General features: G+C 38.2%; 4 protein-coding genes across 8 annotated transcripts; 1 reads left to right on the top strand and 3 right to left on the bottom strand.

Annotated features, from left to right (window-relative positions):
• Positions 1–8,296: 8,296 nt before the first annotated feature.
• Positions 8,297–9,870, bottom strand: LOC131363451 (neuropeptide B-like). The gene is made up of 2 exons (XM_058405984.1): positions 9,459–9,870; positions 8,297–8,721 (listed from the first exon to the last, which is right to left on the bottom strand). Exons 1-2 carry the CDS (start codon positions 9,687–9,689, stop codon positions 8,575–8,577), a joined length of 378 nt encoding a protein of 125 aa, XP_058261967.1. The 5' UTR covers positions 9,690–9,870; the 3' UTR covers positions 8,297–8,574.
• A 154-nt stretch (positions 9,871–10,024) lies between these two features.
• stk31 (serine/threonine kinase 31) lies at positions 10,025–25,683 on the bottom strand. Of its 4 annotated transcripts, none has more exons than XM_058405954.1 (25): positions 25,428–25,683; positions 25,297–25,342; positions 25,121–25,173; positions 24,880–24,978; positions 22,977–23,048; positions 22,679–22,837; positions 21,934–22,244; positions 21,656–21,815; positions 20,986–21,111; positions 20,711–20,826; positions 19,597–19,750; positions 17,722–17,847; positions 17,410–17,589; positions 17,128–17,244; positions 16,862–16,981; positions 16,600–16,731; positions 16,261–16,362; positions 16,093–16,173; positions 15,650–15,775; positions 14,334–14,453; positions 13,900–13,986; positions 13,121–13,270; positions 11,931–12,056; positions 11,736–11,807; positions 10,025–11,653 (listed from the first exon to the last, which is right to left on the bottom strand). In XM_058405954.1, the coding sequence occupies exons 1-25, from the start codon at positions 25,476–25,478 to the stop codon at positions 11,549–11,551; spliced, it is 2,991 nt and encodes a 996-aa protein (XP_058261937.1). In that variant the 5' UTR covers positions 25,479–25,683; the 3' UTR covers positions 10,025–11,548. The 4 variants fall into 4 exon arrangements, with proteins under 4 accessions (XP_058261937.1, XP_058261928.1, XP_058261957.1 ...); XM_058405945.1 differs by having other exon boundaries at positions 25,121–25,203; XM_058405974.1 differs by having other exon boundaries at positions 25,519–25,681.
• A 1,129-nt stretch (positions 25,684–26,812) lies between these two features.
• On the bottom strand, positions 26,813–35,051 carry LOC131344150 (E3 ubiquitin-protein ligase TRIM21-like). 2 transcript variants are annotated; one of them, XM_058376186.1, is made up of 7 exons: positions 34,912–35,051; positions 32,775–33,362; positions 32,151–32,246; positions 30,337–30,570; positions 30,100–30,262; positions 28,628–28,693; positions 26,813–28,419 (listed from the first exon to the last, which is right to left on the bottom strand). In XM_058376186.1, exons 2-7 carry the CDS (start codon positions 32,790–32,792, stop codon positions 27,554–27,556), a joined length of 1,443 nt encoding a protein of 480 aa, XP_058232169.1. In that variant the 5' UTR covers positions 32,793–33,362; positions 34,912–35,051; the 3' UTR covers positions 26,813–27,553. The 2 variants fall into 2 exon arrangements, with proteins under 2 accessions (XP_058232169.1, XP_058232179.1); XM_058376196.1 differs by lacking the exon at positions 34,912–35,051 and adding an exon at positions 34,433–34,706.
• A 5-nt stretch (positions 35,052–35,056) lies between these two features.
• On the top strand, positions 35,057–75,939 carry rnf213a (ring finger protein 213a). Its single transcript, XM_058376172.1, has 67 exons — positions 35,057–35,195; positions 38,241–38,344; positions 38,488–38,654; positions 38,808–40,007; positions 40,114–40,280; positions 40,389–40,559; positions 40,647–40,849; positions 41,151–41,440; positions 41,536–41,795; positions 42,500–42,712; positions 43,396–43,588; positions 43,759–43,814; positions 44,010–44,181; positions 47,253–47,420; positions 47,513–47,611; positions 47,689–47,811; positions 49,307–49,490; positions 49,580–49,753; positions 49,997–50,149; positions 50,250–50,863; positions 50,986–51,139; positions 51,693–51,910; positions 51,999–52,136; positions 53,233–53,397; positions 54,163–55,444; positions 55,545–55,723; positions 55,800–55,955; positions 56,045–59,653; positions 61,245–61,369; positions 61,465–61,560; positions 61,672–61,793; positions 62,415–62,537; positions 62,632–62,702; positions 62,797–62,950; positions 63,226–63,361; positions 63,609–63,800; positions 63,891–64,021; positions 64,694–64,851; positions 64,949–65,158; positions 65,281–65,468; positions 65,561–65,681; positions 65,765–65,865; positions 65,993–66,175; positions 66,268–66,434; positions 66,550–66,655; positions 66,750–66,864; positions 66,985–67,192; positions 67,472–67,668; positions 67,751–67,873; positions 68,007–68,117; positions 68,715–68,936; positions 69,035–69,110; positions 69,294–69,328; positions 69,436–69,536; positions 70,262–70,418; positions 70,652–70,826; positions 70,919–71,013; positions 71,295–71,546; positions 71,696–71,828; positions 71,942–72,025; positions 72,115–72,295; positions 73,595–73,796; positions 73,894–73,971; positions 74,355–74,552; positions 74,734–74,823; positions 74,967–75,145; positions 75,232–75,939. The coding sequence occupies exons 2-67, from the start codon at positions 38,242–38,244 to the stop codon at positions 75,383–75,385; spliced, it is 16,161 nt and encodes a 5,386-aa protein (XP_058232155.1). The 5' UTR covers positions 35,057–35,195; position 38,241; the 3' UTR covers positions 75,386–75,939.
• The last annotated feature ends 68,240 nt before the right edge of the window (positions 75,940–144,179 follow it).

Raw genomic sequence — 144,179 nt, forward strand, 5'->3', positions numbered from 1 at the left:
AAGTTTTTAATTGAAGTTGAATTTCTCTTTATTAATGACATGCAATTTTATTTTATTTACTTATTTATTTTTTAAATATTACAATTTTCTTTCTCCCACACTACTCAACTACATGAGCTACACGAAACTTAAAAAAGGTTTGGGCTGCATCTATATTTTTATAACAGTATTATTTGTTTTTATTCATGCTGATCTATTCCCTTCATTTCATTCCTTGAACCCATTCACAGGCGCACTGATGCATTCAATATATCAATATACATACAAAATACATTCTATTTTGTTTCATTTTAAATAGAACTTTTAATAATGAACATTGTCATAAAGCAGCTTTACAAATATCTAGATATAGATATACAGCAGATTTAGATTTAGCAACAACAAGCCAGGAACAGGAAATAGTAACAAGAAAACTCCCTGAGATGACATGAGAATGAAACCTTAAGAGGAATCAGAATTAAAAAAGTTAAACCTCCTCTTTCTGATGACTCTGGATAGTGAGAATATAAATATTGCTCTTTTACAATTGTGTACTCTAGTGTCAAGCAGCTGAAAGTATGGTCATTGTTGATTTCAGGAGAGTTTTATTTTTAAGTCTATAATATCCAGGTTAAATTCTCCACTGTAAAATGAATGAAATTTGAGCATATAGCAGTTTTATGGCATTTTTTCTGCAGGATTTTGTAAAGAAGTGGTTTGTACGTTTGAAAAGCTTTGCTGTTGATCATTCTGGGGTCATGGGCTGGTCAAATTGTGATGGCTAAGCACAGCTGGAGGAGGCCTCATACTGTGCTGTGATTCAGACCCATGAAATATTGATTGGTTCACTTTCTTTGATCCTACACACACTCAGATTTCTTCTCTTCATGTGTGGCTCTTAAAAACTAGAAGTGTACACTACCAAATCTGTCTCTGCTGGAAAATTCATTCATTCATCTTTGGTAAGTGCTTTATCCTGGTCAGGGTTTGGGCTTATTAGGAAATACGTAGCAAAAAATACATGTGAGGATGACATGCTGGTGTTCAGAATGCGAAAGAGAGAATAACAGTCGTCACTAATGAGGCATATTGTGAAATGTCTCATTTGCTTCCTGATGGGAACTTTACTGTTTACTGGGATGAATTGCCAGGTAGCCTTTTTCCTGCAATTATGGATATGTCATAAAGACCTACGGCAGAAGTGTTTCCAAATGTGTTTGATAATGACAAGGCATGCTGTGAGTGACTTGAATGTGTTTGTACGCTTAGCTACAGAATTACTGGCACATTTGGTGAGGACTGAAAAGGCTAAAAAAAAAAAATGTTTGTTTGTTTGTTTTTTGTCGTTAATTAGCTTAAATTCATATTGGAAATATTCAAGATTCAAGATTCAAGATTCAAAGAACTTTATTAATCCCAGGGGAAAATTCCTTTGCCATGTTACAGTTGCTCTAATGAAAATAAAATATGTGAAAGAGAGCTAACATTGAATGTAGGTAAATGTATTCAAAGAAAAAAAACCCACTCTACTCTGCTCTACAGACAGGACAATATGATTAAAGAGCTGCTTTGCAGAAGTGTATTTACTCAAAGCAACTGCTCTAATTGTAAATTTACTCCAAATTACTCTAATGTACTCTAATACAACCACTGAAATCATAAGCGCTAAAGCAGGGGTCACATTCTCACTCATTTTTTTTCTGCAAAATGCTCATGTGGCTCCAGGCTTTTATTCCAGCCACATAGGAGGCACATTTAATAGTTAACTGGAGGTAAAGATGAATTGATTAAACAATCGATTTCAATAAGCAGCTTCTGACTTCTTCATTATTCATGATGAAAATAACATTATTGACATTTCAGTTTACATCGATGGCCTTTGGCAGATGCCCTTATCTATAGAGACTTACATTTATCTCATTTATACAAATGAGCAGCTGAGGGTTAAAAGGTCTTACACAAGGGCCAGCAGAGCTGCTTGATGGTGCTAGGATTCAAACACACAACCTTAATAAGAAAGAACTCATCTACACCTTCTGCACTTCTATGAGATTGCTCCACAAATGATGCCATCACTACAACCCTCCATCTGGCCCTCACACACCTGGACTGCAAGGACTCATACGTACAAATGTAGTTCATAGATTTCAGTTCAGCATTCAACACAATCATCCCTCAGATCGGTAACAGCTTCTCCAGCACCACCACATTGAGCACTGGAGCTCCTCAGGTGCAACAGCTAACAGCCTGGTGTAAAGCCAACAACCTGTCCCTGAACGTCGACAACACTAAAGGGATGGTTGTTGACTTCAGGATAGCACAGAGTGACCATTCTCTGCTGTTCATCGACAGATCCTCTGTGGAGATCATCAAGAGCACCAAAGTTCTTGGTGTTTATCTGGCAGAGAACTTCACCTGGTTACACAACACCAGCTCCATCACCAAGAAAGCTCAGCAGTGCCTCTACTTCCTGAGGAGGCTGAGGAAAGCCCATCTCCCTCCCCCATCCTGACTGTGTTCTACAGAGGGACCATCAAGAGCATCCTGAGCAGCTGCATCACTGCCTGGTTTGGGAACTGCACCGTCTCGGATCACAAGACCCTTCAGCGGATAGTGAGGACAGCTGAAAGGATCATCGGAGTCTCTCTCCCCTCTATGACGGACATTTACACTACACGCTGCATCTGCAAAGCAAACAGCATTGTGGATGATCCCACACACCCCTCACACAAATTCATCACCCTCCTTCCATCTGGAAAGAGGTACCGAAGCATTTGGGCCCTCACAACCAAACAGTTTCTTCCCTCAAGCCATCAGGCTTCTCAACACCCAGGACTGAACTGTACAAAACTCTCTCTCTCTCTCTCTCTCTCTCTCTCTCTCGTGTTGTCAGGCTGCTATATATACAGTATATGTTATAATCATATATGTTATTAGTTACCTGTTCAAATGTTGTACATTATTTCATTTCATTTTACATTTAATAGTACATGTTTTCTTTTGTGTCCTGTTTTTTGTGTTGTCTTTTGGTACTTATAGTTTTTGCACTGTCCTGTCTTTGCTCTGTTTGCACCTAGTTGCACACTTTGCACTTTATGTGTCTTGGACAAACTTCTGTCCTGGCTGTGTGTTATTGTTTTTTTTGTGTTCAAAATATGTTGTATGTTTCTGTAGCACCAGGTCCTGGAGAAACGTTGTTTCATTTCACTATGTACTGCGTCAGCTATATGTGGTTGAAATGACAATAAAAGCTTCTTGAATAATTGAATGAATGAATGAATGAATGAATGAATGAAGTGTTTTGAAAACAATTTATCATCCATTATCAACTATTGCTTTCACCTCCTGAAGAAAGACTTGTCACCAGTGTAGCCTCAGCAAACTGATATGGTTTTCTTCTGTTGTAGCCACTCTGCCTCAAGGATCGGTGTGTTGTGAGTTCTGAGCTGCGATCGAAGAATATTTTTAATATATTCATTTCAAAAACTCTTAATCAGTATCTGCATTTATACCTTGTGATGGCTGGCTGATTTCTTAATTGCATAAATGAGCAGGAGTTTGTTCATAAACTTTTATTTACTTTACAAAGGAGCTCACTTTTAGTGTTTCTAGCTGCAAAGTACAAGCATGTGGCAGTAGACTGCTATATACTACCATCATGCCAAGGACACACAGAATGGGGGTATTTTAGAAATCATTGTTAAGCTATACATTTATTTGATTTCGACTATATTAAGGGTCATAGTGCATGTGTATGCTAGGCTGCATGTGAATTACTTATAAAAGAAAATGTCAAATAAATAGATGGTTTCACAGAAACCAATATTTTATTTCTCCTGTATATTGCTACAAGGCACAATGAAATTAATGGAAGGTACGGGCAAAATGATTTAAATTACTTTTTAAATGATTTATGGTTACAAACATTAAGGATTGAAGGACTGTTGTTATTGAAATGTTATTTCAAGTCACGACTTGACTGTTGTAGGAGAAAGGTGTACATTTCCACATTGAATTGTTGGATAATTCTCATCATCTTTCATTTCCTTTTTCTTTACAATCGATCAAAGCTACTTTACAAGGACGGTCAGACTCACTGGAAGTATTTTGAAATTTGACACTGCTCTCTTGGGAGTGCGAATGACTGAAGCATTACTGTGTCCATGTGCTTGAGAAACCCAGAGAATATAACTAGTATAACAACAGCTGTAAGTGGAAAGAAAAGATACTTTATAATGGATATTGGACACTCAGTCAGACATGGAGACTCATTATATGAAGCAAACTAAACAAGCATACTATTATTCTTTTGATGGATGTTTTGATTGACTGTACTCTGATTTATTTTACACTAAATTTACTTGTGTCCAAACTCTTCATAGACATAACACTTAAACATTATATTTGCACTATTCTAGAAGACAATAATACACATACACTATATTGCCAAAAGTATTCGCTCACCTGCCTTGACTCACATATGAACTTAAGTGACATCCCATTCCTAATCCATAGGGTTCAATATGACGTTGGTCCACCCTTTGCAGCTATAACAGCTTCAACTCTTCTGGGAAGGCTGTCCACAAGGTTTAGGAGTGTGTTTATGGGAATTTTTGACCATTCTTCCAGAAGCGCATTTGTGAGGTCACACACTGATGTTGGACGAGAAGGCCTGGCTCTCAGTCTCCGCTCTAATTCATCCCAAAGGTGTTCTATCGGGTTGAGGTCAGGACTCTGTGCAGGCCAGTCAAGTTCATCCACACCAGACTCTGTCATCCATGTCTTTATGGACCTTGCTTTGTGCACTGGTGCACAGTCATGTTGGAAGAGGAAGGGGCCAGCTCCAAACTGTTCCCACAAAGTTGGGAGCATGGAATTGTCCAAAATGTCTTGGTATGCTGAAGCATTCAGAGTTCCTTTCACTGGAACTAAGGGGCCAAGCCCAGCTCCTGAAAAACAACCCCACACCATAATCCCCCCTCCACCAAACTTTACACTTGACACAATGCAGTCAGACAAGTACCGTTCTCCTGGCGACCGCCAAACCCAGACTCGTCCATCAGATTGCCAGATGGAGAAGCGCGATTCGTCACTCCAGAGAACGCGTCTCCACTGCTCTAGAGTCCAGTGGCGGCGTGCTTTACACCACTGCATCCGACGCTTTGCATTGCACTTGGTGATGTATGGCTTGGATGCAGCTGCTCGGCCATGGAAACCCATTCCATGAAGCTCTCTGCGCACTGTTCTTGAGCTAATCTGAAGGCCACATGAAGTTTGGAGGTCTGTAGCGATTGACTCTGCAGAAAGTTGGCGACCTCTTCGCACTATGCGCCTCAGCATCCGCTGACCCCGCTCCGTCAGTTTACGTGGCCTTCCACTTCGTGGCTGAGTTGCTGTCGTTCCCAAACACTTCCACGTTCTTATAATACAGCTGACAGTTATCTGTGGAATATTTAGGAGCGAGGAAATTTCACGACTGGATTTGTTGCACAGGTGGCATCCTATCACTGTTCCACGCTGGAATTCACTGAGCTCCTGAGAGCGACCCATTCTTTCACAAATGTTTGTAAAAACAGTCTGCATGCCTAGGTGCTTGATTTTATACACCTGTGGCCATGGAAGTGATTGGAACACCTGATTCTGATTATTTGGATGGGTGAGCGAATACTTTTGGCAATATAGTGTATATTATGTACCTATATGTATGTATGTTTATATAAAATAAGTCATATATTTATTTATAAATAGGGGTGTTACTGCTAGTATTTCATCTATAATTTATTTAAATGTGTATTACATAAGCAAGAGGTGATTAAACTATTTCAGATGTTCCGGCTGTGCTATTTGTAGTGGCTCTCAGTGGGTATGATTTCACTCTTCCTGACCACCTTTTTGTGTTGAGTAACATACTTGATCAAGCTTGAAACCACAATCATCAAAACAATATTACTGGCCTCATTTTATTACTAGCAGTGAAATTCAGCTCTTTACTGCACTTAGGATTTCTCTGTTTGTTTCTCTGGGGAAACCTTTAAACGTTCTGTCTAAGACCCTACAACAGAATCAAAATGCAATGAACCAGTAATTATCAAATGAATGCTTTAAACACGGAGTACTCACACAGATCCTTCTTTTTTATCCTTTTTACAGGCTATGAACAAGACTATGGCAAACACAGCAACAAACTACACACATCAACAAAAGCTTGCCTGTGAAACACAGGAACTTATATAAGAGTGCTCATCATCAGGGTAAAACTGGACACATGTGATAAGCTGGACCTGATGGGAATTGTAGTTATTCACTCATTCATGTACTAAACGGAGACATTTCTTTAATTTAATTCACCTACATCCTATATTCATAACAATTGTCTACAATGTCCTTGCATGCTGTAACATTAGAATTTCCCTTCACTGGAACTAAAGGGGCCCGAACATTCTCCAGCATGACCCTGCACCTGTCCAAAAAGTGAGATCCATAAAGAAAACCCCATCAACCTCACTGATCATCTTTGGGATGAATTGAAATGCTGACTGCTCCCCAAGCCTTTTCACCCTACATCAGTGAAACCATGATGTAGGGTGAAGGCTGTAGACCTCACTAATTAGAATCATGTAGATGATGGACCTTACTAATGCTCTTGTTGCTGAATGGGCAAATCTCTATAGGCATTTTCCAAAATCTAGTGGAAAGCCTTCCTAGAAGATTGAAGGTTATACACAGCAAAAGAGGTGATTAAGTCACCTCTGATTAATATTATGTTCAGCAAGCATATATTGGGTGTGATGGTCAGGTGTGATGGTCCACAAACTGTCAGCCATGCAGTGTATAAGAAACACCTGTGAGTGATCTGTGGCTAAATCATGTTCAATAGATTTTCTTTTGTAGTATTTGTTCCTTCCATCCCTTAAGCTTAAGCAGGAAATGAACTAATATTTAGAGCACAAAATAAAAACACTTTCAATTATGGGACACCTAGGCCACTATAAATTAGAAGATAATGAACTGCTTTATTTTTAATACATGATTATTCACTGTGAACTCTAACATTAGTTGCCATTAAAGACATCAAAGACTCTAGACATGGCTCAAGCAACCAAGCCTTAATTGCTACTGAGGTCTATAAAAAACATCAACATCCATTGGCTGTCATTTAAGGAGTGTTCAGTGCCATTCGTCATGGTTATACAGTATCACAGTTACACTCAAAGCTTTCTACAATCTATTCAACTTTAAAATCCTTTTTAAACATCAGATTGAACTGATTAGATAATAATAATTACTATTATAACAATTACCTATAATAAGTGCAAAAGTTCTGGAAATTCTCTGAAATTAAAACAACTTGAAATTAAAGTTCTTGAAATTAAAAACAACAGGTGATCTGTTTATTAATTTTATATAGAAATAGGTGACAAAACCACTCCAAAAACCCCAACATACTGTGGGATAGGGTTAGGAATAGTTAAATTGCAATAAGTTAAATTTTAATGGTGACTATGAAGGTCATAACATATAATGTATATTATTTTCATGGTCATCAAACCATTCACTGAGCCCTTATGCCATTTTCATCTCATCAGGATCGAAATGTCAGCCATTTGTCATCTTAGGATAAAGGTGATCAATCAGAAGAGCTTTGTATTGTATCTATTGAAATCTCTGGAATGTCATCAAGAGGAAGATGGATGGTCACAAACCATCAAGCAAAGCTGAGCTGTTTGCTTTTTTGTAAAAAGAGTGGTATAAAGTTCCCCAACAGCAATGTGAAAAACTGGTGGAGAGCATGGAGCCAGAACGCATGCAAATCAGGGTTATTCCACCAAATACTGATTTCTTAATGTTATTTAGCCAAAGCATTAACACAATTTGTTTACAAATTATTAATATTTTCTTTTATTTGAGTTGTTAAAGCTCTGCAAATACTGCATGATCTTGGGTTATTTTGATGTGTTGTCATTTCCTTTAAATATACACTCGAATTAACAATAGTTATATTTTGAATTTAGGAGAAATATTGTCAGCAGTTCACAAAAAATGAAACAAAACTGTTCATCTCACCAATACATGAACCTGTAAGAAAAAAATCATAAGAAACTTATTTTTCTCAGTGGTCTCTTATTTTTTTCCAGAGCTGTATGTCTCAAGTTTTAGGTTTTGAGCAGTGCATTACTTTCCTGTTTATGGCACAACTTTTAAGCTTAGTATTAGAATCTTAGTAATAACCAAACATAATTTATTTCTTTGAGGAGTGCTATGTCTATTTCCATGTCAGTCATGTGTACAATAAATGCCCGTAATCCATAATGATGTTTGCAGTGTTTTTTTTTTATTTATTTCATACACAATTGACATAGTCCTGCATTAATAGCCGAATGTACACACATCAACCCACACACACCCACACACATACACACACTGGAACAATGGGGGAAAGTGCTGTTCTTAGATATGCTCTAGGCTTCATATTGTTTTCATTTTCCTGTGTGATCTCCTAGACTAATACAGTAAGGCACCCCAGGATCATATTGCACTCACAAACTGTATAGTCTACTGACTGGACACACTATTAAATGCCCACATGTAATTTGTTCAGTCTGGAAACAGAGGTGATCCTCGTGTGTTCACACAGTCACTGGAGTCGAGGGTGATAATGACGGTCGCCTCGCACCGGAACGTGGAGCCACGCATCAGCTCACAGCTCTGCAGCTCCGGCAAAACATCCTTCACACAACCAGGCTACAAGGAAATAAAAAAAAGAAAAGAAATTAATGTAACTGTAACATGGCACTGTGTTTGCAAATAAATTCCCCCGAGCCAGTTCGCACATAATATTCTATTGTTCATATTATTTAATTTAGTTTATTTATATGCACAGTCTAAGAGGGAATAGGTCGGGTTTTCATTTAATTGCAAGTTGTATATTATATATGTTTACTTGACAAATAAAGCGTAATCTATTGCGCATGCGCAATTTGTTCTCTGTTCAGTGCTGAAAGAACAGCTCCCAACTTTCTACAAGATCGTACAGAAACAATGCATAATATTTTTGTTATACCATGGATTACTGGTAATATTTACATACCCTAATAAAATAAGAGAAATTAGTTTAGTAAATTTGCACTTATAAGATTAAGGTAGCACTTTTAAGGCAAAGCAAAGTACGAGAAGTGGCATTTTCTCAGCATCATGCTGTTTATGATTAGACTAGTGATACTGCGCGCCTTATATTGTGATGGAGTATTTTTCGTTTATTTGGCACGTGCAATAGATATTTGACTACTGGTTGCATAAAACTTCACGATCCACTGTTATATCTAAAGCATTTATTCCACACCTCAATTGATTGTGTCTGTTTCAGTTCTTCCTACAAGTGTAGAAAGGATTTGTTTCTGGTCATTTAATAGACACAAATGGATGTTTTCCATTCGAATCTTTTCAACTAATAAACGCAGTTGTGTAGTAGAATAACTTACCATATTTTTCAGAGGGATTGCGTTATTTTCGGTGAATCCTCCTCTGTCCCGAGTTTCCGCTTCATCTCTTCTGATGGCTGATCTCCGGATTCCTGACAGCAGACCCGATGCTCTACCGACTGAATAATAACTGGGTCCGGCTGCTTGTTTGTACCAGGCTTCAGCTGGTGTGTGAACAATAAACACGCAAATGGCAAGAATGAGCAAAGCACGCTCGTCACACTTCCCCATGTTTAAAGACCTGAGGAACAAATACTCTTCACCACGTTTCCGATAAACTCTAAACTGTTTCTTTGCCTCGTAATTCCGGCTTTATATAGCTGCCCCCGTGGTCGTTGTACACATTTCGTCAACTTCACTTCAACGATGATTCATTTCCGTTAAGATCAATAGCGCCAAGTCCCGTGGTACTGAACACTGTGAGAGTAAAAGAAGGCTGAAGTGTAAGCATTGCTTGTGGCTTGGTTAAGACCCTCAACAATACACCATCTCCATCTCCTTTACAAAGGCGCACAAAGTTGACCTGTAAAGCTTAACCTTAAAAGGTAATTATGGGCCAAATATGGATATTTCATTTATTGAAATTTTTTTTTTTAATTTTATTTATTGAAAGGCACATCATAGCCACGTTTCAAGGTACAAACAACCACTGCAGCCACAGTCATTTTTATTACCTTTTCCCCCCTAAGTGATGATAGAGATGTGATTATTTGGACAGAATTATACATATGAAGAATTTCAGTTTAGTGAGACGTTAAAACAGAAGGTTTGAATCAAGCTCATTTTCCTTTTGTTTAATGTCAAAGCTCACAGCCAAACCAAGCTTGTGTAGTGTCCTTTTTTATTCACCTTAAAATATGATCTAATAAATCCTAATGTCAGGCATGCCTTGTGCACACACTGCAGTAGGACTGTATAATGTTTTAAAGAGCTCTTGTCCTTTGAGACATTACAGCTTTACATCTGTATCACGAAACGGCATTCAATCTGCATTGTAATAAAGTGTTTATTGCGTATGTGCTCAGTCATGCTTCTGAATTACCAGGCACCGTCTAGAGTTTAGTAGAAGCGAGGGATGGTTGCAACATAATCATAACTATTATATACACCAATGAGCCAGAACATTAACACAGTGTGCCTCCAAAACAGCTCTGATCCTTCAAGGCATGGACTCCACGAAACAGCAAGAAGGTGTGCTGTGGTATCTGGCACCAAGACGATAGCAGCAGATCCAAGGTGTACCTAGTCTGCAACAACAGTTAGGCAGGTGGTACATGTCAAAGTAACATCCGGCTGAATGCCAGGACCCAAGGTTTTCAGGCAGAGCAGTGCCGCAAGCATAACTCTTTCCCACAGTGCATCCAGCTGCCATCTATTCCCCAGAAAAGCGTCACACACGCACACGGTCCTCATGATGTAAAAGAAAATGTGATTCATCAGATCAGGCCAGCTTCTTCCTCCTTTGTAGGTGTTTTTACCATGGATAGGGGTCAACTATGCAGCCCTTCAGAGATGCACAATCATTGTGCAACACCTTTCTATCATAGGCAGCAATAATCTTTTAGTGGTTTGTGCTACTTCTGGGGAATCGGACCGGCCGGTAACCTTTGACACACAGCAATGAGCCTTGGGCACTGATGACCCTGTAGGATTCCATATTAGACCATTATGCAAAAAAACCTACCAATTTCAATTCGATTTTGGCTAGAGCAGTGAGGTTCAAGCCACCTTTGACAAATTCAATTTTTTAAAAAGTCTTTTCCCAAGCAAAAAGTGATACACTGCTAAAAAATTTTATTTAACTTCAAGGTCAAAACGTTGTAACTGTCAATGAGGTAGAAGAACAGTGTGTAACAATAGTGAAAAAAACATCTTCAGCATATTTCCCCAATGTGATAAATATGACTTAATTTTTACTTTAACTTTCTTTAATTTGATGTAATATCTAACTTTTTCTAGTAAAACACTCAACATTCTTAGGTATATTTTATTTGTTTAAACAAAACTGCAAAAGAAAAAGCATCTTTCTTGTTTTTTTTCTCAAACAAGAAATTCAACAAAAATGAACAGCATTTTATATACTTTTTTTTTTAGTTTTCATGTGAGAGAAAGTAATCGTCACACAGTGCTTCAACTGCAGACAGTCTTCCAGAACAGACCAGTAGCTTTGAGAGAAGAGTCTGGACTTTGAAATCCTGTCAGAGGCACAATTCCAGAATTATATACACATATAAAAGCTCACTATGAAAATACTTTCCAAGAAATATTTTCACGTACCAGATGTAATCCAGACAATCTTGGGCCATGTTGCTCATTGTCCACATCTCCAGTGTAGTCAGGAGCATGAAGCTATTTTTTAAATTAAAACATTTAATTTAATTTATTCATGTTAAACACCATTTGCCAAACAAAGTATTGTCCCAGGGAAAATGAGAACCGGTGTATGTGCAGTTTAGCACTCAAGCATCCTACCCAGAGCATGAGGCCTCCAACAGCGTACATGTCAGTGGCTGGAGAGGGTGGCTCACTCTGTCTCAGCTCTGGAGCCAATAGACTGATAGAACCAGCTACCATGCCACAGTCAACAGCTCGCTGCTCCTGAGAAAAAACAAACAAACACACAATTAGATAAAGGATTTAACATATCTTCATACAATTGCCTGGTTTTCCTTTGTAGGTTACGAACTCATTTTTATATTGAGAAAACTAAAAGCATAGTTTTGTTGGGAAAAAAGCTAATATGGTTCACTTGCCTGTTCAAATACAGGTATGTCACCGAGTTAGGTACGATGGCATTTTATGTGCTGCAGTGTAACATTTAAATAGTCCGGAATTTGTACCTTAATGTGCGATTTTAATTATAAACAGACAAATAAATAAATTTACTTTCTAGTTACACCAGAGCTTATAGGAAGAAGCAAGGTAACTTTTATCAGATCACACTAGTTTATGAGAATATTTTACTATTTAAAGCCTGCACCTTCTAAAATGTGCTATGTGCAGACAGTTAGACAGCATTAAAGTTAGTGGGCTATCCGTTACTAAAAATCTAGCTTGTTTTGCTTTTAAATGTGCAGCCAACAAAGTAAACTTATATGACATAATATCTTACAGTTTTCTTGGATGGAGGAAAAAATAATGGAGCACAAAAACAGAAAGATTCTTTTCTGCAACATATTGAAAATTATAAGCCCTTTTCTATTATTTGTATCAAGGCTTTCCTTACTCATCTCTATCCCTAATGTGTCTCCACCCACTGCCCTGTTACACCCTTATTTCTCTCACTCCCCCTTGGCACATTCTTTAGGTGCCACTGTAAAGTCAGAACAAATCTGAACAATTTTTTAATATCTGTTAATAATTCTTAATAAACTATTAAAACATAATATGTTATAAACAGCAGTTTAAATTGGACCATTCATGTCCCCTTGCTTTATGGGATGGATTTCTACAGCTGGCCAATACAAGAAATCTGGTATTTAGAAGAAACACTCATACCTAAAATATAAGCTTGTACAAAAAACCCAGGATATTTTCCAAATATGTGATATGATAATACCGATTACTTACCCAATGCTAATCAGCATGACCATAGTTGGTGAACCCATCCAAATGATTACTTTGCACTAATACAATTCATTTAGACTGATACAGATACTCACTGGTGTCTTTGTGAAATCAAAATCCCCAACGATGCCTTGCTTTCGGTTGAGAACAAACACGTTGTTGGGGTTCAGAGAAGCATGTATAATGCAGGATTCATGCAGACTTTGAAGCCCAAGAAGCAATCCTCTCATCACCCTTCCAATCTCCTAAAATCCAAATCAGAATGAATCAATGAGCAAAGAATGACAGTTTATAAAACAGTGCATATGCTACTACTTACAATTTAGCCATAACCTAAGAACTTTGTAATCTTCTTTGTAATGAATTAAGTTTAAATTGTAAAAATGCTTTCAGAACAGTTATCTTTCATAATTTGCTGTTTTAAGAATATACAACACATGGCCAAATATTTTTGTACACCCATATGTGAACCTTCCTTATACTGTTCTCATAAAGTTGGAAACACACAACTGTCTAGGGATGTCTCTGTGCTATAGCTTTAAGCTTGAAGCTTCCCTTCACTAGAAGAGGTCCAAACCTGTTTCAATATGACAATGCCCCTATGCACTAAGGTTAGATCCATGATGACATGGTTTGACATGGCTGGAATCAGAGAAATTGTGTGTCCTGCACAAAGTCCTGACCTCATCCCTACTGAACACCTTGGGATGAACTGAAATGCTGACTGCATGCCAGACCTCCTCATCCAACATCAGTGTCTGACTTCACTAATACTCTTGTAGGTGAATGGGCAAATCCCCACTGCTTCAAAATCTAGTGTAAAGCCTTAAAACAAGAGTGAAGGTTATTATAACAGCAAAAAGGGAGCACTTACACAGGGTGTCAGTGGGCTGAGTTTCTGCAAAGCCTTAAGACTTCCATTTGAGTAGTAAGGCACTATGATGTAGGCCAGAGGATCCGACTGAAACACACATTCAGCACAATTAGGCATTTTTTTTAAATCTACATGAAACATTATAGTTACTACACTTACTTATAGCAGACTTCTAACTTGACTCATTTCACAGTGACGTATATAGAATTGATCTATTGAAGGTTAAGGGACTTATGCAGCTTGAAACAGGCAGTAACAACCTCCTGATCATTAGCTGCTGTGTCACTACTACAAACTGCCCGGCACACAGCCAGTTCAGATCGGACATTAAAACCTCTGGTTCTTAAGATGTCTTTTTTGTCACTCAGCAGCATCAAGGGAGTTACAGCATGGAACACAAAACAAAATAAAAACTAGCTATAAGAAGAGAGCACCTTGCCGAAGAACAGGCCCAGAAGAGGTATGGCAGACGAGGGACACTGATTTTGAGCTCTGTGATATTGTGCAGCCTGCTTAATCATCCTCACTTCTGACTCTTCGTCCACAGAGTAGCCCTGGCGCCCCAAAAAAGAGAATATAATCAGGTGAGATTCTCAATTCCGATCCTTAAGTGCTACGAATAAGATAATTAGCTGATAAGTACTCTAAGAAACCTGTGCTCTAAGAAACAGACAGTTCTACAATTCCATCAGAGTTGTTATGTCCAAAACTGGACTAGTAAGAGCTAAACAGGGTACAAAACAATGATTTCAAAAAGATCAGCTCCACAAATAGTGATACCTTGTGTGGAAAAAAATAACAGCTTCTTACTGTAAAGTCTGTCAAGCACTGGTCCATCCTACATGCAGAGTATTTAAATATTTTGTTCAGCATATATTACGGTGGAGTAACAAGTCATTTCCTTGTATGCAGTAGCCTGTTTCAGCCCACCATGCCATTAACATGTGCTGCCAATAAGTTTGACTTTGCTCACAGCTGACCACAACACAGAAATACTGCCTGTAGCTCCAATAACACCTGCAGAAAAGTCAGGTCTTTCATGTCATTTTACGTTGGCTGATTAATTTGGAATATTTTTAGACTAATATTAGCATTGTTTTGATCAATTTAGTGAGTAGGTATATGCTTATTACTGTATTTCAGATTGGGAAAGGGATTGGGGTGTTCTGTATTTTTGTATAGTTACTGGTTTTCTAAGCAACTATAATGGGATGATTATAAAAGGCAGAGTAGAGTAAGCTGCTGTATAACAAATTAAACTGTGTTTCCCTATCAGAGTGCTCCAATGAAAACAGATGAGGGAAAATGTGTAAATGTAAAAGATAATACATAAACTTTGTATTTTCCTGATGTAAGCTTGAAGCACACTTACATAAGCATGGGCTAGATATCTTGTAAGAGAGCAGTATCCCAGGCTTGCGATTAAGTACGATTAATACATTGCTTGAGAAATTCTTAATCCTTCCAAGTGAATTAATTTGTTGTTTAAATCAATTTCCACAGCAAGAGTGTACCAATAATCTACCATCCTTAATTTAAAAGGGGGGTTTTGCTGCAATGACTTTTGTTACAGGAAAGGCAAATAGTTTCTCCAGTTGTTGAAAGGTAAATTTTAGTCACTGTGTGCGTCAGCGTTCATATTTTGAGAAGACGACGACTCTGGAGCTGACTAGAAGATCAGGATAACTGGTCCCAATTTCATTCAATGACTAAAACAATTAACCTTAAAGAGCATCCATGACTCAGTTACCTTGAGCACCACCTTTTGGCACTGGAACTCGGTACAAACTAATGGCCTGCGCCCACTCAGCTCTCTCATCGGCTCAGCATCAAATATGTCTCGATCTAAACTCTTCATTAAGAGCCCCTCAGAGATCTGGCAAAATGCAAACACAGAACTTAATAACCAGCAATTAACAACTTAAAAACAAAACAACAAACAAACAAGAAATAATTGTTAAAAAACAGAAATTCCTTTTTTCAGTGATCACAGAAAACTAATCTTTCAGACTAGAAGAGTGATTATTTGAGACTGAGTGCGAAAACTATATTTAAATACTCGTATGTAATTGCAATTATGCAAGGACTAGGATAAAACTTTAAACAACAAATGCACAGTGATAAATGGTCTAATTTTAGCTGAACTGTTCAGTATAATTTTGCTATTAGTTCATTTATGTTTTGAAAAATCACCAGGTAACTGCTGATGTCTGCCTCAGGATACAGCTGCAGAAGCTCAGGAAAATTTCCTTTTACCAGCTCACACAATTTTATCTACATAATGACACAAGAAATTCTTGTTAACCAAAAGCAGATTATCTGGTTATGAAGGGGGTGGAGGGGAAACCAAGCTGAACTTACATATTGCTCTTTCTCGTGCCCAATTTCCTGAAAGAGAGCATTCCTCGTCTCAGCAATCTCTTCCTTTTTCCGTAGGATCTCGGGCAGATCCAGGTCATCAGCCTGTCAATTACATTATAAGTAAGTGCTACTAATCAAGTCAAGTTATTATTGGTATATCCTTATTTCTCACTTGGGTCAATACTGCTGCAATAAAGTGCCACTCTTTTTGTAATCTTAAATTGAAAAAAATATATACAGTGACAAATAAATATGACAAAGAAGCAACACAATTTAATATAGAATATGTGGCTATAAAAGGCCTAAAACCACACTTAAACAAGTGAATAAAGAATATACCTCTTCCAGGCAGCCCACCTCTACCAGTTTCCATCGCAGCTGTGAACGCAGGCTCTTAACGGATTTCTTTATGTGCAAAAGCTCATCTGCTTTAGGGGACTTGTTTTGCCATTGCACCATGTCCTCCTTAAACTTGTATAAACATTAAAAAAAGTGTAAGCTACACGTCTCTTGACTATTAAAAGGAAGCAGCACATTAACGATCATACGCAATAAATTAACAGCCATACAGATTTCATAAAATTTTTTGCTCTCTTCTTACCTTTTTATTATCTTCATACATCTTCCTGAGGCCACAAAGCAGATGCTGCTCTTTTTGGATATGCTGCATCACTATACGGCATGCAGAGGCCATTATTTTCATGTCCTCAAGATTTTGCTCCTAAGAAATGCAATGAACAATTCATGTTCAGCAGACTGGAAGGAGATTACCAATGCCTCACTCATAGGAGCACTGAACATCTAAATGCTTACATATAACGAAACAGACTTTCAAAGGAGGTACATGTGAGGATGTTTCACACTCACAAATAATTTAACAGTCAGCTCCTCACACATATCAGACTCAGCCTGCTTCAGAAGCTCATCCACTCCTGCACCAACATCCTCCGGGCTCACAGCAGTCTTCTCTGTCAAGCAGAAAAACTAAATACAAACGATTAGAGTGATCACTTGAAAGTTACATGGATGCCTTTATACTTTATTGTTTTTTTAATCATCACTTACACACCACTACTATTTGTATTACCTTATACATAACACATTCGCTTAGAGTAACAGAGTTACGTAGGTTTTAATTTTGCGATGTACCTTGCTGCTGTTGGCTGCCCAGTCACTGAGAGCACTGAGGGAATTATCTGTCACCTGGCACACATTTCTGAACTTACGATTCTTTTCAGTTTTCCACTCACAAAATTGCTCTAAAGACTGATCCTGAACATTATCTGTTGGGATCGAACCAAATACAGCCATCAGTGATGAGCTGATATCCTGGTAAACAGATGGGACACAAGTCACACACACACATTATTACACTGTTGAAATCTATTTAACTTCAGTCAATTAAATTAGTTTTAGAAAACGGTTAGGCCTAATTATAAAATTATTTCCACACACACAAACCTGTATGGTGTTCAAGCGATCACTAATTGGCAGACTCCCCACCTCCAGAAGGAAGTCATCTATGGCAGTTTGTAGAACACTGCAAGCCTGATTCCTGCTGTTTACCAGGTCCTGTAACTCCCCCTTCTGACAGAACATGCAACATAATCATGGTAACATAAATGAACAGTGCCCTCTGTTGATGCACTTATAAATTCAGCTGAAAAAAATGTATGGAATGTCAGAGGCTTCATGCACTCAACAGTTGCAGCTTTGCTTACATAGAGGGAAAAAGGGGTGGGGCGACCGAGTACTGACGGTGGATAAGAAAACAAATTTTAAGATGACCAATGACACTCCGGTGGACATTTTATCTTATGAATGTCTTTTAAATTAGCCCACATTTATTTTTCAACATTTGAAAAATTCACTATATTCTGGATAGAAGTATAGAAGACAGCCCTAGTTCTAATGATGCTTGCTGTAATTGAAATTTAATGAGATTATTTCTTGAACCACGTCCAAACAGCTTGCTGTTGTGAAAGTGGTGTTTAACAGCTGATTTTAAGTCAGCGAAAACATGCAATTCTACAACTGAGATCTTTGGGCTCTTTTCCATCATGTGCATTCCTCCTCACTGTGTGGAGATGCTCACAGGCTCGATTCCTGGCAAGTGTCCAGTTCACTCACATGTGAAGCACACTAATGGTTCTTAACTGCATTTTAACTGCTTATGTATGTTTTATATCCATTTACTGATTTGTACATGTCAACAACCTTCTGTCTCTTGTTTTCAGAGTGCCCCCCCACCAAGGCAATGACTGAAAAAGGGATTTCACATGTAAGCAACATAATTTATACCCCAAGGAAACACAACCTGGTAAAAGACAATAAGAGTTCCTGTACACTGTTAGCAAATGAAATATAAGAATGTCAAATTCTGTTAATTATTCTATCAAATACTATTATTTAAAAATGTAGTTTTAGCTTGTAAGAAGTTTTCTTGAAACAACAATAATTCCTATTCTGTGAGGGGAATTTAGAATTATTCTGAATAATTTTCTACAATAATTTGTATGACAGTAAATACCAAATATAACACTCCCATTTTCTGTAAAGAAAATAAAAGACCAGAAAAATGTGCAAAATTAAAGGTCTCTTTAAAAAAAAAATTAATAAATGAATATAAAATTATGTAACCTTTGCAACAAAAGCCTACTGACCTTTTCCAAGTATTCATTCATGCATTTCATTAATTTAAAAAAAAAAAAAAAGAGGCATACACCAATCAGGCAAAACATTATGACCACTGAAAGGTGCCCTGAATAACACTGATTATCTCCTAATCATGGCACCTGTTAGCGGGTGGGATATATTAGACAGCAAGTGAATAATTTCTCCTCAACGATGATGTGTTAGAAGCAGGAAAAATGGGCAAGTGTAAGGATTTGATCGAGTTTGACAAGGGTCTGGGACAAGACGACTGGATCAGAGCATCTCCAAAACTGCAGCTCTTGTGGGGTGTTTCCGGTTTGCAGTGGTCAGTATCTATCAAAAGTATCATTTAAGTCCTGTAAGTGTGGAGGCCCCACCTCACAACTGACAGGACTGAAAGGATCTGCTGCTAACATCTGCACACCTTGAGGGATCTAGTGGAGTCCATGCCTTGATGGATTAGGGCTGTTTTGGCAGCAAACCAACACAATATTAGGCAGGTGGTCGTAATGTTATGGCTGATTGGTGTATTTTATAGTAAGCTCAGTTGAATGACTCCATGCTGTTTGCATGAAAATCCAGATTTCTTATGCAACACATTTTTTTATGTTGAATAAGATAAAGATTAAATAAAGAGTACTAGTATACAGTCATATTATATTATATGATGAAAATACTTACATTTTGACACTCTTTAAGCTGCTTTAAGGCTTGTCTGTAATCTTCCCATGCCATCTCAAGTGTTTCTGATGCAAGAGGCATAACAATTTTGTTATTGACCACCACTGGTATGGATTCAGAAAGAGTTTCCACTGCAGTGCACTTATTCCTTTCCCTGAAAAAGAGAAAGGGGATTTAAACACATGAACAAAGTATACGAAAGTAAAGGCTGATTTATACTTCTGCAAGTGTGTATCTGTGAGCATGTCAGGGCGACATAGTGATGCGTTCATACGCTACAGGTGAGTACATCCACTAGGGGGCAGTGTCACTTGAACCACGAACAAATATCCAGCAAAAGAGACAAAAGCTGTGTCAGTACAGTGTATCTATACCTACAACTATACAGCAGACAAAAGGCAGTATGCCAGAGGAATAGTCAGGCTGAATTCTCAGTATTCAAAAAACAGCAGGTGAGGAATTTCAGTCTCACCTGCTGCTTCTGCCATGATCATGCATTAAGGAAACAATGGACACTGCACTATCCCAATAAGCAAAAGGACTGGCATAGAAGAGCTGAGTGTGCTATAGGTATTACACATTGTTCCTTGTGGTTAACAACACAAACTCTTTGAAGGTTTAGATATGAACAAAAAAAATATGGTTTTGCACTTCATAGGTCAAATAAAAATGGCAACATGTCTAGATTATTCATAATACAAGCATATACTGATTAGTACATACATATCAGCAGTCACGAAGCAGGCCCTGAAAGTACGTGATTGACACATGCAAGGTCTCAGAAGCCACCTCCTTGTTTAAATTCTGTAATGTTTACACTTCTATTGGAATAATACTCCTCTGAAAATCTTAATAAAACCCTCCTACCAAGCAATAAGTATTGGCCTGATGGGACACCATAGATCCACATGATGCACAGTTGGATTGTGTAGCTAGCTTGCATAAGAACATAAAAAGCATCCCTGTTTGCAGCTCTTAGCCATAAACTCCCTCCCTGCATGACGACGCAGAATTGTTTTAATGATTTGAATGTGAACTAAATATGTTAAAACAAACCTTTAATTTCACACATCCCATTGTTTTATACATTTAGCAAAGGTAAGGAAATGTTTACCTGTTTCTTCTCACAGCTTCCACTTTCTCAGCTAGTTGAGTGAACCTCTCACATACTGTTGATTCCATGCTGACTTCCACACTCTCATCTTTTCTTGGACACACCTCCCTCGCTTTCTGTCAAAGAAACAAAAAAGTTAGCACAGCATGAATAGAAAACCTAAATCAGAGAATTTTAAACTGATTACTTACTAATTCATCAATTAATTAATCATTATGATGCCAAAGGCCTGGGGTTTAAAAAATATTTTCATATAGCAGTGACTTCTCTCTAACCTCCAGCTCCAATCTGGTTTCCTTTAGCTGCTGTTGTAGATGATCTGCAAGATCCTGGAGGTCACTCTTATCCTTCTCGAGTTTCTTTATCTCTTTTATTTTCTCTTGTACCTCTTCTCTTGCTCTCTACAAAACAAAAATAGTGCAGCAGAAGTATAGGGCATATCAAAAAGACGAGCAGTGATGGCAAAAATGCTGACAATCATTATAACGTCTGTGCATGAACTGTGCAAGGTTGCAGGATGTGCGTGCAAAAGGATGTGCAGACTTTGTTTTAGTGAGTGATGATTAATGATGAGGGTTGAGACACTTTCTTCATGATTTTGAAATGAACATTTAATCAAGGAAACTCCATGATATTCGGAGGAGCTTCCAATTTTTCAAAACTGGCGCAGAATTTTCAGCAGATTTGGGCCAAACCGCATCATTTGACATCATTCAGCCAAAGCCCTTGTAGATTCTTGTGGGCTGTATATGTATCTTCACTGGTAGTAGTCAAAGAGGAATCCGATGCTTACGATTTCACAAATTCAAGAAGTTTTTCACAAATAAAATCCCTACTGCAAAAAATTTAGAAAAAAAAGAATTTTTGGCTACAACAACCACCAAAATCCTGGAGAGACTGATGAGGGAAAACTCCAGGAAAGGCAGAATGAGAATGAGTAAGCACCTGCAGATCTGACTCGGTTTCATTCTGCATTTGCTTAGTGACTGGACTACACAGCTGCTGGATGACCATCTCTGCATTAGACTGCTGGATCTCCTTTACTAGCTCCCTCTCTGCTTCTGGCACAGTGACAGCTATTTCAGTGTTCCCAGGGCTTTCCTCCCTGAAGCCGTAGAGAAAAAGCACAAAACAGATCAACTTTAGTGTTTAGCCATGATGGTGCAGCCCTACAGATTTCCATCAAGAATGTCTAATTATGAACGAAACATGTGATATCTTACATTAAGACTTGAGGCTTTTGGTTGGAGACGCCAGGACGTAACTTAGGAATATATCCTAAAGAGCCCGTGCCATCAGAGTCTCTCTGAGGTTTCCTAGAGGACCACAATCCAGTCTGAGGAGCCTTAGTGGGAGATGGATTCTCTCTGTTGCCTGGTAGATTGACTGTGGCAAATTTGAACTTTAACACCTCTTCACCAATGTCCAGATTGCCCTGAAACGCCTGAACCAGGATCGTACCATCAAAGCACTCTAACTTCATAATAATGCGCAACTTCTTTCCGTATATCAGATTCTGAAGAAAGGACTTCCCCTGCAATATAAAGTTACAGCACTGTAGTATAGAAACATTAACATTTGTGGGAATTTGTTATTTTTGGCTCTTTAATGCAGCATGCTGCATTTACAATAAACCAGTGCCCGAGAGTATTAAGGTGCCAATGGAACGATATCTAAGGGTAAAATATAAGGGTGAAAAAAATCAATAAAAACAGAGGCATAGGGAAAATAATTAGGAATAAAAAAAACAATGTAAAAATTTAAATGTTTGCAATTTCTAGCATAATTTATTTAAAAAATCACATTATTAAAGTTGACCTAACCAGAACAGAACCAAAATAATATAAAAGTGCGTCCATTACCACATACTTTTCGGCTCCAAAAACAAGAACATCATTCTTGAATCTAACAAAATGGCATTCACTTATTGCAGCTTAACAGATACTACAATGTTTCCAGCAGAGTTACCTGAGAGCACTGTGGTGAATCCTGTTCATTTGCCAAGTGATAGCCCCAGAACTTGTATCTTTTGGCAAGCGCTTGTGACTGCAAGTCCTCTGGGAGTTCGACTAGATCAGACCTCCTTACCACCTCCTCATTCCCATAATCAATGTACACTACATGAAACTAAACATGATGAGGAAAACACGTCATTAAGACATGGGTCACACCAAAATGCTATCATTTCAACGATCAATGTAAGCAATCCAAAAAGGACTCTCAGACATGGAATTTGATTTAGATTATTATTTGAGATTGTGCTTACTGTGTCATCCATCTGCTTCTGCACTTTGCACCTGTACCAGCACCTGTCTCCTGAGTAGCAGGCACCATAAACCTGCAACAGGTTTGACATGAAGGGCAAAAAGAATAAAAGAGTGCTGTGGATGTTTCTCTTGTATTAACTCAGTTACTCCTGCTTTAACTTGGAACCTTTTGCAGAAATTTCAAAGGATCAAAATAGACCCATAGGCTTATAGACTGTGTTATAGGCTTGTTCAGTATAGATTTTTCCCCTGCTAATGATTTTCCATTGCAAAACAAAAAACAAACAAACATGACTAACAATTTAATCGCCTACAAATCATTTCCACCATTTCTGTTGATAGTACAGGAGAGTGTATTAACAGATCATTTTACAGTAATAAACAGTACGCAATCAACCAATAAAAAACACCCACACAAAATAAATAAAAATACCCACAATACATTTTCTTTACATTCCATTCACAAATCTGTTGTCTAATATCAACATGGCTGACAGTTTTCTGTTCTCCTGCTCCTCAATGCATTTTGAGTGATAACTCATTCTTTAGCGTAATATCATGTAGAGAAAGTAATTTTCATTTGCCCAAGCCTACTGTATGATGACGTGTTCTCCATATCAGATTCTGCAATAAAGATGCTCCAACAGTATGATTAAAGAAAAGAAACTTCTGCATGTCAAAGTGAGCTTGAGTTAAAAAGTTATGGTCACAGCCATATTTATAGCAATGCTGTGAGGTTTGAGAGAACTGGCCATCTTTAGCAGCTACATTCACACATACATTGACTTCCAGCCAACGGAGACTTTTCATTAACAAAATGAGAGCTGGCAACTTCCAGCAACAGTGACTGTTAGGGACTAGAACATTTTACATTATGGAAATGTTGAGTGACTTATTTAAGCAATTTCCAATGGGAGTGAAAACAGTAGTATGCATGTGATCTAAGGAAAAGAGCACACACTGCTTCTCCTTCAGAAGTGTTTGTGTATACACCGATCAGCTATTACATTATTACCACCTGCCTAATATTGTGTTGGTCTGCCTTTTTCTGCCAAAACAGCCCTGACCGCTCGAGATATGGACTCCACTAGAAACATGGGCAAGTGTAAGGATTTGAGCGAGTTTGACAAGGGCCAAATTGTGATGGCTAGATGACTGGATCAGAGCATCTCCAAAACTGCAGCTATTGTGGGGTGTTCCCGGTCTGCAGTGGTCAGTATCTATCAAAAGTATCCTTTAGGTCCTGTAAGCCCATGGAGATCCCACTTCTCAGCCTACAGGACTTGAAGGATCTGCTGCTAACATCTTGGTGCCAGATACCACAGCACACCTTGAGGGATCTAGTGGAGTCCATGCCTCGATAGGTCAGGCAGCAAAATGGGGGCCAACACAATATTAGACAGGTGGTCATAATACTGATCGGTGTATGGTTGAAACGACAAAAAACGTTTCTTGACTTGACTTCATTTTACATGACATGATGCTGAATTTCATATAAAAGCACACTCTAGACCGTTTCATTTAAGTGGGAAGAAAACTAATTTGCAGTGCTACTGCTACCCACTGATGAAGATTGTTACTATGGCAACTACTGGGAAATTACAGCGTCAAAGCAATGCAATTGCTATATATATATATATATATATATATATATATATATATATATATATATATATATATATATGTGTGTGTGTGTGTGTGTGTACATGGCATAAGACCATCAGTTGAAACTCTTGACCACAGAAGAGTTTTTTTTTAAGCTTCATAGTGTCTTTATACCCTGACCATATATATATTTATGTCGTTGTGGATGAAGAATGTTGTAAATGTAATGTAAAAAGAAAATCATTGAAAATAACCACAGCAACATATAACACAATGTGAAGCTCTGCTTTAGCTCACCTTGTGGGGACTTGGCTTTCCCTTCACTCTCTGTCCACCTGGGCATTTTTCTGACAGGACTATGTTCATCTTCTCACAGGCCTCATCCTCAGTCACATTCTTAATGAAAGTATGAATTCAGGATTGTGAAAATGTATAAGATGTACATCACATACCCGCAGAACACAGGGCTTACAAATACAAACCTACAGAAGAGCTTACTAACGTTGCTAGAGCTAATCAAGAGGACCGCTTTGATTACCTGAGCCCAAAACGTGATGGCATCCACGACATGAGTGACCAGGACGAGCTCCACTAAATCATCACAACGAGAAAAAAGCTGTGCTGTAGATAAAAGCATTTATAAACACTTGCTATAACGCCTTGTAGAGTCAATGTGCGACTGGTGACCGCTAGCTAACCGTTTAAACCACTTACTTTTCTCCAAGTCAGCCTCTCTGGATTGTTCCATAAGATCTCTCGTCTGAAACCAAGATCACGGATAGATATAACTATCGGAGACATAACTATATGCACAACCAACACTTATAAACTTTATAAAATTTTACCTCGTCGGGGGAAGCTAACATGCGATTTAGTAATAAAGTGCTGGAAGACATCGTGACGTCTCCTATTTGTTCAATGGTTTAACCCAGTTACCTTTATCCAGCTGGAGAGAGGATTTCAAGGGAGATATTTTCTTAGCAAGTAAATTTCTGAGCCGTATAAACTTCCTTAAACGGTTTAATTTGAAAAGTTTATCATATGTATGTTGAAGGTTGTTATCCTTTGCACTTTGCCAGTGTGTGAGGCTATTTGCAGTAATTAGACACGCCTTCAGAAATCCAACCAGTGAACTGCGGCCAATGAAGGGCACTTCGAAAGGACACTCCACACAGGGACTATCTGTAGTGTACTGACTGTGACTACTGAAGGGAACAAGTCAAATCAACAGATAGGGATTTGGAAATTTTGCATGACTACTTGTTTTTCTTTCTTTTTTTGTTTGTTTGTTTGTTTATTTTGCCCAAATGCTTGGTTAAGCCTTCAGAGTGATTTGTTTGGTTCATTTTTGTTGTTCCTGTTTGGACAGTACACAACATCTGGGTGCGCAGTGAGCCAGCTGTTGGATTATTATTGTTGTTGATTTCATTACTCCATTTAATTGCTGGAAATGGAGCACAGAAATGTAAATTTAGTCAGACTCAAAGAGGACCAAAAGGGCGAGCTGGAAAATGTGGAAATATGATAGAAAAATAAACTGTTAAAGTCAGTGCTTCATTATCCTCATGCTCTACGCTACCTTGACCGTGGAGGTTAATTAACACCCAGAACTGATCCTTATTTGGGAATTGACATTTGTGGTCACCGCTAATACACGATTATGTCAGGTACACTATATTGCCACAAGTTTTGGGACACCCTTTCAAATAATTGAATTCAGGTGTTGTTTTTCAGGGGTTGGGTTTGGCCCCTTAGTTCCAGTGAAAGAAGCTTTTAATGCTTCATCATATCAAGACATTTTGGACAATTTCATGTGCACAAAGCAAAGTCCATAAAGGCATGGATGAGTGAGTTTGGTGTGGAGGAACTTCTCTTGCCTGACCTCAACCCGATAGAACACCTTTGGGATGAATAAGAGCGGAGACCCTGAACCATTCCAAAACTGGGACGTCTACCTTTACTTGAACATGAATGTAATATAGAGTTGGCCCACCCTTTGCATCTATATCAGCTTCAACTTACCTGGGAAGTCTTTTCACAAGGTTTAGAAGTGTGTTTTTGGGAATTTTTGACCATTCCTCTAGAAGCACATTTGTGAGGATGTTGGACAAGAAGGCCTGGCTCACAGTCTCCGCTCTAATTCATCCCAATAATGTTCTATCGGGTTGAGGTCAGGACTCTGTGCACAAATCTATCACACTATTCCAAAAGACATAAAATGATGCTGATGTTAAATAATTCTAATTTTAATAAGGATGCAAAGGAAAGCAAACAGAACATAAAGCTGCATCTTTCCATCTCATACATCTCTTACATGTTACCACTGGTGGCGAAAATGCCTTGAGCAAAGGACATCATTTAGATGATAATGTAGAGTGAGAACTATAACTTTCAGTGTTTCAGTAAATTGTACATTTTAGCAGTGTACAAAGTCATTCCATGTCTGATTCATATGGAAAAAAAAACCCACCCACCATTTACTTCTTTTACTTATTGATTCACATTTATGTACTTCACTTGATCATTCAATCATTACTTACATGAAACATAACTTAAAACTTAATTTACCATCATATACATACAATGTCTGTAGGTTGAGCAGATTGCTGCTTTGCTTTGTCCAAGGGGGAAGCTGGTCAGTATGCGGTATGTGGTTGTGATGAGTACTCAGTTACATCATAAACAGTACTTATTCAGGTGTAAGTAAGTAACACATATAAGTAGGCTCCCTCAGTTCTTTTATGATTACAACAATCATGCAGTTTGTCAACAAGTGCAAAAGCGTCTGTCTTTACTGTGTCAAAAAGCTTTGTCTTTGAATAACATCTCCACATCTCAGACAAACTTAATTCTATTAACGATTTTTTCCTTCACATTTATTGTTGGAAAGCATCAATCATAAAAGAAAATGTGTAAGTAGTTACTATAAAAATAACGATGCATTAGAAATATATTTTCCTTGCAGCTGCCACTACTGCAGTGTTGTTTTGAGTCCTTTGATTATAGTCATTGTGCTATCTGGATCTCTTAGCCATACGGCAGGACAGACAGGATCAGAAAACAGGGCCTGAAATCTGCAGCAGAGCTGGACCTTAAAGTCAGACACCAAGAAAAATGACAGCCACCCTCGGTCACAGTCCAACAACACTCCAATCTTCCCAGGAGGCTTCTCAGAAATCAGGTTTATCTCCTGGTTATGGGAGGCAAAAAATCCAGTGCTGGAATGTTTGGGGATTTTTTTGTCCTCATGCACAGTTGTTAAAGTACATTTGTTCTCTGTCAGCTCTAACACTTTCTCCTCCTCTTCTACATCTTCCACCACAGCTTGAGTTTCTCCTGTGTTGTCCTGTGGAAGACCTTCCTGGCTCTTATCTTTTTTAAGGTATGCCTTGAGTTTGCTTTTCTTTGATTCCAGATTGGGCACCTTGTGCTTTACAGCACTTTCCTTAGCCAGTGACTTTGGTAACATTACTTCCCCATCTTTTCCTTCAGTATTGTTAGCCATCTTGTCAGTATCCTTGTTGTCCCCGTTGTTCTGCCACCTGACACACCACGATCTGCTGTCTTGGCCCAAGATCTGGTACCGGTCCTGACTGTTTTTGTAAGTCACACCCACGGCCCAGCTGCTAGCTTCATCCCCTGGTGGCTGAACCTCCCAGTAATGCTGCCCACTGCTGAATTCTTGAGAGCTCAGCACCCTGAAGCCTATCTCTTTGTTGACCTGGTAGTCTTTCCAGGTAAGGAGCCCACTGTGCTCCACTGTGACAGTCAGGCCATCCTCGGCGAGAAGCACTGAAGCACTAGCCGTGACTGGATCAAAGGTCACTCCACTGGAATCTGTATAGAAAAGAGAGAATAACACAATCATTTATATACTACGAAAGACTAATAGTAATGTAGTATCAATAGTAATCCTCAGAATGCACTTGTCAGCAATCAATCTGGTACATTTGAGGTTTACACTTTTCAGTGTATAAATAGAACTTTTCAGTCGCTAAAAATCAAATACAATCACAGCTATTGGATCACCATATTAAAAACCTACATTTCAAAAGGTTGCCACGTCGTTTGCTGTGGCCGCTGACAGCTCTGAAGTCATCTGATTTCAAATCTGTAATTAAAAAACAATCCGTGATTCCACTCACAGCAATGTAAATAGTGCAGCATGACTGGGGTGTCAAACTCGTTATAGGAAATAGGTTTATTTACACTCAAACACTTTATTAGGAAAAGCTACACATTCATGCCATTATGAAATCTATGAAATCAGCCAATGATGAAGCAGCAATGCAATGTGTAAAATAATGCAGATATGGTTTTGGTTAATGTTCACATCAAGCATCAGAATAGGGGAAAAATGTGTGCTCAGTAATTCTAACCATGTTATGATTGTCGCACGATGGGCTGGTTGATGTATTTCTATAACTGCTGATCTCCTCACACACAACATTCTCGGGTTTACACAGCTCAGCAGACTGAAACACTATGTTAATAAGAGCAATCAACACAGAGTAGACTGGTTTAAGCTGACAGAAAGGCTACAGTAACTCAGATAACCACTCATTTTTGATGAACAGAAATGCATCTGAGATGCAGATGAGCTACAACAGCAGAAGACCTTGGTGGGTTCCACTTCTGTCAACCAAGAACATAAAGCTGAGGCTGCAGTGGACACACACTCACCAAAACTGGAAAAATATAGCTTGATCTGATCAATCTCAATTACTGCTGAGATACGCAGATGGATCAGAATTTGGCACCAACATCATGAATCCATAGACCCAACCATCTTGTGTTAACAATCCAGTCTGATGGAGGTGGTGTAACTGTGTGGGGAATGTTTTCTTGCCTCACTTTAGACCTGTTACTACCAATCAATCAATCAATCAATCAATCAATCAATCATTTGAATGCCACACACTATTTGAGTATTGTTGCTGACTATGTGCATCCCTTCATGGCCACAATTTCCAGTATGATAATGCACTGTGTCACAATGCAAAAGGTTTCATAAACTTAACAATGAGTTCAGTGTTCTTCAGTGGCCTTCCCTGTCATGGATCTGAATCCAGTAGAAATCTTTAGGATGTGGCGCACCAGGAGATTTGCAGCATGAAAGTGCACCTGACAAATCTAAATATATAAACTCTCAAAAAGCATTTTATTAGGAACACTATACTAATATCGAGTAGGGCCTCCCTTTGTTCTCAATTCATGAATTCTATGTTAAAATGATTGCATTACATGCACACACTCCACTCGCTGCAAATCTCTCTTGCTCATGTCATAGTATTATAATCTGGAGCTGAAATGGACTCTTTGGCAGCAAACCAACATTGCTGTGAATCCACCAAATTAGTTGTTTTGGTAACAGCATAAAATCAATATTTTTGCTAATGAAGAATTACATATCTTTAGCATATTTTGACAGTATCACAGTTTATGTCCCTTATTTTATGGGCCTATTTTGCCCCCTAGTGGACTAACAGAGACAAGCTTAGAATTGTGACACCTTGCCTTTGTCTCGTGTTTCCTCTCTTCTCTGCATCATGTCGTTGAGCTCAGATTCCAGGCTACTGTTAAGTTTCTGAAGATCCAAGATCATCATCATCTCCACAGCCTTGCCATCTAGTTGAACATCTTGCAGCTGACCAGGCTCTGGAGGCAGTACTGGTAGAGGCTATACAAAGGGCAGCACATAGTAAATGCTTATTTGGAGCTTGTTCTCAACAAAAAATACAGTCACATACTAACCAGAAGAAAGTTGATGTAGGAGTGATCACATCTGTACTCATTAAGCTTATCCATGATCTGTGATATGGAAAGCATATGATCATCCAGCTGTTTCTTCTGTTGTTCTATTTTTTGCAGAGCTCCCTTCTTCTCGTCTTCTATAAAGGATATGGCTCTGTTCTGGGCAAGTTTAGTGGTGTTCAGCAGCTCTTCAAAGCAGGCCTGAACATCTTCAGTCATCTTTTCTGCAGCATCCTGTGGATAAGAAACAAACTGTAGTGATGATACATAAATGAAATCATTCAAATAAGAGCTAGTTTTAGGTCAAGCTGCACAGTTAGTAGGAAAGATTAGGAACAAAACCCACACCTACACTTTTTAGATACAGATGCAGTGCCTCACATATGTATTCTCCTTGACCTTTTCCACATTATAGCCTGGATTTGAAAATGTACATTTGATTTAAACAGTATGTCTAACATTAAAGGTGTAAAATACTTTATTTAATTGAAATCCAAATGTCTGTAAAAAATATTGAAAAATTCAAGAGGGTGAACAATGTAAATAAAATAACCAGTCTCTTAATGTTGAGTAAAGCTGTTTATCTCAAGCAGACATGCTTTTCTGACACGGTATCTTGCAGAATATCATTGCCATTAATACATTATTAGATTATATACTAAAGCTTTAATCCTAATTAGTATGTGTTGATAAAATGTTGACTATGAGGTGCTAGTGTTGAACCCTGGTGAACTCTAAACATCACTTAAATATGGCCTTTTCCAGCTTTTTCTGCTATGCCACAATAAAAAGAAATTCTGAAAGTGATCTAAAAGAAAGTTATTGAAATTCATTAGGCTTTAAACAGTGAACCACAGTGAAAGCCATCTAACAATAGGGAAAACTGAAAACTGTGGTAAATTTTCCCCGAAGCGACCAGCTTATCAAAATTCCTCCAAATATGCATCAACTACTCATTCAGGAAGTCTCAAGAACCCAGAAGGACATCTAAGAGAACTGCAGGTCTTGCTTGCCTCAGATAAGGACAGCATTCCTGATCCCACCATTAGAAAGAGACCGGGCAAATATGGTATCCACAATAAAGCTGCAGTGCAAAAATCCCTGCTGACCAAATGGAACATAAAGGCTTGATTAGGCTGAGATTGATTAGGCCGAGCTGTTGCTTCGATCAAAAGTGACACTACTAGTTAGGTTTACCGGGCAATGGGGATAGCTGTTTGCCTGCTATAAAAGAAATGATCATTTAAATCTGTGAGCTGTGTTTTTTCATGTTTTAATTCTTATATTACATTTTAGATTTGGATCTGAAAGCACTTAGTGAGATGAATATTCAAAAATACAGGCAATCTTAGTGAGATGAATATTCAAAAATACAGGCAATCCAGAGGGGAAAAAGAATTTTTCATGGTTTCAAAGCAGTTCTATCGATTCTATCCCCATGACTTTTGAATGTCTGTTTAAGATACTAGCTGTGCTCAGACTACACTAAATAGAAAATATGAGAACAACATCAGCTTCGGTAAAGTGGACTTGTCTGTATGAAATTTTGCCAGTGTTTTCCTTTCCACCACTTTTGGATTACTTTTTAAAAGTAGTGTCAGCCCTTAACACATACCTTTAACAGCAGATTATTATGGCCTTCCTTGGCTGAATTTTGGTATAGTAAAAGAATAAAAAATATAGAAAGCTGTGTAGAATTGTGGTTCTGGGTTTTAGAGTCCTATAGTGACTGGAAGACCTCAAAAATAAACTCCGCTTAGTCTCTTAAATGTTACAACTGTCTGAAAAAGGGTCTGTATACCCAGTGATCTTACCGTTACACCCTCTGACATTATATCCAAAGCTTCCAAGAGTTCACTGGTGGCATCCTCTCTGTCCTGAGCTTCTGTTTTAACCGGCTGGATTGCAGCCTGAATGAATGAGTTATAATAGCAAGTATGTTATAATGAACAAATCAGCCATAGACTTAAATACAGATGATTAGGTTTCAAACCAGCTATTCTAAGTGAGAAGTGCTGCATACAAAGCAAAAGAATTCAGAAGTACAGTTTGCAAATAATACAAATTCAATCAATATTAAGAAAATATGGGGTATGCTGTTTAATCAGAATTCCTTATCATTTCACCTCAAGATAATCTGGCTTCAATGCAAGTTTCTCCCATAGTTATTTTTGTTTGTATTTTTATGAGATATCTTCTAACAATGCAGTAGCCTAAATTAAACCACTCTGATCCTGACAGGCAGTCACTAAGGATTTTGTAAATGCACTGCAAACACACATGTTCATGTTGAATGCTGACCGCTCTTGCAATGCTCATTTTGTCTTAATCTCTCACCTAGAGAGCCATGCTCTCAACCATGCTCCAAGAAAACTAGTAATTAAGCCAAGTTCTAAGCAGATTTGCTTAGCAACTATGCTCCTATTATTTCAGCTCACCTTCCAGTCTGTCCTCATTACCTCCACTGAGCGTGTTACACTTGCGATGCTTTGCTGTACACTGCCAACAGATGGCAGCCCCGTGGTTCAAGCAGTAAACCTCAAGCAATTTGTTGTGCTTCGTACACAGCAGATCTGTGATGTCTGAAACTGGTGAGCACAGGCAGTGTTTGGCTAGAACTTGGCTATTCATATGGGGTGTTGCGTGCACATTGCAAAAGCTTGCCAGGCATGTCACACAGGTCTTGACTGCAGAAAGCTTCCTTCCCTCCTCACAGATGTCACAGCTGACCATTTTTTCTCTTGGAACTGAGACATCCGCAGACTCTGGCCACACCTTCTGAACATGCTCCATTATAGCAGAGAGGATGGTGTTGGTCTTTAGGTTTGGCTTTGAGGGGAATTTGGTGCGGCAGTGGGGGCAGGAAACAGACAAGGAATATCTCCAGTGTTTGATAATGCAGGAATTACAAAAGTTGTGCCCACATGGTGTAGTCACAGGATTACTGAGGAGCGTCTGGCAGATGGCGCACAGTAGCTCATCTTCTGGAAGAAGCAGCGGGATAATAGGCGACTTGGTGGCCATCTCTGTTTGAGATAAAAAAAAAATAAAGAACAAAGCTTGTAGGTCATCAGGTCAATTCAAATCTATATTTTGTAGAAAGCTGTGGTGACAAAAGTTAAGATATAATTGCAAAACATTTTCCAACAGTAGAACTGATAAAGTCCCTTTATAGTGCCAATGCTTTTAAATGATAAGACAACTCCTTTCACTTTGACTTCTAACTAGGCACAGCTCGCTGATGAATAGAAATGTATATAAAAGCCTGTTGTGGTTTTATGGAAGCTAGTAATGAAACATAGAAGGAATAATCTGCTGTTCCGTTTCAGTGAACTAGGATCTCATTTAAGGTGTGTTTCTGTTTCACATGCTACAAATCCACAGCAAGGGGTTCTGCCTGGTAATTTATCACGGTCTTTACTTCTCCTCATCTTAAACAGTCCTCTGCATAGCCTAGTACAAACTACATTTATTACACAGATTTAATGGAGTCTGCCTGGGAAATAAAATGTGATTGTTTCTCTGTTCTTGACAGTGATGTGCACACTCTGTCCCAAGTCCTAGGAATCAAGGCTATTTGATAACAACTGTTTTTCTTAAGTTAGCCAAGACGGAAGCAGAGAACTAGTTTAATCCAGTGGAATTTCACAGACTGAATGAATTTCATTACATGGAAGATGGCAAATAATACTCATTATTCTATCCCATACCCAATAAAGCCACATTCTCCTTTTCCCCCAGACCCAGTTAGATATTACTTAAGAAAAAAAATCTTACAACATGGTTTGTCCTCATGAGTGAATCTGCAAGGTACTAACTAATCTAAAAAAATGACCAAATTTTGTTTTTTCCATGTTTTAATTCTTATATAACATTTTATACTTATACGCACTTAGTGAGATGAATATGCAAAAATACAGTAAGTCCAGATGGGGGAAAAATTATTTTTCATGGTTTCAAAGCAGTTCTATCGATTCTATCCCCGTGACTTTTGCATGTCGATTTAATGATACTAGCTGTGCTCAGACTACACTAAATAGAAAAATGAGAATAACATCATGAGTCACTGTGTTAGCTCCTGTGAAATATCGCATACCTTCATTTTAAAGTGGACTCAACCGTATGAAATTTTGCCAATGTTTTCCTTTCCGCCACTTTTAGATTACTTTTTTATATAGTGGGTTCACCATCTTATTATGGCCTTCATGGGCTGAATTTTGTTATAATAAAAGAAAAACAAAACAGGAAGCTGTGTAGGATTGTGTTTCTTAGTTTGAGAGTCCTCATTTAGTGACTGGAAGACCTCAAAAATAAACTCTGCCTAGTGTCTTAAATGTTGCCCCTGTCTGAAAAAGGGTCTGCCAATGGTCTGCTGAAACTTTTTTGTCAGTGTCCACCCTTGTGGATCCATTAAAAAAGACAGGAAGCTAGGAAAGGAGAGAACAAAGGGTTTCGGTTGTTGATCAACAATAATGATGAATATTATAAAGACAAATTCCAAAGCAGATTCACAGCACTGCACATGCAAAAAAGAAAGCCAGAGTTTATCGTGATAAGATTTATCACTCTTCCTACCTTGTTTAACTTAGATATCTCCCCTGTGCTTCAGACACTGCTCGGTGCGCTGGAGTCAGAAGTGGTTATGGAGAGGTGGCTCACGTCCTGAGCTCGTGACATCACGCCCACTTCCCCTGAAACGAAACTTCAGCAGTGCTGTAATATCATTTGCTCTAAATCGAAAGCTCTTTTTCTTTGCGGGGTGAATCAGCAAATAATGCCACAGACGCCTTCAGTGAACCGAATCAGCGTGACACTCTTTAACCTGACTAATATTAAAAGACAGCGATACACCTGTAAAGGTAAGGGAACTGTTCTGTCTGAACATCTTGCTGCGTGCGCGTGTTTATATTTTTACCGGAAGTAGTTAGCGAAACGATAGCTAACATAAACATAAACGACGTTACTTTTTTTTTTTTTGGTGTGGCGTTGTTTTTGTTTTCATTTTGTCGTTTTTATCGTGCACACTTGTAACGTAACGTTAGCTAGCAAGCAAGCAAGCTGTACCTTCATGCTAGATAGCTGATAAGAGAAGTGCTAGCTAGCTTGCTGGCTGTCGTGACATGTTTCCCGGTGCGCGTGCCTTCAACTACTGCTGTAGGTTACTCTAAATTAGTTGGTTAACTAGCTCTTTCGCTAGCTTAGCTTAACTAACTACATCTTTTATACCAGTTAGTGAGAGTGGACAGGCTACTTTGCTTTAAACCTGCTCACTATTCATTTATATGTTAACAGGTAAATACATTATACGTGTGTTTTAACAGTGTCTTTGACTACTGTTAGAGAAATGTCTTAAGGTCATTGAGGTAAACAAATTGCTAGTAGATATCAGGGAAAGGCAGGGAAATAAATGGCCAGTGAGTGAAGGCATGACTGGTGTAGCTATAACTAAAATGGCCACTCGAGTATTTGCTTATTAGCACCATTTGTTAGTTTAAAGCTCTTGTGAAGACCTAGAAGTAAAACAAAGACCTCATACAGAACAAACAAAGAATACAGTAAACATGATTACAAAGGGTTATTGAGGTTTGGAGCAACACAGAGAGAGAGAGAGTCAATAAAATGTGCATACAATGGCACTTGGGTTGTAAATAAAACTTAGTAAGGATATTAACCCAGAGATTATGTTGAAATAATTTCTGCTTATCTTAAAACGAGTTTGATAACTATGAGGACATTATATTATTATTATTATACTATTATATAATACAATTTCAGCTTAGATGTACACTATATTGCCAGAAGTTTTGGGACAACCCAAACCCCAATAGTGATTTGTTTGGTTCATTTTAGTTGTTCCTGTTTGGACAGTACACAACATCTGGGTGCGCAGTGAGCCAGCTGTTGGATTATTATTGTTATTGATTTCATTACTCCATTTAATTGCTGGAAATGGAGCACAGGAATGTAAATTTAGTCAGACTCAAAGAGGACCAAAAGGGCGAGCTGGAAAGTGTCCTCATCCTTATCCTCATGCTTTAAACTACCTTGACCGTGTAGGTTAATTAACACCGGGAACTGATCCTTATTTGGGAATTGACATTTGTGGTCACAGCTAATACGATTATTCTGTACGATTATGTCAGGTATATTGCCAAACGTTTTGGGACAACCCTCCAACTCATTGAATTCAGCTGTTGTTTTTCAGGGGTTGGACTTGGCCCCTTTGTTCCAGTGAAAGAAGCTTTTAATGCTTCAGCATACCAAGATGTTTTGGACAATTTCATGCTCCCAACTTTGTGGGAACAGTTTGGGGATGGCCCATTCCTGTTCCAACATGACTGCACACCAGTGCACAAAGCAAAGTCCATAAAGACATGGATGAGCGAGTTTAGTGTGGAGTAACTTGACTGGCCTCTACAGAGTCCTGACCTCAACCCGATAGAACACCTTTGGGATGAATTAGAGCAGAGACTCTAAGCCAGGTCTTCTCATCTAACATCAGTGCCTGACCTCACAAATGTGCTTCTAGAGAAATGGCCAAAAAATTTCCATAAACACACTCCTAAACCTTTCCAAAAGAGTTTAAACTGTTATAGCTTTTGAAGGGTGGGCCAACTCCATATTACATTCATGTGCATGTAAAGGCAGACATCCCAAAACGTTTGGCAATATAGTGTATTTTACACATTATAGGTTAGATATACAACTGATCGCTTTAATAGGAACCTGTACACCTGCTCATTTAGGCATTTATTCAGCAGAACAGTGCCTAAAATCATGCAGATACAGGTTTTCATGCAGATACAGTGTTTTGTTATAACCCTAATTGTGCTTAATAGTGTTTTAATGGCTTATGTAGTTTTATATACATAACTATCTGTCACTGTTGTGTTCACATCTTCATATTTGTACCTTAGTTTATAGTTTAAGCCAACAACAAAGACCCTGAAAACTATTTATTATTATTATTATTATTATTATTATTATTATTATTATTAATAATAATAACAATAACAATAATAATAATAATAACAACACCAACAACAGTATTTTGTTATTATTATTATCATTATTATTATTATTACATGTAATAAAATATTTATTATATTTAAATATTTTTTGGCATGTTAATTTTTGCGTTAATATTTTAAGAGAACATGCTATATATAAGAATTCTAATGAGTGATTTATTTTGGTAATTTTATTGGAAAGTTCCAATACTTCTGGAAGGCATTATTAATGTTTTTACACTTTTACTGCTGTGATCTTGGATAGAGTGTGCCTTGTAAAGTGTGATGGCCTGAAAATGCTGTTAAAAAGACTTCATAATCTGTGGAATGTCTTTGTAAAACAATGCTGAAACCAATTCTGTGATTAACAGTATTGTGCAGTATGATGCAACCTCCACCTTTGACACACAGAAGTAAAAAAAAAAAAAAGTCAGTAAGTCTGTTATGCTATAGGAGTCATTTTGCTTGCATGGTTTCTTCTAAATCGAAGCCTTTAAGCAGGTCTAAAAAATGTCTATATAAGGTTCTAGAGACTTGTAGAATTGATACCAATCTGAATTAAAGTTGTTCTAGTGTAATGTGGTGGTACTAAGCCTCTTGTTTTTAACCACAATTTGTAGCTTGTGTGTTTGTGAGATATTATCTAAATGTTATTAATTCTGTCAATAGACAACAAATGTTATATGCTGCTAAGCTGTTACATAGATAGTAGCATCAGTTATAATGTACTTAGAGTTATAGTTTTATATATATAATATATATATATATTTCTAATAATAAGGTCTCATACAAATCAAAGCAAAAGGAAAATTACATGTTAATATATGTACACTTGTCACAAGAAAGTGAAAGAAATAACCTTGATTTTACATTTGAGACATTTTTGTTTTTCAGGATGAAGTGTCCAAACTGTGATCATGTTGCTGTGGAGGAGAAAGCAAAGTTCTGCAGTCAGTGTGGGACTCTACTTACAGCAAAACCTCCTGAGAAAACCCAAAGTAGGTTCTCTTTTAACAAATAGTTTCTATAACATTGTGTGTCTCTTGCAAAGGAATTAACAAAACTGTGATAGAACTGTTGCAGTTAAATCTGGTCAGTTGCTTTATAAGTTTTTATTTTTCTCTCCTCATTTTATCTAAAGAAACACCACATGAGTCTACACAGTCTGAAAACATTCCACAGGCAACGGAACCAGAATTGACAACAGAAACAAAATCAGACTCCTCAGTCTTGCCTCAGTCTCCGTCTCCTCTATCATCCGTGTCTCCTAAAAGGCCAAATGACAACAGCCCAAACATCAAAAAAAAGGTACTTTGGGTGGAAGGCATGGGGTGTGCTTGCATTTATTTTTCCCAACCTCATGGTCTTATGTATTTGATATTAGACTGGATATATTCAGAGCAATCAGCTGTATGTCAAAATATTCTCATAAAATGCAATCTTATCATATTTTATTTACAGAAAAAAAAGAAGAAGAAGAAAAAGAAAGCTTCGGAGAAAGACGGGGGGGCTTTATCTTTGACCTCTGATCTCTCTGACATCTCCCTGACTGATAAAGACACCGGAAAGACACAGGAGGAAGCCCTGTCTTCTGACAGCGAGGAATCAGTGTGTCCTATGGATGAGACTCCTGACTTGGCTGAAAGTCATTCCATCATGTCTCCTGGATCATCTCTCATCAACCCATCAGAAGAAAAAACTGGTGATCTCATGATACCTGAGGGACCTGAAAGACCTTTTCCTGAGGTAGATACTAATAAGAACATGGCTTCAGGAGAACAAAGCGAGAAAGGTTGTCCTGAACCTGGAGAAATGCAAGACCAAAAATCACGGTGTGATGAAGAGCCCACTCATCAGGACAGTGATAGATCACTTCCAACAGCTACAGAAACACTGAAACAAGAACAGGCAGGTGACCAAAAGAAACCCAAGCATGAGGTTCAGAAAGATGTATTTAAGACACAAAATCAAAAAGATGACAGCATGCCAAGCAAGAGAGACGAATCTCCAAAATCACAAAGCCAGAAAGATGAATCTAAGAAATCACAAAGCCAGAAAGATGAATCTAAGAAATCACAAAGCCAGAAAGATGAATCTAAGAAATCACAAAGCCAGAAAGATGAATCTAAGAAATCACAAAGCCAGAAAGATGAATCTAAGAAATCACAAAGCCAGAAAGATGAATCTAAGAAATCACAAAGCCAGAAAGATGAATCTAAGAAATCACAAAGCCAGAAAGATGAATCTAAGAAATCACAAAGCCAGAAAGATGAATCTAAGAAATCACAAAGCCAGAAAGATGAATCTAAGAAATCACAAAGCCAGAAAGATGAATCTAAGAAATCACAAAGCCAGAAGGACACTTTGAGCAACAAGACACAAAGCCAGAAAGACTCATCTAATAAGATGCAAAACCAGAAAGATGCCTTGAATAAGACACAAAACCAGAAAGATTCATCTAACAAGACACAAAGCCAGAAAGATGCTTCTAATAAGACACAAAGCCAGAAAGATGCTTCTAGCAAGACACAACCCGTTCTGGATCAGAACGCCAATGTTGATCAATCTGCAAATGCTAATGCTGGGCCAGGCACACAGAAAACAAAGAGCCAGGAAGAAAAGAAATCTGAAATGGTGTTTGGACCACAGAGCAAACCCGAGGTAAAACACTGAAACACCTTAGAATATGCTAGTAGATTTAATGTAATGTATGGTTTAAAATTCACAAGTGATAAATCACATGGAAACTGATTCTTTTCATGCTCAGGTGAAGAGTCTAAGCTCCAGTGTTGATCCACAGCCAAAGGAAGATCTTCAGCCCCTGCAGTCTGCTCATGGGAAAGGAGATACTTTGAGTGGCCGGAAAAGCCCAGAGTCTAAGAAGCAAAACAGAAGAGAAGAGACAGATACAAGGAAAGATTGTCCTCCAGAGAGGTATTTAAAATCTGGCTTATGGAAGGATTATTATTTTCATCTAGACATAGTAGATTGTTATCTGTGTTCTTTTTGCTAGTAATAATTCTTTCTTTTGATAAATTTCAGAGTTCCCACTTCAACTCAGCAGCTTTCCTCAAAGGAGAGACTCACCATTTACTTTCACGCTGTCTTGTCAAAGGATTTTAAGTTTGACCCCAATGAAGATCGCATATTTATAAGGGCTGGCCCTCAGATTAGCAATTGGGATACCAACCTAGTGGAGCTGACTGTAACACGGTAAGACTGATCCCTTTTCCTAATGTCTAGTTTTTGTTTTCACAACTTCCCTAATTTATTTCTATGGAAACTCATGTATGGTTTCAGGGATCTCAGAGAACATGGATTTCTTGTAGAAGGGAGTCTGGTGTCTACAAAGGAAAAAGCAGAAGCTGTGTCAATACCTTACAAATATGTGGTATATAAGACAAAAAAGGAGAAATATGAGTACGAGTATATCTACAAATTGGATTCGAGTGAAACCACGAACAGATGTCTTTTTGTTAAAAGAAAACTACTAAATACAGAGGGTGAGTAAAATATTTCATAAGCCAGTGTTGAAACATGGCTACATTGCCTTTTCTAGTTCATGTGCATTTTGCTAATATGACAGTGATATCATGATTTTTTAAAGAAATTTTTGAAGTTGAGTATTTTATATAAACTAACTAAAATTTGAGTAAGCATTTCTCTAATGCACAGTACCAGTAAAATCAAAATTAGGTTCTTAATAGTCCTTCTCTGGCATCGATTCTTTGGCACTGACGTCAGCTGCATTATAATCAGATTAAAAGGTTTGTGGACATGGTCTGATCTGTTTGTGTGTTACAGGAGAATGGCATCAATATGATGACATCATCTGCACAGAACCATCAAAGAATATGTTTAAACGATTAAAGGACAACATTTGGCCTGAACAGAGGAAAAGTGTGATCGAAGGACGAGAGATTGCAGGGCAAATTATGCTTCAGACCATCTTTGATTTTCTCACGAGCTGGACTGACATCAATCTCAGAAACTTCATCACACAGCTCAAGCAGTTTCATCAGATCTACGGAAACCCCTTTGTGTTTGAAGAGAAGGAGAAAAAGTGGTTAGCCTTGAATTATAATGAGAAAGATGTGAGTGTTACTGATATAATTTGCATGTCACATCTTCCATGCTTGAATACTGAGAATGCATACAATTGTTCTGCTTTTTTTTTTATTTATGTTAGGTTAGTAAACTCCTGAAGAACTTTATGATTGAACACGTCACTCCAGAACTGCAGAAAGATGCCTCAAAAAAAAGTGAATACATTAAGGAACCTCTGAAGGCTGCTATCATTATGCTGTACTTGTGGAAGCAGTATGAACTTCAGCTAGATTGGGGGGAACTTAATCGTCTTTGCTCTGCCCTCTGCCTGCCAAATCTGCCTAAAGATGAATTTTTACCTTTTTGGACCAACATCCAGGAGTCATTCTCATGCTTGAAAGAGTGGGTGCACTTTTATTCATTACAGATTTAATGTAATGTCCCTCAGATTTCCAGACACATTTGAAATTCTAAATGCATACCTAAAAATATCTATTAGTCTACACTTTCTTATATGAATCAGTCCCTACAGGATTTGACATTTTTGTGGTTGTAGAAATCTCAGAAACTCTGCGAAACACCTCATGGGACAACCAAAGCCCTTTTCAATTCATGTGCATCGTACAGGTGTACAGCTACCATAGAAAGTGCTTAAATATGCATCTTCACTAATAGTAGCTTGAAAGAAAAATCCTGTGCTATTTCGCCAATTCAGTTATTTTTTGCAAAAAGTCACCAGTTTTGAAAATGATTTGCAGCAAAATCAAGCATTTTTGGCTGCAATAATCATTATTAATTCCCATTTCTGAAGAAATTTTCGTTACGGGTAAAATCTAGTCCAGAAAGTCATTTAGTTATGGAAATAACTATTTTAAGTTCATTACCCCAGAATTTTTTTTTAGGCCACGGATTGTCAACTAATTATCTGTGGTCTGGATTCGGACCAAGGAAAGTATTTCAGGAGAAACTAATAATTAATAATCTAATCATAAACTGTTGTCACTGTTCAGTATTTTATGTAGGATCTTTACAAATAAACAAATTCTAGACCAGAATAAAATACGTTTTCAAAGAAATGTATGTATTAATTCCTTTTAACTTTCTAGTTTGCCTGACACATTGATGGATCTGCTTAACAAGGTGAGGGGGGAAGGGTCACCACGATGGATTGTAGCGATTCCACTTTTGCATCTGCTCAAGGGAACTTCAAAACCATTTGAACCTGTTTCACTCACTGTGAGCACAAAAATTGAACAAACATGGGCTGGATTACAAGGACTGAAATCTTCTACAAAGACATTAACTTCACAAGACCGAAGGTACTTTTTCTATGATTTGTTTTATACGTTTTTGTGACATACTATTTAGTCACCACTCATTCACTGAATGCTTTATATATATAACCGTAACCATATACCATAACCTGGCAGAACAGCAGCAGACGCACAGTGAGTTCTGCTGAGGCACACAGATTGTAGGGTCAGAATTTGGCACGAATAGCATGGCTCCATACCTAACTGTCTTGCGTCAGCAGTCCAGCCTGGTGGAGGTGCTGTAATGATGTAGGGAATAATTTCTTGACTCACTTTGGGCCTGTTACTACCAAGTAATCATTGATTGAACAGCACAGCTTATTTGTCTATTGTTGCTGTCTATGTGCATCCCTTCATGTCCACAGTTTACCATCTTCTAATGGCTACTGCCAGCATGATAATGCACCATATCACAAAGCAAAAAATTGCTTTTATAAACATTACAATGAGCTCATTATTTTTCTCAGCTACTGGATCTGAATTCAGTAGAACTCCTTTTGGATATGATAGAACAGGAGATTCACCAAAAAATGCTGCAGTTATGCCAACATGTTTTCAGTGTTTTGTGGAATTCATGGCATGAAGAATTGAGGCTGATTTGAAAGCAAAGGGAGGCCCTAGCCAATATTACTATTCTGTCCCTAATAAATCTGTTTGGTTGACATGCTACACCTGGTATATCTTTTCAGATTCATGCTGAATCAAATGAAAGCAAATCGTCATCTTGTGGAAGTGGACACACTGCTGGCTCGATCATGGATGTTCCTGTTGTCTGTCGATGAGTTGGCGGAATGCAGCACTCACATCCAAGTGGAGCTTTTTGACATGTTGCAGCTTTTCGTTTTCAAAGCCCCAGCTGAACTTTCCTACAGCAGTTCCTCAGTTAGTTTCAAAATTTAATTGAATTATTATTATGTAAGGAATGAAGTGACGATATTTTCCATTAACTTTGCACAAGTGCTCCTATTGGCATAGTTCTTGCTGACAAGATTAATTTTGTTTATTATGTCTGAATTGTTTTTCTGATAATAGAATTGTATGTTCCTCCACAGACTGTGACCGATACACTGACATTCATTCAAAGCCAACTTCTTGAACAAAAATACAGGTAAGTCAATCTCAGATTATTAACTAAATAGAATAACATTACTTAAATAGCCTTAATGAGACAGTTTGGAATGAGTACTAGTACTGATAAGGTCTCTCATTAAAATACTAGGTACTGGCACATTGAAACTCATTTTTCATAAGACAACTGGAATAAATTTATATGAGCTATGGTTTTGTTGGTCATCTTTTATAGATGCTTCTCTGATGATTATGGGAGGAACTGCTTAGGTGCAGCTGTGAAGCTTCTGGAGAAGATATGCAAAGGAGCGAAGTATTCCTACATGCATAGTTATGCAGACATTCCAGTTGCTTGCTTGAACCTTGTGGTTTCAGTTTCAGACCTTGCCCAATCTTGCTCCAAACAGGTATGTCAAAGTGAACCAAATGGCAATGTAGTGAGCTAAATTACATTTAAAATTTTGCTTGGAAATTTGGTAAAAATGTCATGTTGTTTCTATATAAGGGATTTTCACATATAAAATAGTTAATCCTGGGTTATTATAAACCTCAGCTAAACAGAACTCTGGGTTATCTTGTTTCACATTTCACACTGCTCATACTTTACCCTGGGTTAACAGTTAATCCTGTGTATTAATAATCTGATGTTCCACACTGTACATTCCTAAACGCTGGGTTAACCTTAATTGCATATTTGCGGTGTCAGCAATAGGGGTGCTCCGATCAGGATTTTCTAGAATACAGTAGAAACTGTATCGTCCGATACCGATTACGGGGTCTATTTGAAGCCTTATCACGCATTATTTATTAAACTATATTTAGCAACAATGTAAATTAAGTATTCAAATTACGAGAAGAAGAATATCATGAATTGACAACTGTATTTATTGGCAAGCAACATGTCAACTTAAAACATAGCAGCCTGTGCTTGGTCAGTAATTGGGAACAGCTTAGAGCTGGACAAATACAACTTTCCTGTAAATTATATAAAAATAAATAAAATAACAGACAGAACAAACAGAGTCTAACTAGAAACTAACTGATGTTCTGTTGTCCTTCATAAGGCTGTCGACATGTGTAAACACTGTTTGGTATAACTGCGGCAGGCAGACATCCGTGAAATATTATCGGCTTTTCTAGATCGGCCATTATAGAGACCGCCAATCAAACTTCCCAAAGTAATTATCGGCCGATTATGATCGCCAACCGATCAATCGGAGCAGCCTAGTCAGCAACCCTGATTTCATAAATACACAGCACAGGTCTCCTGCAGCTTTTTGTAGTTGACTAGTATTGTTCATTGATTTCTGGCTGTGCTATCCAGTTTGTCCTGAACAGATTCTTCTGATCATAACTGTATACTGTATAATAAAACTGTTTCCTTTTTACTTTGATTGACGTTTCCCTGTAAACAGAAAACCAGGCTTTAAAAAAATGAATTGACCAAAATCATCTTCTCTTTACATAATCATTGTAGGAAAAGTTATATTGAGCCTATTTTCTTGCTTAAGTCATTGTGCCCCCTCTTCAGTAGGTGTAAAAATCGCCTATGTTTACTTTGGTAATATTAGTGCCTTTATTTTGTCTTCAAATGATGGAAACAGGCTTCCGCAAATGCTGATATCATTTCTTAATTACGTGATCTTTGGTCACAAAGTGAGTTTCAGGATTGGTAAATCACACTCTTGGTCTGAATTGTATGTATTTGCATGGGTGCTGCCCGGTATTTTACATTTTTAGGTGGAAATGTCCTGATTTGCATAGTGATGGAAGAGAGTTGTTTTGCTTATTTGTAGACTCTGTGTAGTCCCTTCAGGATTTTGTAGAGTTTTGTTGTGATTGTTGCAGACAACTTTTTTTGCAGTTATTTCTTTTCTTTGCTAATAGAAGAACTACTTAAATTGTGAAATTGAAAGCACAGGATTCTTTTATTAAACTACTATCACTGAAGACATACATTATATTGCCAAAAGTATTCGCTCACCTGCCTTGACTCGCATATGAACTTAAGTGACATCCCATTCCTAATCCATAGGGTTCAATATGACGTCGGTCCACCCTTTGCAGCTTCAACTCTTCTGGGAAGGCTGTCCACAAGGTTTAGGAGTGTGTTTATGGGAATTTTTGACCATTCTTCCAGAAGGTCACACACTGATGCTGGACGAGAAGGCCTGGCTCTCAGTCTCCGCTCTAATTCATCCCAAAGGTGTTCTATCGGGTTGAGGTCAGGACTCTGTGCAGGCCAATCAAGTTCCTCCACACCAGACTCTGTCATCCAAGTCTTTATGGACCTTGCTTTGTGCACTGGTGCATAGTCATGTTGGAAGAGGAAGGGGCCAGCTCCAAACTGTTCCCACAAAGTTGGGAGCATGGAATTGTCCAAAATGTCTTGGTATGCTGAAGCATTCAGAGTTCCTTTCACTGGAACTAAGGGGCCAAGCCCAGCTCCTGAAAAACAACCCCACACCATAATCCCCCCTCCACCAAACTTTACACTTGGCACAATGCAGTCAGACAAGTACCGTTCTCCTGGCAACCGCCAAACCCAGACTCGTCCATCAGATTGCCAGATGGAGAAGCGTGATTCGTCACTCCAGAGAACGCGTCTCCACTGCTCTAGAGTCCAGTGGCGGCGTGCTTTACACCACTGCATCCGACGCTTTGCATTGCACTTGGTGATGTATGGCTTGGGTGCAGCTGCTCGGCCATGGAAACCCATTCCATGAAGCTCTCTGCGCACTGTTCTTGAGCTAATCTGAAGGCCACATGAAGTTTGGAGGTCTGTAGCGATCGACTCTGCAGAAAGTTGGCGACCTCTTCGCACTATGCGCCTCAGCATCCGCTGACCCTGCTCCGTCAGTTTACGTGGCCTACCACTTCGTGGCTGAGTTGTTGTCGTTCCCAAACACTTCCACGTTCTTATAATACAGCTGACAGTTGACTGTGGAATATTTAGGAGCGAGGAAATTTCACGACTGGATTTGTTGCACAGGTGGCATCCTATCACAGTTCCACACTGGAATTCACTGAGCTCCTGAGAGCGACCCATTCTTTCACAAATGTTTGTATAAACAGTCTGCATGCCTAGGTGCTTGATTTTATACACCTGTGGCCATGGAAGTGATTGGAACACCTGATTCTGATTATTTGGATGGGTGAGCAAATGCTTTTGGCAATATAGTGTGTATATATAATTCCTTTCTATGATGGCTGTACTCATGTGCAACACACATGCATTTAGAGGGCTTTGGCCAAAGGTGGTTGTGATGATGTCTCTTGAAGAGTCCTGGCTTGTGGAAAATCTGTGGTAATTTAGAAAAGTTGCAAGCTCCACCGAATATTGCAGAGTTTGCTTGATTTCTGGAAAGTCTGTAGGGACTGACTGCTAGTGAGTAAACATGGGCTTTGTGGATGTTTTTTGCACGTTAGTAAATCATGGCTCGAATCTTTCATTACTTTTATTTTTTTTCTCTTGTAGGAGATTCAAGAAAAAGACTTGGGCCAAAAAGATATAGAGAATAGCTCAAAGATCATTGAGATTTTGAGAGTGGCACTGAAAACTATCAGAACGTGGATAGGGCAGACCTTTAAGGGAAAACTGCTGCAGTCCTACACTTTCAATAGCAACCTCACGTCAGAGATTGAGGTGAGAAAAACCATTGTTCAGTTATTATCACTGTTTTTCATTTTAATGCTGAATAGCACACATCATTAACTCTACTCTTTACTTTATCATAGATGTGGAACAACATTATCTCCATAACATTCGAAAGTGAAGAATTTACCAAGGAGTGGAGGGACACATTTACTAGAGATTTTGAAGGAAAATTTCAACAGGTTTGGATTGTCTATATTTGAACATTATATCTGTCCATTAACACATAGTATTGCTTACACACTGCATTTCATTTCAGGAATCTCCAATAGACCAAATTGAAGTGTACTGCAGTAAAATTGAAGATCTTAATAAAAGCCATCCTTGTGTGGCAAGAAGTATTGAGAATTGTGCCCTACAAGCTGTCACCTCAATGTGTCAGGTATTACACATTTCTCTTGTGACTTTAAGGTTTGATTAATTCAGCAACTGTTTCCACCTCCATTTTACCCTTTCCTTATAATGTCACATCATAACACGTCAGCATCACAACAGCTTTGCCAATGCATAATTTATTCTCTAATAAAATTAGATGAGTATGTAGTAAAATATTACATTCTGAAGACAAATAAAAAGTTCAGAGACATGGTTGACTCCAGACTTTATATGTTTATTCTCATCACAGTGAGGGAGAAGAACTCCAATGCAGTTATATAATTCAGTGCAAAGGGCTAGTATTTTGTTACAGGTAAACAAAGAACTTTGTGCTTATTAGTTAAGCAAAGATGAACTTCACATCAAGTATCATATATGATTACATAATTAACCAGAAAGGAAATGCGTATAATCCCAAATGCGTCCATTCTACACACTATACATGCTATGTACTCTACCATCTAGTTTATGACTTAGCAGTGTAATACCATTTCAGATGGAACAATCACAGTTTTTTGCTAACTGGACTTATCAGCTGTTTCGCACTTAATACAACATTGCTAGCTTTAGCAGAATACAGTGAATTTTTAAACTGTTGAAAAATTCAATAAATCACAATGTGGTCTAATTTAAAAGACAATTGCCACCAGAGTGTTGAGGGCTTGAAAAATGTTTTCTCATCCAGCATCAGTGCCAGGAAGCCCCACCCTTGTTCTGCAATGAAAGCAAAGCTTCTTCCATGCATGAAGTGTGTGACATCCTACACAACTTCTTTTTTTTAATAAGTGAATCATTCAGGTACTTAAAGTGCACTTCCTCTTGAGATTTTCAGTGTGGACACACTACTAACACGATTTAAACTACAAAATGGTGCAAAATAGTGCAAAAGTATTCGATTTGGGACTCGCCTTAGGCACGACATCATCTCAACCTCAGTCACAGGCCTATTCAATTTATCATACCTGACAAGACATGACTGCAACTTTACATTAGGTGTACTAAAACAGTCCAAAGTATGATCACAATGAATAAAGAAATAACTACAAGACAAATGATAAACTCCTTAATAATGGTTTGAAATGTAATCATTTTTCATGAGTATTTTAAGCAATCTGTCATTTCTTGGCACATTTGTAGGCCAGCAAATCTAGATATTCCGTCCCAAATGAGGTACTGCAGCAGAAAAACAATTTGACAAGGGAAATTAGGTCAAATATTAGGTCGTTATTTTTTTCAATACACATTATCATAGTTATTTGCAATTATTTTCAAAAAAGTTAGCTTTAAAGATTCGTGTAAAAACATGCACCAAAAATCTAAACATTTGCATTATTGAGTCTGGGTCTATGCCCGTTGTCATCTCGGATACCTCATCATACCTCAGGAAAAGAGTTTTTGTTCTAGCCATTTCTCAGGTCCAGCTATTGCAATTTACCTCCCCATCCAGTGTAACTTGTTTTTGACAAATGTATTTATCTGTGTGATTTTCTTCCCCACTATAGGCAAAGACCGAAGCAAAACTATTTGAGAGATGCAAAATAAACTGGAAGTTTGGAAAGCTCATCTCTGCAATTATTCAGAAATCTTGGCCAAAAACTGAGATTCAGTCTGACCAAGAGAGAGAAGAGGTGGTTCTCAAGCACCTTCTCAACTGGACAGCAGCCAAGAATATTTTCCAACTTCATGGTATCTAATTTTTTTTTTTTTTTTTTTTTGACCAGGTACATGATTTGTCCTGTAAGTTCGCTTTACGCTTTATTTAACTCTCACTGTAGGTGCTGATGAAAAACTGATTGATCAGCTATCTGAAGAGGCTAAAGAAAGACTTGCCATGGCAACATCATTATTTACAAATATTTCCGATCAGCTCATCAGAGGAAGCATAAGGATTAAAGTTCTCAATCACATCTTGGCGAAGAAGGATATTTTTACTGAGTTAGTAAAAATAGGTAAGTGCAGACCAGCCATCTTTATCTCAGTAATGATATCACTTATGACTGACTGCAGTTGTTGTATTCTTGGGACCCCTCATTAAACTTGACATGGATCTTTGCATGCACACACTGCCCTGAATTTTTCTCTTGTCTTGAATGCTAATTCACATTACTTATTTTGCTACACCAAAATACACATTTCTCCTAATTTGTACCAAGACATACCCGAATTAGCCAATTTATTTCCCCCCCCACCAGACTGTCTCTGCGAAAATGTCAAATGCAAAGATTCCAATGCCATGAGGAGGCTACTTCAGTCACGAGAGGATGAGGTGAAAGCTATATATCATGACAGCGAGCTTGTTAAAGGGCTCATTGCAATGTGCCGGAATATTCAGGAGCATATAACAGGTACATAAGATGTGCTTACAGATTTAGTTTTAGACGTTTGCAGATTATTTATATATGTTTAAGGGATTGTTACGCTACTTCACATATTCTCTCATTTCAGTTGATTTTGATAGTCTAGAAGCAAAGCACCAGGTTGACATTGACGAGATGGAACTGAATAAGTTCATGGAAGTTCATACGTTTGACCAGATCCCGTCTACAGCAGCTGGTGTTGTCACATACTTTGACCTTGATGCCGATGTGCGCGACATGGCTGAGACTCTACACACATTTAAAGAGAGCTATATTTTTAAGATCTGCTGGGAGAATCAAGCTAAAGACTATGCTAGAAGGGCTAGTAGCGAATTCGAGTCAGATGATGAGGAAGAATTGTGGGCTACGATCGATTTGGTTTATGAAGACATCTTTCAACCATGCTACAGTAAATACCAGGAGATATATAAGAGCTTTAAAGATGGCAGCATGATCTTTGAAAAAGTCGATCTGATATTCAAAGCCTACATCGGAAGATATGAAGAATTAGCAGAAGATGCTACAATTATGTCCAAACTGGATCCTGCAGATGACAAGCGATGGATTCAGAGGAGGATTCAACAGATAGAACAGTATCATGAACTTCACTTGGCAGTGGAATCAGCTCAAGTAGTCATGTTGGTGAAGCAGACACTTGGCCTTCAAGGAAACTTCCAAGTCTTGGAGAAGCTGCTTATAGGAGTAAGTCAGAAAATTTCAGTAATCTATACCCCAGTCAAGGTTAACTTGCTTTTCCCTGTAGTACCAAGTTGGTTGTCAATTAAGACATTACTTACTTTTGGTTTGGATTTTCCTTAACCCAGACAGACTTCAAGAAGGAGCCTCTTGACAGTATTGACAATGAGCTAATGCAGGCCAAAACTGTACTGGTGGACATCACAGAGCCTCGTAGGCTCTGTCTCCAGGAGCTGGGGCTAAGGAAGAACTTTGTTATGTGGGTCAAAGAAGCGCTTGAAGGTAAATAGTTACGTACATGTGGTAAAACACGTGTTACCTGTCAGTATTATTTGTGTCATATTTTTACATGATTGCTGTACATTTAATGTTTTTTCTATAGAGCTGTCAAAAAATAATGTCACGTTTCAAGTTTTTTGTCATGCACCAAGAGTGCTTTATATACACAAATGAAATTCTATAGGGGTTTAACTAAAAACTATAAAAACTATAGGGGTTTCCTGCCATCCCATTTTCGCCCATGTGGGGTGTTGGTTTCAGCTGGAATACTCTCCAGTCTCTTGTGTTAAATGTTCTTTGGATTGGATTGATGACAAAGCCAATTTATATATGTAATATTATAGCCCCAGGACACCTTTGTGACTTTTTGTGATTAACAGTTTGCTTACAAAACATTGAATGTGTTTGTAATATATCTCAAATGTGTTTTTTGGTTTATTCTGTCCACATTCTTTGCTTTTTAGAAGTGATTATCACCAAAGTGGTACAAATGTTGTTTGTTTATTTATTTATTTATTTATTTATCTATCTATTTCTAAAATGTTCTGCTTTACAGATATCAATGAGCTGAAAGTGTTTGTGGACCTGGCCTCTATCTCTGCGGGTGAAAATGATCTGGATGTAGACAGAGTGGCCTGTTTTCATGATGCTGTTCTTGGCTACTCGTCAATGTTGTATGAGCTAAAGTCAGAAACTAGTTTCAGGGTCTTTAAAGAGGTACTGAAGAAGCTTTGGAAGGCACTTGAAAATGATCCCAATCTTCCAAAGAAATTGGTAATGCTTGCTTTTGGTTTTTGCAGTCTTATCCTTCATGGTAGACGCATAGTGGCTTAATTTTACTGATTGTGTGTTTTGGTTTCAGCGTGACACTGCAAGACACCTTGAATGGTTGAAGACCGTTAAGGATAGCCATGGATCTGTAGAACTGTCATCTTTGTCATTAGCTTCAGCTATCAATACAAAAGGAATCTACTTCATCAATGCAGAGAGCCAAAAGAAGGTTTGTTAAACACAAAAGGTTAAATATTCTGCAAGTGCTCTATGTATAATGCCACTGAAAATTTTGTGAACTCTTTATAGTTCTTTGTATTGCTGAATAAATCTGACCTAAATGTAATCAGATCTTTAAATATGTCCTAAAACTAGTTATAGAAAACCCAGTAAAAGAATTAACACAAAAATATTAGTTATTATATTTTATAATTATCCAATTATCAATTATTCAACATTATATTTCAGGGAAAAAAATATATGAATCTTTGTTTTCAGTAACTGGTGTGACACCCTTGGGTACATTTAACGTCAACCATTTCTGGTAACTGGTGATTTCGGCTCATTCCTCTTTACCAAAACTCCATGATATTGGTGGGAATCCTTGCATGAACTGCTCTTTTAAGGTCCTTTTACATTTCATTTTGGTTAAGGTCTTGACCTTACCATCCATTCCTTTTCTGTAGTGCTTTTCCAAAACAGGAGAGCCTGGAGCCTATACTAGGGGACTTGGGGCACAAGGCGGGTTCCAGCCCATCACAGGGCATAATTGCACACATCTGCTCACTCACATTCACACACTACTGACAATTTAGAGATGCCAAACCAGAAACCAGTACTTGGAGATGTGAGGCAAATGTTCTAAGTCCATTAAGTCACTATGCCCCCCAGTTGGCCATTCCATAATGTTACATTTCTTCTGCTTTAACTATTTATTTGTGTACTTAAAATTGTTTTCTTGCTCCATGATCCACATAAAATGAAGCTTCAGTTGACAGACAGATACCCTGATATTCTCCTGCAGATTTTTTTGATACAATTTAATATTGATAATATTATATTGATCCAAGAAACCATGGTGGATAATTTTGCTCACTAAAAATGTATTTAATGTTTTTGTGTCATTTGTATAACTGGCTTTCTTGATCTAGTTTTAGTATTTAGATGCAGATCTGATCTCGTTTCAGTTCACTGTTATTCAGAAATACAGAAAATCGTAAAGGGCTTAAAAACTTTATCAGTACTGTACAAGATCAACAAGTAGCATATTTCAAAATGCTTTATTTTTTTATATTTAATTTTATTTATTTACTTTTTTTTTAAAGTTGAGTCTGGATAAAGTTTTGAAGCTACGGATTCCAGAGGAGCATGATGAGGGCCATGAGATGCGATGTTACTCCCTTGATGATCTCAGGGACCTTCAGAATAAGCTGATGCTAATGTCTGGCAAAGGAGAGCAAGGCCAGAATGAAGTTGACCGATTTGTTGAGGTTAGTCCTAACAGTAACGTGTGAACATGTGACAAACATACACTATATAGGCTTCAGTTTGTTGACTCATGATCATCACATCCATATATAGGTGTTCTCTGAAATATTGCCACAATGGAGGATGTTCTTGATAGCCCCTCGGTAAAACATGGTGAGGATGGGGGGTGGGAGATGGGCGTTCCTTAAATTTTACAGAAAATACAGATTCTGCTGGACTTTCTTTGGTGAGCTTGTCTCAAACGACCAGGTGTGTTGCCCTTGACAATAGGATTCGTCGATATTTAGCCAGAGAATGGTCGCTCTGTGCTCTCCTGAAATCAACAACCATGTCTTTTGTTATGACCACATTCAGAGACAGGTTGTTGGCTCTACACCAGGCTGTAAGCTGTTGCACCTTCTTTCTGCATGCTGACTCATCGATCTTGCTGATGAGACCCACCACGGTTGAACTGGATGCCTGACTGGGCACCAGGCCTCTCTAATCTCTAATGTGGCTGAACAGGCATTCCCCAGAGCCGGGTTGTGAAACTAGTGGAAAGAAGAAGAGTGGACGTTAGGAAGACTGTGCTCCCCACAGCAGTGGGGAGACTACATTTTAAATGGGATGTTTAAAAAGTACTATGGCTGTGATGATCAGGCGTTCACCATCATTTAGTGTGACTTATTTGTATTATATGTATACATGTAGTTTATAAATAATACACTGATTACTAAATTTCACTGCGCTATATTATAGGGGTATATAACGTCTTTTTGCTTTTACAGGTTTTTGCCAGTGTACAGAGATTGGGTTCTGCATTTATTGACTTATTTGTGGCTGGAAATCCATTGTTCAGACTGTGGGAGGCAACTGTCTACTGTAATAGTAAAGAAGCAAGCATTGTTCTGGACTTCAACTTGGAAAGCGTTGCCAGTGTTGTCATGGTGAAGGGTGATGTGGCAGAGCAACTCCTAGATGTCTGTAAGAAAATGGAGCGTTGCCTCAGTTTTTGGAAAGATTTCATGGACAAGCAAAGATCTCAAAATTACTACCTCAACTATTTTACAGCAGAGCAGATAGTCTATCTGTGCAGTCAGTTGAATCAGAAAAACTTGGCAAATCTGGATGATCAAGCACTCATGATGCTCTCTTTCATCAAGCCAAATTGCAGTGCCTTAAACTTGAGGCAAAGCTGGCACGTACTTCAGTATGAGATGCTTACACAACCTTCCGAGCAAAATGAAGACATTGATTTTCAAACCTTTATTGAAGTTCCAAATCAAAATGAATATGAGATGGATATTGAAGGTGTCTCAGCTTCTGATTTTGGTCCGGAAAATGATACTAGAAGGTTTGACATGATTTGGAATATGTACATGAGAAATATGAAAAGTTTTCTTCCCAATTCTCTTGATGTCAGTAGTCTAGGAAGACTTTTGGAAATTTTGTCTGATAGCCGCATTAAAACTGATGTGGTTACAGATGATGTTAATGAGGAAGAAAATACTCTTAAAAAGCATCAGAGAAATGTACAAAGAGAGCTACCTCGCGGACTGTTCATTGGAAGACCAAATCTCGTTATCTGCCCTTTCACAGAGATTCAGACTTCTTGTATCTCCATTTACATGAACAGTGCAGATGAGCCACTACCCACATATGATGAAGTGCTCCTCTGTGATTCTTCCACTTCATATGAGCAAGTAGAGCTGTTCCTTAGGCGCTGTCTCACTGCTGGTTACAAGGGACAGAAGATATACACCATGCTATATGTAGATCAGCTAACGTATGAAGTGAGCTACAAAGTGGAACAATTCTTCCAACGCCACAAGGCTCAGAGCAGGAATGACTACAGACTGGTGTTGATCTGTAGTACAGATCGAGAACATGCCTACCTTCCCTCAGTCTTCAGTCAGTTTCGGCTGCATATGGTACCCCAAGAACCCCTTAACAGAATTCAAGAATATCTTGCCAAGCACTACATGGTCCCAAAGGACTTTTCCAGTGCTGCTGCTGTTTTTAAAAACAAAACGTATGTGGGAGTTGTATCCTCGGGAAGAGCAGGTGTTGGTGGGTATAAAGTCACATTTGTTTTAAAAAACTAACAAAAAACTCCAGTTTTATTGTCGAATGCAATGTAATGAATTATACCTAACTGTTGTGTTCCTAGGCAAATCGCTTTATATACGTCGGCTGTATGAAAAATTAGAGTTGATTACCAAGAAACCCTCACAGCTCAAGTGTATCCGGTTGATAGAGCCAAGAGTGGATGAAAATGCTGTTCTTCAATCAATGCTTAACGGCCCCAAGATGGAACTAACCATCTTTCATTTTGATATCACTTCTTCGGTAATAGTCTTTTAGAATGATGTATTTAAAAAAAAATAAATGTATGTTGGGCGGTGTTGACTATGCTACATTATAGGTGCAGAAAGGCCTCCATGAATTTCTTTTTCGCCTTCTGGTCTTGGGTTACCTCATGGATTCAGAAGGAAGAATGTGGAAATGCAGCAGTAGGCACCTGTACATCATTGAGCTCCTCCAGTCTTGTGCAAATGTACCTAGAAGTGGCCCAAGATCCGTAAGTCTGTTCGTATAATTTGTTGCTGATCAAATGACATTCCTACTGTCCCAGTCACAGCATTTATACTTTTTTCTGTTTTATGGCAGGGCGTAAATGTCCAGTCAGCCTTTCAGGATGTGTTTCCAGTTGTCTACTGCCGGACTCCTAAACAGGTCCTCGAGCTGGAAATGAGAATGTCAGGAGACTCAACCATGACTGTGAATGATGATCCCCTTATGGATGATAAAGAATTCAGAAGTGAGGCTTACCAGCGCCCATACCAGTATCTAAAACGATTCCACCATGGAAACAACTTGGACGGGTTTATGTACAGAGGAATTGAAGGAACCCACGTGGAATGCCTACAGTTGCTGTTTGTATACTGTGGGGTCATGGACCCTTCCTGGGCAGAACTGAGGAATTTCACATGGTTCTTGAACCTGCAGTTAAAAGACTGTGAGACATCTGTGTTCTGTGATGCGTCATTTACAGGAGACACTTTACTGGGGTTTAAAAACTTTGTGGTTGATTTCATGATACTCATGGCTAAGGACTTTGCTACACCCTCTCTAAGTATCTCTGATCAAAGCCCAGGGAGGCAACAAATAGATATTTCAGGTGTTAATGAAGAAGACCTTGCTCCTTTCAGGGTGAGGAAGAAATGGGAATCAGAGCCACATCCATACATTTTCTTCAATGATGACCATGTATCTATGACATTCATTGGCTTTCATCTCCAGCCAAATGATCAGAATTGGGTAGATGCCATTGATCCATCGACAAACAGAGTGATCAAAAAGAACATCATGACTATGGATCTGTATGAGGGTCTCAGGCTCCAGAGGGTTCCTTTTAATATAGACTTTGATAGTCTCCCAAGAGGAGAGAAAATCGAGCGACTCTGCAATGTTCTTGGAATACAGTGGCCCCTTGACCCAGATGAAACTTATGAGCTGACAACCGACAACATACTAAAGATCTTGGCTATACACATGCGTTTCAGGTGTGGCATCCCAGTCATCATCATGGGCGAGACTGGGTGTGGGAAGACCAGGCTCATTAAATTCCTCTGTGAGCTACGAAGGAGTGGAGTTGCAACAGAGAATATGAAACTAGTCAAAGTTCATGGAGGAACAAGCTCTGATATGATTTATACCAAAGTGAGAGAGGCAGAGTCCATTGCATGCAGCAATAAAGAAGATTATGGGTTTGACTCTGTATTGTTCTTTGATGAGGCAAACACAACAGAGGCCATCAGCAGCATTAAAGAAGTACTATGTGATAAAACAGTACAGGGTGAATTCATGGTGCCAAACACTGGCTTGCAAATTATTGCTGCTTGTAACCCATACAGGAAACACACAGATGTAATGATTAAGAGATTGGAGTCAGCAGGTTTGGGATATAGAGTACGAGCTGAACACACGGATGAAAAGCTCGGATCCATTCCCCTCCGGCAACTTGTGTACAGGGTACAGGCCTTGCCTCCTAGCATGATTCCATTAGTTTGGGATTTTGGACAACTTAATGACCGTACTGAAAAAATGTACATTCAGCAAATAGTCCAAAGGGTGGTTGAAAAACACTTTTTTCCTGAGGACTACATCAAGATCATCACAGATGTCCTATCAGCTTCACAGAAGTACATGAGGACAAGAAATGATGAATGTAGTTTTGTAAGCCTGAGGGATGTTGAACGTTGCATGCAAGTTTTTGCGTGGTTCTACCAAAATAATGAAATGTTGTTCTCAGAACTTGCCAGGTATGAATGTAATAAGAGAGCACAAAAAAATGAACACAGTCAGAGAGACGTTGATGAAAGAGACCCTGTTCTGTGGTCATTAGTGATGGCTATTGGTGTGTGTTACCATGCCTGCTTGGAGGACAAAGAGAAGTACAGGAACAGAATCTGTAAATACTTACCAGGGACATACAGCCCAGTCAAATTAATGCAAGAAATTTCAGTTATGCAAGATCTTCTTCTCAGTGGAGTTCCACTAGGTGAAACTATTGCAAGAAATAATGCTTTGAAGGAAAATGTTTTCATGATGGTGATTTGCATTGAGCTACGAATCCCTCTCTTCTTGGTTGGGAAGCCTGGAAGCTCCAAATCTCTGTCTAAAACCCTGGTTGCAGATGCTATGCAAGGTCAAGCAGCTCATTCAGACTTGTTCAGAAAACTAAAACAGATTCATCTGGTGTCATTCCAGTGCAGTCCTCATTCCACACCAGAAGGCATCATCAACACGTTCAAGCAGTGTGCCCGTTTTCAGGAGGGAAAGAATCTAAATGAGTATATCTCTGTGGTGGTACTGGATGAAATTGGTCTAGCTGAGGATTCTCCTAAAATGCCTCTGAAAACCCTCCATCCTCTTCTTGAGGAAGGGTGCATTGATGATCAGCCACTGCCTCACAAGAAGGTTGGATTCATTGGTATATCTAATTGGGCTTTAGACCCAGCAAAGATGAACAGAGGAATATTTGTTTCTCGAGGTGATCCTGATGAGAAAGAGTTGATTGAGAGTGCCAAGGGCATTTGTTCTTCTGATGCAATGATCCTTGAGAAGGTGAGGGATTTCTTTCAGCCTTTTGCTAGAGCTTACCTCAAAATCTGCAAGGAAGAAGGAAAAGGTTTTTTTGGCCTGCGTGACTATTACAGCTTGATAAAGATGCTGTTTGCTATTGCCAAAGCATCAGATCAAAAGCCAAGTGCAGATCAGATTGTGGAGGCTGTGTTGAGAAACTTTAGTGGTAAAGACACTGTGAATTGTGTCACTGTTTTCACCAACAGGCTTGGCTATAAACCTAACCTGGAAACCATTGATACCATTGAGCTTGTGAGACAAAATATCACAGCAATTGCTCAAGATGAGGAGTGCCGCTACCTGCTCATTCTAACAAAAAATTATGCAGCTCTACAGATTCTTCAGCAAACATTCTTTTCTGATCAGTACCAACCTGAGATCATCTTTGGCTCAAGCTTCCCTAAAGACCAACAGTACACCCAGATTTGCCGCAATATTAACCGTGTCAAGATTTGCATGGAGACAGGTCAAACCGTCGTGCTTCTGAATTTGCAAAACCTCTACGAAAGCTTATATGATGCACTCAATCAATACTATGTTTGCCTTGGAGGTCAGAAGTATGTGGATTTGGGCCTGGGAACCCACCGGGTCAAGTGTAGAGTACACAAGGACTTCCGGCTCATAGTGATTGAAGAGAAGGAAGTTGTCTACAAACAATTTCCCATTCCTCTGATTAACAGGTTGGAGAAACACTATCTGGACATCAACACTGTGCTGAAGAATGAACAAAAGCAGCTTGTAAAAATGCTTGAAAAATGGGTTGGCCATTTCATTACATCTAACAGTCAGCATTCACCTGCTCCCCAGGCAGCACAATACTGCCCAGCTGATGTTTTCATTGGATATCACTCTGACACCTGTGCTTCAGTCATCTTGCAAATTATGGAAAGACAGAAAGAAGAGATGGAACTTTCAGACCCTGAGCGGCAGCTGTTGGATGAAGCCAAACTAATCCTACTGAACTGTGTTACACCAGATGCAGTGGTGCGACTAGATAGTTCAGCGCTGTCCAGAGTGGAAAGTGAGCACCTCGCAAGGGTGTATTTTGAAGCGCAGAAGCACAGCTGTATGGCTGACTTTATCTTCTCTCACATCCAGCAGGAAGAGTGGAACCATGCATCTTTCACAGAGGTAACACTATTTTTGTTGTTTTTTTTTTTTGAATCATGAATTCAAAAATCTATTAAAATATATTTACAGTACATTTTTATTTTTTGTTATGCAACTTGCAGAGTTTGTGCTTTTTTGCATAAAAATACTTGAATTGATGAAATTTCTTAAATGACTGCTAGTGAAGACACGTAATTGCTGTCTGTGATAGCTGTACACATGTACGACTCACATGAATTGAAGAGGGCTTTGGCTGAATGCTTGTTATGATTGCAAGCTCCTCAGAATATCATAGATTTTCTTAATTTTATGTAGATTTTTTTGATAAGTAGTGACTGCATATTTGTTCACTCTTATATATAAACTATAAAGTGTATATATACACACTGATCAGGCATAACATTATGAGCAGTGAGAGGTGACGTAATAACACTGATGATCTCCTCATCATGGCACCTGTTAGCGGGTGGGATATATTAGGCAGCAAGTCAACATTTTGTCCTCAAAGTCGATGTGTTAGAAGCAGGAAAAATGGGCAAGTGTAAGGATTTGAGCGAGTTTGATGAAGGACCAAATTGTGATGGCTAGACGACTGGATCAGAGCATCTCCAAAACTGCAGCTCTTGTGGGGTGTTCCTAGTCTGCAGTGGTCAGTATCTATCAAAAGTGGCCCAAGGAAGGAACAGTGGTGAACCGGCGACAGGGTCATGGGCGGCCAAGGCTCATTGATGCACGTGGGGAGTGAAGGCTGGCCCGTGTGGTCCGATCCAACAGACGAGCTACTGTTGCTCAGATTGCTGAAAAGGTTAATGCTGGTTCTGATAGAAAGGTGTCAGAATACACAGTGCATGACGGTTCAGGGCTGTCTTGACAGCAAAAGGGGGACAAACACAATATTAGGCAGGTGGTCATAATGTTATGCCTGATTGGTGTATCTATTATAAGTAATTAATCAGTATTGAAATTGAATTCTGCATACTAATATGATGGAAAAATGATGCTTCACTAAAATGAACCCAAGTGCATCCAGTAATTTCATATATCTAATGTCGATAGTAAGTAAAAAAATATATCTATGTCGATACATAATTATTTTATTAATATTAAAAAGTTATCCTGACTATAAATAGGCCTATACTCTCATATCCAAAGGCTTCAGATTATAACTTTAGACTAAAAACCTCAGAGGAGACGACATGCAGGGCACAAGATTTGCCAGTTCCCCTTGGTCCTAGGGTTTTTTGTGTGTTTTTATTTGTTGCAGCTTGAATGGTAAGAGTGGTTAGAATGGATTTGAGATTTTGCCTCAAAATGATCAACATTACTGTAGGTAAATTATTTTGTAAGTAAAACAACACTGGTATATTTAGAGTTTGCTTTAGAAAATGCTATGATTTTTGGAATAATGACACATAATATTCATTCTGTCTGTGGCAATAAAAAAAAACTGGCTAATAAATATTTTAATGCTTCAAATACCATTTGACTCTTTTAAGTAATTGAATAATTACTTAAACGTTACGTTACATTACGTTATATAATAATAATAATCAAAATAATATTAAACCTTGGCTTTTTTTGGATAATTATTGTTTGTGTTGAAATCCTGCAGGTGACTACCTTCTCCAGACTTCTAACAGCATCAGACATTGGGCAGCTAAAGGAAGTGGTTCCAAACATCGAGCTACTTGCACTACAACAGTTTGATACAGAGCATTCTTTCCTTAAGAAAATCAGGTATGCACGAATAGTTGCATATTACATCATTTAGAAAAATGATATTTATCGTACTTCCTCCACCCTAATAATCAGTATCATTTATGCCATCCCAGGAGCTTTTTAGACAGTACCTTTGGGAACAAGATACTAATAATTCAGACTGAATTTGATGAAGCCTTACAAAGCTCCAACCTCATTGCATCCGCAAAGTAAGTCTTTTATCTTGCTTACTGTCTATTTTACTATCTGACTTACTGTGTCACTCGCTGTAGTGGGACTTTGATGATGTATAATCTGTCATGACCTTTAATATTTTTTAGATACTCCTCTATTGGTGAAATCAACAAATTCCGGAAGGAGCAGGCGAGCAAGGTGTTTGTTTACTTCATTACCAAACTACCAAGAGTGGAAGGTGGTACTTCTTATGTTGGATTTCATGGAGGTGAGACAAATTTTTGAATTATATGGCTAATTTCATGTGAGATAAACTATATGATCAGTAGTATTTGGACAACCGATCATCTCATCCATATGTGAGCCTTCCACAAAATTGCCACCCAGCTGAAGGACCCAGCTGTGTGCTTTTATATTAAGATGTCCTTAATTTCCATAACTTTTTGGTCCAAACCTGTTCAAGCATGGTTGTGCCCCTGTGCACTAAGTGAGGTCCACAAAGGCATGGTTTGCCAAGGTTGGTTAGGAAGATTTTGAGTTTTTCACTGAGTCCTGCTCCAACCCATCTGAACACCTTTGGGATGAATTGGGATGATCACTGACTGTATGCAAGGTCTTCTTGGACAAAATCAGTGCCAGCCTTTCTAATGCTCATGCACCTAATTCCCAAAGCCATGTTCCAAAATATTTTGAAAGCTGTCATAGCAGCAAAGGGGGGACTAAATATTGAATGGGATATTCAGCATATGTGTGTGATTGATCAGGTGTATACACATAGTGTATATTGAAACTGACCAACTTTGTTTCATTGTGTTTGTGTTTAATTGCATGTTAATGTTCATGGTTTTAATAGGATATTCAATAATTTCTGATGTTTTTTACTGTTAAGGCCCCTGGAAATCAGTCCACATTGATGACCTTAGAAGATCTAAAGATATTATCTCTGATATTAAAGCCTTGCAGTGTCTTACCATCAGTCAGCTCTTTGAGGAAAAGGAAGATAAGCCTGAGGGTAAAACTCCTCCTAAATGTGCTCTTTCTGATTGCAGATAGACCTTCAGCAGGTGTTTGTCTAATAGTACAAATTTTATTTTTGTCTGTAACAGCTATGGAGACAGAGGACATGTATAGAGAAGGAGAAGAAGTAGCTGAAAAAATGGATCAAGAGGACAATATAGTAAATTCTATCAACATTATGTTAATTTTATTATAATGGTTTAGACATGTGGACTAATGACATTTAACCTTTTATTTCTTTGTGTTCTCTGAAGAGCTGGGAAAATGTTCTAGATACCACAGCCCTGGTGCGAAGCTGTGTTCAGAGTGCAGTGGGTATGCTTCAAGACCAGGGGGATGCAGGTTGTCGAAGCACTAGAAGAGTAGAAATTCTGCTAACTCTACTGTCTGACAGCGAGGAACTTCAAGGTCTGAACATCATTTTTCCCTTGAATATCATTTTTCACCTGAACATTTATTTAACCGCTGAATTTATTTATTTATTTATTTTTTATCTTATTTATTTATTTTTTATATACTAATTAGTACTTTTTTTTTTTTTAATTGTTTGAATGTATGTATGACTGCTGCACTTTGACTGGTTGGCACTTTTAAATTTTCGTTGTACATGCAAATGGTACAATGACAATAAACTTCTATTCTATTCTATTCTATTCTGAATGTTTTATTTTTACAATAAACAGCAACATTTTTGAAAACCATAAAGCGCCGTCTTCATGCTCTGTTGATGAACCATGATGAACACACTCTCTCTGCAAAGAACTGGGTTTTCAAAGAAGCATCCAATATTGATTCCCTTCAAGAGGGTGGGACATTCAGGTAGGTTAACAATAAGAAAATAAATGCCATTAAATTAAATGTAATTTGTTGAAGGAAGATCTAGTCTTATTTCAAATAAACAATTGCATAACTAGGATTTATTTTTCTATTATTCTTCTTTTGCTGTAATTTATCCCTTTTTTCAAGCCTTTCTTTTTAACACTACCAAGCATATGAAGTATTTTTTACAGTCACGGCATTAATATATTTTAACAGGTGTTTGTTTCTACTGTTTTTAAATTTCCAGAAATACCTTGTGGAAGCGGGTTCAAGCTGCAGTTATTCCTTTCCTGGCACAGCTGGTGTCAGTTATTGACCATGACCGCAATCTCGACATCTTGCTAGATGAAAACTCGGGTGGATCAGTGAAAAAACTGTGGCTGGACATCTTTGGAAATGTCAAGTTTTTAAATGTTGCATATACAAGAGTGGATTCCAAGTAAGTACCTCAGACGTACATCACTGTATTGATTTGCCTCTGCCTAAATATATTTATGAATAAATTTTCCACTGTCTGTGTCTTTTCCAGCTCAGTGACAAAGACAATTCTTGTCCAGAACAGCATTGTGGTTCATAGGAATACAGGCTGCCTAATGCCGTTTAGCTGGATAATCAAGGATTATCTAGAGGAACTCTGGGTGCATGCTTTGCACAGAGAAGGTAACAGTAAACCTACACATAAAATGTACCAATGAAGATAAAAAGTCTACACACCCCTGTTAAAATGGCAGGTTTTTGTAAAAGGACAAACTCATGACTATCCTCAGTGTGAAATTACCATTTCTAGAAAAGTGAAAATCAATCAGAAACATTATGAAAAATTAAAAAAGTTAGGATAATCTGGTGGCAGTGTAAAAAAAGCTTTTGTAAATGGGGATGTAGCTGTATGTCACTGTTATTCTCATGTCCGAACGTAATTATCATACAGCTGTCAATGAAATTTCATCAATGAGATGTTCTGTATTATTATTATTATTATTATTATTATTATTATTATTATTATTACTATTATTATTATTATTAATGTAGCTCTCATTCATTTCATATGAGTTGCTAGTTAAATACTTAATTTGTCTTTAGACTATTGATTGATTATGGTGATGTCATTTTATTTTACTTTTTCTTTACTCTAACAATAATTTGCTTACTATTTATAGATGAATTTTCTAAGAGTACACTGGTTGTTTTCTGTGTATATGTACAGAATAGTTCTAGATTAGTCAGTGGTCCCAGATTCCGTAACTGCAAGTTTGTCTACAGTGGTTATAGAAAGTAACTTTCTTTGTATTGTATTGCATTGTATTTTTTATTTTTGTTTTTTATTTTTGAAAGGCCACACACTGAAACAGTTTGAAGAATTCTTTTGGAAGACCCCACTAGGCCGGTATATCGCAGACACTAAACAAGAAATGCAGGTGGAGTTTTTCTACAGATATCTTCAGGATTTCATCTCGTTGACAACAACAATAAGTACAGAGGTTGAACTAGAGGTCAGTATCCAAAAAGGGTTTAAACATGTACATTTAATTCAACTTTTAATATAATACATTTACAAAAAATGTCTGTGTATGCATGTCTACTCTTCAGCTCTTAGTGGGAGCTCTGACATGCTGTGTGAATGAATTGAGAAGCCGTGAGGAGGCAGTGCAAAATGATGTGACCTCTTTCACCTGGATCCATGCTGCCTACCATGAGTTTAAGAACCGCCTGCAGAACCTCTCCAGAATGATCACCATTGAGCCCCAGATTGCTCAGGTGCTCCTGGACAAAGCAGAGTCCAGAGTTGGGATGGAAATGGTAAGCTGTTGTTGATTCGTAGGACAGTTTGTTTGAGATTTTTTTTACATGTACTAGTTACCATTGGTGTTTCCCAAGGTTGTAAAGATTATTTCACATTCTTCAATCTGTATCTTCCTCAGGTGTTAGATGTGTATGCTGCCATGGCCTGTGTTGAATATCTGGAGCCCCAAGGTCTATATGCTTTTACAAATTGTGAGGCTTGGCTACGACAGGTGAAGAAGTTACAGGTCCCAATTGAATTGGTGTGCTCAGAGGAGAGCATCCGGCACTATGGAGAAAGGAGCAAAACCCTTATTTCCCATGTCCAGTAAGTAAATAAAATTTTTTCATTCATATAATGAATACACTATAAATAAAAGCCATGTAGCATATTTAATTGCTCACGTGCTATTTGTTTAGACATGGGTGGCGACGTATCCATGCCCTTTCGCTATTTGTTGAGCACATACTTCTAGGTATAGAGGATGTGGAGAAGGCGCTCAACCCATTGGTCCTGGAGCACACACGACGGCTGGCTCAAGTAAATCCATTTTTAAACACTTGCCAACTAACTCTCTGTCTTCTGGCAGTGATCTCTTTAACAGTTTTCAATATTCATTTAAGGTTTTGCAAGAGAACTCTGACCTCAAAAAGAAACAGCCATTTGAGGCAGTTATTACCATTCTCAAAGCCTGCAAAGATGGAGCAAATGATCGGATTTTTAGGTAAAAATATGCCTTAACTTTTTATTAGGATAATTGATTATTAGCAACAATCTAATCTAATCCAATCTAATCTAGTAAAATTGGTAATTTGCTGAGAAGCCAAGTCTGTCTGTTGCTATGCATCCAGGTTTGGTTTCCAGCCATGTCCAGTATGTATGGGAGACCCTCATGATCCTCTGAGTCTTCCTTGTGAGCATATCTACTGTCTAGCCTGCATTAAGCAGTGGCTGATTCCAGGACAGATGTACTGCCCACTCTGCATGCATGGAGTAGATGATGACTTTGACCTAAAGCCATCTGAGTCCATTCGGTAAGCTGAACACACTGAAATGTAACATTCTGAAATTTAAAATGAAACTTACACCAACTAGTTTCAATGGATTGTATGTTTGTGAATTTCAGGACCCTGATTAAAAAAAATGGCCGCTTCAGAAAGCAGTGCAATGCCTTCTTCATTGACCTTGTCTCCACCATCTGCTTCAGAGACAACTCGCCACCCAATAAAGCCATCATCCACCACTTGCTGTCCTTCCTCATGGTGGAGGCAGACTCTGTGCCCAGAATCCGAGGTGGGATTATGTCTATATCTGTAAAGGTTTAATATGGAGGGTTGTTGTTGTTGTTGTTTGGTCCTGGCCAAGCTTGCCCAAATATTTACTTGAATATAATTTCCCCATGCATAAGGCTGTGATCGACAGTTTTTGACCAAGGCTCTGTCTCCATTTGATGATGCTGTGGACAAAAACCCTGTAGTGCGGTCTGTCGTGCTCAAACTGCTGCTCAAGTACAGGTGAGAGTGGGGTCATTAAGGTGTTTTGTTTTTATGGGGTCATGACTGGATTTCAGTTTTGTTTCTGGATTCATTTTCTTTTCTACCCCTTTAGCTTTGCTGATGTGAAAGGCTACCTTCAGAAACATCTCACAGGAGTGGAGCAGAGTAACATCCTGGAGAAAGCTGATAAAACTGAGCTTTATTGTCTGTATATAAACTGCCTTGAGGTGGGCCTTTTTTTAGAAACTTGATAAAGTTTACAGTTTTTGTGTCTCTCATTCTCAGGTTTTCTAGTGTTCTTGTTATGTAATTTTTAAATATTCAGTTTGTTTACTTTATATCTGTAGGACTCTATGTTTGAGCGGACCCAGTGGCATTCTGTGGCTGAGCAGCAGGCTTGTCTGTTGGAGGAGAAGAATTTTCTGCTGGAATTCTTGTATAGTGGGGCTGTGGTTACTGAAACTGTGACCATAGAGCACCTACAACAAGTGGCCAGAACTCGCCTTTGCCTAGATATGGCAGCAGATCTACTAGTCAGCAGAAGCTCAACTGCAGGTACTTATTAGCCATTGTAAATGCAAGATTAATTAATCAGTTTGTTGCAGTCAATTGTATATTTTGTATGTCAGTAAAATGTGTGTATGTGTGTAAATATTACGCTGTTCACATACAGATGGGTGCTGAATTGCAAAAAACATGTAATGGATACAAAATACATTGGCAGTAAAAATATGCGAAGCAATTAGGACAAAAATATGAAGCTAGAGATCCCTAATTGTACACTCTCTGAGAACATTCCTGACTGTATATAATTTATTTGTGTTTAATTTTTAGATGCTCAGAAGGAGAGCTCAGCTGGAGTGGCTGCATTCTTGGATTCAGTGCAGGATCTGTGCAAAAATAGTAAGAATGACTGGTACAGGGTCTACCTCATCCGAAAAATATGTAGTCTTAATGGAGTAGAATACATCCAGAAGCTTCTATATGAAGATCAGCTTAGCTGGCTGTTTCCTCAAGAGCTTCTCCAGATGGTATGTACATCAAATAGGTGTTTTTCCATATTCTGCCATTTTAGAATTTTCCCTTTAATGTTTATAATGTTTTATCTTTCAGAGAAAAGACAGTAGCCAAATTGACCAGTATCTGGTCTGTGGTGTGGATTACAAAGCTATCCGAGATGGTGTTGCCAAGGCCATGTTAGAAGGGAAAATGGAAAAAATCGAGGAAGCCTGTGAGGTATCCCAATCCTAATGGAGTGCATTGTGTTTGTGCATATGATCATTAATTTTTAAAATACATTTGAGACCAATTGAAGAATTAGTCTTGATTAATCAGATCAATTCAGTAACTTGAGTTGGGTTATGTACAGATTTGCAGATGTTCACCTGCGAAGAAGAGTGTATACATTTTATTAGCTCTGTTTAGAGAGGTCACCACTTTGTACAGAGCTAAAAATCCCAATATGTATCCTACACCTGAAGTGAGTACATTGACTCCTCTACACTTTCTTTTCATACCCACATTTCTATATATACTATATGGCCTAAAGTATGTGGACATCTGACTATAATTCCTATATCAATAACTTTCACAAACTATTGCCTAAAGTTTGAAGCACAAAATTGTATGGTCTTTCCGTGATGTAGAATTGCAAGTTTCATTCACTGGGACTAAAAGGATCAAACCTGTTCCAGCATTACACTGCCCTTGTAGTGCCCTAAATATATGGTTTGCCAAGGAAGGTGTGGGAAAACACAGAGCCCTGAGCTCAACACCACTGAACATTTTTCGGATGAACTGGAGCGACTGACTCTTTGATATCAGTGCCTGCTCTCACTAGTGTTCTTGAGGCTAAATAGGCAAATCCCCATAGCCATGCTCGTAAATCTAGTGCAAAGCCTTCCCAGAAGTGTGGAGACTATTATAACAGCAAAGGGAGCACTAAATCTGGAATTGGACAAACCCATATGTGGTTAATAAACACACGTGTGATTGGTCAAGTGTCCATATACCTTTGGTCATAAAGTCTATATTGAAACTGAGAGCCTAACCAACTTTTTGTTTCTTTTTTTTTTAGCAATTGGCAGCACTTGAAGATTTCATCAATAACTCTAAAGTCTTTGTTGTGCCAGAATCCAGGGCCTTTGCTCAGGCTCTGGTGCATAACCAGTTGCCTGCCCTGCATTTACATCCCAATTTATCGGAGCTCACTGTTCACCTGGCAGCAGTGCTTCTCTGTGTAAACCAAGCAGTGTTGCAGCCCCTCTTACAGCTTGCTTTCTTTCCCACCAACATGCAGGTTTGGTTGATGGATGTTCTTATTGTAGCAAATCAAGGTTGTCTTCTGAAGGTTTTTGGAATATACAACGATGTCTATCTTATTTATTGTTTGTACAGAGAGCCTTTTTACCCACCATGCCAGATGACATGCTTGCTGTTGCCCAGCAGGCCATGGGGCATCTGCAGTGGTATTGTAAGTACAAGCTCGTAGGATTCCAACAGACCTGCTAATTGTGAAATACCTAAGGCTTATTTTATGCTATTTAAATAATGCCAACTGTTCAATTCTGTTAATAACTGTTAAAAAAAACCCCACATTATATTTATTTATTGTCCACATTTAATATAGTTTTACATTTTTTTCTTTTCTGTTCAGATTGTCCAAATGGTCACCCATGCACTGTTGGTGAGGTGGGTCAATTTAACAAATGACTTAAATATTATTCCTTTTTTGCCCATGGGTTGATTTTGTATAATTTATCCAAAAGTAACATGTTTTTCTCTTCATGCCGATTTAGTGTGGCCAGCCAATGGAGAAGAGTCGCTGTATAGATTGCAAAGTAGAGATAGGAGGTCTTGACCACAGACCTGTCCAAGGCTTCAACATACTTGCATTACAGTACGTATTTCTTGGTCACTTAGGATTTAAGCAAACAGGAAATGCATTGAATGGTTACAGTAATTACAATAATAGTAAAATACCTGATAATCAACTTGATAATTAACCTAAGCGTTTTTATGTATGATTATATGTTTGTTGTGGCATACTGGACACAATTGGCTTCAAGCAGGTAAAAACAACCATGGTAGAAAGCCTGCTTTTGCTACCATTTCTATTTGTCATTTAATTGCCAGTTTTACTGATCTGCACATTGCTGCTAATGCCGGGTACCACTGAAAGCAATGCAGTGTACTGCGTTTTTACATGTATACACCCATTTACCTGTATGCTCTCATATTAGTGTAGTAGTAATTAGTGTAAACACTTTTAAATATTAGGCCATAGTATAGTATTTGACATTCAGCTTGTTTAGAGAATGTTCTCTCACAGTGGCACGAAGTAGATGCCCTCTGGTGGACATTTATAGTTTTGCATTACATATTTGCAAATTATGAATTATAGCTATAAAAATGCTGTATGTTTAACGGTCAAAAGCAGGAGCTACAACTGTTCTATTTAAGGGAAACATTCTGCACATATTTGTAAATACTTTTTATTGTTGATATGACCAAATATAATTTGTCCCAGGACACATAATATATATTTGTTGTATATATGCATTCTGAGATTTATTTTAGCCGTGTGGTGGTCTAGAAGACTGATCTTTTTTTTTTTGATTGCAGAGGGGACCGCACACAGACGGGGCACATCCTGGGGGATCCACAACGCAGAGATCAGCCAGATATGCAGGACACAAAGAATATGTCTCCTGCTCCATTCACCCTGCTCAGGATGCTTACACATATGGCCATGCTATTGGGAGCTTCTAAGCAGCCCCAGGTATGGTATATGAACTTGCATGTCTAGCTGTATTTCTTTTCAGCTATACTTAATTGTAATTTCATTTGGGGCTTTATGATGCTAATGATCTCGATGGATTACGTGGTGCTATAAGTGCATGTGAAGTATGTAGAAAAATGAATTGCTTTGCACTTTAAGGCACTGGATTTCTTGTTGTGTATTCTTTTATGCCTCTGTTGTAAGTGTCCCATCCTTTTCTGTATTTTTTTTAGGATCTGACCGCAATCATTAAACCCCCTGTGCCCCAACCTGGGACGTTTCTTATGGCCCACCTGCAGAAGGATATTGAGCAGCTAATGAGAACTCTAGGGAAGGGGGCAGATGACACAGTTTGTACCATCCATCTGACCATCTGCAGTCTGCTAGAACCCCATCAGCCCAGTCAGTGTAAGAGCTTTTTACCCACAGTCATCCCATACTCATAAATACACTCTGATATTGTTCTTACATTCTTATGTTTGCATTTTTTTTTTCAACAGGGCCAATACCTTATGATAATCTGCTCTCAACGAAAGATGCCAGAAATAGCTGGGAGATGACGATGACCACTGATATTATCACCAGCCAGCTGAAGGTGGATGTTCTAGCATTTGAAACTTTCCTCCTTGACTTTAATTCCCTTCTCCTTGATGTCACTTCCTGTATGTAATCTGTGCTTTGAATAAAGAATAGTCTGTTTACACTCAAGTCAGTGAGATCTGCATTTTAGAATACATTGTGGAATTGTATTCTGATTGGTTGTGTAAATAAGAAGTAAAGGTAGAAGGAAATATTACTTCCTGTGAGATGTCTTGAAGTTGTATTTGGTGGGAGTTATGCTTTGCTATGTATTTGTTATTTTCTTACCCATCACAGGTTTTGGAAACTCAGCTGGCAAAAGTAAACACCTTCATCAGAGATGATGAGAGGGTTTCATCTAACCCAGTGATGAAGGTGGCTTATGGAGAGCCACGGCGGTTCCTACGCACTTTACCTCAAGGTTCTTTGATTCATGGCTCTTCTGTGTGGAGCTGCAGGCAACGTGTCTCTGTTTTGAGCCTGGGCCACATTTTGGAGCAGAATGAAGGCAGGGACACACTTCCCATCCTCTGGAAGTTCTTACAGAAGGTAAGCCATTTTCCAGCTTGAATTGCAAGGAGTCTGACAAGGAGCTTTGTTTTATGCATTGTTAGTTATTGTTAAGGTTAGAACTTGCTTTAGTCTATGTCTTGCTTTAGAAATCTTTGGAAAATGTGTTAATGGATGCTGTTGTTTAGGAGGCAGAGTTGAGGTTGGTGAAGTTCCTCCCAGACATTCTTGCTCTCCAGAGGGATCTAGTGAAGAAGTTCCAGAATGTGATGGAGCTTCAATGTGGCACTATAGCACAGTTCCTGCAGAACCTGAAAGCAGGTATTGTCTAAATGTTTATGCTTTGTAATCAATGCATTCTAATGAGCTTTAAAAAAAAAAAAAAGTCTGCCACTGGACATTAGAATTTTATAATTTTCTTGTTTTTCCTCCAGCATCCTTAATGACTTCATATAAAAAACGTATTGATATCTTCCTGTCCACATGGAACCAACTGAGAGGATCTCTGGGTACAAATGGTACGCCTCATCCAATAAAATCCATTGAATTTTGAAATAATTAAATTGTTTTTCCTGTAATAAAATCTGGACTTTGTTTTAATTGTCAGGAGAGATCAAGCTCCCAGCTGAGTACTGCCAAGAAGACCTACACCTTAATTCTGACCTGCAAGTGCTACTGCCACGAAGACAGGGTCTGGGTCTGTGTTCCACTGCTCTGGTCAGCTACCTAATTGCCCTGCATAATGATTTAATCTATGCTGTGGCCAAGCATACTGGAGAAGAAAATAGGTAAAGGCTTTACATTATGGTGTCTTATTGCAGGTTACTTTTGACTCTTGTTTGGAAGATGATAATTATGCTTTCTTCCAAGCTCTTTCAGCTGCTTTAAGCGTTTGCAGTTCACAAAGATGCTAGCTTAGCAAATCTTAGCCAGGATAACATTAGCCATTTTTCTCCCGATTACTGTTGGGCTGTAAGGAGAAATAGTTACTGGGTGAGATTTGGATAAATTGTAGAGAAAAATTTTTAATGAAAAGTTTGATCCTGCAAGAAAAATTAAGTCAGACAGTTCATAAATCAAGAACTAAACATAACAGCAAGTTTTTAGATATCTGTATGGTGCATGATTACATATGATCAGGTAGTCATTTGTCAGTTTGATAGTCATACTGGAATTGCAGTGCTGAAACTTCATTAAATGAATCAGTGCTTTCTGTAAGCAGAACTGTAGAAAATGCTCCTCTGTCTGTAACAGACAAGCTAAATGTTATAAAGACAGGAGCAAAGCATAAGCCAGCCCCACTCACCATATATACAGAATTATTGGAATTCTTGTTAAAGATGGTGAGTGAAAGAAAATACTGTTATTATGTTGAAATTAAATAACGCACAAAGTGTAGTTAATTATTTAAATTGATGAACAGTGCAGGAATTTTACAAGTAGCCCACCATTTTTAAGGCCGAATAGCAATTTGAAAACCTAACACCTAAACCTAAATTAAATTCTTGTTTATAATTGTGTATTGCGAATCATTTGCAGTTATGGCTGCCTGATGTCTGGAAACTATAGACTTCTCCATACACTGAGTTTCCCTGGTGATGCCTCTGTTCCTACTTTTTCTTGTGGTGTTTTGCTTAGAGTTTTGCATTCAGTAATTGAAATGCCACCCAATTCATTTCATGTCTGGTGAACGACATGACACTGTACTACAAACTGTACACTATGTACCGTACACTTCGGTTTACACAGGATCTATCTGTCTATCTATCTATCTATCTATCTATCTATCTATCTATCTATCTATCTATCTATCTATCTATCTATCTATCTATCTATCTATCTATCTATCTATCTATCTATCTATCTATCTATCTATCTATCTAGGACCAAGCTACAGTTAGATTTTATTCATAAGAACTTGTAGGAAAGATAGTTAATTGTAATGCGTTGCTTCAGTTTTCGGGGGTTATAGGGTTTTAGTGTGGGTTTAAGCAAATTGACCACAAAATGAAGACATTTTATGTATTTTTAACAAGGGTGTCAAAAATTCTGACCTTATCATGTTTTGTTTTATTTTAAATGCACAGTTACATAGTGAGTCCAGCAGACCTGACAGAGCTCCATGTGATCAGATATGAGGTAGAACGAGATCTGCTACCTCTGGTGCTTTCCAACTGCCAGTACAGCATGGAGTGTGGCCGTGAGACACTGTCCGAGTATGACCTGCCCAAGATCCAGCAGCAACTCCTCGCACGCTTTCTACAGGGCAAGCCATTACTCAGCCTCAATGTGGGTCTGCAGAACATGCAAGATACACACACAACTACACTAATCATATGAATTCAGCACTTGAAAATGACATTAATTATATGTTTATGACTTTTAGGGAATTCCAACTCTTGTAAACAGACATGACCGAAATTATGAAAATATCCTCCAGGATGTGAAAGGCAAAGTTCAGCAAGTAAGTTTTAAGAAATATTCAGTTATGACTTTATATATAGAATATGGATGAGTTGCTGTTTGAATAGTTTGATTTTTATTGTGACCAAACTAGTGTTTACACTGACCAGACTTCAGTAGAAATTAAAGTATACCTGCTTATTCATGCAATTTTCCAATCAGTCGATCATATGTCAGGCAACCATTCTGTGTAAACTCTGTGCTGCTGCCAAATAATTGGCTAAGTTGCAAGTGTACAGGTTCCATTAAAGTGTCTGGTAATTGTATGTGCTTAATGATTACTGTGTTTTCTTAAAGAGACCATGGTTATGTGTGTTCTCTTTATTATATAAAAGTATTATGATAAGAAATTGGCTTTTATTCCTTGCTGTGTATCTGCTACAGGAGCCTTTGTCTTCACTAAGCCAGTCCACACTGTCCGTGGAGCTGCAGTCCTACAGTGACGTGTGTGAGGCGTTGTCCACTGTGGAAGTGGCCTTGGGCTTCCTGGCCATGACTGGAGGAGAACCCAACATGCAGCTGGGTGATTACCTGAAGGAAGAACTCCAAATGGCTGACCACATAGCCCTGCATGTATTTAAGGTCACTAAGACGTTTGAAGATTTTCATTCTGATTTTCTCTCATAGACATAAAAAAGTATATCCAAGTATTTATCAAAGTATTTTGGATAAATTGTCACTTTGTGTAAATTCAGTATGTCAACAGGAAAATGTATATTACGTAGATATGGAAGTAATTATAAACATTGTGCTTAATCTACAGGCTCTGAGTAGGTGCTGTCTGAAACACTGTGTGGCTTTGTGGCAGCTTCTCAGCTCTCTCAAATCTGAGACAATGCTACGCCTAAAGAGGGTACAGGAATTGGTCTTGTGAATTCCAGTTTCATAAATAGAATGTTTTAAGGTTTAAGGTTTCATTGTAGGAAGTGTTTTCAAATTGTTTAAGTTGCAGGTCTCAGCCAATTTTTCATTTAAGTTGATTTGTGTATTTCTTAGGACCCATTTGTAGGGATAAGTAAGGAGTATAAGAAAACTCTGGGAGAGAAGGAAAAGAGACTGCTTACTGGCTTCTTCACAAAGACCAGTGCAGACTCGTTTTTGCTGGAAATGCACGAGTTTCTGCTGCTGGTCTTAAAGCACCCCAATGCCACGGACACCTATAAGCCCAACTGGAGGTGAGTCTGTGACCAGAATCATTACAAGTATTCTGTATACTATACTTTCAGTGCAATTTAATGTACATGTGGTTTTCTTTTACCAGTGTGAAAGACACTATGGTGTCGTACATGGAGCGAAAAGACATGGATGTCCCTCCAGATGTGGAGGAGCTGTTCCCTGATGAGATACTTTTAGCCCAGTACATTGAGGCCTGGAAGTTCTCCATTCTACTTAAGCAAGAGCGAATGCAAAGATAAAGCCCACATCACAAGTTTCTCATCATCACTCTTCTATAACTCCATATATCAGTTTACTATCTCAGAATTGCATTTCTTTACAATCATCATATTTAAGCAGCATTTTCATATCAGGTGCCTGTGGGGAAAAAAAGTGCCACTTGGTTGCACATTAAAGTGCAATGTAATATATAATTATAGTTTGATTTTGCTGCTGAAGTATTAGCATAATAGAAATTTGTGCTAAAAAATTCCAGTTTAAAAGGCTGGAAATATAAACGAGCTATAGTTTGCACAACAACAATGCGTCTTCCTGTTTCCACAGGTAAACGAATGAACGTTCATACAGTCTGTGATAATTCCTTTTGTCAGCATTCTCTATTATTTCATTATCCTTTCACAGCTTATTTGTCACCGACAATCTGTTTACACTTATTTTCTTTGGGTTTTGCTCGGCAGAATCTTTTCCCATATATGTACTGATCAGGGTACAAGTGAAATAGTCAAAATTTATACTCAGGGACATTTTGAAAATTACATTAGCTCTGGGATTAAATTGGAAAAAAGAAAAAAAATCACTGCTGATCTTCTGGGACCAGACTCAGCCTTAATCATGGGTTTTAGTAACAAAGAAGGATTATAATGCTGCTCCGATTTTCTGCTTAGTTATCTGTGTTAGAAGTTGTTAGGAAAATCTTACATATTAACAATGCTAATGATAATAATAACAATGATGATGATAAAAATAATTGCCTTACACTTAACCATTACCATGTGTTCTGTTGCACTTTCGACTGTAAAACTGTAAGGAAAATGATGTGTAGTGAAATAGTGTTAAAATGTGTTTCCTAAATAAAGTTTCTCATATGTTTAGTTAATGTAGTTAGTAACTGCTGTATTATTTTAAACATTGTTCAAGCCTCTGAATGCACACCACAATGATGCACACCACTATAGTAAGATTCATGGGTATATGTACAATACAGCTGTGGTTAGTATATTCCACTAGTATCCTATGCATAATCCTGAGGGTGTCTAATCTTACACATAAGACAGTGAAGACAGGACCAGAAAGGTCATGTCTAGGACCATTGTCAGGACCATTGACTCAATTGGGAATGTTGCTGTAGAAAAGGATGGGCTCAGGTGGTGTATAATTCTACTTTTTTATTGATATGTGTCACATAATTTAAGCCACTAGAAAGCTCAATTTGCATAGTGCTTTTAACATTGGACGTTGTCTCAAAGCCACTTTGCAGAAATTATTTGGGTACTCTGTCTGTGTGTGTGAAAGCAGTGCATTTACACTGTTTATTTCTTAACCCTTGTCTGTAACTCTATGCTGTTGAGAAATACTAGTCCGTATCTCAGAGTTCCTGTTTTTGGCCTGTTGCCTTCTAACATTTTCATTGTGGAATGAAGCAGTAGTGTACCTTGCACTTGTCACAGTACACATGTGTTTCCCAGTGCACCGTGGCAATTTACACCCATTTGCTTCTTTAGGTTTACTGTAATTTGGCCTGTGGTCCATCATGTCAGTGCGGACGACTTCAGTTGGCCGTCATTCAGCAGAAACTTTCCACACTGGTTCGTCTCAGAACAGTACGCTTTGTGCCACATTTGTTCTTCCTCTTTTCCTCACTGCTTATGGCTTCCCTGCTTGAACAAGGGCTTCTGCGATTGATCCAGTGTGTACTGTTGGTAAATGCTATGACATGCTTTGTATCTTTTGGTACTCGTTCACAACAGCCAGATCAAAGGTATGTGCAATCATTCAAATGGTCCATTCTTTGGACCTGATATCTGTCCTTTTTAGACTTTCCACACTGCCCACAGCCTAGTTACATCTCATCACTTCATATGTTTCTGCTATATCTCATCACACTTCAGGGAGCTTGATTTTCATAAAAGGAATCTTTCTTCTGATCCCATCTCTCAACATAGTTGCAAGCCAAGCCTTGATCTCAAACCTTTCTCTTTTAGACATCTGTTTGTCACTCATCAGTCATGAGTTGGCAGCAGGACCCCCTCTTCATTGCTGCTCAAGTTATCTAAGAGGATCTTGTGGTTTGAGCTGTGTAGTCATTGACACAGATGGATTACAGATGAGGCCTCATGGCCTAACATGGCCTTATAACTTTCAGAGAGCTCTGAGGTGGCACCTAAGAAAATCATATGCTAGTTCACTTCTGCTGATTTTCCTTTGATGCAGTGGAGGCAGGAAATTTTCCTCTTAACACTACAGTACAATGTATTTGTTAATGCTGAGTTTCTCTTCCATGCAGAGTGAAAGACACCGTTTTTTTTTGTTTTTTTTAAACGTCATAGTATAGAGGTCTAACGAGTACATCAGAGAGACAGCTCATGTTGGACGTTTGGGGGACAAAGTTAGGGAGGCCAGTTTAAGATGGTTTGGACATGTCCAGAGGAGGGAGAGTGAGTATATTGGTAGAAAAATGTTGGACATGGAGCTGCCAGGCAGGAGGCAAAGAGGAAGGCCAAAGAGGAAGTATATGGATGTAATAAATGAGGGTATAAAGCTAGTGGGTGCAAGTGTTGAGGATGCAGAAGATGGGGAGAGGTAAAGAGAGATGATTTGCTGTGGCGACCCCTGATGGCAAAAGCCGAAAGGAGAAGAAGAAGAGTATAGAGGTCTGACTTCATAAAATAAATCTATATAACTCACACTTTGGGGGAACTTCAGCACTCCCACTGCCATGTGTAAGCCTACAAGGGCTTTGATTTCATGCTGATGCATGTTTATACCCTCTCACAGCATTTTTTTCAGCATAGACAAACAGTCATTGTGTTCATCACTTTAATTTTTTCTTCTGGGAAACATACTGTTTGATGAAGTCACAAGGAGGTGAAGGTTCAGTGATGTTTGTGATAGGATCTTCCCAAGAAGGAATCGCTGAAGAATAAGTCGGATGATGCCACTGAATGTCTGTTTTTTTTTTCTTTTCTTTGTCAGCTTAGCATAAGGTCATCTTCACAAAATTTCCTCAAGTTTCTGACCTTTATATTATATTATATTATATTATATCAATGAGAGAAAATTGGTTCTAAATAAAATACATTAGTAAAAATGAGCTGCCTCTTTGGCTGGAGTGGCATGCCTCACTTCAGGGTAATGATATTTTTTTCAGTAACTTCTGCTGATTTATTATTAGGTGGTAAACATCCATTCTGCTGGACAACAGGTCTTTATTAATGTTATGTGCACCAAAGTATAATAAATAAATAAGAAAACACGTAATGTCCATTGCAATTGCCTTAATCTTTTAGTCCATCTGTGAGATGTAGTGGAGATGAAATGAGCAGATTGTCAGTGCTCTAGTATGGATGAACAAAGAGTTTTGTTGATAGAAAACTTCGAGGAAGCTTCCACCAGACCTGTTACAGAAATTGATTCTATGGCTAGACATTGTCAAGTAGTTCTGTGAAACAATGGATGACAAACTAAACACTGAAATACTAGGAAGGAGGTACAGGGAAGATCTGCATGAAGACTCTTCTCTGTTCTGGCAGCTAGGTGATGGAATGAACTTCCCCTAGATGTCCAAACTGACAGTCTTCAAATGGCATCTAAAGAACTTCCTGAACTACTTACTAATAGTTAAACCTTTTAAAACCTTTAACTTTTAAAATGCTGTCTATTTCTTTTTCTTGCTAAATTACCTCCTCAAGAGTAGTCTGATGGAATCAGTCATCGATCCAGTGAACTGGTATCGATGTATTCACTGATAGAGACATCAAAGCACTTCTAGAAGACTGAATCTGCCAAATGGCATAAATGTAAATGTCAATTTTATTTAATCTTTCATCAATCCAGACATTTGCTAAACCACTTAATTCATCAGGGTTGTGGTAGCAACAAGGGGAGCAGATATCCCCACACCTCCCTGACTGCAGCAACTACCTCCAGCTTCTCCTGTGGATCCCCAGGTGATCCTAGGCCACCCGGGAGATATAATCTCTCCAGTGGGTCCTGGCTGGACCTTGGGGCCCCCGCCCAGATAGCTGGGCCTGGTACACCTCTAAAGGGAGACGCCCTCATGAGATACCCAAACCACATCAACTAGCGCCTTTCAATGTGAAGGATCAGCAGCTCTACTTCAACTGCTCCCAGATTTAACAAACCTCTCACTCGATCTCAGAGAGTAAGCCTGGCCACCCTGCAGGGATATCTCATTTCTGACGCATATATTCACAATCTTCTTCTTTCATTTATTACCCAAATTTCATGACCATGGGTAAAGGTGGACTGCTAAGTTGGAAGCTTCACCTTATGGATTTTTATATCTTTAAACATATAAATCTGTTCTGTATTTTCAGCATGCTATGTGTGCTCATGAGGCTGATATGCTGTAAGCTTTGATGAACAGTGAAGATATAGGAACTGCTCCATTTTTGAAGGAAAACTGGACACTTTGAAACTACTTATTTTTTCTTCTTATTCTGCATTCATTTTCTGCTTGCTAATAAGAAAGTGCATTAGCACATTTTAACAGTATTTTAAGGCTGTAGGATTATAGCTCTATTTCGCCCCCTTGTGGGAATAACAGTGGCTAACAGCAAATCTCAGCAAATATTTAAACCTTTTTTAAAAATCACTCTCTTTTATATCACCCAGATGAGGATGAGTTCCCTCTTCCTCTCAAGGTTTTTTCATCCTAACATCTCAGGGAGTTCTTCCTTGCTGCTATTGCCTCTGGTTTACTCATTAGAGATAAATATAAATGAAAATTTTAAACTTTCTCATTTTTATTTAGAATTTTTTATATTTCTGTAAAGCTGCTTTGAGAGCAGAATTGAAGTGAATTGAATTGAATTGAATTAGAGTTCACAAGACCAGTTCACCAAGAACATGAATTCTAAAGTCAATTATTATAGCCTTTAATACCCCAGTCATCGCTCATGGGTCAAACGTTTGCACCCTTGCACTGAAAGAATAAACAGGAACCCCATGGAACAAGTATTAAGTTTTGACAGTGAGTATTAAATCTTATACAGTTAAACACTCCCTGATTTCACACCACAATGGCCACAGAAGTGCTTTGATTCTCTGGAAACTGAGAACTAGCACTTACTCCAACCCTTCAGTGTTGCTTGAGTGTGAGTGTGCTCGTTTTTAGTCATGCCTCTATTCTACAGCTACCTTGCATTTGTTTGTGGCCATTTGGTATACTATGCTTTACTAACTCATTTAACTATATTTTGGTTATAGCAGCTTCATTTAAATTTAGTCCATAAAATGTCCATAATGAATTCAGTTCGGATTAATTTACTAAAAGGTTGCAGTAAAATAAAGTGATAATGGAGCAGAGCAATGAACTGATGGTTTAACCAGAATAGGCAGTACTCTTTATAATGGGGAAAACATTTAGCAAAGAACATTAAACAAACTCTTGTATTTAGCTTTAAAGCATCACTCCTACTACACATCAATACACAACTCTGTAACTATGTTGCTAATAAGAAGAGGAAGACGAGAAAGAAGATAGTGGATGGAATTTAAGTATCATTTAGTGGATTAGACTGGTACAGAAACACTAGTTATGTATGTAACTGTTTTTCGATGAATACCAGCTGCCAGGCATAGACATCACATGAATACCAAAATGAAGTGACCAGTGTTTACAATAAATAATATATTCATACTACAATCGTCTTATAAGATCACCTCTGATTCTGAATGATGACAGATAGAACATCACTTGTTAAAAAAGTGACTGGCAAGCACAGTAAGCTCTGCCACTATTCCCCCCTCTGAATGATCATGGATAGTGATTTTCACCTAGATAAGATGTCCCAATGTATCCCATTTGTAACTAAATAGAATGGCGTTGAGCAGTACACTCAGCTCTGCATGGGGAAATGTTCAGTATCAGTTGTATTGGTATAGTGCTTTCAACAATGGATATTGCCACAAAGCAGCTTTACAGCTTTCACATGAATTCAGGATATCATTTTTGAATGAGTAAGTTGCCTTTATTTGTCACATATGCATTACTGCACAGTGAAATTCTTTTTTTTTTTTTGCATATCCCATCCTTGGAGGTTGGGCTCAGAATGCAGGATCAGCCATGATACAGTGCCCCTGGAGCCTTGGGTTAGGAGCCTTGCTCAAGGGCCCAACAGTGGCAGCTTGGTGGTGCTTGAACCCTAATCAACCCAGCGCCTTAACCACTTGAGCTACCAGTAAGCCAGAGCCAAAGCTGATGGTGGCAAGGAAAAACTCCCTGAGATGATATGAGGAAAAAACCTTGGAGGAAGCAAACTCAAAAGGGAACTAATCCTCATCTTGGTGACACCAGAAAGTGTGATTATAAATAATTCCCTTCTATAACTGTATTACAAGATCAAAAAACAGGAAATTCATTCTAGTTTTATTGTGAAGTTTGTCTTATTAAAGGGATCAACTGTTCACTGATGGAAACTTGAGCTCAAAACTGTGACAATTGCAGTCCTAACAATATTTTCGCAAAGTAATCCTGAACCAATCACAGATAAACTGCAGTCAAAAGTCATCTTCGTGGCTTGTATGTGGTACCATCCACAGTAATCTCCAGGCTGTTCATATGGGATTATCCTCAGAAGCAGTGAGAGCCTGTAAACGACAAGACTCCAACCATCAGAATGGATCATGGTGTAGGGATCAGCCTAAGACAAACTATCCACAAAATGCTTGTTTAAACAAATATATTTTCAGCCTAAATTTAAACACTGAGGTGTCTGAGACAACTGCTAGGTTTTGTAAGAGCTAATGTAGTGTGATAGGGATATGTGGTCGTATTTTCTGTTTCTAGTGGTAAATGTTAATCTTGGAGAACCTGAAGAAGGTGTTTGGTGATGGTTGCAGCTGCAGAGATGCATAGTTCAGGAAGGTTATGATGCATTTATGAGACCCCAGTGAGATACTATCCAAGGTGCTGTGATGTGACATTAGTACAATAATGATATTGTGCATTTGACAATCTGCTTGTTAACTGTATCAGACTGTGATAGCATTGTGTCCACAAACATTCAGCCATATAGTGTATGAGCTAGTTACACACTAGTTACCTACCATATTTTCCTGCCATTAACTTTCAATAATTACAGTACATTTCAGTCAGTGTGGAGTAAACATTTCTCTGCATTCACACCACACATTTCAGTAGCTTAGATTTCTTCAGGTGTAAGGTATTTATTTTAACCTGGATGTTGCAGTAAAATGATAAGGTTTTTGGAAAAACATCATAAATGTTTCCAGTGTGTCTCTGAGGATAATCAGGAACAGGGCTGTATGAGGCTGAAATAGTAATGGATTATAGTTATTATAGGCCAGTCTCATTTTTCTGATGTTTCATGAGTATCATTGGCATCAAATATGAGTCTATGCTTCGCCATCAGGTTTTGGCTGTCCATCAGGATTAGATTCTCATTCAGTTTGACCAGAAGAGAACATGTTTTTATGAAGTGCTGATGTACTAGTGGTCCTTGTATAATGCCTTGCCAACCCATGAGGTCGTGTGAATGGGTGCACTGCTTCTGAGTCACTCTTTGCAACAGGGAGTTTGATTCAGTTAAGACTGTTTTTTCAAAACAAGGGATTTTCTTTTCCAAATTGTATTTTTTTTTCTTTTTAACCATTTTGAACCTGTATGCCCTGCTGAGTGGATACTCTCAACAGTCTTCCATAGCATCAGCTGCTGCGAATTTACCAACTTAGCTGTTGTTGCTTTCCAACTAAGTTCAGAGGTTTGACGTGCAGAAATCTGGATCGAATGGCACAGAGGAGGCTGAAACAGACGATATGCTTTTGATCATCTGGAACATCTGGAGAGAGTGAGAGAATATCAGTTAGCAGAAACGACACACTAGAACATACTCTACACCATTTGTAACCCATTCATGCTTCCAGTCTTTTTCATATTCGTATGTTTGACATTTGTATTAGTATTGTAAGTGGCAGAGAATCCATTCTACTTGAGAATTCTTAAATATTGTTGCTTGTGATAATATTTCAGGTATACAAGAAAGATTTTAATAGAGTCATTTTAAATCACTGGCTAATGAAAGTTAATGAAAGTCTCGATTTTCACCTTTGCAGCACTGTCTGAATGAAACAGTGCCTTCTGCTCCCGATACTGTGCCACCTAAAAAGAGAAACAACTGGCTTCAACTGGATTTAACTGGAAAAATCCAGCAGATTGATATACAGTGCTCAAAAAAATGAAAGGAACTCAATGGAGAAAAATATCATGCTGGATATTTATACTGATATGGATAGGGTAATGTGTTAGGAATGAAAGGATGCCACATCGTTTGATGGAAATGAAAATGATCAACCTATAGAGGGCTGAATTCAAAGAAATGCCGAAAATCAAAGTGAAAAAATGATGCAGCAGGCTAGTCCATTTTGCTGAAATTTCATTGCAGCAACTCAGAATGGAGCTCAGTAGTTTGTATGGCCCCCACGTGCTTGTATGCATGTCTGACAACATCAGGGTATGCTCCTAATGAGACGACGGATGGTGTCCTGGGGTATTTCCTCCCAGATCTGTACCAGGGCATCACTGAGCTCCTGGACAGTCTGAGGTGCAACCTGGCGGTGTCGGATGGACTGTAACATAATGTCCCAGAGGTGTTCTATTGGATTTAAGTCTGGTAAGCGTGGGGGCCATTCAGTGGTATCAATTCAATCATCCTCCAGGAACTGCCTGTATACTTTTGTCACATGAGACCGGGCATTTTTTTCTCATACACTCTAGTGCACTTGTTGTTAATTTCATTAACCCCAAAGCAGCTGAAACTGATTAACAACCCCCTCTGCTACTTAACTGACCAGACCAATATCCCAGGAGTTTAATTGACTTGATGCTATACTCTGATTAAAAAGTGTTCCTTTAATTTTATGAGCAGTGTATATTTACAATTGCACAAATCAGATGCTGGATATAGACATCTCACCTCTGGTTTGTGGCTGGAAGATATTAGTCCTGACTAGATAACCTTTATAGAAATGTCTCTAGGAAGAAGCACTATATACTCACTGGCATCACTGGCATCTCGTGTGGAGGTTTAATCTTGCTATTTAATTTGCAGGTGTTGTTGGATGGTCAGAGAGAAAAGCTGAATGATTTGTCTCTGATGCAGACTCTCTCTTGTTTCAAACACATAGACGTGTCTAATAACTTACCGTGTCTGTCAGAGAAAACTACTATTTATATGTTAAGATTTTTCTCCCTCATAGCCATGTGATATGGTGCTAAAGCATGGACCAAGACATGTCACTGTATATCTAGCTGTCAAGTTGGCCAAAAAAAAGTAGGGTTATTTTTAAATTATGGACAGAAAATGAGTGAGCATAGCTTGTCCAAGTACACTATTGCTGTTCATTGTTTTGCGAAATTGTTTGGCCATATCGAACTGAGACCGTTTATCTCTTGCTGTTAAACATGACCATGACATGTACTCAGATCAGTGATTTAGATCTTTAGAGTATATTTCATATTTTTGCAAGTGTTGAATTCACTGCAGGGTTGAAGAGTGCAAAATTGCACAAACTTGAATTAGAATCAAATGGAATGCAGTCCGCTTTCCTGCTGTATATTTACTGCACTTGGCTTTGACCTGAAATGAAAATTATTTAATAATACTTAAATCACTGGATAGAGGGAAAACCTTTGGAAGCAATGGTAAGGGTTTATTGAATACATCTTTTAGACCATTAGGCATGTGAAAACGGAATATTTCAGACATTCAGAATTAATGGAAAATAATCAGACAAAGTGATTGTAACAGTCTCTTAACTTGTAATTTGCAATGGCATATTTATACCTGACTGTTGTTTCTGGCAGAGAACTCACCCATCAGCACTGGCTCACAATGCCCAAGCATGACAATGCGTGTCATTTCCTGCCAGCGGCAATTATAATGTGATTACACTCGTCTCAGACAGAGCCCTCATGTCCAGTCTCTAATTTTCCTAAATGAAACTTGTATGTTTTACTTTTGTCAGCTGATGCAATCTTTCCAGACAAATCAAGGGTGCAATTTAAAAACCTGATGTTCTTCATGTCAGAAATCATGGTTTATAATGAACTGCACAAAAAACCTAAATCAGTTCATGTAATCCTCAATATGACTTTTTTTTCACTTAAAAAAAAAATAGTATATTTATATAGTACTAATGCCCCAAATGATGGATTTTGCCTCATGTTATGGAACCTAAGATGTGCTGCTTACACAAGCAATAGTAGCTAATTGCAAAGTATCTTAAATTTCATACCACAAGGCATGTTTATGAAATGGTCGATAACAGCAAGGTTACAAGTAATTACATTTCATTAATAATCTGACTGACAAATCGGCGAACATCTGACCAAATATTCTGCTGTGCTTAAACTGCATACATAGAACTGTCATGCTGTAAGACTGTTGTATTGAAAGCAATCATTTTGATCCATTTACGAAATTTATAAATGCCTTTATTATTAACTCATGTAATCCCTGGAACATTATTTGCAAGCGGTATTAAACACAGATGGATTCAATATACAGTGAAACCCAAATAGAGCAGTTTTCAGAAATGGAATCCCCAAGAGAAACCTATTTTTCCATGGTGCACCTTCAGAGGGCACTACTCCCTCACTGTTTCAAAATATTTGCTGGATTTTGTGTGTGCATTAGTACAAACCTAAAAACAAAATCTTACTAGTGCTAATTATGAGGAGGATGTCTAGACCTTGAACATTAAATCCTACTGCTGCTCCTTATCCTTTATGATTTATGAGCCTAAAGGGAGAACAAAATTTGCCAGTCTGCAAAGTCCTTTGCAAATGTCAACTAAAAACCTAGTTATTGACTCGAACACCACATTCTTTTTAAGCCAGGTTTACAGTATATTCAGTTAAATTCATTTTTTATTTTTTATAACTCTTTAACAGTTCGGAACACTGACACAAAGCAGCTTTACATAAATATATAAAAATCGGGACGTGTTTAATTCATACACTGAGCAAACTAGAGGTGATGATAAATAATATCCCTTCTATAACTGTGTAGTATTTGACCAAAAAGTGCAACTACATAATTTTGTTGTCAAATCAAATTTATTCTAGTTATCTACTGTTCTCTAATAGAGACTTGAGTTTTAAACTGTTTGTGACAATTGCAGTTCAAAGCCATCTCTGGTTGGTAAGTGGTACAATCCACAGCATAGCTGTTAAAGGGTTTTCATTCATAATTTTGCTGCCACAGGCAAAACCACACATTCTAAATATAATCTTTAACTCAGGGTGAAACAAATGAATTACAACTTCCTGTTTCTTTACTACATAAAACACACTTTGAAGAATGGGCATTCATGTCAGGGCAGCAATGAACAGCATCTTGTTGAATTTTTTTTAACCCTGGGAAAAAGAACATTTCACACTTGTAATGTAGGGGTTTGCACTGCTTCTTGAACTGAGTGAAAATCAGGAGGACTCTGTAGTGTCAGATGACAAAATGCTGGACATCACAAAAGTGCACACTGTAATGATAACAAAGAAAGATAACAATACCTGTACTGTCTTTACCCAATCATAGATATTGATACTGGAAATATGCAAATAAGAACTTTAAGCCAAGGTTTTGGAAATGTACAGTGTGAAACATCAGCTTATGAAGAGCCAGACTTGAATCCAGGTATGAGCAGTGCTGAATGTGAAACAACATAACCTAGGATCTGTTTAGCCTGAGTTTATAATAACCCAGGATTAAGATCAGTTCTGTCATTAACGGATCATTATCATGGAAAACACAGTGGTACTCAGTCTGTCATAAAAATCAGTTTGAATATTCATTTTTAAGACAACCAAAACCACTCTTTATGTTTATCACATTTGTGTGGCTACAAACAAAAGAAAAGTGAAGACAAGCAGATATTTGGGTGAGAAAATGGAATTTGAAGCGAACTGTACATCTGAGCATCAGCCTTCCAGGCCTCTAGTGGATGATTACAGCGCTCAGACAGGTGCTGTGAACTCGCTCATGGCCGGTTTGTTCTCTGATAAGCAGAGGAAGGGAGGATGGAGATAAGAAAAGGGGGTGTGCATGTGTATCAGATTTGTAATGCGAAAGCTTTGAGAAACAGTGCACAGAGCTGAGTGTTCAGGTTTGTTAGAAGGGTTATCGTTGGTAAGGTCTTGACCCCAAAGTGCATTCACTTCTTCTGGGAGTTTACACACACACACACACACACACACACACACAGACAGAGCAGACATGATAACAAAGATGAGGTCATAATTCATGGTGCAAATAGAGCTGGACAGTCTCATGGCGTAAAACTTTACTCTGCATTATTTGGATCTGATCTCAGCATAAATAAACTTGAGCAGAGATGCACTTGTAAGTCTTACTTCATTGTGCTACTAGATAATCATACTACAGCTGACTGTATGTTTATTGGAATATCTGTTTACACACTCCAGAATTCACAGCTGTGACAGAGGGCACACAGCCTTCAACTGCCATATTAATACCACTCACGCTTATCTCCAAGCCACAGGAAGAGCTGCGATACACTCATGTGCTTCCCGTCAGGCCTCTACTAATTAGCAGAGTGCTATCAGGTACATGGGGGGGACCTCCTGAGCTGTTGTTCTGGAGCATGAGCAGAGGAAGGACTGGATAAGGGCTTCAGATGGCCTTCAACCACATCATATGATAACACTTGACGTGGATGTGCAGTGAAACATTACCCAGGATTTAGAAAACAAAGCAGTATATTCCAAACAGATCATCAATTCAAATTTAGTAAGCATTAACCCCTTTTACCAGGTATCGGGTACACTAACATGCCGTTCTGCCAGTGGAATGGAAACTGACCTTTTTATCTGACCTTTTCAATCAGTATAAACAAATGCATTATTTTTTTCTGATTAAAAATGAGTCAGGACACTTAGATTTTATTGTGAGATGTTTTTACCTCAGTTAGGATAAACTTACACATTTTTTTTTTTAGTTTTGTAAAATTTCTTTTTACATTATTCTGCTCAGGAACAGTCATTTCAGTCAGTCTGCATTCTCTGTTACAGCTGCAAGAGAATGGAACCTGATAACTAGTAATGGACTGGACATATGCAGTTTATTTAGAGCTCAGTTAAAGAAATGTATTCATTAGTACTCAGTTAATGGTCATTTGTTCTGTCCTGCTATTGCCAGTTTGCCCTCATCGACCTGCTTGCATGTTTTACTGTAGTTTTGCTCTTGTGCGTTTTGAATCTTTTTCACTTTTATAATTTAATTTTACTCATTTTGTAATTTTATAACTTCTTACTTTACATTTGGTAACATTCTGTCCAGGGGCTATGGATGAAAAATAGCCTAACTCTGGCACATTTGCAGTAATGTTTATTAATGTGCACTGTCCGTGTTTAAATAAACCAAGAAATAAAATATAAATAAGCAAGAGAAGAAATGAATCAAGTGAAAGAAATGAAAAAAAGACAAATACGTACTGTAGGAAGGTTTTAAGGAGTTCAAAAACATCTTACTATAAAAATCGATATTGGATGCTGGATTTGAAATAGAATAGAATAAGTATAGCGCTTGGTCCAACCTAGACCAAAACATCAGGTTTTAATATAATAGCAAGAAATATAATAGGTGTTTCTTCCTGAAAACCACAAACATACTGATTCAATTAACCCTGTAAAAGAAACATAATGATTCATCTGCACAGATTAGTCTTGTCATATCTTTAGAACTGTATCAGAAACAAAAAAACATCCATAACTCCACTCATGCAGCTCACCACAGTCCATCTCACCCACACCTTCATCATCTCTGCCGACTCTTTCTCTTCACTTTATATCTTCCTGCTGAAACACAAGAAGCTAACCTCCGTATAGAATTAGAAAAATATACAGTGTTTACAGTATCAGAAACACATACAGTTAAAAAACTGTGGACTCTTTGAATCATTCATACATTTGAAGGGGAAAAAATTCCTTGGTAAAAAATGTAATCTCCTTATAAACACTAAAAACTAATAAATAAATTCTTTAAATTGAAATGTATTCCTTTCAGCCTGCATGCTCTACTGATGATCTGTTACATGTTTTGGTAGATATTAATTACAATATATCTTCTCTACATTCTCTATATTACTTCAGTGCTATTTTAAAAAAGCATGCCATTGACCTGGCAGGTTTTGTTTCCCAGCATGGAGCTTGTGGGGTTTTGAGAATTCACCACTGTGCTTATTTGCTTAAACTAGGACTTGTTCTGTGTGACTAAACACACTCAGAAAATACTGTCAGGCAGATGTTTGAAGAGATTTATGAAATCCTGGAGCATGTTACTCACCAAGGACACACACACACACACAGAGGTAGGTGGAGTAAGTAAGTAAAAGTCACTCTGCCATTTCCAGTCATAAACCAGACATAGATATCATTCCACCAGATGCACATACATACATGCACTTCTAACACTCAAATACTTTCATTACAGTGTTTGTGAAGCATTTCCATTGACCTGTGTATAACTGCAGGTACCAAAAGGAAATTGGGGCTTTTTTCACTTTTCCATGAAACCCTACATGATCTGTAAAAAACATAATTCTTCATCAGAGCCAGCCAGATGAGCTCATGAGATATTCCTTGGGATGTATGGAAGTGTGATTGGAACACTCCATCACTTATTTTACTGAGCACAGTGCTGTTGGGTCTCAGATCACTGAACTTCCTTAAAACTGGTCGGTTCTTGAGGACATGTCACTGACAGAGTGTTTATTTGTAGAGTGACCGTGGTAGTAAGACGGGTGTGATGAAGCTAAAGAAAACATGCCAGGCTATGGTGTTGCTACAGTGAGCTAACAGGTGTCGACATTTTACCCTTCCTCCAAGGGAATGAGCTTCACAGCTGGACCAACCTCTGTGTTTCTGAGTGAGGTTGAGCTTTGAAAGGACGTTCCTAGTCTTATATTATATTACACTGTGCCTGTCATCGAGATAGCACTCGAAAGATTCTAGCAGTGGTGGTGCAGTGGGCAGATTGCCCAGCTCCGAGACTTTCTGATTCTTGCAAATGTGGCTGTTTTATATTAAACTCCTGCTCATCACCACATTGCTGGTGTAAAATACACAATACTATGACTAGAAATTGTAATCAGGGCATGAAATTGCAGATCGGTTCCAGTGTCAGGTGCTATATGGGTAGTGTTTCTGCTTACATACCACACATGACAGTTTATCGCCATAATGTACTCTATGCATGGATGCCTCTGCGTTTAGTCTCAGTGGCCGCTGAAATTGTTCAAATGACTGCTGTTAGCATAGCTTTTTTTTTTTTTTTTTTTATCGTCTACCGATACAGAAACTGTGAATAATGTCAATCGCATTATGAGCTTGGCATCTGTCACTACATCTAGTAAAAAGCAAAAGGGCTTTAAATTGTATGTTTGGAGTTATATTGACAATTTAAGGATTAGTATTCTCCACCCAACAAGCTACCTAGCTTCATTTCTGACAGTTCATACATTTTTTACACAATTTTTATTTTTAGATAACATGTTATTAGAGTTTCACAAATGATAATATGTTAATAATTTTCTTTAGGATTTCTAATTGTTTCAGTTTCTGATAAGGAGCAGGTGACAGTAGACGGAGACTTGTTTCAGATCTATGAGGACTAGATTAGAAAAGCCACACAGTCCGAGAACAGGAAGAGAAAACTTGTTTTCTTGAGCCACTTGTATTAGGAGTGATATTAACATCTACATGGCAGATATTGTGTATCCACTTTTTGCACGTAAAATAATAATAATAATAATTAGCACGTTAGCATGTTCGCCTCAAACCTCCTGCATCCTGGGTTCGAGTCTCGCTCCCGCTCACTGTGTGTGTGGAGTTTGCATGTTCTCCCTGTGCTTGGTGGGTTTCCTCCCACAGGAAAGACATGCTTCTAGGCTGATTGGAGTCTCTAAATTGGCTGTAGTGTGTGATTGCGTGAGTGAATCTGCTGATGCCCTGTGATGGGTTGGCACTCTGTCCAGGGTGTATCCTTAGATAGCCACAGGCTCCCTGACCCGATGATAGATCGGATAAGCGGTACAGACAATGAAATGAAATGAAAAAAAAAAAAAAAGTTGAGTCATGTTGTGTTCTCTATGCACATTTGTGATGATGTAACATAGAATCAAGTGAATGTAAAACCAGACCCATGTTGTTGGGGCACTGGGAACCATCACACTCTGATTTGGAGCACAGCAAACATGCCCAGTATGAACACCACCTCACTGTCTAGTTATCTGCAGTTTGCGCCTCATGTCTTTAAACAGGAAAAATTCAGGCCATGCGCTAAAGCAATCACATGCTCATGTACCATTAAAACAAAACCCTGGCAGAGTCTTGTTTTGTGTTAGCTTAAAACTGTATTGCACATGTAGCCTCAAATTACATGCAAGTTATACGTGCTGACATACTCTGAAAATGTAGCACTAGCACTCGTTTGTCAGTGAGGCTAAAAGAAAATGGTGGTGTTGTTGAGACCCAAATGGTGCTGTGCCCAAACTGAAATGTTCCATGTGATGAATTTAGCCAAAGCTTATGTACTACATTAAGTCTTTTGGGATAAGATCCAAATAAGAAAAAAAAAATATACAGATTATGTGACAAACGTTTTTGGCCAAATACAACTCAAAGCAATCATTAATTCTCCCCGAATTATTTTCTCAGCTGTTGCAGCCCTCAAATTAATATTACCATTAATATTAACATGTGTTAAGATCTGTCGAGCCAAATGGTTTCTAATATCTGCGGAGTCAACCTAGTCCTGTTTCACCTCCTAAAAGAAAATTGCTGTGAAATACCCGAGACTTTTGGCAGACACATCCAAGCCCTCGTTCAACATCTGTTCCAATTGACCTTGGCAAGCACACTGGCTGGACAGACTGCAATTGTAATTTCTCGCTTTCTCTTAGTGGAATCAGTGACCCGAACAAGCAAACGTGGACAGAGATTTTCGGTGGCAGCTTGTGCACATTAAACACCTTGTACGAATGCTAATCACACAGCACAATTCATTACGATCTGGCACAGGGGATAGAGGAACTCTCACAAGAGGTTGAGCATGGCAAACTAAACAAGTTCATTTCATTCACCCTTCTTCACCACAAGCATTACCCAGAGGGACAGGTCTATTTTTGGCTGAAGTGTTGAAGCAGTGAAGTTCACATCCTTCATATCTATAGACGTTAAATTTCAATAAAACACACAATGTTAATGCTAATAATTTTAATGCTTTCATAACAAATTAATGAAGCATAACATTAGCGATATGTTGAGCTGCACAAGCTACTCCTGAGATACCAGAGATCCTGACCGCTTCTGCTCTCCAGACCTGCCTGATCCATCCTGATGCCATATTACTGCTTGGAGTCTCATCACTTGGAGGCTCTCACTGCTGCTGGGGATGAACCTGCGTGAACAACCTGGAGATACATACTGAAGGATTGCTGTAGAAGGTACCACTTACAAACCATGAAGATGCTTTAATTGATATGAACAGTTTATCACGTTAAGTCTTATTCATTGAACAGTTGATAACTTCAACAAGATAAACTAAATGTTAAAATAATTTTCCTGGTTACACAATTGCACTTTTTTTTAGATAAGAAGGACCAGTGTTACTTAGATAAGAAGGACCAGTGTTACTTAGATAAGAAGGACCAGTGTTACTTAGATAAGAAGGACCAGTGTTACTTAGATAAGAAGGACCAGTGTTACTTAGATAAGAAGGACCAGTGTTACTTAGATAAGAAGGACCAGTGTTACTTAGATAAGGTTCCCTATTTGAGTCACCATCATACTCATTAGGGATAGATTTATAACTTCTTACCTAAATTTATATATCTCTGTAAAGCTGCTTTGTAACAATGTCCATTGTTAAAACACTGAACTGAGAACTGAACTGTGCTGGACACGGACACACACACATACATAACACACATGCACAAAAAAGAACTGGACTGTCCTGGACATAGTCAGACACACACACACACACACACTAAATGTCCTGTTTGCACTTTACTTTACATTTCACTTTACATTTATATTTATATTAGTCTTGTTACATGTGTCACTTTAATAATTGCAATAACTGCAATCACTGTATAATCACTTTCATTATCTAACACTGTCTTGGTCTTTGGTCGGCCTATATGTTGTTTGTCTTGTCTTGTCTTGTCTTCCTGTGCACTTCTGTTGTTTGTCTTAAAGATTGCACCTTAAGTATAGTTTAAGTATAGTAATTTTAAGTATAGTAATTTTTTTTAGTTTAATTTTAATTTTTAAATTATAGTTTAATTTTTTTATCTCTATGTTTAGTTCTATGTTTGTCTGTGTCACTGTACTTTGTCTGTGTTCTGTGTAGCACCTCTGGTCTAGGAGGAACGTTGTTTCACTTCACTGTGTACTGCATCTGCTACATATGGTTGAAGTGACAATAAAGCTCCTTTGACTTTGACTTTGACTAAAAACGCTATACAAATACAATTGAAATAAATTATAGCAGTTATGGTAAACGGCCAACATCCTTTTACTCTGTTTTGAATAGGAAAAATTGACAAGGAAAAGTCAACAAAAAAATAAATAATTCAAGAAATTGGGCAGTCTGTACTGTCAGTTACAATTCAGTGACTCCATGGATGTTAGATAAAGTCTCTTTATACATGCATTTAAAATCTGTTTTTTATTAGTTATACATCAAGACTCTTCTCTCTTCTGGCACCTAGTTTGTGGAATAAACTTTCACTGGATATCTTCATCTCTTCCTGAAGTACATAAACTGGCACTTAAAAAAATATGTCTTGGAGAAAAAACAACAACAACAACAACATTGTCTGTCAACAGGACATCTGCCAAATACCTTAAGAATGTGTGTATATATACTGTAAATGTAGAGGTGAATGTGAGGAATTAAATGCATTACTATAACTGAGATTTGATCGTAATAGACACTAGTGTCAGAGCTGCTGTTCTGAAAATTCAGCAGTGATATGGTATAATAATGAATTAACACATGACTCATAAATGTATGAACACCCTTTAATTACATTTTGATATATTTTTAACTGAAACCCTGTTTAGTGTAATTGTTTTGAACTCAGTGGGGTATATGCTACGGGTCCCAAAGTCCATTTCTGAACCGTCCAGAGTTTGCATCAAACATTTTTTTTTTTCATTTTTCCCCTCCCCTTTCTCTGTTTTTCTTCTTTTGTAAAGCTGCTTTGAGACAATGTTCACTGTAAAAGGCGCTATACAAAATAAATTGAATTGAATTGAATTGAATAGTGAGTTAAAACAGATGTCTTTGAGAAGTGAAATCACCAAAGAATGCTGGACTCTGCCTGCTAGAACTCTAAATACAATCTGGACAACACATTTCATTAAATGTTTCTTAATTTTTAATTTTCTTTTTTCTTGCCCACATTTAACTATTGGATTTATGTGGTTGGTCATTATTTTACTTTACTGATATGCTTATAACATATATAATTGTTATGCTATAAACACTAATAAAGTACACTATAAATGTACTTGAGTTTTAATTTTGCTAAATATACTTTTTCTGACAGATTCTGGAACTAATTCTAGGTCATTCGGACAGATTTATAAGCAATGCATTAATGATTATTTCTTTGACCGTTTAATATTTTATATATGAAAAGACTTTTGACTCAAAAATTAAATGTTTACAAATGTTCTATATGAATAAAGATTGTTATTAAACCCAATGTCAAGGTCTAGTACATAGGTATAATCAGGTACTTGAAGAATACAGCGCACTGTGAATAAGTGGATCTGCTTAATGCTGTGAATGTAAATGGAAGTGTGTAAATCAGAGATGCTGCTTTTTTACACCAGGCTATTTAAAATCGACCTCAACAAGTAGTAAAAGTGATTATTTTCCTCAAGCTATCACGTTAAACTAGCAAAGCAGTTGCCTTACCGCACCTGTAATTCCATAACAGGACTAATGGTAGCGCTGTAGCACCACTGGTGTGAGCATCTGTCCAAACTGTCGAGAAAGCAGAGAAGGGAGATGAGAAGAAAAGCTGCATGATTAAAGTGCACTGATTGCAATTTATTTTAACTGGAAGATGTTAGAAGTCCATCTACTGGTATGACTGGAAAAAGAAGCACTGATCACTTGACCGCTGCAGTCTGTCTGGTGTATTAGGACTTAAATACGACAATCTGTATATTTACACATTGCCTTTATGGACTAGAGTCGAATTCAGGGAGTATTTGTGCTGCTTCATGTCCAGCACTCCTGAGCGTCTGGATCCACCGCAGCCCTGGCTAGGATCTAACACTTACCAAAGATTAATGAATGAATGATAGAGTGGGAGAACGATCCCAAAGGTAAGATATGTGAAGAAATTATTAGACATATTAATAAACAAATCAAAGCAATAAGCCATTTGTGATTTGATGTCTGACAAATTGTGCGTATTTTTGTATTGTCTCTTATTGTACACTTCAAAATAATAACATTTATCAAGCAGAAAGCAATAAAGAAATTAAAAAGCTAAAAAATACTGATGATACATTTGAGACACACATTAACATTCAGTTTTAACATTATTTTTTTTTCTTATGGGATTAAACTTTAACCCTTTTGTCACCATGTTAGGCCCAGCTCGAATGCTACTCTCAATGATTCCCCTTTGTCTCAGAGATTAGTGTCAGAAATGGCCTGGATCTAGGAGGTGAAAAAGAAAGTGTTATTTCATGTAAAACAGATGCTGCATTGTTAGTTGTTCACAGGTGTCCGACTTCCCCTCCTTTAACTAACCTATGTTTTGATCTCATCTGCGTAGGTGGCTAAAAGCGCTGATGTGCTGAATCATCTGGGACATGTTTCAACCTTAAGCATCAGTGAGAAGGAAGTGAGAGAAAAGCCCCTGTAATCATCTCTTATGAAACCAAGGTCCTGTCATCTAGCTCCTCTCTCATCTCCATTCCAGGCTTCTGACCTCTTGCTAACCTTCAACACAAACTCAATCTGCTTACCACAGCTTTGTGTTACGCCGTCTATGACCATCATTTTTTTCTATTCACACCTTTATTAACTGGATTTATTATTAGTGATTTATATACACCCACTGGTGGAAAGAGTGCAAAACACTGAGGACGATATAATTACTGCTACTGTAGTTATTATTCACTTAAAGCATAAAATAAGTAGGATTCAAGATGAGTAAATAAGATGTTTGGTGGAAAAAAAGAGTAATTACTCAAACGTACAATATCCGATTAGATTTTTATTTGTGGCACTGAAACAGAATCACCTTTATTACTGAGCACTGTGGATTTACACGTACAAGGAGGTTTTTTTTTGTCCTGGTGTACTGGTACATAGTAATGAGCAAAGAAGCATAAATCTAATCTAAGAAAACTGAGTATAAAAATAAATAAAAAAAGAAAAGATAAATAGAAACATTAACTGTGTAATAATGCGGAATGTGCAAAAGCTACAATGGAACTGCTACGTAAATACAAACTAATAAAGTAATTTAATAATCTATATCTGAGAAATGCATTTTTTAACCAAATGAGCTGAAAAAAAAAACGAGTATATGGTTAGATTTAAGAAAAAAATATTATGTATAGTTTATATAATGAATGTATGAATATGACTTCATTGCTTATAGTAAACTTAATTTTAACTAGTTTGTAATTATTAGATGGATGGTGTAGAATGTGTTAACAATTCACATATTATAAATATAAACCAGTTACAATGTGAAATCTCACAAGGATGTCGCCACGGATGGGAATTATAACTGTAGTGTTAATTTTAGGTGATTAAAGCAGGTATGGTAGAATAGTGCTGCGGTAATGTGTCTGTTACAAATCACCAGCATTGTGGGGTTCAGTGCTCAGGTGTGATCTCTGTGTTGAATTTTAGTCAGGGGTTTGAGAATACACTCTCAAATCATGGTAGATGAACAAAAACCAAGTGTAATCATGTTACTCAATTCAAGCACATGGAACTGATGCACGCATTTGAATGATTTTAGAAGGTTTCAGTGTGCTGAAGCTAACCGTATATATAAAGAATTATATACAGCATATTATATAATATAATGTTAGCTTGGTAACACAATAGAAATAACCAGCTTAGCCAAACGTTGCTGCAGTCCAGTTGCTTGTTTCATTAGCTATAAGTTAGCTAGCTATAAGTCAGTTCTAGCTATAAGCTAGCTACCTAGCAAAAATTCTTTCTGACAAAGAGTTATAAAACCAAATGAGAAATTGTGAACATTGTGTTCATCAGGTCCTAGGGTATAAAAAGGGTTTTCTGTTTGAAACAAACACTGCTGAGAGAAAACACCTCTGTTTCCCTTCATGCTGTTGATCTTCTGCCCCTACGTTTGCAGTGATACAGGCCTGTGTTGCTTACAGGACAAGTCAAAGCCATTTGTTACACAGTAGTTGTAAACCTCACCGATTTGTAAGAGAAGTTGGGGCTTGGGGATGGGGGGTGAGGGGTATGAGGGGGATGCAGGGAGAGCTGGCCTGTGTTGAAACAGCAGAGTGGGCCCAAGGTGCCATTAGTGGCTGAGAAGCAGCTGGAAGTGATTCCAAAAACATGGTGTGCTGGAGGTATTTTAAAACCACATGCTAAAACTGGGCTTTCACACTGTTCCTCACAATTTACCCACAATGGTCTAAAAAACCCAGCTTTGCTCTTTACAGTAAGTCCTGGCAAGACGAGAGAATCAGTAGAAACTACGAAGGGTGCTGAAGAGTGAGGTTTCGTATTGCTTCGACTGTGCATTTAGGGCCAGAGGAGTTACATTAACAAGTTGATTCCTAGAGGACCGTATAACCGAAGAAAGCAGACAAAAACAAAACCACCAAGCAAGGCTATAAAAAGGTTAACACAGCTACCATGGTTGCCTTTTTTTTTTTTTAAAGATCTGTTAATATACACACGCTAAGCGCTCATATGCGTTTCGGTCACAAAGCCAAATGAAGCATATTATCCATGACGTCATTGTTTTAAATTGTCAAGCTGCATTCTAATTGTGAAACCACATAAGAGCGGTTTTTATATTCAGCTGATCGTGGTGTTTAGTGGCTATCATGATAAATGAAATTGACTGCATCTAATCAGTCGCAGTGAAAATCGCAGTATTAGATAAGACCCCTTATTTACTCCTGCTGAACTGAACCCACTCCCCTACATCACTGATGTAGCTGCTACAGTTTCCATTATTTACTATCAGAATGCTGGGCTTCTTTGCCCTTTTTTAAATGAAATTGTCCCTGAAGCAAATTAATTCTGTGTGGCCAACCACATGTAATTTCTGTAAATGTGCTGCTCACTAATGGCGAACGAACATTTTTAAGTGTTGGAGAGTAACGTTTCAGTGATATCAGAGCACATGTGGATTTAAGTTATTTGTGATTACACAAGATTGTGCGTGATTACTAAAGCTTTGCTCTCTGTGACTATAAACTGCTTTTGGATTACAAACACTGGGGTAGGCTGTATAACGTGTGGAAAACTATCAAAATATAATATAAGTCATTGGTGAATTGCTAAACAAAATTACAGAATAGTAAATAAAAACCTGTGTCAGAAACACACACACAGAAACACACACCCTCAGGTTGAGAAATACATTAAGGGAATACACACAAGTCTCAACTTCCAGCTTAATCCTCATTCAGTAATATGAAACCAACAAACTGATGATTCACGTCATGGCAAACACCACTCATACACACTTTTCCAAGAGCCACTGCAGTCCAGACAAACCTCCTGTCAAGTCTATAAAAAACAACCTGAATAAAACTTTCATAAATTGTGCCCTAGTGAGAGTGTGTACATGTTACTTTTGATACCCTACAGTTACATGAAATAACTTTTCAGCAGCGGTCAGGGAATAAATCAGCTCAGATATATATGTGTGTATGTATGTGAACACATTTGTGTGTGTGTGTGTGTGTGTATAATGGATAGAAAAATCTTCACACCCCATTTTAGGGAAAAAAAAAGTTACAATAACCTGGTTGCATAAGTATTCACACCTTTTTATAATCGAGGATGTGGCTGTGTTCAGAATGAACTACATTCAATCTTGTGCAAAAGTAGATTTTCTTCAGATCTTCTTGGTTTCATCTGACCGCTGAAGCCATGGTCTGCAAAAAGCTTACAAAGAGCTTACAAGTGCTATGTCACTTGTTGAAAGGTATTAGACAGGAGCGGGTGTACCATGGAACACCTCAAAGGCCATCATCAACAAATAGAACAAATGGAGCGCTGCAGTGACACCAAGAACAGAACGTCCCTTTAAAATATTGAAAAGAACATACAGAGGAAGGCCATCAAGAGACCAATGGCAACATTAAAGGAGCCACAGGAATATTTGATAACACTGTTTACTCTCTGCATATGGCAAAAATCTCTCATATTTTTTTACACGTCTTGGTTATGGGGTAGTGAGGCTGGACAGAAGCAAAAACATCTTAAACCCTAAACCATGTGGCAAAATGTGGTATGGTCTGATAAAATCACATCACTAAAGGAACAGCATACCCACAGTGCAGCATGGTTGTGGCAGCATCCTGCTTTTAGGACTGCTTTTCTTCAGGTGGAAGAAGAACATTTGAGTGACAAAACCTGACACCAGAGCAAAGATCTGCATTTAAGACAGCTTCATTGGTTTACATGACAAATGTCAGAACATTGTATTAGAAAATATATTGTGCTCTATATTGGTATATAGGGTGTGCATGTGAATTAGAGTCATTTTTCTTTATCTTTATACACCAACAAACATTCTCATACCATATTTTTAAGCTCGGCTGCAACCCAGATGTAGTTGCATCATCAGTGAAACATGTTGTCCATAGTGGAGTGCAACGAATCCTATGAGACCTTCAGCTTTGCCAAAAGTGCAGGCATAACTTATAATTGGCCCCTCCAAAAAACATGCTGATTTACATTTATGGGCCACTGAAACTATATACAACTCCCCTGTAACAATAAAAGTGAAGTCCTTTTTTAAATATATCTGCCTTTCTGACTGAATCAGACCAAACAAAATGTAGTATAGCAGATTTTGATAGGAATATATTGATATGAACACCTAAAAATGGCATTTTGCCTTTCAAAGAATAGCAAGCAGACTATGTATTAACATGATATAAATAAAAGAAAACTCTGAAAAGCTGCACACATATACAATTACAGATCTATAGATCAGCAGTAATCCCAGCTGCTGGGTTTTATCTCTTAAGAGCAATAACAGCATGCGATTCATGTTCCACTTTCAACATATGGCTACGGTTTGAGACAGAAATATCTAATATCAAGGTTAATATGTCTGGAAAGGCGAACGTACTACACCTCCAATTTCAGTTGAAAAACATTTTAATAACTTTTCAGCCTAAAGTGCTGTTTTCAATTTAGTGCCATTTGCTTTCCCCCCTCCACTTAGTGTTTCATAAACCTTTATATTATTTACTTTTAGACATGTCATATATTTTCTTGAATGAATATGAAGTTCCGTAAGTCTGTCTTTTCGAGGCAGAAATGGAGTGTTTAGGTAATAGTCGCAGTATTGGGAATTTTGTTTTTTAATGTCAGTCACATAGCGAGAGCTTGCAGCTTAGAATTACACTGTGGCATACCTCTGCGTTTTATATAGTCTAGCAGGAAATGAGCCACTCTCTGTTGGACCACATGCAGAACGTATACCAGTAGTATTTGGTTTGCAAGCGGTTTCATCTCCGCCACTGTGCCACTCAGTTTTAAGGCAAAAGGAGTAGGATTGAGCTAGGCACATGCTATTTCTCAATTTAACTACAATTCTGGTGCACTGTAAAAACCACAGGGGAAAGTGTTTCATCAAACAATCAACTTAAATGAAGGCGAGGAAAGTAACTGGATGGAGCAGTGAGTGAGAGGACTATACTGATGACTGATACTTACTCCAAATAATAATATGGCTCTTGAGAAATGCACCAGGTGGTGCTCACTAGCTGTAACTAACTATAATGTTAGCAAAGCTAGCATTTGGTAAGTTATGAGAGCTGTTCTAATGTAACCGCTCAGATGATTGGCGAGTTAGAACTACTTTACTTTAAATATGAGCTAGATTCTGTTCACAGACACTGACACTAACAGTAAGATATAGTGAAACTGAGTTTTATATTCATTGTATTTTACTTTTGAATATTCCATTAGGGCTTTTCCCACTGCTCTTAATCCCAGGTTATCATCATTCTAAATGTTGACATTTAACCCCTTGTAATTTAACACTTTTAAAATAGAATCAGGGTTAGCACAGCTTTTACCCAGGATTATGAAACCCTGCTCTGATGCAGTGTTAACCCCATACTGCAGTACCAAATGTGGACAAAAACGATGTGATGCATTTTGGAATATTACGGCTAAATGCTCAGCAACTGACGTCTAATCAGAAATTCTAAAGTGTGCCACATATCACGTGAAAATCAGTATGTAGCAGCACAAAAATGTCTCGGTAGCATCAGGCGGCAAAACACGAGGCGGAAAGTGTGCGCCATTATGAGGGGGAAATAGCTGCCACTGAAAAAAGTGTTGGATGTGCAACAAATGTCTGGTCAACTATATAATAAAATTTTAAAAAGCCAAAAAAAGACTAAAAAGCTGAGAATGATAACAATACCTGCTTAGGCACAGAATGACAGAGCTGTCCTTTTTTCCTCACAGATGCAGACATAACTGGAACTTTAAGTGTGAAGAGCCATATTAAGGACTTTTATTTTTGTGTTAGAGAGGATATTGTGTAATTAAGGGAAGGAAAAATGGATTGTGGAGATGGAGAGTGGGGATGGAGTGACATTGTTCCGCTCTGCACCTTACAACATTCCTCTCATTAACAGTCCTAGAATCAACCTACATGCTTAATCGACGTGACTCTTTCAGGTTTGTGTGAGGTGGTTGATGACCTGCCGTATTGCCCCCTCCTGTTCCAGATACGTGTAGGATCTTGTATTTACAGTACTTGATGTGCTTGGGCTGAACGTGCATGTCTAAATATTTTCCTAGCTGATTTTGTGTCAGCAGCTTTCTTAACATTTTTCTCCACACGTTTGATTCATTCTGTCAGGGATGAAAAGACTCTTTGAATTTCTCTCGGTTGGTCCTTCAGCGGGCGTCTTCACGGAGCATGGAATGTATCTGCGGGAAGCAATATTTCCAGTCCTGATTAACTGTTTGTGGCACAAACCATGAGGATTTTAAGCCAGTTTAACACAACAGTTTTTGTATGCTAACAGTGATTCATTAAGAATATCCATTTTCTTTAAAGGCACATTTAAAAGCCTGGAGTATTCCATGTGAAGCTTTTTTATTTTTATTTTTTAGATCTCTTCTTAAATTAAGGCCTTTCACCATGTAACTGGTCAGTACTGTCATTTACTAGCCTTTACTGGCCACACGTATAGGAGCACTTTTATGCAACTTCTCAGTCCTGAGTCAGCAGATCCAGTGATCTGGGAAGACTATAAATGTCTTAAACACACATTTCTAGTAATTTTATTAGTTCAATGATTCTAACAATGTTTGATTTCTGTTGCTAGGCACATCTTGAATACTGAATCGCTGATTTATCCCTGCAAGATGAAAAAATGTCTATTAAAGGAACACATGCTATAAAAGATGACAGTCATAGAGATATTCTTTATGACTGTGCAAAATGCAGAATCCAGGCTGAGGGGATGTATTTCTTTTTAGTTTCCTCTATAGACGGTCAAGTCTCTGGGGAAGTACAATGGGATGTTATTCCACAGCTTTCAGGCTGAATCTGGTGTAAGTTGGAGGAGATAACACAGAGGGAGTTAGTAGTATTCAGGTAGCCACCATTCTCTGCCACCTTTTCTTACAGCCACAGAATGCCTGTGCTACAAGGGTCATTTATTTGTAATCGTCATTATATGAAATTCCAGATTCAATGGACTTGGGGTTTGTTTGTGTGCACAAGGTTGGTTTGTTCCACCACACGTCTGTCACGTACTAAAATTGCTCTGCAGAGACAGAACGTCATGGAGTCACAGTGTCCTCTAGCATGTGGTTTAAGTAGTAAGTCCAAGGCCCTCTTTTACAATCTCACACTGCCCACTTTGTATTGCAGTTCCCATGACAACAACACCATGTGCTTTTGTTTTGGTGTTATTTCCTGTTTTGTTCTAAGTTTCCACCCTGGTCCAGCTATTAGTTTTTTTCACTAACCTGACTCACATATTAGCTGTGTTAGTTATTTTATATGTACTGAGATCTTATTGTGTTACATTTTTAACATTATTTCAAAGCATTTTATTCAATCAATCAAAACTTTATTTCAAACATATTCATAATATTTGGTCATATTTAAAAAAAGTCTTTTTTAAAAAAAAAAAATCTCAGGTTTAGCCCTATTTAGTGTCTCTCCAAAGCCCTAAGCAAATATGCTTAAAAAGTTTATACAAGACACTGTTTTATTCACTCTTAAAAGGTCCCACAGAACAGAGGATGCATTGAATAAAACTACTGACCTTAATGTCGACCAGCACCAACCATACACAACACCAGGCTAACATCTGTCTCTGTGCTACTGTGTTTATAATGCACACTTTGAATGAACTAAAGTCAACCCCAGGGGTTATGGGCAATTAGTCAGTACAGAACAGAACAATTAGCAGGCTGTAGCATAGCACTGTCAAATTTATGAGGTGACTGACAAGGGACAGAGCAGGGTTTGGTGCAGGTGAGGAAGGAGCAGGTTGATGCTGGTGGCCACTCTCACAACAGTAAGTGTGCTGTGAATTTATGTGTTATGGCTAAGTATACAGGAAATGTTGAAGAACAAAATGAACAGACAAATTTAACCATGCGGTGAAGCTTCCTTAGTTCAAAACATGTTGTGTGTGTGTGTGTTTGTGTTTCATCCTCCAAAAGCCAGGACCTCTATATTTATAATGGATAGAGCCTTCCTTTGCTTTCAAAACAGCCTCAATTATTTGTGACTTGTGATTCCACAAGATGTTAGAAACATTCCATGTTGATGACTACACAACTCAATATCTACAGATTTTTCAGGTGCATTTTCATGCTGTGAATCTCCTTTTTAATCACATCTTAAATTTGTTCTACTGGATTCAGATGTGTGACTGGGAAAGCCCCTGAAAAACACTGATCTCAATGTCGTGTTCATGAAACCAAGATGACTTTTGCCTTGTGACGTGATGCATTATCATGCTTCCCCGTTAGAAGATGAGTAAATGGCCAACAATACACAAATAGTCATTCAAGTGATGATTGATTGGGATAAACAAGTCCAAAGTGAGCCAAGAAAACATTCTCCACACCATTACATCACCTCCACCAGCCTGGACTGTTGACACAAAGCAGGTTGGGTCCATGGATTGATGCTGTTGGTGCCAAATTCTGACCCTACCATCTGTGAGCCTCAACAGAAATCGACATTCGTCAGACGAGGCAACTTTTTTTTCACTTTTCATCTGTCCACTTTTGGTGAGTTTGTGTCCACTACAGCCTTCTGTTCTCACTTGACAGAATTGAAACCAGACGTGGTCTTCTGCTGTTGTTGCTCATCTTTCTCATCTGCAGAACCGTTGCTCACTGGACAGATTTTCTTTATTGCTCCATTTTAACTCCATTTTAAATTCAACAGATGGTTGTGTGTGAAAATCCCAGGAGATCAGTAGATATAGAAATATTCAAACCAGCCCATCTTGCATCAACAATCATGCCATGTTCAAAATCGCTGAAATCACATGTTGTCCCCATTCTGATGGTTGATGCGATCATTATAGGATAGGATGCTGCTGACTTGCATTTATGAATTTAATTATTTATCTGTATGATTTTATGCATTGCACTGCATTGGACTGGCTGATTAGATAATTGCATGAACGAGCAGGTAAACAGGTCTTCCTAATAAGGTGTTTGGTAAGTGTAAATGGATCACACATCTGTTGTAAGTTTTTGACCTGGTTTTAACAAAGCAATGGCAGTCCCACAATGTGCTTGTACAAGTGCACATATATTTAAGCAATATTCAATAGAAAATATGAAAACAGAACATTTCCCCACCAACATTTATCCTGGTCAGAGTCACAGTGGGGAACACGGTGTGAGGCATGAATGGACCCTGGATGCGAGGCCAGGCCATCACAGGGCACTACACACACACGTGTGAGCAATCATTCACATGTACGGGCAATTTAGAGTGACCAGTCTGCCAAGTGGCATATTTTTCTGAGGTGGAAGGAAAGTGAACCCAAACACAGAAACTCACAAGCCAAGCTAAGTATTGAACTGGGGATTCTGGAGCTACGAGGTGGTAACATTACTCTATTAACCCACTGTACCATGCTCCAATAAAAATTTGTTCACTGATAGAAAGAATTAAATCAAATTGCTGTTTCCCTCACTCCTCAATTCATCACATAATAAAAACCAGGCAAATTATTCAACTGGAAAATGTTATACTCTAGACTTTTGCATGATGCTTTAGTAAAAGGCTTCAACGTGATAGTGGACAACGTCAGATATGACGGGCGGCACTGTGGCAGCCATCTTTTTTAAAAACAGAAGTGGTTTCATGCACATAGGCAAAAACAAAAAGTGACAACTGCACCAGGGTTAAACATTTCCTGTGCTTTTGCAAACTGTGCCACAGCTATTCCCTGCTATTACCAAAATGAGTGCAATTATGGTATCACAACCAAGGCCAGTGACCAATTACAACAGTTTGTAACTCATGCTGGGATTCTTTACAGAGCTCAAGCCTGGCTGCAGCACTAAAGACTGAAATATCTGCAGCTTTACAATGCCTGTCACATTTTTAGGTATACCAAGCTTTGAAAAATATTTGATAAATGCACAAGAAGCTTATTAACTTAGAGAAAAATGAGTGAAGAGATGTTAAAACTAATGCAATTGATACTTACCCCCACCACACACATAATATTATATAACAACTATATATTTCATGTTATGTAACTATAAACTGTGTAACAACTGGCATTATTTACTAAATGATATATGTATAACTATTTTGGAATACAAACAGCTAGAATTTCATTTTGTTTATTTAAAAATTTGTTTGACAAAAATGGAGCTGATCAGTGGCATAGACCTGTGAGTGAGCTCTCCTGCTTTTTCTCAATCCCATATTGCTTTACATGTTTTCTCGAAGTGGTCAGTTGCTAACGCTGGGCTTTAGCCTGATTAAACACTATGAATCGACTCTTTGGCTGCATGATGTTTTGTATCCATTATCTGATTTCCTCCAAATCATGTTGAATTGTTTGGATTAATGGCTAATCATGCATGGTGTTAGTACAAATCTCTCCTTTCATATTAAAGCAGCCGAACATTAATGCTTGATGACCACATCGTATATTTAAATAGTCTATTTAAATTGTTTTCTTACCAGCGGAGAAGTCTAGTGCAGTGGCATAGTGTGTTCAACACTGATTTGTACCACATGTCTATTAGACGTCTGTTAGCTATCACTAGATGGCACCTTAGAGCCGAACCATGCCTGGCTGTCAGATTTCCATGACAACCATTAAATTGTTTAGTGATGCCACAGTGCTTTAGTTTTACTGAAAAATTGTACATCATTATGATTACTGTCATAAACTGTGTCTCAAATCAAAAATTCAGATTTTTTTTTTAAAGAAGTATATTTTTCTAGATTAGTACATAAGCATGCAATTTGAGACACTGTGACTGTAAATTGTTCAGTCCGTTGCAGACATTACGTCACATCATGCTATTACTGCCGCCAGGGTTTTGGTAATGCACCATGTGCACGTGCTGCACCATTGCGATTAGATGTGCACAATCAACATGGCAACTAAATGTAAAATATGTGCTGTAGCTATCTTGCGGACACATATTCAAGTTATATTTAAACCAGCCTTAAACACCCAGGACCTGTTGATGGCTCCGCAATTATTATTAACTGTTAATTGTATAGTGCTTAACAGACATTGTCACAAAGCAGCTTTTCAGCAATATATTACTATATTCTTCACTCTTACACTCAACTATATACCTTCACTTTCTACTCAGCTACTAATTAATATACTATTAATGAGAAAAAAGGTTTTGTGTCCCATGTCTGGAAAACTAATGACTAATAAGTTTTATGCTAATGATCTTTGTCATATATTTAGGATTCCACCGAGGTAGGTCCAGCCATCTCATGGGAGCGTGCATGTCTATGTGTGTGTCCACACTGACCACAATGAAGCAGTTTATTAATAGTGTTACTGAGTCAACATTAAACTGGTGTGGGCCCGCACCCACCTGATGAATATGTATAGCCATGTGTGCTCCCACTGGCATGCAAAGTGCCCTCAGTTCAATCACTGCCAAGCCCTGGACCACCCCCAGTAGACCCATAAACCCAATAGTCCAGTTAGCATAGGGCTTGACTCATCTTACGATTCCATCAAGTCTCATCTCACAATCCTGTGGTTTGTCCGTTACACAGATTTTAAAGCCTTTTTTTTTTTTTTTTAAAAAAAAAGACCCAGCGTATCTTTATTACCACAGACAAGTTTGCTCCAAATAAAAATGTTCTCAAGTAATGTGACATTCCGTATATTGTAACATTTTCCTTGATTTATTTTTGAAAACGTTTTGGCTCCAGAAACACTGGTGTGTATGTTAAGGAAACTCACTGAAGTAAAAAAAAATTAGAAGCATCCTAACCATAGTCAGTAAACATGAGTAAAATGCCTTTGTGGCTTTAGTATGGAAAAAGAAGAGACAGAAATAAAATTATGTTTTAATTGCTGTTTTATAGGAATGCTGGGCTAAAAGTGCAATATTTTAATGCTAATTCTAGAACAGATTTCTACCATTTTACAAAAAAAAAATAAAAAAAAAATAAAAAAAAAATAATAATCATACATTGTAAATAGTCATTTAATTGCTTTAAGGAGAATGAACAGAAATGTTACATGGAAAAATAATAAGATTTTATTTCAAATCGAATTATTTAATGAGGCATAACGAGGATCATCTAAATGTGAATTTCTTGGAGGGAGCCTGAACAGTAAACAGCTGAATGGAAGGGAATAAAACTTTGCCCTTGCCCCTACAGAACACAACCCAAAATGAAAACCTGCAGTTTAATCCTTTTTAATCAGATGTAGCACACAGCCTCCGGTCCCAGGGCAAGGTTTCTTGGCTTTGTTTTCATTTTGGAAATCAGGTGATTTATTTGCAGCCGGGGCCAGACTGAAATATTGGTTTGATTTATTCAGGTTTTATTTGGCACAAATGGGGTAAGTTATAGATCAGGTAGCTCCCACTTTTCCAGCCCTTTTCCAGTTAGTGCTCACAGCCTGGGTCTTAACCGGAGGGAAAGGCTATCCAGTCACGGTTCAGTGGTTAAATTATTTTCAAATGCGCTTACTTTTCAGTTAAAAAAAAAAAAGTACCTGACTAGGCAATTGGAGTAAAAAAAAATACGTGTTCAATGAAATAAATATTTCTTCCTCAACAATTTTAATATCCAAATTTATTTATTGTAATATGTTTTGGCATTCAACAACATAAAAAGGTGCTTTATTATTTTTTTTATATTGAACTACATTAATTAAATGAATATGAATTCTGCCGTAAGAACACTGTTATTTTAACGTTAGCCAAAGAGTGGCATGCTGTCAATAACACACTTAGATAATTACACTTAGTAACCTATTGTGTATCCCATCGCTATTAATAACTCATCCAACCTTCACAAACAGTATCTTTGTTTCTGTAGCTTTCCCCTGAATGACAGAACAGAAATGTTAATATCCTGGGCCTTAACGGAGTATGAGATGTCCTGCAGCAGAATTTTTTACTTGGGATATCGAGTTCAGCAGAAACTTCTACCTGCATCCAAAGCTCTTGGGCTTGCTCTGAATCATGCCCTTTGTTCCTCGCTGCTGCTCCAGCACTGTGCCCCCTCACAGAGTTGCCATGGAAACAGGCATGCAGGTCGTCTATGATCCAACGTTTGCTTTGGCAGGGAACCAAATGGTGAAAGCAGTAGAGGGAGGGATCTGACGTGGCATGGTGCTGGTGATATAGAACATCTCAATGCCATGCTGGAAAGTCAGGAAATGGGAGTCCATTAGCTTCCTTCAAGTGAAGATTTCTTGGATACATTCATGTATTCATCATATTTTCTGTGCAACCCATTCACAGAAACGGGTTTGAACTGTCTGCCGGATTTGGTAGACTGTTCTACTGATAAAACACGTGTCCGGATGTGACACTGCAAGCTGGCGCTAACATCATAGTAATGATTCAGCTCTATTTGTCCATACATTATTCAGAATTCACAGGGTTCAAAATGGACAAATTGTGCTTTTCACACTCTGCTTAACAGGTTATGAAACTCTGCAAAAATTAGTGCTTATACTGAACCCAGAAACTACACTGACTGATTATAAGGTTTAAATCCTAATGTAGGTACACAGATATGGGATATTTAAATCACTACACAGATACAGATAGTGACATTGCCTTACACTCATATTGTGGGCCAGTAGCATGCTTAATTTGTCTTCATTAGCTAATAGTCATATTCAAATTTAGAAATGTTATTTATTTTCTTCAAAGTTTGTCTACTTGAAAACAAACAAACTGCAGTTGCCTGGAAAACCTCTCTTCCTCTTAGACAGATCCGCTTGTGTAAATTCTTTGCGCAAATAAAGTTATCTCGGATCATAATTTGCAGACGTAAAATTCCTCTTCTGTGAACAGGGTCATTTGTCAATGTCAGAGCTGGTTACAGCACCAGGGCTCAGTCAGGAGCTGAGGGGGCAAAAAAAAGTGTTTTTACAAGATGTGTGGAGGCCAGGAACTGTAGGGCGTCTGCTGAGGAACATGGATGAATTCTCTGTGTTTGCTAGGTTTCAGGTGGTAGAACCTCAATGGTCTAGCTCTGTTCAAACTTGCAAGCGCCACGCAGTCTGTAGCCTCTTGCTCCTCCTTCCTGACGTACAGTTGTTCACCTGACTAAGCTAACAAAAGTCTTCTCCAAACACTCAAGGCATGAAATGAAATTTGATATAATTAGGAGAAGAAGGAAAATTCATAAGCCTTGCTGTCACATACATTTAAAACACTCAGTGATGCACAGTTGTGTTATTGCTAATATGACAATCTTGTCACCTTGTGATTGTGAAATTGTATCCTTTTTTTTTTTTTTTGGAATACAAGCCAGCTGGTGGTGTTTGTCACTGCAGAGATGTGGTTCTCTCTCATAATTCTCAACCTATGAATATAGATATAATAATGAATCTCTGTCATGTTATTGATGAATTTTTGTAATGTACTTTACAAAACATGATATGCAAATGAGCTGTAAATTCTGTATAAGCCTTTATAAGTAGTTTTGTAGAAAGGAATGACTGAAATCCTCACTTTTACCTGTATTGTGTCACCTGAGTACCAGAATCTAAATAGCTACCTTGATTTATGTTTAATGAACCCTCTGGGTTACTTTAAATTTTCTTTAATGAGTACCTACATGTGATATACACTTATCTGCGGTTTTATCTAACAAATATCCTCTTATCTGTGCTCCTGACATTTGAGCAGAGTTGCAGCAATGTTTCGCAGCAGAATATTCTCTAATGGGGCAGGGTGGATGGAGGCCTGAGCATTTCAGCATTGCAGATGATCAACAGATGATTCCCCCTTCTGTGCACCTCTGCTTCCTGTAGAGCAACACAACGGATATCAAAACCACACACAGGTCCTGCATGGCAGGTCCCTTGTCTAAGAGTCAGGCCCCTAAGGCTCCAAATCTTTCCCAAACTTCCTCTGCTTCCTGCTCGCCTCGGGAGGTCAGAGGTGACACCCTGCTGTCATGGCATATCCCATGAGTGCCATATTGAAATCCTTTACCTCTCAAGGTCTGGATAAAATGCATCATGGATGTACTGCAGCAAGCACCAACATATTTGGTTCCCCAAAATAAGCATGCATGCCATCAGTACTGTCACTAAACTGAAGTGCAAAGAAACTGGAGGATGTGACCAGGTTTAACATACAGACACTGAAAGAAGCCGAATGCTGCAAATCTGGTATAGAGATAAACAAATAAGAAAAACGTGTTCCCTAAAAACAGTAAGTCAGAGATCACATACACCCTAAGGGTTTGCTTTTGACTGGATATGTTACACCTTATTCTCAGAATAAAGATCTTTTTTTTAAATCTTAGGATTATGTGTGGTGAGGGCCTTCCACAAAAAGCCACCTCATTTTCCTGCTGGCTCATTAATGTCACTGTGAATTTCCTCTGTCTTCTTGAGTGGTGGCCTCAAGTGGATCTCTGGAACAGAGTGATGATGATGGGCACATTTTGACACATACGGTTAAGCTCCATGAATTAAACATGCGTCTTAGTAAAACAAGCCCAATCGAGCTCCAGCACCATGTTATCTTGTGTGTGGGTCTCAGGCTCCTTTCCTGAAGAGGATGTTGTGTCAAGGCCCAGTTTCCTCATGTCCGTCCACCTTCGGGCCCAGATCCATGCGGTACCCAGCTGATTGGAATCCAGATGTGTTTTGCAACTTCAAGCTTCTTGTGCTCTGACCCATGCCACATGAGGGGATTGATTGCCCGAAGGATTCATATAACACAGGGATAACTTCTTCAGGCAGTCAAGCCAACTCTAATATTTTTTGGTGGTCTACAGAGGTCTACAGAAAAAGTGCAGAAGTTTACATTAATTTACAAAAAAATGTGATTTGGGGGTGATCAATTCAATTCAATTCAATTTATATATGTAGCGCTTTTTAAGAATGGACATTGTCTCAAAGCAGCTTTACAGAAGTATAGAAACAGAAAAAAAATAATTATAAAATTTAAAGTTAAATTGTTAAATTACTGTTTATTTCTAACATTTATCCCTATTGAGCAAGCCTGAGGCAATGGTGGCAAAGACAGACTCCATGACATTATATGAGCAAGAAACCTTGTGAAGAACCAGGATCAGAAGAGAACCAATCCTCATTTGGGTGACACAAGATTTACATACATATATATATATATATATATATATATATATAAAATGAGCCTTGACTTGACTGTCCATAAGAGTGGAAATCACTATGCATGATAGTGTGTCTCTGTGTTTTTTTTTAAGATCAAGCATAGGAAAAGCCATAACAGCTTGATGCTTCCTCAATGTTTCCTGGAGGTTTAGATAGAGCAGCGGGGGTCCTATTTATGGAACTGACCCTTCGACTATGCCTGGGAGGCAGGTCACCAGGGAGAGGTCCTGCTACAGCTCACTCTGCTGCCTAATGGATGTTTGTGTCTCATAGATTCTCTGCACTCCACTGGAAGCAGTTTGTCTGTTTTTCTGGACCGTTATGCAGTTAGCTTTCTAACCCACGTTCATGTCCATGTCACCTAAAAAGTTTAGAAGCATTTTTTGCTGGAGGGTTTATAGAGGTTTTCAATATTTATACCTCTCTAATTGCTTCTGGTTATAAATTCATGGTCCCTGTTAAGCATTTTGAACTATTGCCAATAGATAGTATTTGGATATAACAGCACTGGTCCATGGGGGCTTGCACACAGCAGTCTGAATTCCAACGCATGGAATCAGTTACTCTTCACATAAATATTTGCTCTTGTTAAAACATCATTAGAGATATTTAACTCTAAGGACCAGCACTATCATGATCCTGCTGGTCTAAAACTCCTATTATAGTTTACATTCTAGTATTTTAACTGTTCAGCCCCATTCTCTAGAGTCAGCTTGCCATACGAGGGCCTTGTCAGAGTAGCAGCAGCCTGTCATCATGTGCTCCTATAAAACAAGGTTAACCACACAGCATGGCTGATTACTAGGGATTGCAGGATTTTCCCTGACCGTGAATGAAATAGAATCATACCCAAGGTGCTCTTTAAAGGCAATTTCACTCCAGCTGACCCTTTCTTTGTGTTATATTGCCAGGCTGTTTTACCACACTGCAGGTTTATGTCTGTCACAAAAATCCTGACAGCTTGGTTAGGATTTCTCTGCCAGTGTAAAATTTAGATACCTCAACCAAGCTCAGGACTATCAACTAACTTGTTCTCCACAAGAGAATTCTGGGTAAACATCTGCGAGATCCCCCAATCTTCTTCAAAAAATCCACTTGTGATGTTTTCTTTCCCTCCGAAAACACAATGGTTGCATTTGCATTTGCAATGCTCAGTGTAACTTTGTAACACATCAACATAATGTAAAGCATACACCAGGAAAAAGGATTTCAGGATGTTATGATAGTCATGCCACATTGTATTTGGCAAATAGAATCACTGTGGAAACATCTTGCATCCATTCTTTGGTTTTCTTTGATGACATCCCAAATTTATTGAGTGTCTTGAGCTTATACATTCTTCCCTTCTGTCTATTATCAGATGACTAACAATGTCAAGCTCACACTTTCATAGAAATTCAAGCGGCACAGTTTGGCAGTATAATATAAGGAATCTCAACACAGGATTCTTTTCTTATGTTGAAGAGTACATGCCAGCTCCTATTAATACAGTACTGCAGAGTATACAGTTTGTAAAGTCTAAGTTACTAGAAATATCTGTGTAGATAGAAACTGTGAAGAAATAATAATCTGCTTAAGAGTATTAAAAGAAGACCAGGACCTTTTCTCGATTAGGGAGCAGACATTTGTGGCAATATGCACTGGTATAATTACGTTCCGCAATAAAATAGAGAAATAAATAGAGATTATTGTCAGTTTTAATAATTTTAATAAAACACATATGATCTAACATGATTTTTATTATTTTAAGGCAAAAGCCTACATGTAAATATTCTGAACGATCTCTAAAAACATCAATCAGATCGATGCCTGTCAATCATTTGGTCATTGTTTTCCATGCAGTAATAATTAGATAATGGGAAATTACTAGACATTTCTAACATTAGGCTACCAGTAAGTATTCCTGAAGTTTCTAATTTAAACCAAAACAAAGATAAACAGCTTTGTTCATTCATTGGACAGCCTACACATAATACCAGAGGATGATATTCATTCAGCTTAGATGATATCCCCCATTCAGCACAAGGAGATAAGAGGCTTATATGATAATAGATAGATAGCATGTAGCGCCAGTTTGTCCAGTCAATGAGCTGCCCACACACCTTTCAGGTATCTAATAGGAAGACCAATCAGAAAAGTCTGTTTTTCTTTCTTTATCTGGCCAATACTGTTTAAGCTTGTCTGGAGCTGGTCAAACAATCACGGGTTTCAAAGAGTTGATGACTCAATGCCAGTCTTATGTGGGATGTTGGTGGAGGAAGACCTCTGGCAAACATCAGAAAAGCTTTCAACACCATTAGGTTTGGCTCACTTGCAGTCGGACCAAGCGCTTCCGGCCTGCGGGTCTTTATCATCTTCAGAGAAAGATGCATCTGAAAGAAGATTGGAAAACATGTTTGTCCTGCAGTGCTGCCTTGTGCCTTTGTGTACATCAAAAGCTACACTGGGAAGTTCAGTGGTCTGCCATTCTGCTCTGCACAGTCACACACGCACACACACACACACACACACACACACAGGCACAAAACAACTTAGGAGCAAGCATTTTAGTGGAATGTAGAATGTGGAACATAATCTACTGTAATAAAAGATCACAAGATGCATATCACAGTGCAAAAAAAATGACAGTGTCCTGAACAGTGGGTATTCAAAAGTTTGATCTGCCAAATACTCTATTATTTCTTTTGTCTGTTTATATTTCTTCATCCAAAAAAAACCCCAAAACAAAAACAACCCAAAGTGCATAAGTTTAACATAAGTAAAATTTTTGTTCATTAAAAACAGCCCTAGAGAAGGGAAGCCAAGTGCAAGCCCTTTGAACAAAGGTTTATTACATACATATACACCGTGGAATATGTCATTTTTCACTGCAGTGACCGAATCTGAAAGGTGTTTAACTTAACTGGTCCACATACCTTGCACCTCTTCAGCTCCAACCCTCATCCCACATTAATTAGGTTACCTTCCAAAAAAAAACAAAAAAACACCAAGAACATGAGCCTTAGCTTGTTTTGTCCATATTAGCTTTTAATGAATACTGTCAGCTCAGGGCTGGGATTCAAATTAGCCTTGGTGAATCGAAGGGACAAGGTTCTTAGTGGAGCATAACTGAGGTGTAGAACGCTCCATTACAAGCCAAACGGAGAGTGTAGTGGCTTCAGAAGGATGGAGAAATTTGCTCATTTAGAAAACAAAGACGAGCGAAAGGCAGTCGGAACCCTGACAGCCACGAGGTGCCATCGTGACAGGGCAATTTGCTGCTCTTGCCTTGCTAGACATTTCAAATTTGATCTCAGCACTAGCCAGACAGTGAGCTATGAACTGGGAGCATAATTTCCCAGCAACTTCAGTGGTGGTCCCATGATGGAAAGAATTAGAATGTTTTATAAGAAAAAATAACAGAGTGCACTGTAAATGAGGTTCACTGCACTTACTGAGGCCAAATCTTTTTTTCTTTTTTTTTACTGGATCAGCTCATTTTTGAAATATATTTCAATTAACTACAGGAGAGACTCCTGCTTGGATGATGTTATTAAGGTTAAGAGAGGTTTCACTGTGAGAAGAGGAAAGTAGGAAATAGAGGGACAGACAGGGAAACTTTCTGTAAATGTCAAGGGTGTAAATAACAAGATCCTGGCCAGTGTGAAGGAAGGGAGGGAGTGGGAGTGTGGAGAGTAGAGGAGCCTGAAATGGGTTGGGGAGAGTGAGGTTGGAGGTGGCGTCTTGTTGCCACCTTAAACGCTAATTTCCAAACACACAAAACCAGAAATGGTCTCTGGGGCCAAGTGAACACCGCATGAAGTGTGTCTTTGTGCACTGTGCCTCTTGGTCACTTGGGGAGGGGTGGCACAGACCCTGTCACTTTGGAGGTGTTGGTTCAAATGTTACTGCTACTGCTCACACTGCTGCTGCTGTCAGTGTGATTTCAGAATTCAGTGTGCTGACCTTTCCTCTCACTTTCACTGTGTTCACCTCCATCAATCGCACAAGTGTAGAATAATGCATAAGACAACAGATAAATAATACTTACTGTTATTGCCTCATGTACTATACATGGCTATACCAAAATGCAATGATGAAACAAATCTTTTATTTCTCGTACCATGTTTTGAATCTGTATAGAACTGGCCCTTCCTGTGGCTTGATTGACCCTAGTTTCTGCACACACTGTCATGGAGCTATAAAGCTGTCATGACAGGTGGCCCTGAAAATTAACGGGTGTAAATCTCTTTAGAACCAACCAGTATTACCTTCTCCTTTGGGCAATGCTTGTTTATCAGCAGGCTTTGCAGGGTCACCTCTTCAAGTCCAAGGGCCTTTAAACACCTTGTATTTGTGGCCAGTAGCCTAATTATTGGGAGGAATTTTTTTTGTGAATGGTCATAAAGGACTGCAGTTTGTATATGTCAAATGACAAATGTTGCCTAAGACTTGTGCTTTAAGAATATGTTGCATTTACTCACAACTGCAGTGAACAATCTATTTCTATTCAAAAAGATAACACAAGTGAAGAAGAAAAAGGTTGCAGCTAGGCACAGAGTATCTGAAAGTACCAAGAAAGAACCATGCACACCTGACACCAGATGTTGCAACTCACAATATTAGCACATATCATGATTGTTATATACCAGAATGTGGCTGTTCTCTTTAAGCACCAGTTTATCCTTTCACCTCAGCCATGTGCTTGTTTCCAAGAAGTTTTCCAGGTTGGAGAGGCTTCCTTTCTGCCAAACCATGTGCTGAGCCTGAACGCACTGGACATGCATCTCTCTGGTGCGGCTCCAAACAGGTTCTAGGAAGAGATCCAGAGCCAGAGCCAGGCTTGGGAATTAAGGAAGGCTAGTGTGACCATGCCAAGGCCTCCTGCCCATTGCTAGCAGTCTGCTTTGCAGTGATGGTTTTCTTAGGCCAAGCAAAACAGCAGCATAGCATTTCACATTTTGTCCAATCCCACGATCAATTAAGCAGAATTCAAAGAGGTATAACATTGTGTGGATTGCAAGGTTCCATGCATGCCTCATATTAAATATTATTCTGCTTCACTTGGCATAAGAGACATTATTTATTATTACGTGTACATTTGGCGTTAGTAACGGCGAAGAAAAAGTAAATACTTACTTAAGAATGTGTATATTTTCTTAAGTAACACTTCTAAAATGTTGTCTTATTTGCTCAAGTAATATGGCGTTTGGCTATATTTTCTTTGAAAAACAAGATATCTGCTGTTTATTTAGTCAGCCATGTTATAGACAAAAAGACTAATTCTTAACATCTGTTAAAATATCCAAAATGAATATTATTATCATTATCATTATGAATAGAACATGGATCCCTGCCATTGTCTGGATGCATTACATGAAATAGTTTTTTTGAATCAATTTGGACAAAAGATCAGTAACAGTAATAACAATGTTTACTACATTGTTAAACATATATTAATCACATAACACATAGCATTCACAGGTCAACACATTTTATAAAACTGGTCTAATCCTGATTTTATTATTTATTACAAAATATTTTGTAGAATATGATGCTGTCCTAAAGTAATGAGAAATATATAGATGAATATGAATCAAAGGTGAGTACATTACACCTGTACAAATATACATCCATGCAATTGTTTAATCAGTCAGTGGTGTGGCAGCAGTAAAGTGCATAAAATCAAGCAGATACAGGCCAGCTGCTTTGAATAATGTTCACATATCAACCAACAGACTTAGGAAAAAATGTGATCTCAGTGATTTTGACTGGCATGATTGTTGGTAGACAGGATGGTTTGAGAATTTCTATATATGCTCCTGGGATTTTCAAGCACAATAGTCTCTAGAGTATACTCAGAATGATACAATAAAGAAAAAAACATCCAGTGAGAAGCTATTCAGTGAATTGAAACACTTTGTTGATAAAAGAGGAACAGAGAAAGGCTACAATAACTCAGATAACCACTCTGTACAATTGTAGTGAGCAGACAAACATCTCAGAATGCACAACATGTCAAAACTTGAGGCGTATGAGCCACAACTGCAGAAGAGTTTGCCAGGTTTCACTTCTGTCAACCAAGAACAAAAAGCTGAGGATGCTTTGGACATAGACTCATGCAAACTGGACAGTTAAAGTGTGGAAAAATGTAGCTTGATCTGATGAGTCAGAATTTGGCACCAAAAGCATCAGTGGACCTAGTTGACTTGTGTCAACAATCCAGGCTGATGAAGGTGGTGTACTGGTTTGGGGAATGCTTTCTTGCCACACACTGGACCTGTTAGTACCAGTCAATCATTGCTTGAACGTTGCAGACTATTTGTGTATTGTTACTGTCTATGTGCATCCTTTCATGACCACAATTTACCATCTACTATTGGCTATTGAAAGCATGATAATGTACCATGTCACAAAGTCTTTAACTGGTTTAATGAACAGGAAGGTTCAGTGTTCTTCAGTCAGAAAAAAATCTAAAGGAATTACAGGATGCAATCATTTCCACAGAATCTCAAAGACATGTTTCCAACATCTTGTGGATCCATGCCATGATAAATGAAAACTTTTTTGAGAGCAAATGGAGGCCCTACCAAATAATGTGTTCTAATAGAAAGTATCAGTAGAATGGCTAAAGATAAATGACGGAAATTGATTTTGTAAGTTTCTAAATGCATCTAGTTGATACTAATGTTGACAAAAGAGTTTTGCGCAAACACAGACATGAGTTTATAGTAGTATGTGAAGTGCTTTTGGTAGAGTTGTTGGCCCTGGTGTGACCTGCAGGGTCCTTTACTTCCTTGTGTGTTGACAGCATTACTGAGCATAAGGGCCACTAAGAAAAAGGGGTAGTTTCTGTTCCAAAGTTTGCTGACCTCTGTAAATTGTGCACTGGCTACCACTTAGGTTCTCCTGCTGGAATATCTCACCCATAATTAATCTCCAGGGTCTACAGGGTCCTGCACCGAATTCATTAGCTCAGCCTCGGCTGGAGTCCAGTCGTCAACATACTAATGGATTTTTGAAGTCCTTGAGAGCAAATAAACCCTAAAATATGTGTATGTATTTTGTAACAAAAGAACTGAAATCTTATTATATATTTCTTTAAAGAGTCTAATATTCTGACCTGGATTCAAGCTCATTTGAAGACCACCCTTGAGAGGATCCAGACTCAAAAGGGAACGCATCCTCATCTGGATAGTGCAATTATAAATCGTTCCCTTCTATAACTAGCAACTTATGAAAATAAGCATTTTTCCTGCATTCATTTTAGTTTTAACTTAAAGTCTATTTTGTTGAAGTTATCAATAGTTCACTGATAGAGGCTTGAGTGCAAAACCTCTAAATGAGAAATGAGATCAGATTTTTATCAATGTCAATAAAGAAAGTAGTATAAAATAAAAATTAATCCGCATATAATAAAGAGAAAAATAAAATTATTGGAAACACTAACTAACTAAATATGCTAGGGTTCTATTTATATGCTAACAATTGCAGTCCGTAGGCTGCTAACAAAGTTTCTCTCTCCATTGCTCTCTGTTGAAGTTTGCCTAAATTACCATAATTGTCTTACCTGAATCATCTACCTGGGTTTATATTGTTTTAAATAGGACATATGAATTTACAGAGAAAAGACAAGACTGAAATCTCAAAAGATGTGGGAAAATGCAAAAAGACTATACAGTGTGCACAGGTATTGCATTTCTGCTCTATAAAGTGCAGGTGATGATGTTGGTAGGCAGCTTGCAATGTTTGTTTCTATGCTATAAAAGGATTTGTTTTGGATGCTAAAGTTACTCTTGGTCTTGTTCCTGTATTTGAGAACAATACATGACTAAACTCAATACAGTTTATGTAATACAAACTTCATCAGTGGCAGTGGAGGGCAAGGAGGGAGACCTTGTTAATGTTTTCATCTCAAGTGGTTCATTTTGCCAGCAACAAAGATCCCAAACATACACTTCTTTAATACTATGGGGTCTCAGGCATGCCCAATTACCCTTCTCATAAAAACCAAGCAAAAAAATGTCAGTAAAACAATTTGCTTCGTGTATCTCATCATACAGATGCAGAAATATGTCTTGTTAAATTGTCAAGGTCTCACATGTAGATGAGAAGCAGGGCTGCCTCTGCTGTGTTACCAGCAGCACCACCCTCAGAGCCAGAAAGTGATGGGATTGATCTGTTCTGTGTATGAACTGAGCTGTGTGTGGTAGTCTAGAATACCAGAGCTGTCCATTGCTGCTATTTCCACATCTACTGAAACATTCGTCATCGGTAAAGGCTTACGTATGCTTACTTAATAGTACAGCATTGTCTTAAAGACTATTTACAGAATCACATTAAGCTCAATTTCCTTCATAGTTAATAGTCGGCCTTAGATAATAAAGCTTGTGAACACTGGGGACATTTGAAGTAATCCCTTATTTATATAAGATATTACAGACATGAAATTCAGCTAAAAAATCAAATGTAAATATGTAATAATAATGTAATTACAGTAGATTAAAATATGAAGAAAATGATAACTAAAACATACACTTGCCAGATGAAGGCATGACACGTAATCACGCAGTGCCTTGAGGATTTACGCTAATTAGGCGAGACATACCATTAAAACCACAGTGTTGAACTGATGTTGGCACACAAGTGCTGTAGTTAGTCCAGACTCTCAGACTCCAGGATATCCAAGACCCCACCTTCTTATGCAGGGCCTCTTGGCTGAGTATGCAGACTTTGCAAGAAGTTCAGTGGAGACTCTTGGGCTTTGGCGAAGTCTTTGTTTCTGCACTACCTCTGTAGGGCAGCTAAGAACACATGGTAAGTGCTGGCAACTCAGACCAGAAGGCACACTGAGAAAAAAAAATCTGAACAGGAATTTTTAAACCATTTAAGTGTTACTTGGTAATACCTACCATTGATGTTATAAAATGATTGCTATACTTTCTGTACCTCGTATGGATCTTTTACTGTCTTTTCTTTCTATTAACGTAATGAACACCAAAGTGTACTTGTGTAGAAAAAAAATCACCACCACCACCAACACCAACAAAGCAGTACAAAATATATATTAAAAATATACAGAAATAAAAACTTGCTTTAAAAAGGAAAAAATAAACACCCAAAATGAATTAAAAGGGCCTAAGTGTGTTTTATAAGTAACCAGATAAATTTCAAAAGATCCTCTGTAAATATCTCAAGCTTATTTTATGTTATGATCCTATTAATTGGGTCTGACTGGAAAAAGTGAGGCGTGGTGCTCTGTGACAGGCAGAAATACAGAGAGGTTTGTGGGAAAGCCTAAAGGATGAAGGCCTGTAAGGCATTCCATCTACCTGAAATTTACAGCCGAATGTGATGCCCTGCTACAAACAGACCTCTAAAGCTTCTTTTAGTTGCACTTATACACTCTAACTCTTACATAGCCAGTAACCACTAATAAGTAAACAAAGCCCAGTTTTACTAACGGAAAGGTCTAGGAGAAAGAACTAAAATATTTCCTGTTGTGGCAGACCTAACCCAGTCTTTTGGCGGCTCAGATTTTCAATTTTGCCAACTTAAAATATGTGAACACTTTATAATTCCTTTACAATTGACAGTACATATATTCATTACATGAGAAGCCAGATGTGCCAAAAATTACAACCAGGTCGACATCTGCCTGATCTCAGCTGACCATCCAGACAGCATGTAACACAAGGCACACCTTACATTTGTTTGAATAGGCAGATTATTAAGGAACTAGGGCAATTTTCATAAAATATGTAGCACATATAAGATATAATATAAAATATGTAGCACATATAAGATATAATAAGTTTAAGTAGATTAACTTATATTTAAGCTGCAATTATTTGCTGCCTAGGCAGGTCATGACCAGTTTTATTTCATACAATGCAAAATGAATGCTCTTGTATTTATTCATCTCACTTAAATTTTTAAATTCTAAAAAGACACTTCTTAAAATTTTTTTGGTTTCCTTTGGGTACTCTGGTTTCCTCCCCTAGTCCAAAGACATGAGCTGAAGGCTGATTGGCATCTGATTGTGCTCCAAGTTTCCTGGGATAGACCACAGGTTCCTTGCCACTCTGTTTAGGATAAGCGGTACAAACAATGAACAGATGGAAAAAACAGCAGTAGAAAATATGACAGTTGCAAACCTAATACACACACACACACACACACACACACACACACACACACACACATACACACACATACACACAAAGATGAATTCCCCACCAAACAAACAGTTAATGAACATACAAAGCTTAATTTACTTAAATTCCCTTAACAATGGGCTTTTCACCTACCACTCTCTCTGCTGTCAGCTATACAGATTATTCAATCTGCAGTGGAAAATATTACGCCGCACATTTTCATTCTAAAATAATTAAAACTTTATACCCTCTGTATACTATTAAGCAAAACTCAGTAGTACATGTCATAACAAGGAACAAACTTCCTAGTTTTAGGACTTCCTAATGATGCTAATTTGCATGTGGCACCAAAAAACCCTATTTCATCTCATTTCCAAGGTCTGTCTGACTTTTTTTTCTGTACTGTATCCTACACTGGGTCTTGAAGAAACTGTAACATATTCCAGAGGACTCAGGGCACAAAGCGAGAGACACCCTGGACAGGGTACCAACTCATCTTAGTACAGTTTTACATTTTTCCCATTAGAACAAACTCCTCTTCCTCTTACTCAGTGATGTCATAAACCTTTTTTAAAATAAGTCCCCAGAGCCAAAATTCATACAGGTTACAAAAATAGATACATATAGATATATAATAGTTCATTTTATAGCATTCTCAGTAGCGTCTGGCTACATTCTCCCCTGTTGAGTCGTCCATGTCTGGTGATGGCTTGGGAACGCTTGACCTCCTTAACACCTTTTCTAAAAAAACTCTACCCAAACTGCCTATTTGTGAAACCACAGTTGGACTCAGTGACATGGCTTAAGTCCCAATGCTGCCCTGCATTATATATCCTGCTTCTCTGTGGACCAGATGTAGGCACTGCCTCTCAGACAGGCTCAATTTCTCTTTCTGTGGTTTTTGATTCAGGCTGGTTGGATGGCATTAGTAACAGGGATTTGTTTGTGCCAGAAGTGGACACTGCCTCATTGGTTGTACTGATGCTCCGTTTTGTTGCTGGCACCTCTTCCATAATTGTCTGATTGCAGGTCTTGGCAGTCTCAGGCACAGCTATTCCTTTTCCTCCAAGGAGCAGGATCTGGGGTATAACACATAGCCTTATATGCACTCTTTTCACTCTGCTGGACCTTCTTCAGGCAGATTAAATTGACTTTGAGGGGGTATAGACTGCCTTGCACCCTAGATTTTTTTATAAGATACACACAGTTTGACTAACACCAATATCAGGATAGTAAATATGTCATGGAGCAAAGCCAAGCATTTTGCTGCTTTGTCTTTTGCATATTCTTTGGCTTGTGTTTGTGTCTTTAGCAGTCTTTGTAGATGTACAGATGACCAGTCCTGTTTAGGATGACTGAATTCAACAAACCCAGGAATTGGTGCACTGGTCAGTTTTCTTTTCAGGAGCCTGATATTTGGAACTCCAGATGCAAGACTGAATTAAGGAGGAGGCCCAGCATTTAAACACTAGATTCTTAATTTAGGTTCACTAGATCATATAATGGTCCTGCTGTATCTACAAATCTCCTGTAATACAGTCAGTGTAATAGGGATGTGACACTGCTTTACACCTGAGACTTTTTCTGGGTCTAAACTGTCAGTGGAAACCAGACGACTCAAGAATGACACTTTTTGCTTAAGATAGGACTTAATGTCAACTGTTAAAAGTGCTATACAAAAATTAATTAAATTAAAAATGATTAATTAAATAAATACAGTGTACACATTAATTTATATGAACTGCCACATTTCATTCATTCGTTCATCTTCAGTAACCACCTCATCCTGGTCAAGGTTGCGGTGGACTTGCGGTATCCTCGCAACAGTAGGTCAGAGGGCACCATGCACACACTCATTCACAATTTAGACCAAACGCAGACATGTTTTTGGGAGGTGAGAGGGTACTGGAGAACCCCAGGCAAACCCACACAGACATGGGGAGAATATGCATAACTGCACAGAAACAGTAACTTGAGCTTATAGGTTCGAACTGGAACCCTGGAGCTGTGAGGCAGCAGCTCTACCCACTGTATTACCACTGCTACATTTTGATGCAAAATTTCATGTAGGGAGAATGTCAGCAGCAGGTAGGCAGAGATAAGGATATGTGTCCTGGCATCTAAGAAAAATAAACAGGCTGCTGGCGCCGTTTATTTTAAAATGTCCTAAGCTTTCCTTCATGCTGAAAAAAAAAAAACATAATGGGTAACATCTACATGTTCCATATACTCTCCTTTTCCTCCTCCAGGGTTATGGAAATCCAAGTTTACCTTTCGTTATGTTTGGACAGGATTGTGTTACTGGTGCAATAAAACACCTTTTGACCCGATGCAATAAAATATGAAATTCTTGACTGTCTGCTGGCTACGTGGTGGCTCTGTCTGAAAGGCAAACTGTATGCTCGACCTGCCATGTTATGGAACTTTCTGGAATCCTGTTTAATCTGTGGCTCAACAAACCATGGGCTAAAATAGCCTGTTATGCTTACGGGCAGTGCAATAAGCTTCAGTGGCTATCAATCCCAAATCTCGAAAGTGGTTGTTTGAGCTGTAAAGTTATTATTTTTTAAAAATATATTTTTTTATTGTTTTATATAAGAATCACATTTGAAAAAGATTTTGACAAAATGCCATTTGTCTCCATTTTAGCTTGGAAATATAACATGGCACACACTACAAACACCTACACCTCAGTGTCACTATGTGACCTACTCAAGCAATTTACACCTACAGTGTAGACTGGAGACTGCTGTATGTAGACAGTGTGTATTAGAGAGTAGATCCACTTAAAATGTGTTACTTTTGCACGGTGTACACATAGCCCATTTTATTCAGAAAAAAATTATATTGAAGTAATTCTTTAATTTCCTAGTCCACTAAATATTAAATATTTTGTTGACATTGGCTGAGGTTTAAAAAATCATAGCAATAACTGTACAAAAACAACAACAACAATAATAATAATAATAATAATAATAATAATAATAATAATAATAATAATAATAATAATAATAATAATAATAATAACACTGTGTATGTTTGTGTGCATGCTTAGTCACACAGCAGTCTGTTTAGTCATGTAGATTTAAGAACAGCAGTTTGTGCAGCACTGCAATAATTCTCTGAGCTCCAGTCATATCTGATAATAAATCAGCCATCATATATGTGCACAAGCAGCACAAGTTTTTGGTGCAAATCAGTCACTCAGTCAGTCAGGCTTGTTAAAAGCAGCCCTGCATGACTTACGTGAGCTATAAAGTGTGGTCTTATGTCAGAGGTAGTTCATGAACACTTGTCTTCTATCCCACCCTTAAATAAATACCAAATCTTCAGTGGCCAGTGGATCTGTGATTATTTGGCAGCCCTGGAGCTAACAGAAGCAGGGTCCTCAAATAAAGAGTTTCTTTCTATGGGGTAAGTGAGGTGCTGAAAAGCTGACCCCCAGTAGCACTGAAGTGTGTGGTGCCACTATCATGCTGCGTGAGTAAACAAAGGTGAGGTCTATTATGCCACACTCAAGGGAGAGGGGTGCCCCAAATGATATCTCAAACAGATCAGAGCTCAGTTTCTTCATAAAAACAGCACACACTTCATACTAACATGGAATAGAGAGCTACTGTCGCTGACATGGAGGCTGGCTGCAAGGATTTTGGAAAACACTTTGAGCAAGATTGACTTGACAAAATGATGGCGGTTAACAGGGATCAGTAAATTCTGAAAATCAAAAGATGATTCTGCTGATCATTTTAGCAGACATCTGATTCGGTTTAAATGATCCTATTGGATATTCTGGCATGCTAAGAGACAATATCTAAGCAAGTATAAATATTTAAGCTTGTTGCAATCAGGTAAGTGTTTGCGTAGTCTGATGGCTAAAACTGAGAGGCTCAGGAGGAGTTTCTTTCCTGAGACATGTCCACCTTATAGATCACCTTAAGACTCTATAAAAACGTTGTCTATTAAATCCACTGACACCTTGCTTTTTATTTATTTATTTATTTATTTATTTATTTATTTATTTATTTTTTACTTTTGCTACATGTAACACATCTGCACATTAAATATATCACTTTTTGCCCATTCTGTACTATTATTACATATAACATTTATTCAACATATTCTTTCTTATTATTTCTAGTCATTTTTTTCTTTTTTCTATTTTTTAATCTTATTTTTTTATTTTAGTTTATTTATATGCCCAGTCTAAGGAAGAGTGGGCTGGTTTTCATTTCCCTACATGTTGTGTAATGTATATAACGGTTTATACAACAAATAAAATCTTGAATCTTGTAACATTAACTTGTAACAGTGTGTTGTAAGAAAGGTGATTAAGACTCTTCACTTACTACATGTAACAGTGTCCACACACTAATATTATCAATACAGCATCCACAGAATAGAACAGATGACTTAATTTGTGCTATTTTAATTTTAACCCAGTGTTCCACAACAAGCTTAATTTCATCACAGAACAAATGAACATTATAACTGCTGAATTCAAAGTAAAGTAAGGGATAGGAATATCTGGATAAGGCCTTGCCTGATCAAAACATTACTATGAATATTCAATACCTCTACCTATTCTCACAAACATTCCTTTTTGCCTACATCTACCTTAATGCAGTCAATTTTATTGCCATTCAATCTATATACATATACAGAGGGATGGAATATCATGCCTCTAGCGTGATGACGCAACATACAAGACAATACATGGGTTGTGTACACCGAGCTTGAGTGCTGTCTTTCAAGCCAGGCCTGAGTGATTGAATGATTCCATCACCACCACACCTAGTCCACTTTTCTTCCTCTATTTACACAAAGCATAAGTTACCCTGCGCCTGCACGCCATCCCAGTTGCCTCCATTACCAACAGAGGCCAGGTTCCACCACAGCATAATAAAAACCTGCTTCCGTCAACACCCATGCCAAAGCCCCTGTGAGTCAGACTGCACTTTTCTCCCATACGTTTATACAAGCACACAGGAGATGAGGTCTGGGAGATGGACAGTGTCACTTTTTAAAGGTACTGAAGGCTCTCAGGTGATTTGATCAAGTTATTTGTAAAAGCAGACAAGCGGTTATTGTTGTAGAAAATGGTGGAAAGGATAAGAGATAAATTATTAAGCAGAACATTTATGTATAGCTCTGATATTTGTACAATTTATACTGTTTTTCAGTTGTTTCTGGTTCGTTGAAGGAAACCTTTTCACTGCTGATTCCTTAAATCCTACAATGGCACTTTGAATCAAACAAGTGAATTTAAATAAACATAATAATACAAATATATAAATTTTGTATAGTTCAGCAGTCTTTAATCACATTTTAAGCCACTTTAACTCAATCTAGAGACCTAATAACTCTAATATTACACCTCAGTCAGTATAGAATAGCTGAAGAAACAGAATTTATTTAATGTTTGTGTGCCTACTTTCACACATACGTAAATAATTTCAGGGTTGAGCTTCCCCTTAACACCATTGCTGTACAAAGATCACGGTTAAACGGGAGACTGAGCATCACACGGAACCCTCTCTCTCCCAGTTACGATGACTGCAACTTTGCGATGCTATAGGAAATCTCTGCCTAGTATATTCTAGAGATGTGCAGCGACTTCTATATTTTTTTGGCAAGCTTTCTTTACATAAACTATTTAATTGGAAAATCACAGTGAGGTCACAGGAAGAATACCCCCTCCTTGTTCTAATTATACAGATAATAGCTGTAAACACTCCATATAGGGGAAATGCATGAAACATGGAAAATAAAATTTACACAAATAAATCAACTGCACATGAAACTTCTCCCCTAAATTGCTTTTGGCTGCCAAAACACTACCCAGTCTCTTAAGGATATTAAAATACACAGTGAAAAATAGAATGTTAAAATAAATAAAATACTATGGTCAGAAATGAAAACAAAAAACTCACTGTAAGCTGCGAGACACCGATGGAAAACTGAGAATGCAGGTTATAAAATAAAGTGGACATGACGTTTTCAGTGATGGGAAAATACACTCAGTGCAAAATCCTACTTTTAAAAGGCACATAACCTGAGAAAAATATCTCAAGGCCTTTAGATTAATGTCACCTATGAATTATTCATTCATTCATTTGGGATTATCATGAAATTCAGTGATTTCCTTAAATAGAACCGTCATGATATTTTTAAGGTTATGATAGGATTGATTACTTATGTATAATTCCTCTTGATCCATTAAAAAGTAGAAAAATAGAAGAAAGAAAAGGTGCAAGATTTAAGTAGATACATGTTAATTTTCCAGCTGTGTCAGTGATGGCAGACATCCTAAGTTATTTGTTTCATAATAAGCACAAATCTTGCCCTATCTTTTTGAATGCAAAATATTGTGAGATGCTGCTACAAAACACTAGATCACACAGCTTTAGATATTTTGTCTTTAAAAATAGGCATTTTGAATAAACTGGCCATGAGTGTATAACTTTTTTGTTTACACAAAGAGAGAGAGAGAGAGAGAGAGAGATTACAGCTACAAAGCTACACATATAAGTCTATAACACACTTTACCACTATGATATAATGATTATTACTGATAAACCATGTCCTCCAGATCATGTCCAGGCAGAAAGATAAACAGAATCCTGGGTTATCTTGTTTCTTATTTCACACTGCTCACTTTTCCTGGGATTAAAAATCAGAAGGTTTACTACAGTGTACGACTGGTTTAAATAACAGCTTTTATCACGCTTTTGCATCAGTGAGAAAAAAATGACAGGTGTGCCGTTTTGCACTTTGCTATCACTGAGAGCTTTGTAATTTTGGCCTTTTTAAGATTGTCTTGTAGTAGAGCAGGAGTTCATTTATATCCAACTTCTGCAAATGTTTCAGTGTCACTTATTTCCCACTCGCTATAGCACATTATGTTCAGTGTTTTACCGCCTCATGCTACAGAGTCATTTTTGTTGTTTTAACGTCCTGGTTTTTACCTGATATGAGTCATGCGCTGTTCAATTTCTGATTGGGTGGCTGTTAGTAAGCATCTAATAATATACTATTCTAACACTGTATTGTTTCTAACACACTGTATGTATTCTAACATACTATACGGATTTGGCGATGCTAACCCTGCTTTGGATACTAAAGCTGTTTTAGAGCATACTGTAGATTCATAATTTTGGGTAAAAAATTACACTTCTAAATTACAGGGTTTTGAGCAGCGATAACCCAGGCTTAAACACAGTGTGAAAAAGTGGATTAAATAAACTTGAGCATTCAGTGGAACCCTTCCCTATATGACTTGACTCCACAGAAGAAAGGTCAGATGTCCCTCTTGAGGTGATGACCTTTGCGTGTGCCTAGACCACTGAGTAGTTAATGTTCCTTTGAAGAGTGTTGTAAGTTGTCATATGGTGTTTCACAGAAATATAATGTCATAACCAGTGTAATCAGGACTAACAGTTACTAAATAGTTTTAGCTAAATATATATAATAAAGATATAATATTATAAAAATAATCAAATCCACCCAATACATGCTGTACTCTTGTAACTGTAAAATTAAGTTAATACAAATATTTTTTTATACTTGTGTTTATAATTGGGATTGCATATTATCTAATGCTCTTTTACAAAGTTAACCCAAATAATTTAGGGCCATAATAATGTTAACATATTTCCACCATAGGCTCAATGGATTGTTTCTCATGGAGAGAAAAGTTGCACTGTTCTGTTCTAAGCCTTCTTTGTAGTTCAGTGTGGAAATCCCAAATGGTCTGTAAATACATAATACTTATATATTTGTTGAATTTGTAGTACTAACATCCCCTTCTACAGAAGCTAGCCAATTATGAGGTGTTGTTACACCCCTTGCTGCCAGGCCATGCTATAGCATAATTGAACTCCATGTAGCAGGGTGGCCATGAGGTGTGATTTGGCAAGAAGGATGCTTGTTTAAACAGATGCTCATCAATTCCTGGCTCAGGGGAGGTGGCTATGATAAGTCGTGTTTAAGAAACACCAAACCAAACATAAATATGCAAAAAGCATTTATATGCCAAGTTGGCAGTATAAGGCTAGCATTTTACTACGTCTATCCTTGACAGAGGTGCCAGTTTCAACACTTGCCACAAGCAACTGTTACAACTGGAATTTTTTTTTAAATTGTGTTTCATTTACAACATTTCATGGATTCTGGTTCTTCCTCTGTATTTGACCAAGACCCAGATTTATATTAAAATAAACAGTATAATGAGAATTAGTGGCGTATTTAATACCAAAGCAGAAATACACAGGGTTAATGTACTAGATGGACATGAACTCAATGTTCATTCTGTACTTTTACTTCACTATATTCTCAAAAGCAAATGATTCCTTTAAATTGAATTAATTTCTCTCTTGCTGCAATACTATAAACTTCAACAGATGGTGCTGTGGTGCACTGCATCATGTCTGTAGGGATTATTTCTCTTTGGTGGGACTCAGTGGAACTAGGGAAGGAACATGGAAATCTTCAGGATATTGGTGTTATTCCATCCACTGCAATCTTAAAGCAAACTACGTGTGCGTGTGCGTATGTGTGTGTGTAGGAGGGTGTATGTGTGTTTGAGAGAGAGAGAGAGAGAGAGAGAGGGAGAGAGAGAGAGAGAGAGAGAGAGAGAGAGAGAGAACACTAAATAATAGGAATGCTGTTACTTTGTAGTGCTTTAAAAAGATGTACCTTGTGAAAGCAGGGACTCTGGCAAGACTTGCTATGACTGCGTGACTAAAAGGGAGAGCTACAATGTGACAAAGGCATGAGGGCATCCTGGAACATAAACCAGCCACTCTGCTCTCAATCTGCATCAAGACTCCTCTCTGTTCTGCCACCCAGATGGTGAAATGACCGTCCCATTGATGGTGGGTGAAGACCTACCCCTTCTTCAAATACCTAAACTAGCACTTGTCTGGTTTGTTTTAATTGATTGTCTGTGTGCTATTTTACCTCCTGACAGAGTTTTAGACTCTGGTTTCCTTAGTACTGATGTATTAATTGATAGAGAATTCAAAGCACTTTTGTACAACATTCTGGATAAGATATAAGCCTCTCGCGTAAATATACATGGAGAATGTGTACTCTCTTGCTTGAGAACAGCATTGCAGTCTCTTAGTCCAGGCTGAGGCCAACAGACTGCCTCTCCAATCGAACCTGAGGCCAACACACTGTCTCTACAGTCTGTGAGGTCTGTGATGAAGTCTTTCTGGAACTGGTCAATGTCTGTGCTAAGATTTCTCCTGTCATTCTTAAGGCCTGCACTGATGCATCTTTATTTCTGTTTGAGGTTTCTCCAACCCACCCTGAGGTCTACACCAATTCCTCAGCCTGATGCCTCTCCTGTCTAGCTCGAGGTTTTTGCTGAGGACTCTCTGCCTCCTAACTCTGGAAAGGACAGAGTTGCTTAACTGATGAGGACGTCATAACTCCACTCTACTGATGTTGACATTAGTGCTCCACTGCCTGACTTCATTCTGCTGCTCCACCACCTCATGACTCCACAGAAGTCACACACAATGAAAATAGCACACTGTGCAGCATGTGCAGTAGTTCCAAATGATGTGGTTGGCCTGCTTCACATGTCTCACAGGCTTGTTTAGCCTCTACTCTTTCTATTTGGCAGGTGATATATGATAGGTGAGAAATGTTAGGTGTGATTTGGCAGTTGGCAGAAAAATAACAAATAATATGAATGATACCTATATATATATATATATATACATACATTATATTACCACCCTCACAATTCGTTGGTACAATGAGCCTGATGCTTTAAATTATTTTAGTGATAAAACAGATTTTATCATTTATATGAATAGACAAGTTGTAGCAGGACTTATGTTGCAGGTGTAACAGGGTGACAATAATTTATTTTATATAATGGGCTGTTTTTCCAATTTTAGTGACTGTGACTGTAAGTACTAACTGCACAGGAACTGCTTACAAATTGTAACTATAACTAAGTGTAACTTTATACTATTTTTACTAACTTACTAACACTAATTTTTATTTTCTTGGGTTTGCATGTTCAACACATATATTGATCAAGAATAATATAATATGTCTGGATACACATTAATTACCCAAACCAGACCTAAAGTCTATACTGTAGGAGAAAAACAACTTTAGAACATGAATTGTCATTTTTAGTTTTCTGCACAAGATATTAAGGCTATAATTCCCCATAGATACATATTTATTTTTTGTTGAAAAGCTGTAATATGGCATACTATATTTTAGAGCTTAAGAACCTGAACAGAACTTGTGAATACACAACTGCAAATGATAACGTGATGACAGGCGTCTACACTGTAGTTCATTCAGAACGGTAGGCGTATGTTAGCCAACATGTAGCCTGAAGCTATTGACTTCACACTCGCTTTCCTCACCTCTAAACCCCTGGAATACTCGGCAGGGTAATACTGGCTTGAAAAATAGCTTCAGGTCAGTCACTATGTACATCTCAGTATGGCTATCAAGTAGCCAGGATGTAGGCTAGAAAAATGTTTACACCAGCTGACTATTTAGACAAGGAAAGCAAGGTGTTTCATGACTTAATGACTAATTGGTGTAATTACCAAGCACCGACATTCATACATTGGGGTCCAAAAGTCTGGAGACCACTAGAGAAAATGCTTCTATTCATTCAAGTTCAACAATTTATTCATTTTGGACATTATATTATTGACCATAACTTGAGTTAATTGCAGAATCTTTGAAATGTTTACATAAATTTCATATTTCTTAGTATTTGGTTTGTCCCCTTTTTGCTTTAATGGTAGTGTACACTTTGAGCTGGCATGGACTCCACAAGTTTGTGCAAAATATAGCGATCCATTGTAGATCAAACCCATGTAACCTTTTAGATCAAACCCATCTAAAAATCTAACCTTTTGTTCAAGGCAGTTAATAAGGACCACAAATGGGACTGTTTTTTAATATTATATATACAAAGTATGAAAGTTTACTTTCTTTGTTTTGAATATTTATTAATTACAGATCTTCAAAATGGTCTCAGACCTTTGGACCTACAGTGGGCAGGTTCATTGGTCAGAGTTAGAGCAATTCATATGCACACCTACCCTAGATACATTAGTATTCTGATCAAATTGTTCAAATACTGTTAAGTCACACCTTTGCAAAGGTGTGTGATTTGCAAAAACACATAGTTATGACAGGCCACTTTACCAGTTCTTACATGGAACACAGCAGGAATTGCTTTCATGCCGTGTCTGTGATCTCATCTGAAGCTCTTCTGTCAGCTGAACATCCCATAAGTTTCACAGTGACTGACAAAAAAACATTTATATAAGAATATATGGACAATGAGGGACATTTTTGACAACTTGGATGGATATAACCCTAAACCACAATGAAACTACGGTCCCAAAAGGCTGTGCTTCCCAGCCAATGCACATCCCCTTGGAGCAGTGGTGGCTTGAGCAGTTAAGGCTATGGGTTGTTGTTTAGAAGGCTGGGGTTCAAGCCCCAACACTGTCAAGGTGCCCCTATTGATTCCTTGAGTTAGGCCCTCAACCCTCTTTCTACTCCAGGGGTGCTGTATCATGGCTGACCCTGCACTCTGCTCCCAACTTTCATTGTTCAGATATGCAAAGAGAGAATTCTGTAATATATATGTGACAAATAAAAGCTTCTTCTTCTTCTGATGAAACATATTCCATTAATTAGAACTTTAATCTGGTCACTACATATGCTATATGTTAGCCTGTATGTATGGTTACTACTGTATGCATGCCTGTATATATGGTTACTACTGAGGCAAACAAGCCTTGAAGCCTGCACACTGTTTTTAAAGAACTAAGGGATCAATTTTATTTAGATACTGTTCAATAAAAGTTACACTAATATAACACTGCCATGGGTTTGAAATATGACACAGAGGAGCTGGGGGTGGGGGTGGGTAATTTTATCTCATGCACCATGGCTCTAAAGAGCAAAAGAGACTTCATACGAATGATAGAATTGTAAGAAATGATCCAACCACTAACACCCCTTTCATTACTTTAATTACACCTTTTAATGTGTTGACATGTGTGAATTAGCAATGTGTACACATGCACACAGAGAAGAGTGTTGTGGATGAATAAAGGGAGCCCTGGGAGAGGAAGTATTTACTCAGAGCTGCTTAATAGGAGCTAAGAGGGCAAGCCACAGTCGCATCCCTGCAGACAGCCCAGAGACTGTTATTCCCGTTCATTAATCAGCTGGCTAAATTTGTTTTCACACTGCCTTACTGACACAGGGTGGCCATTATTACTGGGAAAAGAGGATAGAGAAGCACTTTCTTACTGTGTGCGCAACAGAGTCCTGTGGCCTGCTTGACAGATTTTAACAGCAGCCTAGATTAAGAGGTTTGAACACATTTACTACTTACATGTGTGTTCATTTGTCCACCGACAACCTGAGATTGTGAGGTGTTAAGTTCATCACATATATCATCTGTTATTGAAGACTCTTGAAAAAATAAGAGTACAGGGCATATTGAGAGTATAAGATTAACAGATTGGAAAAAAGGAAAAACGGTTTGGATGATTTTTGTCTCTTCTTATTGAAGATGTGGGGAATTATTTACCAGGTGAACACAGTCAAGTTGTGAGAGCAGAACAACAACAAACACTAAATTAACGAACATTCAATTGGAGATTAATTAAAAAAAAAAATCATAATAAAATGAATAAATAAATAAATTAAAATTAATACATTGTCCATCTATAAATACAGTGTAAAACAATTAGAGTATTTTATTATATCAATTATAACAATTATATTATATTATAAAAATAATAACCTGTCACCCATAAACCTGAATATATAAACATTTTTATTGCAGAAACTACCATTGCCAAAATTTGCACACACACACAAGAAAAAAAAACCTACTTAGGCCAAGGTGCCTTTTCAAACATTTCTTTTAAAAAAAAGTGCACTTAGCAACAAAATGTAAACATTTATTTTTCATAAATGAAAACATTCAAACATGGATACTGTATTAAAAAGTTCAACAAAAATGACATCACCTCCTACATCATGTCTAACCAAGTATTTAAAAAGGTAATAAATGGAAAGGTGATTGAAAGGGTAGAGAACATGTTTAAATTCTTCGGTTGGTTTTACATTTCTATGTAAAAATGTAAAAGAAGTGATTTGAGTTTCAGTGTTTCGGTTTTTACGCCGCTTCTCTCTGTGTTGTTTGTACAGCTGAGGAATGCCGGCGTTTACATTCGTGACTCAGTAAGTAACTCTTGACTCGAAACGAAGATCAACTATTTTTAGAAGTTGCTTAAAGCTTCATTTCTGAACACTTTAATGGGTATTATATTCTTGGTCAAGTAAAATGCCATGGCATCAGCGATATCTTACAAGTGTAACTTGTATTCTCAGAAAGAAACCTATGAGGCAGCACTGTTTCAGCTTGTGAGAGCTCTCTGTATTATCTGGAGTTTTGCATGCTCTTTGAGGTGTGTTCTTGATGGTTAAACCCCAGAAAGCTGTTAGAATTTTCGGGTTCACTCTGAGAAAATCCTGAGCCATGCTGCTGCCTCTAGAGCTGAATTCAGGGAAGAGATGCTAAAGAACCACCAAGAACTCTTCCCGGGTCCCCCGCCAGCATCTCCGGGTTCGTTTGCGTTACTGCACTGGACGCCTCGCGGCACCTATCTCTGCCACTCCGGGTTTGGCGATCTGAACCCAACTCCCTTTCGATCAGTCAGGGACGACGGAGGCCATTGCCTCACCATTTGGAACGGCATTCGCCCATCCCTTAAGACCAACTGACCCATGTTCAACTGCTGTTCACATGGGACCCTTCTCCACTTCGGCCTTCAAAGCTCTCGTTTGAATATTTGCTAATACCACCAAGATCTGCACCTGCGGCAGCTCCACCCGGGCCCGCTCCCGAGGCTTCCGCGCCACCGCAGCGGCCCTCCTACTCGTCGCGGCTTAGGTCCTGAGGCGTTCCCAGTGAAGGGGACGGAGTGTGCCAGTGACAGCCGGGTATGGGCCCGACACTCCAGCGCCATCCATTTTCAGGGTTAGTTGATTCGATCGGCCAATCATGCCTTTGCTTGTTTTGCAAACAACTATTGTTTGCGGTGTGTGGGTTGTGTAAAATCTAGCAGTTGCATATCAATAACTGTTGTTGGATTTTAAGACACCAGCTCCTCCGTGTTGTTAGCTCATGCTGCTGTGTTGCTAAATAAACTGATGATAAAACCACAGAGGAACCACTTACTCGTCGTTATTATCAGATTTGTTTATATAGCGACTAGAAGAGGAATAGCGAATAAAAGTCTGCCTTGTTAAAACAACTTGGGATGCCATGCCTGAACACTGCAAAATGTTTTGGATATCCAGATACACACACACAATCTCTGTAAAAACAGCCTGTGAAGACATTTAATTCGTCATGACCTTAGATCATCTCCTCACCCAGACATATTTCAAATTCTCCAGTTTTCACATGTGTACATGTATATGTAGTGCATACTGTTCCCAAGAAACAGGAAGTGGTTTAAAAGAAGATGAAATCAGGTGATATTCCAGTTAGTTCTGAATGTTTGGGTTGAAATTTGGCCAAAACAGGCAGAATGAGTGTATAAATATACACATGGCCACAACAGCTCACCCAGCTATACTATGCAGTGTTTTTACCAATCTGGCAGCACTTTTCAGCTGTAATTGACAGAAACCTAAATGTTTTTCTTCAAACTTCAGCATGATCTATGTAATATTCATTTCACAGTGGAAAAAAAATCTTAATACATGTTTCTTGTCGGATATTGGGTTCTGTGGTCATGCCTGTCATGGTGAAATGGAGTTAATTATGACTGAGAAAGACCAAGATAGGCAAAATCAGACTCATTATATAATACAGTCACTACCAAAATATTGTGAGCACTTTGCAAAATAAAGCCCTTAACAACAGTGCTAAAGAGAGGTAAAAAAATATGGCAGTGTCTCATGGCTTGCTGCTTGGTTTCATAGTGAAACCACAGACTATTAGTCAGAAAGATTGTTTGAGCTTGTGTTACTGAGTGCTATGATAAATACTTTAGAAATCTAATATGAGTAAAAATCAAGCAGCCCAGATAAACAAACGACACATTTAGGTACACATATATCATTTTTGGCATAAATCCTGTGTGATACCGCAGATCATATGACACTTACAGGGAGAGAAGGTATTTCTAGCAGAACATCAGCCTCAATTTAATACTGTACAGATATTATTAATCTTATTCCTGCAATCTGGCATTATATGTATTTTCTAGCATTTGAGGAATAACCGCTACTTATTTTCTAGTTGCTGATGGATGCAAGTTTAATAACAGTTCAGCAAACAATTTTAAATCATAAGGTCAGGGAATAAGAAAACAGCATATCAAATATATGGCAAGGCACCAAACAGTGGGGAAAACAAGGTCACATCAGATAAACATTACCATGAAAATAATGCATCAGGAAACTGAGCATACACTATGTGGTAGTGACGGAAAGTGGCTTATAAAGGTGAACTGTGTGTGTGTGTGTGTGTGTGTGTAATTGAGAACAGCTGAGTGGAATCAGTGATTTGCATTGTGGCACTGTGGAGAGCGGAGTCTGGTCTGGTCAAGTTTGTAGGCCATGATGCAGGCTGGGAAATGGAGTTCGAGTTCTGGGTAGACTTGACAGCCATATTCATCCTCCAAAAAAATCGCAATGCTTTTTACATATTCCCTGCTTCTTAAATGCAGCATGTGCTAACGCTTGCAGCAAATAAAATGTCTGCCATTTGAGCCTCCTCGACATATGGCTAGCATCCACAAGTGATGGTCCATCCTGTTTATACAGTGCCATTTCATCTTAATTTAACTAGCCTTATTTGGATTTGCGTGTGTGTGTGTGTGTGTGTAGTATAGGTACATGTGAAGCGATGGATTAAATCAAACAAGATATAATTTGTCTGTGTATTTAAAATGAATAAATAATTTGATCTTCAGAGCATAATCTGTACATAATGCAGTTACTCATTAGCAATTATATGATTATATGAAAGCTGATCAGTTGGTTTACACTAGTATACATACTTAGGAGAAGGAATAGGATACAAGTATGAATTTCTGAGGATTTTCATGAAAACCAAATTGGTATTCATGAATGATTTACACATAGCTTCAGAAACTAGGCCCTTTGTTGGAATAGCTACATGGACACACAGACAGGGAATGATTGAAATGTTATTACAATACACTGGCCCAGGTGGTCAGGAAACGTATGGATGTGAACAACTAATATAAGACTAATATTTTCATAGGAAATTGTTCACATCTACAGCTGATGTTTAAATACACTTCATAAACACAGCTACTTGGCTACTGAACCCTAAATCATTGGCATATAATGTAATGCTCCATTTACATTTGCTTCTTGATCTTGATAGAGATCAGGGTTTGGTTAACGTAATGGTTAATTACTTTGTGTTATTTGTGTTCTTAATCTGTTCTAATCTCTGTTTTCACTAGGTATCACAACCGTTCCACTCCTTCCACTGCTCCTTTCATAGCTTAGATAAAAGCATAGCTCTGATACTCTCACATAAATGACACAGTAGTTGTTGTTTTACACAAACAGCTCCACAATCTGAACAGAAATTTTTATTTGCTTCATTACCATAGCTAATAGTTCTCCAGAATCAGAAATTTGGTTCTTGACTCTTCCAAAATAACTTTAGGAGGTCTTTCAAAGGTGTCTATCTGACATGGAGGTTATAGATGTTGCCCTCAACTAGGAAATCTGTGGAGCCATTGTGCTTTATAATTCCAAATCTTATGAGTGAATCATTAAGGATGGGGCTTAGGAGTTAAATTCATCTACCAGCATCGTAATAAATTTATATGAATTCTGCTCAGATGATGACGTGGAATGAGCTACTTACGTTGTCTTTCTATGTCACATCAGCAACATACTGACCCTGAAAGAACCTTAAAAGCAGGAGGCCATGAGTGCGTCTCTAATATATCCATTGTGCAGACTGAGGACTGCTTACCTCATATCTAGCGGTTACCCACTATACAAGAGTCTGAATAAGAATTGAGTGAGTTAGTGATGAGGGGAGTGGAGAGAGATGAAGTGGATTGTAAAATAGCAAATCTGTCCATGAAAAAAAAGATGATTTGCACTAAGCTGCAATGCATGAGCTGGACACTTGCCACATATGAGGTCTGTTGCGGCAGATTCAGGAAGTTCTACTATTCAGTGTTTCACTTTCTCTCTCTGTCTCTCATGTACATTGGGATGTGCCATATTGTTCAAGATTGCCCAGTCTGTTTTTTTTTTTTTTTTAAGATTTGGCAGACAAAAAGGCTGTGAGCTTGTGGCATGCTGACTGTCGTTACGTGACTTTCGTACGACACACATACTAAAAGTGTATCAGGCACCAAATAAATCCAGAGGCAAAACACATTGCGCATAAAATGGTGCTTCCAAATAAATGTGAAGTGGAAAGAAAGATGGAGTGGAGGAGAAGGGGTGACAAACGTAAGCAATATCTTTCTGGAACACAGAGAACAGTCATAGGGGGTTAATTGTAGGTGATTTGAGAGAGTGTGTCATTAAAAGCTACACTGTGTGCAAGGAGCTCTATTTATATTGTGGTTTACTGTGTTGAGGGGGGTAATGAGCTGAAATGATTATGTGCGACGGTGGGATGTGACCATGGGGCCTCTTCTTAGTGAAGCAAGGCTCTGGGGATTGTTTTCATTCAAAATAACAGCACTATGAGCTGAAGCCCAGCAAATTAATTCCAATTTACATATGGCCGACACAGTGGTCCCTGCTGACCTCAGCAGGCAGACATGTGTCACGAGTTGCTGGGCAATTGCGTGATTGATTAATTAATTACTCCCCAGGTGCAACAATTAAACCGGAAAGTACTAATGGACCTCAGACGGTACTGTTTTCATTAGTCACACACACACACACACACACACGTAGGCTATGCATGCATACATCCACTCATATACCCAAGTACACTTTCCCACCTACCCCCTTTTACCACACACACACACACTTGTAGGCTATATTCAGATTTGCCTACTCATACCCCCACCACCCACACATGGACCTCTAGCACACACACTCACACTCTCTCTCTCTCTCTCTCTCTCTCTCTCACTTTGTGGTAGTTAAGGCTTAGTCTTATCCATGCCTCTGTGATCAGATGTCTGGAAATGACTGTATGGCACCAGTTGCAGCATGTAGTGCTGTAATTTTAACCAGTTCATGTCCCATTGCAACACGACTAAACAAGAAGGCATTGCCTGTTGAACGGCATTTTAATTATCATATAATTACCAAAAGCCCAGCTTATTGTAAGGTCCTGACAAACTAAGCATTTATGTTGCTATAAAAATGATAGAATGTGTCGTACATGTAACTGTACAAAAAAATAGCTGACTGTTGTTGATTATGAGTATGACTAGTCTTCAGACATTTAAATACATTCCACTAGAGGGAGTAAAATTTCAACAGCATACTTTATCCATTATATATTTATTGCTAATTAGTCAAAATTTGGGGTTCTGTCATCAAACCCTGTCATTCATTTACGATTTACAGCCTTAAACCTGTGACATAAAGTTCATAAAGTTTCACAATACATCTTTTAATGGACAATACATAAATAGTGACTTAAGTGTCAGTCTAAACTGATGATAATTGTACTAATGGTTCATCTAATTACATGTAATAGGGTTCATTTAATTGCCAAGACTACTTTGAGTGATAAATAGTCCTGAGGTACCCTTACAATACATGCTAGTGTGATAAACCTTCCTCCAGTAAAATACACAAAAATATACAGTATACAGCAGGAACATAGACCCCAAAATTTTTTTTTACTCCATGTGCAGTATAAATGGGTTAAAGAGTTGTGATGACTCTGCTGTCATAGCGGTTAATAACAGCAGAGTTTCACATAGTTTACTGCACCATACTTTTTTACTGACCATACCGCACTGATGTTTATAATTGACCTGCTGTAAGGTTTAGGTCCAAGTATATGGAAATCAAAACAAAAAAGAAACATTCTGGGAAAATTAAGAGTGCAGCATAAAGCAATGCGACTTTTTGCAATGCTACATTTACATGTACAGTTATGGCATTTGGCAGATATCTTACAGATGTGCTCTGAAGTCTCTAGTAATGAGCACATGCTCATACTGATTCACTAGGTCATAGACTATGAATACCTTTAGCTATTTTAATTTAAGGCAGTTAGTCTCTCAACTGTTTAGACATCTAGGGGAGGTTCAGTCCCCTAGGTGAAGGGTGTGATAAGTGCTTTGAGTTAAGTGGGTGCTGGTCCATTTTTGTCTTTGTATACAAGTATCAGTGTTGTAAATCTAGTAAAACGTGTAGAAATGGGGTGGTGTGGGAGAGCTTAGGAAGGTTGAAAACTATTCTGGGTCAGAAGGAAACCTGTCAGGAGCAAGTTGCAGTAGTCCAATCTCGAAATGACAAGAGACTGAAGAAGCAGCTGAGTGGCCTTTGTGGATAGAAATAGACAAATCCTTCTGATGTTGAAAAGCAGAAATAGACATGAGTGTGCCAGATTAGGAAAAAAGTCAGTTGATTGTCTATGGATACCCCAAAATTGCACTGTGTTACTGAAGATGAGATTAGAGAGTTGTCCAGGAAGATCACAAGATCCTGACAGGGGGATGAATCACCTGGGATGAACAGCAGTTCAGGTTTCAGCTGATGAGCTGCCATACATAATGAGACGTCTGCCAGACATGCTGAGATCTGAGCAGAAACATGAGTACCTATGGTGGAGAAGGTGGATGAGATCTTGCGCCATTTGTATGAACGTATTGTTTTGTGAGTGGAGTGATGTTAATTTACTTTGGTAAATTCAGAGAAAGATTTACTTCACTGCTATCAATTCTCTTGAGGGCTAACGTAGCCTCAGCCACCACTAAACCAGTGACCTTGAGCAACACATTTCTGTACATGAACTGGATTAATATATGCTACTCAGTTATATACAATCATAAGTATGCTACAGTAAAACAGAATATATTTGTGTGTGTGACTGCATGTATTAACAGAAGAGTAAATTTCACTTCAGCATCGTTCAGATTGTGAGGTCTAAAACCTATCTAGCACAATTTAGGACAGATGAATTCAGATCAGTGGCACTGAACCCGCACAAAGTTGATGCCTAGCTCTAAAGCCAAGACCTGAAAGGTTAGATAAAGGTATGAAATGGTCAAATCTGAAAGGCTGCCACTGTCTTTTACATTTGGAAAAAAAAGGCTTTTCATTTCCTGAAGCCAAAAGCAGTAAAACACCAGTTTGTCTTCGTTTTAAAAAGGGTAAGTCTCCAAAACTACTGGCTTTGAGTCACTTAAGCTCTTAGAGTCACTTTCCTGTTGTATCTATTACATCCTCAAATGCTTTTTTTGGCCCTCAGGAGAGCATGCAATAACTAGAGTTTTGTCTACTGTCAGTTCTCCATAGTAAACATACAAAATAAAACCCAATATTTTCATGTTTTAACTGACTTCAAGAACACCAACAATATTCCAAATGTTGTGGCTTTTTTTGTACGTTTCATTATGCAGTGTTTATGATTTAAGCCATAAATGGCTGAGGGAGAAAAGCCACACAACATGGTGATTCATTGCCGTTTGTAAATATTCCTTTTGGCTCCCTCTCGGTGCAAGGCTTCACCTCTATGAGTTTTCAGGAGTCTTGGTTAGCTACAGTGAAAGTCGTGACCCTCCTGGCTTCATTAATTTAATTTCAGCTTGGAAGAAGAAAGGACTAATAAAGCCACCTTATTTCAGGATGTTCCTTCCCCACATTTAAAATGTCAGCAGCCATCACATGACTGCAAGGCTTGAGTCAGTATTGTGCCATCGTATTACATTAGGAATTTAAGGGATCTTTAAGACGTATCTTTATGTTCTTTTCTAAACTGATAACTTGTAGTGTTCCTTAATTTAACTTGCACATCCCCAAAGCAATTTATGTCTAACCTCACCCATTAGTTAATAATCCTACCTCAATACCAAAGAGATATACACTGCATAAACAACCGCTGTAGTCATAAACCATGTAATGCACATCCTAGGATTTCTAGGAAGTCTACAGGGTGTCATGCAGAGGAGAATATGTTCCCTGTTGAATCTTCTTCCTCTACAGGATTTTTCTTAGGGAATTGTCATCTCTGGTTCAAGGATCTAGAGCTTTGTCCATATTTCGTTATGTGTTAACCAAATGACATAACCAAATGACTGCCTGCTCCAAAAGCCTGAGCAATTACACTACCATTCTGAGCTCCAAAACCACATCTCTACTCTCTAATACCATCATAGTTCTATACAAACCAGTCAAATTCTACAAGAAATATGCTTTTATTTATAAAGCTACTGATTTACATAGCATATGCAGACCACATGCTGTGAACCGTGCAATATACACTAGTTTCATAGTAGATTCTAATAGCATGCTCACTTTACTTTTCTGACCCTTAATTCA

The sequence above is a fragment of the Hemibagrus wyckioides genome, linkage group LG02, assembly GCF_019097595.1.
Source record: "Hemibagrus wyckioides isolate EC202008001 linkage group LG02, SWU_Hwy_1.0, whole genome shotgun sequence".
In the NCBI taxonomy this organism is placed as follows: Eukaryota; Metazoa; Chordata; class Actinopteri; order Siluriformes; family Bagridae; genus Hemibagrus; species Hemibagrus wyckioides.

Excerpts from the sequence above, each read along its gene's own strand:
- LOC131363451 (XM_058405984.1), bottom strand. The coding sequence starts at position 9,689 with ATGGGGAAGTGTGACGAGCGTGCTTTGCTCATTCTTGCCATTTGCGTG. Across the intron at positions 8,722-9,458 it reads CAATCCCTCTGAAAAATATG|CCTGGTTGTGTGAAGGATGT; the intron begins GTAAGTTATTCT and ends ATTTCCTTGTAG.
- stk31 (XM_058405945.1), bottom strand. The coding sequence starts at position 25,478 with ATGTCTTCCAGCACTTTATTACTAAATCGCATGTTAGCTTCCCCCGAC. Across the intron at positions 24,979-25,120 it reads CCATCACGTTTTGGGCTCAG|AATGTGACTGAGGATGAGGC; the intron begins GTAATCAAAGCG and ends ACTTTCATTAAG. Across the intron at positions 16,174-16,260 it reads GGCACGAGAAAGAGCAATAT|ATAAAATTGTGTGAGCTGGT; the intron begins GTAAGTTCAGCT and ends GTCATTATGTAG.
- LOC131344150 (XM_058376186.1), bottom strand. Across the intron at positions 30,571-32,150 it reads TAATGTCAGAGGGTGTAACG|GATGCTGCAGAAAAGATGAC; the intron begins GTAAGATCACTG and ends TCTTATCCACAG. Across the intron at positions 28,694-30,099 it reads AGAGGAAACACGAGACAAAG|ATTTGAAATCAGATGACTTC; the intron begins GCAAGGTGTCAC and ends TTTTAATTACAG.
- rnf213a (XM_058376172.1), top strand. The coding sequence starts at position 38,242 with ATGAAGTGTCCAAACTGTGATCATGTTGCTGTGGAGGAGAAAGCAAAG. Across the intron at positions 44,182-47,252 it reads CCCAATCTTGCTCCAAACAG|GAGATTCAAGAAAAAGACTT; the intron begins GTATGTCAAAGT and ends TTTCTCTTGTAG. Across the intron at positions 50,864-50,985 it reads TGGAGAAGCTGCTTATAGGA|ACAGACTTCAAGAAGGAGCC; the intron begins GTAAGTCAGAAA and ends TCCTTAACCCAG.